Genomic DNA, 144179 nt, shown 5'->3' with positions numbered 1-144179 from the left:
AAACGTTGCTCTATCTTTAATAACAAGCTTTTTACATGCGAATCCTATTGGGAACCTACTGAATTCACCATGTTACTTAGAGTCCGTTCCTTAAAATGTTGTTACATATTGAAAAGCACACTCATACAAGCATGTCCCATTGGGAATTCACTGAATTCGCCTAGAAATTTTGATTCCATTCGTGAAAATTTTTCTATATCCCGAACAGTCCACTTATTACTACTGCGGCCTATTGGGAACTAACCGATTTCACCATATTACTCAGATTCAGCACACCAAATTTTGATAAATCTTTAGAAGTACGCATATTACAAGAGCCTGCTACTGGGAACTAACTGAATTCACAGAGATACAGTATTTCCGTTCCTTAAAACGTTGCTCTATCTTGAATAACAAGCTTTTTACATGCGAATCCTATTGGGAACCTACTGAATTCACCATGTTACTTAGAGTCCGTTCCTTAAAATGTTGTTACATATTGAAAAGCACACTCATACAAGCATGTCCCATTGGGAACTCACTGAATTCGCCTAGAAATTTTGATTCCATTCGTGAAAATTTTTCTATATCCCGAACAGTCCACTTATTTCTACTGCGGCCTATTGGGAACTAACCGAATTCACCATGTTACTCAGATTCGGCACACCAAATTTTGATAAATCTTTAGAAGTACGCATTTTACAAGAGCCTGCTACTGGGAACTAACTGAATTCACAGAGAAACAGTGTTTCCGTTCCTTAAAACGTTGCTCTATCTTGAATAACAAGCTTTTTACATGCGAATCCTATGGGAACCTACTGAATTCACCATGTTACTTAGAGTCCGTTCCTTAAAATGTTGTTACATATTGAAAAGCACACTCATACAAGCATGTCCCATTGGGAACTCACTGAATTCGCCTAGAAATTTTGATTCCATTCGTGAAAATTTTTCTGTATCCCGAACACTCCACTTATTACTACTGCGGCCTATTGGGAACTAACCGAATTCACCATGTTAAACAGATTCGGCAAACCAAATTTTGATAAATCTTTAGAAGTACGCATATTACAAGAGCCTGCTACTGGGAACTAACTGAATTCACAGAGAAACAGTGTTTCCGTTCCGTAAAACGTTGCTCTATCTTGAATAACAAGCTTTTTACATGCGAATCCTATTGGGAACCTACTGAATTCACCATGTTACTTAGAGTCCGTTCCTTAAAAAGTTGTTACATATTGAAAAGCACACTCATACAAGCATGTCCCATTGGGAATTCACTGAATTCGCCTAGAAATTTTGATTCCATTCGTGAAAATTTTTCTATATCCCGAACAGTCCACTTATTACTACTGCGGCCAATTGGGAACTAACCGATTTCACCATGTTACTCAGATTCGGCACACCAAATTTTGATAAATCTTTAGAAGTAAGCATATTACAAGAGCCTGCTACTGGGAACTAACTGAATTCACAGAGATACAGTGTTTCCGTTCCTTAAAACGTTGCTCTATCTTGAATAACAAGCTTTTTACATGCGAATCCTATTGGGAACCTAGTGAATTCACCATGTTACTTAGAGTCCGTTCCTTAAAATGTTGTTACATATTGAAAAGCACACTCATACAAGCATGTCCCATTGGGAACTCACTGAATTCGCCTAGAAATTTTGATTCCATTCGTGAAAATTTTTCTATATCCCGAACAGTCCACTTATTACTACTGCGGCCTATTGGGAACTAACCGAATTCACCATGTTACTCAGATTCGGCACACCAAATTTTGATAAATCTTTAGAAGTACGCATATTACAAGAGCCTGCTACTGGGAACTAACTGAATTCACAGAGAAACAGTGTTTCCGTTCCTTAAAACGTTGCTCTATCTTGAATAACAAGCTTTTTACATGCGAATCCTATTGGGAACCTACTGAATTCACCATGTTACTTAGAGTCCGTTCCTTAAAATGTTGTTACATATTGAAAAGCACACTCATACAAGCATGTCCCATTGGGAACTCACTGAATTCGCCTAGAAATTTTGATTCCATTCGTGAAAATTTTTCTGTATCCCGAACACTCCACTTATTACTACTGCGGCCTATTGGGAACTAACCGAATTCACCATGTTACTCAGATTCGGCAAACCAAATTTTGATAAATCCTTAGAAGTACGCATATTACAAGAGCCTGCTACTGGGAACTAACTGAATTCACAGAGAAACAGTGTTTCCGTTCCTTAAAACGTTGCTCTATCTTGAATAACAAGCTTTTTACATGCGAATCGTACTGGGAACCTACTGAATTCACCATGTTACTTAGAGTCCGTTCCTTAAAAAGTTGTTACATATTGAAAAGCACACTCATACAAGCATGTCCCATTGGGAATTCACTGAATTCGCCTAGAAATTTTGATTCCATTCGTGAAAATTTTTCTATATCCCGAACAGTCCACTTATTACTACTGCGGCCTATTGGGAACTAACCGAATTCACCATGTTACTCAGATTCGGCACACCAAATTTTGATAAATCTTTAGAAGTACGCATATTACAAGAGCCTGCTACTGGGAACTAACTGAATTCACAGAGAAACAGTGTTTCCGTTCCTTAAAACGTTGCTGTATCTTGAATAACAAGCTTTTTACATGCGAATCCTATTGGGAACCTACTGAATTCACCATGTTACTTAGAGTCCGTTCCTTAAAATGTTGTTACATATTGAAAAGCACACTCATACAAGCATGTCCCATTGGGAACTCACTGAATTCGCCTAGAAATTTTGATTCCATTCATGAAAATTTTTCTGTATCCCGAACACTCCAATTATTACTACTGCGGCCTATTGGGAACTAACCGAAATCACTATGTTACTCAGATTCGGCAAACCAAATTTTGATAAATCTTTAGAAGTACGCATATTACAAGAGCCTGCTACTGGGAACTAACTGAATTCACAGAGAAACAGTGTTTCCGTTCCGTAAAACGTTGCTCTATCTTGAATAACAAGCTTTTTACATGCGAATCCTATTGGGAACCTACTGAATTCACCATGTTACTTAGAGTCCGTTCCTTAAAATGTTGTTACATATTGAAAAGCACACTCATACAAGCAAGTCCCATTGGGAACTCACTGAATTCGCCTAGAAATTTTGATTCCATTCGTGAAAATTTTTCTATATCCCGAACAGTCCACTTATTACTACTGCGGCCTATTGGGAACTAACCGAATTCACCATGTTACTCAGATTCGGCACACCAAATTTTGATAAATCTTTAGAAGTACGCATTTTACAAGAGCCTGCTACTGGGAACTAACTGAATTCACAGAGAAACAGTGTTTCCGTTCCTTAAAACGTTGCTCTATCTTGAATAACAAGCTTTTTACATGCGAATCCTATGGGAACCTACTGAATTCACCATGTTACTTAGAGTCCGTTCCTTAAAATGTTGTTACATATTGAAAAGCACACTCATACAAGCATGTCCCATTGGGAACTCTCTGAATTCGCCTAGAAATTTTGATTCCATTCGTGAAAATTTTTCTGTATCCCGAACACTCCACTTATTACTACTGCGGCCTATTGGGAACTAACCGAATTCACCATGTTAAACAGATTCGGCAAACCAAATTTTGATAAATCTTTAGAAGTACGCATATTACAAGAGCCTGCTACTGGGAACTAACTGAATTCACAGAGAAACAGTGTTTCCGTTCCTTAAAACGTTGCTCTATCTTGAATAACAAGCTTTTTACATGCGAATCCTATTGGGAACCTACTGAATTCACCATGTTACTTAGAGTCCGTTCCTTAAAATGTTGTTACATATTGAAAAGCACACTCATACAAGCATGTCCCATTGGGAATTCACTGAATTCGCCTAGAAATTTTGATTCCATTCGTGAAAATTTTTCTATATCCCGAACAGTCCACTTATTACTACTGCGGCCTATTGGGAACTAACCGAATTCACCATGTTACTCAGATTCGGCAAACCAAATTTTGATAAATCCTTAGAAGTACGCATATTACAAGAGCCTGCTACTGGGAACTAACTGAATTCACAGAGAAACAGTGTTTCCGTTCCATAAAACGTAGCTCTATCTTGAATAACAAGCTTTTTACATGCGAATCCTATTGGGAACCTACTGAATTCACCATGTTACTTAGAGTCCGTTCCTTAAAATGTTGTTACATATTGAGAGCACACTCATACAAGCATGTCCCATTGGGAATTCACTGAATTCGCCTAGAAATTTTGATTCCATTCGTGAAAATTTTTCTATATCCCGAACAGTCCACTTATTACTACTGCGGCCTATTGGGAACTAACCGAATTCACCATGTTACTCAGATTCGGCACAGCAAATTTTGATAAATCTTTAGAAGTACGCATATTACAAGAGCCTGCTACTGGGAACTAACTGAATTCACAGAGATACAGTGTTTCCGTTCCTTAAAACGTTGCTCTATCTTGAATAATAAGCTTTTTACATGCGAATCCTATTGGGAACCTAGTGAATTCACCATGTTACTTAGAGTCCGTTCCTTAAAATGTTGTTACATATTGAAAAGCACACTCATACAAGCATGTCCCATTGGGAACTCACTAAATTCGCCTAGAAATTTTGATTCCATTCGTGAAAATTTTTTTATATCCAGAACAGTCCACTTATTACTACTGCGGCCTATTGGGAACTAACAGATTTCACCATGTTACTCAGATTCGGCACACCAAATTTTGATAAATCTTTAGAAGTACGCATATTACAAGAGCCTGCTACTGGGAACTAACTGAATTCACAGAGATACAGTGTTTCCGTTCCTTAAAACGTTGCTCTATCTTGAATAACAAGCTTTTTACATGCGAATCCTATTGGGAACCTAGTGAATTCACCAGGTTACTTAGAGTCCGTTCCTTAAAATGTTGTTACATATTGAAAAGCACACTCATACAAGCATGTCCCATTGGGAACTCACTGAATTCGCCTAGAAATTTTGATTCCATTCGTGAAAATTTTTCTATATCCTGAACACTCCACTTATTACTACTGCGGCCTATTGGGAACTAACCGAATTCACCATGTTACTCAGATTCAGCACACCAAATTTTGATAAATCTTTAGAAGTACGCATATTACAAGAGCCTGCTACTGGGAACTAACTGAATTCACAGAGAAACAGTGTTTCCGTTCCTTAAAACGTTGCTGTATCTTGAATAACAAGCTTTTTACATGCGAATCCTATTGGGAACCTACTGAATTCACCATGTTACTTAGAGTCCGTTCCTTAAAATGTTGTTACATATTGAAAAGCACACTCATACAAGCATGTCCCATTGGGAACTCACTGAATTCGCCTAGAAATTTTGATTCCATTCGTGAAAATTTTTCTATATCCCGAACAGTCCACTTATTACTACTGCGGCCTATTGGGAACTAACCGATTTCACCATGTTACTCAGATTCGGCACACCAAATTTTGATATATCTTTAGAAGTACGCATATTACAAGATCCTGCTACTGGGAACTAACTGAATTCACAGAGAAACAGTGTTTCCGTTCCTTAAAACGTTGCTCTATCTTGAATAACAAGCTTTTTACATGCGAATCCTATTGGGAACCTACTGAATTCACCATGTTACTTAGAGTCCGTTCCTTACAATGTTGTTACATATTGAAAAGCACACTCATACAAGCATGTCCCATTGGGAATTCACTGAATTCGCCTAGAAATTTTGATTCCATTCGTGAAAATTTTTCTATATCCAGAACAGTCCACTTATTACTACTGCGGCCTATTGGGAACTAACCGATTTCACCATGTTACTCAGATTCGGCACACCAAATTTTGATAAATCTTTAGAAGTACGCATATTACAAGAGCCTGCTACTGGGAACTAACTGAATTCACAGAGATACAGTGTTTCCGTTCCTTAAAACGTTGCTCTATCTTGAATAACAAGCTTTTTACATGCGAATCCTATTGGAGACCTAGTGAATTCACCAGGTTACTTAGAGTCCGTTCCTTAAAATGTTGTTACATATTGAAAAGCACACTCATACAAGCATGTCCCATTGGGAACTCACTGAATTCGCCTAGAAATTTTGATTCCATTCGTGAAAATTTTTCTATATCCCGAACACTCCACTTATTACTACTGCGGCCTATTGGGAACTAACCGAATTCACCATGTTACTCAGATTCGGCACACCAAATTTTGATAAATCTTTAGAAGTACGCATATTACAAGAGCCTGCTACTGGGAACTAACTGAATTCACAGAGAAACAGTGTTTCCGTTCCTTAAAACGTTGCTCTATCTTTAATAACAAGCTTTTTACATGCGAATCCTATTGGGAACCTACTGAATTCACCATGTTACTTAGAGTCCGTTCCTTAAAATGTTGTTACATATTGAAAAGCACACTCATACAAGCATGTCCCATTGGGAATTCACTGAATTCGCCTAGAAATTTTGATTCCATTCGTGAAAATTTTTCTATATCCCGAACAGTCCACTTATTACTACTGCGGCCTATTGGGAACTAACCGATTTCACCATATTACTCAGATTCAGCACACCAAATTTTGATAAATCTTTAGAAGTACGCATATTACAAGAGCCTGCTACTGGGAACTAACTGAATTCACAGAGATACAGTATTTCCGTTCCTTAAAACGTTGCTCTATCTTGAATAACAAGCTTTTTACATGCGAATCCTATTGCGAACCTACTGAATTCACCATGTTACTTAGAGTCCGTTCCTTAAAATGTTGTTACATATTGAAAAGCACACTCATACAAGCATGTCCCATTGGGAACTCACTGAATTCGCCTAGAAATTTTGATTCCATTCGTGAAAATTTTTCTATATCCCGAACAGTCCACTTATTTCTACTGCGGCCTATTGGGAACTAACCGAATTCACCATGTTACTCAGATTCGGCACACCAAATTTTGATAAATCTTTAGAAGTACGCATTTTACAAGAGCCTGCTACTGGGAACTAACTGAATTCACAGAGAAACAGTGTTTCCGTTCCTTAAAACGTTGCTCTATCTTGAATAACAAGCTTTTTACATGCGAATCCTATGGGAACCTACTGAATTCACCATGTTACTTAGAGTCCGTTCCTTAAAATGTTGTTACATATTGAAAAGCACACTCATACAAGCATGTCCCATTGGGAACTCACTGAATTCGCCTAGAAATTTTGATTCCATTCGTGAAAATTTTTCTGTATCCCGAACACTCCACTTATTACTACTGCGGCCTATTGGGAACTAACCGAATTCACCATGTTAAACAGATTCGGCAAACCAAATTTTGATAAATCTTTAGAAGTACGCATATTACAAGAGCCTGCTACTGGGAACTAACTGAATTCACAGAGAAACAGTGTTTCCGTTCCTTAAAACGTTGCTCTATCTTGAATAACAAGCTTTTTACATGCGAATCCTATTGGGAACCTACTGAATTCACCATGTTACTTAGAGTCCGTTCCTTAAAAAGTTGTTACATATTGAAAAGCACACTCATACAAGCATGTCCCATTGGGAATTCACTGAATTCGCCTAGAAATTTTGATTCCATTCGTGAAAATTTTTCTATATCCCGAACAGTCCACTTATTACTACTGCGGCCAATTGGGAACTAACCGATTTCACCATGTTACTCAGATTCGGCACACCAAATTTTGATAAATCTTTAGAAGTACGCATATTACAAGAGCCTGCTACTGGGAACTAACTGAATTCACAGAGATACAGTGTTTCCGTTCCTTAAAACGTTGCTCTATCTTGAATAACAAGCTTTTTACATGCGAATCCTATTGGGAACCTAGTGAACTCACCATGTTACTTAGAGTCCGTTCCTTAAAATGTTGTTACATATTGAAAAGCACACTCATACAAGCATGTCCCATTGGGAACTCACTGAATTCGCCTAGAAATTTTGATTCCATTCGTGAAAATTTTTCTATATCCCGAACAGTCCACTTATTACTACTGCGGCCTATTGGGAACTAACCGAATTCACCATGTTACTCAGATTCGGCACACCAAATTTTGATAAATCTTTAGAAGTACGCATATTACAAGAGCCTGCTACTGGGAACTAACTGAATTCACAGAGAAACAGTGTTTCCGTTCCTTAAAACGTTGCTCTATCTTGAATAACAAGCTTTTTACATGCGAATCCTATTGGGAATCTACTGAATTCACCATGTTACTTAGAGTCCGTTCCTTAAAATGTTGTTACATATTGAAAAGCACACTCATACAAGCATGTCCCATTGGGAACTCACTGAATTCGCCTAGAAATTTTGATTCCATTCGTGAAAATTTTTCTGTATCCCGAACACTCCACTTATTACTACTGCGGCCTATTGGGAACTAACCGAATTCACCATGTTACTCAGATTCGGCAAACCAAATTTTGATAAATCCTTAGAAGTACGCATATTACAAGAGCCTGCTACTGGGAACTAACTGAATTCACAGAGAAACAGTGTTTCCGTTCCTTAAAACGTTGCTCTATCTTGAATAACAAGCTTTTTACATGCGAATCCTATTGGGAACCTACTGAATTCACCATGTTACTTAGAGTCCGTTCCTTAAAAAGTTGTTACATATTGAAAAGCACACTCATACAAGCATGTCCCATTGGGAATTCACTGAATTCGCCTAGAAATTTTGATTCCATTCGTGAAAATTTTTCTATATCCCGAACAGTCCACTTATTACTACTGCGGCCTATTGGGAACTAACCGAATTCACCATGTTACTCAGATTCGGCACACCAAATTTTGATAAATCTTTAGAAGTACGCATATTACAAGAGCCTGCTACTGGGAACTAACTGAATTCACAGAGAAACAGTGTTTCCGTTCCTTAAAACGTTGCTGTATCTTGAATAACAAGCTTTTTACATGCGAATCCTATTGGGAACCTACTGAATTCACCATGTTACTTAGAGTCCGTTCCTTAAAATGTTGTTACATATTGAAAAGCACACTCATACAAGCATGTCCCATTGGGAACTCACTGAATTCGCCTAGAAATTTTGATTCCATTCATGAAAATTTTTCTGTATCCCGAACACTCCAATTATTACTACTGCGGCCTATTGGGAACTAACCGAAATCACTATGTTACTCAGATTCGGCAAACCAAATTTTGATAAATCTTTTGAAGTACGCATATTACAAGAGCCTGCTACTGGGAACTAACTGAATTCACAGAGAAACAGTGTTTCCGTTCCGTAAAACGTTGCTCTATCTTGAATAACAAGCTTTTTACATGCGAATCCTATTGGGAACCTACTGAATTCACCATGTTACTTAGAGTCCGTTCCTTAAAATGTTGTTACATATTGAAAAGCACACTCATACAAGCAAGTCCCATTGGGAACTCACTGAATTCGCCTAGAAATTTTGATTCCATTCGTGAAAATTTTTCTATATCCCGAACAGTCCACTTATTACTACTGCGGCCTATTGGGAACTAACCGAATTCACCATGTTACTCAGATTCGGCACACCAAATTTTGATAAATCTTTAGAAGTACGCATTTTACAAGAGCCTGCTACTGGGAACTAACTGAATTCACAGAGAAACAGTGTTTCCGTTCCTTAAAACGTTGCTCTATCTTGAATAACAAGCTTTTTACATGCGAATCCTATGGGAACCTACTGAATTCACCATGTTACTTAGAGTCCGTTCCTTAAAATGTTGTTACATATTGAAAAGCACACTCATACAAGCATGTCCCATTGGGAATTCTCTGAATTCGCCTAGAAATTTTGATTCCATTCGTGAAAATTTTTCTGTATCCCGAACACTCCACTTATTACTACTGCGGCCTATTGGGAACTAACCGAATTCACCATGTTAAACAGATTCGGCAAACCAAATTTTGATAAATCTTTAGAAGTACGCATATTACAAGAGCCTGCTACTGGGAACTAACTGAATTCACAGAGAAACAGTGTTTCCGTTCCTTAAAACGTTGCTCTATCTTGAATAACAAGCTTTTTACATGCGAATCCTATTGGGAACCTACTGAATTCACCATGTTACTTAGAGTCCGTTCCTTAAAATGTTGTTACATATTGAAAAGCACACTCATACAAGCATGTCCCATTGGGAATTCACTGAATTCGCCTAGAAATTTTGATTCCATTCGTGAAAATTTTTCTATATCCCGAACAGTCCACTTATTACTACTGCGGCCTATTGGGAACTAACCGAATTCACCATGTTACTCAGATTCGGCAAACCAAATTTTGATAAATCCTTAGAAGTACGCATATTACAAGAGCCTGCTACTGGGAACTAACTGAATTCACAGAGAAACAGTGTTTCCGTTCCATAAAACGTAGCTCTATCTTGAATAACAAGCTTTTTACATGCGAATCCTATTGGGAACCTACTGAATTCACCATGTTACTTAGAGTCCGTTCCTTACAATGTTGTTACATATTGAAAGGACACTCATACAAGCATGTCCCATTGGGAATTCACTGAATTCGCCTAGAAATTTTGATTCCATTCGTGAAAATTTTTCTGTATCCCGAACACTCCAATTATTACTACTGCGGCCTATTGGGAACTAACCGAAATCACCATGTTACTCAGATTCGGCAAACCAAATTTTGATAAATCTTTTGAAGTACGCATATTACAAGAGCCTGCTACTGGGAACTAACTGAATTCACAGAGAAACAGTGTTTCCGTTCCTTAAAACGTTGCTGTATCTTGAATAACAAGCTTTTTACATGCGAATTCTATTGGGAACCTACTGAATTCACCATGTTACTTAGAGTCCGTTCCTTAAAATGTTGTTACATATTGAAAAGCACACTCATACAAGAATGTCCCATTGGAAACTCACTGAATTCGCCTAGAAATTTCGATTCCATTCGTGAAAATTTTTCTGTATCCCGAACACTCCACTTATTACTACTGCGGCCTATTGGGAACTAACCGAATTCACCATGTTACTCAGATTCGGCAAACCAAATTTTGATAAATCCTTAGAAGTACGCATATTACAAGAGCCTGCTACTGGGAACTAACTGAATTCACAGAGAAACAGTGTTTCCGTTCCTTAAAACGTTGCTCTATCTTGAATAACAAGCTTTTTACATGCGAATCCTATTGGGAACCTACTGAATTCACCATGTTACTTAGAGTCCGTTCCTTAAAATGTTGTTACATATTGAAAAGCACACTCATACAAGCATGTCCCATTGGGAATTCACTGAATTCGCCTAGAAATTTTGATTCCATTCGTGAAAATTTTTCTATATCCCGAACAGTCCACTTATTACTACTGCGGCCTATTGGGAACTAACCGAATTCACCATGTTACTCAGATTCGGCACACCAAATTTTGATATATCTTTAGAAGTACGCATATTACAAGAGCCTGCTACTGGGAACTAACTGAATTCACAGAGAAACAGTGTTTCCGTTCCTTAAAACGTTGCTCTATCTTGAATAACAAGCTTTTTACATGCGAATCCTATTGGGAACCTACTGAATTCACCATGTTACTTAGAGTCCGTTCCTTAAAATGTTGTTACATATTGAAAGCACACTCATACAAGCATGTCCCATTGGGAACTCACTGAATTCGCCTAGAAATTTTGATTCCATTCGTGAAAATTTTTCTATATCCCGAACACTCCACTTATTACTACTGTGGCCTATTGGGAACTAACCGAATTCACCATGTTACTCAGATTCGGCAATCCAAATTTTGATAAATCCTTAGAAGTACGCATATTACAAGAGCCTGCTACTGGGAACTAACTGAATTCACAGAGAAACAGTGTTTCCGTTCCTTAAAACGTTGCTCTATCTTGAATAACAAGCTTTTTACATGCGAATCCTATTGGGAACCTACTGAATTCACCATGTTACTTAGAGTCCGTTCCTTAAAATGTTGTTACATATTGAAAAGCACACTCATACAAGCATGTCCCATTGGGAACTCACTGAATTCGCCTAGAAATTTTGATTCCATTCGTGAAAATTTTTCTATATCCCGAACAGTCCACTTATTACTACTGCGGCCTATTGGGAACTAACCGAATTCACCATGTTACTCAGATTCGGCACACCAAATTTTGATATATCGTTAGAAGTACGCATATTACAAGAGCCTGCTACTGGGAACTAACTGAATTCACAGAGAAACAGTGTTTCCGTTCCTTAAAACGTTGCTCTATCTTGAATAACAAGCTTTTTACATGCGAATCCTATTGGGAACCTACAGAATTCACCATGTTACTTAGAGTCCGTTCCTTACAATGTTGTTACATATTGAAAGGACACTCATACAAGCATGTCCCATTGGGAATTCACTGAATTCGCCTAGAAATTTTGATTCCATTCGTGAAAATTTTTCTGTATCCCGAACACTCCAATTATTACTACTGCGGCCTATTGGGAACTAACCGAAATCACCATGTTACTCAGATTCGGCAAACCAAATTTTGATAAATCTTTTGAAGTACGCATATTACAAGAGCCTGCTACTGGGAACTAACTGAATTCACAGAGAAACAGTGTTTCCGTTCCTTAAAACGTTGCTGTATCTTGAATAACAAGCTTTTTACATGCGAATCCTATTGGGAACCTACTGAATTCACCATGTTACTTAGAGTCCGTTCCTTAAAATGTTGTTACATATTGAAAAGCACACTCATACAAGAATGTCCCATTGGGAACTCACTGAATTCGCCTAGAAATTTCGATTCCATTCGTGAAAATTTTTCTGTATCCCGAACACTCCACTTATTACTACTGCGGCCTATTGGGAACTAACCGAATTCACCATGTTACTCAGATTCGGCAAACCAAATTTTGATAAATCCTTAGAAGTACGCATATTACAAGAGCCTGCTACTGGGAACTAACTGAATTCACAGAGAAACAGTGTTTCCGTTCCTTAAAACGTTGCTCTATCTTGAATAACAAGCTTTTTACATGCGAATCCTATTGGGAACCTACTGAATTCACCATGTTACTTAGAGTCCGTTCCTTAAAATGTTGTTACATATTGAAAAGCACACTCATACAAGCATGTCCCATTGGGAATTCACTGAATTCGCCTAGAAATTTTGATTCCATTCGTGAAAATTTTTCTATATCCCGAACAGTCCACTTATTACTACTGCGGCCTATTGGGAACTAACCGAATTCACCATGTTACTCAGATTCGGCACACCAAATTTTGATATATCTTTAGAAGTACGCATATTACAAGAGCCTGCTACTGGGAACTAACTGAATTCACAGAGAAACAGTGTTTCCGTTCCTTAAAACGTTGCTCTATCTTGAATAACAAGCTTTTTACATGCGAATCCTATTGGGAACCTACTGAATTCACCATGTTACTTAGAGTCCGTTCCTTAAAATGTTGTTACATATTGAAAGCACACTCATACAAGCATGTCCCATTGGGAACTCACTGAATTCGCCTAGAAATTTTGATTCCATTCGTGAAAATTTTTCTATATCCCGAACACTCCACTTATTACTACTGTGGCCTATTGGGAACTAACCGAATTCACCATGTTACTCAGATTCGGCAATCCAAATTTTGATAAATCCTTAGAAGTACGCATATTACAAGAGCCTGCTACTGGGAACTAACTGAATTCACAGAGAAACAGTGTTTCCGTTCCTTAAAACGTTGCTCTATCTTGAATAACAAGCTTTTTACATGCGAATCCTATTGGGAACCTACTGAATTCACCATGTTACTTAGAGTCCGTTCCTTAAAATGTTGTTACATATTGAAAAGCACACTCATACAAGCATGTCCCATTGGGAACTCACTGAATTCGCCTAGAAATTTTGATTCCATTCGTGAAAATTTTTCTATATCCCGAACAGTCCACTTATTACTACTGCGGCCTATTGGGAACTAACCGAATTCACCATGTTACTCAGATTCGGCACACCAAATTTTGATATATCGTTAGAAGTACGCATATTACAAGAGCCTGCTACTGGGAACTAACTGAATTCACAGAGAAACAGTGTTTCCGTTCCTTAAAACGTTGCTCTATCTTGAATAACAAGCTTTTTACATGCGAATCCTATTGGGAACCTACTGAATTCACCATGTTACTTAGAGTCCGTTCCTTAAAATGTTGTTACATATTGAAAAGCACACTCATACAAGCATGTCCCATTGGGAACTCACTGAATTCGCCTAGAAATTTTGATTCCATTCGTGAAAATTTTTCTGTATCCCGAACACTCCACTTATTACTACTGCGGCCTATTGGGAACTAACCGAATTCACCATGTTACTCAGATTCGGCAAACCAAATTTTGATAAATCCTTAGAAGTACGCATATTACAAGAGCCTGCTACTGGGAACTAACTGAATTCACAGAGAAACAGTGTTTCCGTTCCTTAAAACGTTGCTCTATCTTGAATAACAAGCTTTTTACATGCGAATCCTATTGGGAACCTACTGAATTCACCATGTTACTTAGAGTCCGTTCCTTAAAATGTTGTTACATATTGAAAAGCACACTCATACAAGCATGTCCCATTGGGAACTCACTGAATTCGCCTAGAAATTTTGATTCCATTCGTGAAAATTTTTCTGTATCCCGAACACTCCAATTATTACTACTGCGGCCTATTGGGAACTAACAGAAATCACCATGTTACTCAGATTCGGCAAACCAAATTTTGATAAATCTTTTGAAGTACGCATATTACAAGAGCCTGCTACTGGGAACTAACTGAATTCACAGAGAAACAGTGTTTCCGTTCCGTAAAACGTTGCTCTATCTTGAATAACAAGCTTTTTACATGCGAATCCTATTGGGAACCTACTGTATTCACCATGTTACTTAGAGTCCGTTCCTTAAAATGTTGTTACATATTGAAAAGCACACTCATACAAGCATGTCCCATTGGGAACTCACTGAATTCGCCTAGAAATTTTGATTCCATTCGTGAAAATTTTTCGATATCCCGAACAGTCCACTTATTACTACTGCGGCCTATTGGGAACTAACGGAATTCACCATGTTACTCAGATTCGGCACACCAAATTTTGATAAATCTTTAGAATTACGCATATTACAAGAGCCTGCTACTGGGAACTAACTGAATTCACAGAGAAACAGTGTTTCCGTTCCTTAAAACGTTGCTCTATCTTGAATAACAAGCTTTTTACATGCGAATCCTATTGGGAACCTACTGAATTCACCATGTTACTTAGAGTCCGTTCCTTAAAATGTTGTTACATATTGAAAAGCACACTCATACAAGCATGTCCCATTGGGAACTCACTGAATTCGCCTAGAAATTTTGATTCCATTCGTGAAACTTTTTCTGTATCCCGATCACTCCACTTATTACTACTGCGGCCTATTGGGAACTAACCGAATTCACCATGTTGAACAGATTCGGCAAACCAAATTTTGATAAATCTTTAGAAGTACGCATATTACAAGAGCCTGCTACTGGGAACTAACTGAATTCACAGAGAAACAGTGTTTCCGTTCCTTAAAACGTTGCTCTATCTTGAATAACAAGCTTTTTACATGCGAATCCTATTGGGAACCTACTGAATTCACCATGTTACTTAGAGTCCGTTCCTTAAAATGTTGTTACATATTGAAAAGCACACACATACAAGCATGTCCCATTGGGAATACACTGAATTCGCCTAGAAATTTTGATTCCATTCGTGAAAATTTTTCTATATCCAGAACAGTCCACTTATTACTACTGCGGCCTATTGGGAACTAACCGATTTCACCATGTTACTCAGATTCGGCACACCAAATTTTGATAAATCTTTAGAAGTACGCATATTACAAGAGCCTGCTACTGGGAACTAACTGAATTCACAGAGATACAGTGTTTCCGTTCCTTAAAACGTTGCTCTATCTTGAATAACAAGCTTTTTACATGCGAATCCTATTGGGAACCTAGTGAATTCACCATGTTACTTAGAGTCCGTTCCTTAAAATGTTGTTACATATTGAAAAGCACACTCATACAAGCATGTCCCATTGGGAACTCACTGAATTCGCCTAGAAATTTTGATTCCATTCGTGAAACTTTTTCTATATCCCGAACACTCCACTTATTACTACTGCGGCCTATTGGGAACTAACCGAATTCACCATGTTACTCAGATTCAGCACACCAAATTTTGATATATCTTTAGAAGTACGCATATTACAAGAGCCTGCTACTGGGAACTAACTGAATTCACAGAGAAACAGTGTTTCCGTTCCTTAAAACGTTGCTCTATCTTGAATAACAAGCTTTTTACATGCGAATCCTATTGGGAACCTACTGAATTCACCATGTTACTTAGAGTCCGTTCCTTAAAATGTTGTTACATATTGAAAAGCACACTCATACAAGCATGTCCCATTGGGAACTCACTGAATTCGCCTAGAAATTTTGATTCCATTCGTGAAACTTTTTCTATATCCCGAACAGTCCACTTATTACTACTGCGGCCTATTGGGAACTAACCGAATTCACCATGTTACTCAGAATCGGCACACCAAATTTTGATAAATCTTTAGAAGTACGCATATTACAAGAGCCTGCTACTGGGAACTAACTGAATTCACAGAGAAACAGTGTTTCCGTTCCTTAAAACGTTGCTCTATCTTGAATAACAAGCTTTTTACATGCGAATCCTATTGGGAACCTACTGAATTCACCATGTTACTTAGAGTCCGTTCCTTAAAATGTTGTTACATATTGAAAAGCACACTCATACAAGCATGTCCCATTGGGAACTCACTGAATTCGCCTAGAAATTTTGATTCCATTCGTGAAAATTTTTCTGTATCCCGAACACTCCACTTATTACTACTGCGGCCTATTGGGAACTAACCGAATTCACCATGTTACTCAGATTCGGCAAACCAAATTTTGATAAATCCTTAGAAGTACGCATATTACAAGAGCCTGCTACTGGGAACTAACTGAATTCACAGAGAAACAGTGTTTCCGTTCCTTAAAACGTTGCTCTATCTTGAATAACAAGCTTTTTACATGCGAATCCTATTGGGAACCTACTGAATTCACCATGTTACTTAGAGTCCGTTCCTTAAAATGTTGTTACATATTGAAAAGCACACTCATACAAGCATGTCCCATTGGGAACTCACTGAATTCGCCTAGAAATTTTGATTCCATTCGTGAAAATTTTTCTATATCCCGAACAGTCCACTTATTACTACTGCGGCCTATTGGGAACTAACCGAATTCACCATGTTACTCAGATTCGGCACACCAAATTTTGATATATCTTTAGAAGTACGCATATTACAAGAGCCTGCTACTGGGAACTAACTGAATTCACAGAGAAACAGTGTTTCCGTTCCTTAAAACGTTGCTCTATCTTGAATAACAAGCTTTTTACATGCGAATCCTATTGGGAACCTACTGAATTCACCATGTTACTTAGAGTCCGTTCCTTAAAATGTTGTTACATATTGAAAAGCACACTCATACAAGCATGTCCCATTGGGAACTCACTGAATTCGCCTAGAAATTTTGATTCCATTCGTGAAAATTTTTCTATATCCCGAACACTCCACTTATTACTACTGTGGCCTATTGGGAACTAACCGAATTCACCATGTTACTCAGATTCGGCAAACCAAATTTTGATAAATCTTTTGAAGTACGCATATTACAAGAGCCTGCTACTGGGAACTAACTGAATTCACAGAGAAACAGTGTTTCCGTTCCGTAAAACGTTGCTCTATCTTGAATAACAAGCTTTTTACATGCGAATCCTATTGGGAACCTACTGAATTCACCATGTTACTTAGAGTGCGTTCCTTAAAATGTTGTTACATATTGAAAAGCACACTCATACAAGCATGTCCCATTGGGAACTCACTGAATTCGCCTAGAAATTTTGATTCCATTCGTGAAACTTTTTCTGTATCCCGAACACTCCACTTATTACTACTGCGGCCTATTGGGAACTATCCGAATTCACCATGTTAAACAGATTCGGCAAACCAAATTTTGATAAATCTTTAGAAGTACGCATATTACAAGAGCCTGCTACTGGGAACTAACTGAATTCACAGAGAAACAGTGTTTCCGTTCCTTAAAACGTTGCTCTATCTTGAATAACAAGCTTTTTACATGCGAATCCTATTGGGAACCTACTGAATTCACCATGTTACTTAGAGTCCGTTCCTTAAAATGTTGTTACATATTGAAAAGCACACACATACAAGCATGTCCCATTGGGAATTCACTGAATTCGCCTAGAAATTTTGATTCCATTCGTGAAAATTTTTCTATATCCAGAACAGTCCACTTATTACTACTGCGGCCTATTGGGAACTAACCGATTTCACCATGTTACTCAGATTCGGCACACCAAATTTTGATAAATCTTTAGAAGTACGCATATTACAAGAGCCTGCTACTGGGAACTAACTGAATTCACAGAGATACAGTGTTTCCGTTCCTTAAAAGGTTGCTCTATCTTGAATAACAAGCTTTTTACATGCGAATCCTATTGGGAACCTAGTGAATTCACCATGTTACTTAGAGTCCGTTCCTTAAAATGTTGTTACATATTGAAAAGCACACTCATACAAGCATGTCCCATTGGGAACTCACTGAATTCGCCTAGAAATTTTGATTCCATTCGTGAAACTTTTTCTGTATCCCGATCACTCCACTTATTACTACTGCGGCCTATTGGGAACTAACCGAATTCACCATGTTGAACAGATTCGGCAAACCAAATTTTGATAAATCTTTAGAAGTACGCATATTACAAGAGCCTGCTACTGGGAACTAACTGAATTCACAGAGAAACAGTGTTTCCGTTCCTTAAAACGTTGCTCTATCTTGAATAACAAGCTTTTTACATGCGAATCCTATTGGGAACCTACTGAATTCACCATGTTACTTAGAGTCCGTTCCTTAAAATGTTGTTACATATTGAAAAGCACACACATACAAGCATGTCCCATTGGGAATACTCTGAATTCGCCTAGAAATTTTGATTCCATTCGTGAAAATTTTTCTATATCCAGAACAGTCCACTTATTACTACTGCGGCCTATTGGGAACTAACCGATTTCACCATGTTACTCAGATTCGGCACACCAAATTTTGATAAATCTTTAGAAGTACGCATATTACAAGAGCCTGCTACTGGGAACTAACTGAATTCACAGAGATACAGTGTTTCCGTTCCTTAAAACGTTGCTCTATCTTGAATAACAAGCTTTTTACATGCGAATCCTATTGGGAACCTAGTGAATTCACCATGTTACTTAGAGTCCGTTCCTTAAAATGTTGTTACATATTGAAAAGCACACTCATACAAGCATGTCCCATTGGGAACTCACTGAATTCGCCTAGAAATTTTGATTCCATTCGTGAAAATTTTTCTATATCCCGAACACTCCACTTATTACTACTGCGGCCTATTGGGAACTAACCGAATTCACCATGTTACTCAGATTCAGCACACCAAATTTTGATATATCTTTAGAAGTACGCATATTACAAGAGCCTGCTACTGGGAACTAACTGAATTCACAGAGAAACAGTGTTTCCGTTCCTTAAAACGTTGCTCTATCTTGAATAACAAGCTTTTTACATGCGAATCCTATTGGGAACCTACTGAATTCACCATGTTACTTAGAGTCCGTTCCTTAAAATGTTGTTACATATTGAAAAGCACACTCATACAAGCATGTCCCATTGGGAACTCACTGAATTCGCCTAGAAATTTTGATTCCATTCGTGAAACTTTTTCTGTATCCCGAACACTCCACTTATTACTACTGCGGCCTATTGGGAACTATCCGAATTCACCATGTTAAACAGATTCGGCAAACCAAATTTTGATAAATCTTTAGAAGTACGCATATTACAAGAGCCTGCTACTGGGAACTAACTGAATTCACAGAGAAACAGTGTTTCCGTTCCTTAAAACGTTGCTCTATCTTGAATAACAAGCTTTTTACATGCGAATCCTATTGGGAACCTACTGAATTCACCATGTTACTTAGAGTCCGTTCCTTAAAATGTTGTTACATATTGAAAAGCACACACATACAAGCATGTCCCATTGGGAATTCACTGAATTCGCCTAGAAATTTTGATTCCATTCGTGAAAATTTTTCTATATCCAGAACAGTCCACTTATTACTACTGCGGCCTATTGGGAACTAACCGATTTCACCATGTTACTCAGATTCGGCACACCAAATTTTGATAAATCTTTAGAAGTACGCATATTACAAGAGCCTGCTACTGGGAACTAACTGAATTCACAGAGATACAGTGTTTCCGTTCCTTAAAACGTTGCTCTATCTTGAATAACAAGCTTTTTACATGCGAATCCTATTGGGAACCTAGTGAATTCACCATGTTACTTAGAGTCCGTTCCTTAAAATGTTGTTACATATTGAAAAGCACACTCATACAAGCATGTCCCATTGGGAACTCACTGAATTCGCCTAGAAATTTTGATTCCATTCGTGAAACTTTTTCTATATCCCGAACACTCCACTTATTACTACTGCGGCCTATTGGGAACTAACCGAATTCACCATGTTACTCAGATTCAGCACACCAAATTTTGATATATCTTTAGAAGTACGCATATTACAAGAGCCTGCTACTGGGAACTAACTGAATTCACAGAGAAACAGTGTTTCCGTTCCTTAAAACGTTGCTCTATCTTGAATAACAAGCTTTTTACATGCGAATCCTATTGGGAACCTACTGAATTCACCATGTTACTTAGAGTCCGTTCCTTAAAATGTTGTTACATATTGAAAAGCACACTCATACAAGCATGTCCCATTGGGAACTCACTGAATTCGCCTAGAAATTTTGATTCCATTCGTGAAAATTTTTCTGTATCCCGAACACTCCACTTATTACTACTGCGGCCTATTGGGAACTAACCGAATTCACCATGTTACTCAGATTCGGCAAACCAAATTTTGATAAATCCTTAGAAGTACGCATATTACAAGAGCCTGCTACTGGGAACTAACTGAATTCACAGAGAAACAGTGTTTCCGTTCCTTAAAACTTTGCTCTATCTTGAATAACAAGCTTTTTACATGCGAATCCTATTGGGAACCTACTGAATTCACCATGTTACTTAGAGTCCGTTCCTTAAAATGTTGTTACATATTGAAAAGCACACTCATACAAGCATGTCCCATTGGGAATTCACTGAATTCGCCTAGAAATTTTGATTCCATTCGTGAAAATTTTTCTATATCCCGAACAGTCCACTTATTACTACTGCGGCCTATTGGGAACTAACCGAATTCACCATGTTACTCAGATTCGGCACACCAAATTTTGATATATCTTTAGAAGTACGCATATTACAAGAGCCTGCTACTGGGAACTAACTGAATTCACAGAGAAACAGTGTTTCCGTTCCTTAAAACGTTGCTCTATCTTGAATAACAAGCTTTTTACATGCGAATCCTATTGGGAACCTACTGAATTCACCATGTTACTTAGAGTCCGTTCCTTAAAATGTTGTTACATATTGAAAAGCACACTCATACAAGCATGTCCCATTGGGAACTCACTGAATTCGCCTAGAAATTTTGATTCCATTCGTGAAAATTTTTCTATATCCCGAACACTCCACTTATTACTACTGTGGCCTATTGGGAACTAACCGAATTCACCATGTTACTCAGATTCGGCAATCCAAATTTTGATAAATCCTTAGAAGTACGCATATTACAAGAGCCTGCTACTGGGAACTAACTGAATTCACAGAGAAACAGTGTTTCCGTTCCTTAAAACGTTGCTCTATCTTGAATAACAAGCTTATTACATGCGAATCCTATTGGGAACCTACTGAATTCACCATGTTACTTAGAGTCCGTTCCTTAAAATGTTGTTACATATTGAAAAGCACACTCATACAAGCATGTCCCATTGGGAACTCACTGAATTCGCCTAGAAATTTTGATTCCATTCGTGAAACTTTTTCTGTATCCCGAACACTCCACTTATTACTACTGCGGCCTATTGGGAACTATCCGAATTCACCATGTTAAACAGATTCGGCAAACCAAATTTTGATAAATCTTTAGAAGTACGCATATTACAAGAGCCTGCTACTGGGAACTAACTGAATTCACAGAGAAACAGTGTTTCCGTTCCTTAAAACGTTGCTCTATCTTGAATAACAAGCTTTTTACATGCGAATCCTATTGGGAACCTACTGAATTCACCATGTTACTTAGAGTCCGTTCCTTAAAATGTTGTTACATATTGAAAAGCACACACATACAAGCATGTCCCATTGGGAATTCACTGAATTCGCCTAGAAATTTTGATTCCATTCGTGAAAATTTTTCTATATCCAGAACAGTCCACTTATTACTACTGCGGCCTATTGGGAACTAACCGATTTCACCATGTTACTCAGATTCGGCACACCAAATTTTGATAAATCTTTAGAAGTACGCATATTACAAGAGCCTGCTACTGGGAACTAACTGAATTCACAGAGATACAGTGTTTCCGTTCCTTAAAACGTTGCTCTATCTTGAATAACAAGCTTTTTACATGCGAATCCTATTGGGAACCTAGTGAATTCACCATGTTACTTAGAGTCCGTTCCTTAAAATGTTGTTACATATTGAAAAGCACACTCATACAAGCATGTCCCATTGGGAACTCACTGAATTCGCCTAGAAATTTTGATTCCATTCGTGAAACTTTTTCTATATCCCGAACACTCCACTTATTACTACTGCGGCCTATTGGGAACTAACCGAATTCACCATGTTACTCAGATTCAGCACACCAAATTTTGATATATCTTTAGAAGTACGCATATTACAAGAGCCTGCTACTGGGAACTAACTGAATTCACAGAGAAACAGTGTTTCCGTTCCTTAAAACGTTGCTCTATCTTGAATAACAAGCTTTTTACATGCGAATCCTATTGGGAACCTACTGAATTCACCATGTTACTTAGAGTCCGTTCCTTAAAATGTTGTTACATATTGAAAAGCACACTCATACAAGCATGTCCCATTGGGAACTCACTGAATTCGCCTAGAAATTTTGATTCCATTCGTGAAAATTTTTCTGTATCCCGAACACTCCACTTATTACTACTGCGGCCTATTGGGAACTAACCGAATTCACCATGTTACTCAGATTCGGCAAACCAAATTTTGATAAATCCTTAGAAGTACGCATATTACAAGAGCCTGCTACTGGGAACTAACTGAATTCACAGAGAAACAGTGTTTCCGTTCCTTAAAACTTTGCTCTATCTTGAATAACAAGCTTTTTACATGCGAATCCTATTGGGAACCTACTGAATTCACCATGTTACTTAGAGTCCGTTCCTTAAAATGTTGTTACATATTGAAAAGCACACTCATACAAGCATGTCCCATTGGGAATTCACTGAATTCGCCTAGAAATTTTGATTCCATTCGTGAAAATTTTTCTATATCCCGAACAGTCCACTTATTACTACTGCGGCCTATTGGGAACTAACCGAATTCACCATGTTACTCAGATTCGGCACACCAAATTTTGATATATCTTTAGAAGTACGCATATTACAAGAGCCTGCTACTGGGAACTAACTGAATTCACAGAGAAACAGTGTTTCCGTTCCTTAAAACGTTGCTCTATCTTGAATAACAAGCTTTTTACATGCGAATCCTATTGGGAACCTACTGAATTCACCATGTTACTTAGAGTCCGTTCCTTAAAATGTTGTTACATATTGAAAAGCACACTCATACAAGCATGTCCCATTGGGAACTCACTGAATTCGCCTAGAAATTTTGATTCCATTCGTGAAAATTTTTCTATATCCCGAACACTCCACTTATTACTACTGTGGCCTATTGGGAACTAACCGAATTCACCATGTTACTCAGATTCGGCAATCCAAATTTTGATAAATCCTTAGAAGTACGCATATTACAAGAGCCTGCTACTGGGAACTAACTGAATTCACAGAGAAACAGTGTTTCCGTTCCTTAAAACGTTGCTCTATCTTGAATAACAAGCTTATTACATGCGAATCCTATTGGGAACCTACTGAATTCACCATGTTACTTAGAGTCCGTTCCTTAAAATGTTGTTACATATTGAAAAGCACACTCATACAAGCATGTCCCATTGGGAATTCACTGAATTCGCCTAGAAATTTTGATTCCATTCGTGAAAATTTTTCTGTATCCCGAACACTCCACTTATTACTACTGCGGCCTATTGGGAACTAACCGAATTCACCATGTTACTCAGATTCGGCAAACCAAATTTTGATAAATCCTTAGAAGTACGCATATTACAAGAGCCTGCTACTGGGAACTAACTGAATTCACAGAGAAACAGTGTTTCCGTTCCTTAAAACGTTGCTCTATCTTGAATAACAAGCTTTTTACATGCGAATCCTATTGGGAACCTACTGAATTCACCATGTTACTTAGAGTCCGTTCCTTACAATGTTGTTACATATTGAAAAGCACACTCATACAAGCATGTCCCATTGGGAATTCACTGAATTCGCCTAGAAATTTTGATTCCATTCGTGAAAATTTTTCTGTATCCCGAACACTCCAATTATTACTACTGCGGCCTATTGGGAACTAACCGAAATCACCATGTTACTCAGATTCGGCAAACCAAATTTTGATGAATCTTTTGAAGTACGCATATTACAAGAGCCTGCTACTGGGAACTAACTGAATTCACAGAGAAACAGTGTTTCCGTTCCGTAAAACGTTGCTCTATCTTGAATAACAAGCTTTTTACATGCGAATCCTATTGGGAACCTACTGAATTCACCATGTTACTTAGAGTCCGTTCCTCAAAATGTTGTTACATATTGAAAAGCACACTCATACAAGCATGTCCTATTGGGAACTCACTGAATTCGCCTAGAAATTTTGATTCCATTCGTGAAAATTTTTCTATATCCCGAACAGTCCACTTATTACTACTGCGGCCTATTGGGAACTAACGGAATTCACCATGTTACTCAGATTCGGCACACCAAATTTTGATAAATCTTTAGAATTACGCATATTACAAGAGCCTGCTACTGGGAACTAACTGAATTCACAGAGAAACAGTGTTTCCGTTCCTTAAAACGTTGCTCTATCTTGAATAACAAGCTTTTTACATGCGAATCCTATTGGGAACCTAGTGAATTCACCATGTTACTTAGAGTCCGTTCCTTAAAATGTTGTTACATATTGAAAAGCACACTCATACAAGCATGTCCCATTGGGAACTCACTGAATTCGCCTAGAAATTTTGATTCCATTCGTGAAACTTTTTCTGTATCCCGAACACTCCACTTATTACTACTGCGGCCTATTGGGAACTAACCGAATTCACCATGTTAAACAGATTCGGCAAACCAAATTTTGATAAATCTTTAGAAGTACGCATATTACAAGAGCCTGCTACTGGGAACTAACTGAATTCACAGAGAAACAGGGTTTCCGTTCCTTAAAACGTTGCTCTATCTTGAATAACAAGATTTTACATGCGAATCCTATTGGGAACCTAGTGAATTCACCATGTTACTTAGAGTCCGTTCCTTAAAATGTTGTTACATATTGAAAAGCACACACATACAAGCATGTCCCATTGGGAATACACTGAATTCGCCTAGAAATTTTGATTCCATTCGTGAAAATTTTTCTATATCCAGAACAGTCCACTTATTACTACTGCGGCCTATTGGGAACTAACCGATTTCACCATGTTACTCAGATTCGGCACACCAAATTTTGATAAATCTTTAGAAGTACGCATATTACAAGAGCCTGCTACTGGGAACTAACTGAATTCACAGAGATACAGTGTTTCCGTTCCTTAAAACGTTGCTCTATCTTGAATAACAAGCTTTTTACATGCGAATCCTATTGGGAACCTAGTGAATTCACCATGTTACTTAGAGTCCGTTCCTTAAAATGTTGTTACATATTGAAAAGCACACTCATACAAGCATGTCCCATTGGGAACTCACTGAATTCGCCTAGAAATTTTGATTCCATTCGTGAAAATTTTTCTATATCCCGAACACTCCACTTATTACTACTGCGGCCTATTGGGAACTAACCGAATTCACCATGTTACTCAGATTCAGCACACCAAATTTTGATAAATCTTTAGAAGTACGCATATTACAAGAGCCTGCTACTGGGAACTAACTGAATTCACAGAGAAACAGTGTTTCCGTTCCTTAAAACGTTGCTCTATCTTGAATAACAAGCTTTTTACATGCGAATCCTATTGGGAACCTACTGAATTCACCATGTTACTTAGAGTCCGTTCCTTAAAATGTTGTTACATATTGAAAAGCACACTCATACAAGCATGTCCCATTGGGAATTCACTGAATTCACCTAGAAATTTTGATTCCATTCGTGAAAATTTTTCTGTATCCCGAACACTCCAATTATTACTACTGCGGCCTATTGGGAACTAACCGAAATCACCATGTTACTCAGATTCGGCAAACCAAATTTTGATAAATCTTTTGAAGTACGCATATTACAAGAGCCTGCTACTGGGAACTAACTGAATTCACAGAGAAACAGTGTTTCCGTTCCGTAAAATGTTGCTCTATCTTGAATAACAAGCTTTTTACATGCGAATCCTATTGGGAACCTACTGAATTCACCATGTTACTTAGAGTCCGTTCCTTAAAATGTTGTTACATATTGAAAAGCACACTCATACAAGCATGTCCCATTGGGAACTCACTGAATTCGCCTAGAAATTTTGATTCCATTCGTAAAAATTTTTCTATATCCCGAACAGTCCACTTATTACTACTGCGGCCTATTGTGAACTAACGGAATTCACCATGTTACTCAGATTCGGCACACCATATTTTGATAAATCTTTAGAATTACGCATATTACAAGAGCCTGCTACTGGGAACTAACTGAATTCACAGAGAAACAGTGTTTCCGTTCCTTAAAACGTTGCTCTATCTTGAATAACAAGCTTTTTACATGCGAAGCCTATTGGGAACCTACTGAATTCACCATGTTACTTAGAGTCCGTTCCTTAAAATGTTGTTACATATTGAAAAGCACACTCATACAAGCATGTCCCATTGGGAACTCACTGAATTCGCCTAGAAATTTTGATTCCATTCGTGAAACTTTTTCTGTATCCCGAACACTCCACTTATTACTACTGCGGCCTATTGGGAACTAACCGAATTCACCATGTTAAACAGTATCGGCAAACCAAATTTTGATAAATCTTTAGAAGTACGCATATTACAAGAGCCTGCTACTGGGAACTAACTGAATTCACAGAGAAACAGTGTTTCCGTTCCTTAAAACGTTGCTCTATCTTGAATAACAAGCTTTTTACATGCGAATCCTATTGGGAACCTACTGAATTCACCATGTTACTTAGAGTCCGTTCCTTAAAATGTTGTTACATATTGAAAAGCACACACATACAAGCATGTCCCATTGGGAATACACTGAATTCGCCTAGAAATTTTGATTCCATTCGTGAAAATTTTTCTATATCCAGAACAGTCCACTTATTACTACTGCGGCCTATTGGGAACTAACCGATTTCACCATGTTACTCAGATTCGGCACACCAAATTTTGATAAATCTTTAGAAGTACGCATATTACAAGAGCCTGCTACTGGGAACTAACTGAATTCACAGAGATACAGTGTTTCCGTTCCTTAAAACGTTGCTCTATCTTGAATAACAAGCTTTTTACATGCGAATCCTATTGGGAACCTACTGAATTCACCATGTTACTTAGAGTCCGTTCCTTAAAATGTTGTTACATATTGAAAAGCACACTCATACAAGCATGTCCCATTGGGAACTCACTGAATTCGCCTAGAAATTTTGATTCCATTCGTGAAAATTTTTCTATATCCCGAACACTCCACTTATTACTACTGCGGCCTATTGGGAACTAACCGAATTCACCATGTTACTCAGATTCAGCACACCAAATTTTGATAAATCTTTAGAAGTACGCATATTACAAGAGCCTGCTACTGGGAACTAACTGAATTCACAGAGAAACAGTGTTTCCGTTCCTTAAAACGTTGCTCTATCTTGAATAACAAGCTTTTTACATGTGAATCCTATTGGGAACCTACTGAATTCACCATGTTACTTAGAGTCCGTTCCTTAAAATGTTGTTACATATTGAAAAGCACACTCATACAAGCATGTCCCATTGGGAACTCACTGAATTCGCCTAGAAATTTTGATTCCATTCGTGAAAATTTTTCTATATCCCGAACAGTCCACTTAGTACTACTGCGGCCTATAGGGAACTAACCGAATTCACCATGTTACTCAGATTCGGCACACCAAATTTTGATATATCTTTAGAAGTACGCATATTACAAGAGCCTGCTACTGGGAACTAACTGAATTCACAGAGAAACAGTGTTTCCGTTCCTTAAAACGTTGCTCTATCTTGAATAACAAGCTTTTTACATGCGAATCCTATTGGGAACCTACTGAATTCACCATGTTACTTAGAGTCCGTTCCTTAAAATGTTGTTACATATTGAAAAGCACACTCATACAAGCATGTCCCATTGGGAACTCACTGAATTCGCCTAGAAATTTTGATTCCATTCGTAAAAATTTTTCTATATCCCGAACAGTCCACTTATTACTACTGCGGCCTATTGTGAACTAACGGAATTCACCATGTTACTCAGATTCGGCACACCAAATTTTGATAAATCTTTAGAATTACGCATATTACAAGAGCCTGCTACTGGGAACTAACTGAATTCACAGAGAAACAGTGTTTCCGTTCCTTAAAACGTTGCTCTATCTTGAATAACAAGCTTTTTACATGCGAATCCTATTGGGAACCTACTGAATTCACCATGTTACTTAGAGTCCGTTCCTTAAAATGTTGTTACATATTGAAAAGCACACTCATACAAGCATGTCCCATTGGGAACTCACTGAATTCGCCTAGAAATTTTGATTCCATTCGTGAAACTTTTTCTGTATCCCGAACACTCCACTTATTACTACTGCGGCCTATTGGGAACTAACCGAATTCACCATGTTAAACAGTATCGGCAAACCAAATTTTGATAAATCTTTAGAAGTACGCATATTACAAGAGCCTGCTACTGGGAACTAACTGAATTCACAGAGAAACAGTGTTTCCGTTCCTTAAAACGTTGCTCTATCTTGAATAACAAGCTTTTTACATGCGAATCCTATTGGGAACCTACTGAATTCACCATGTTACTTAGAGTCCGTTCCTTAAAATGTTGTTACATATTGAAAAGCACACACATACAAGCATGTCCCATTGGGAATACACTGAATTCGCCTAGAAATTTTGATTCCATTCGTGAAAATTTTTCTATATCCAGAACAGTCCACTTATTACTACTGCGGCCTATTGGGAACTAACCGATTTCACCATGTTACTCAGATTCGGCACACCAAATTTTGATAAATCTTTAGAAGTACGCATATTACAAGAGCCTGCTACTGGGAACTAACTGAATTCACAGAGATACAGTGTTTCCGTTCCTTAAAACGTTGCTCTATCTTGAATAACAAGCTTTTTACATGCGAATCCTATTGGGAACCTAGTGAATTCACCATGTTACTTAGAGTCCGTTCCTTAAAATGTTGTTACATATTGAAAAGCACACTCATACAAGCATGTCCCATTGGGAACTCACTGAATTCGCCTAGAAATTTTGATTCCATTCGTGAAAATTTTTCTATATCCCGAACACTCCACTTATTACTACTGCGGCCTATTGGGAACTAACCGAATTCACCATGTTACTCAGATTCAGCACACCAAATTTTGATAAATCTTTAGAAGTACGCATATTACAAGAGCCTGCTACTGGGAACTAACTGAATTCACAGAGAAACAGTGTTTCCGTTCCTTAAAACGTTGCTCTATCTTGAATAACAAGCTTTTTACATGTGAATCCTATTGGGAACCTACTGAATTCACCATGTTACTTAGAGTCCGTTCCTTAAAATGTTGTTACATATTGAAAAGCACACTCATACAAGCATGTCCCATTGGGAACTCACTGAATTCGCCTAGAAATTTTGATTCCATTCGTGAAAATTTTTCTATATCCCGAACAGTCCACTTAGTACTACTGCGGCCTATAGGGAACTAACCGAATTCACCATGTTACTCAGATTCGGCACACCAAATTTTGATATATCTTTAGAAGTACGCATATTACAAGAGCCTGCTACTGGGAACTAACTGAATTCACAGAGAAACAGTGTTTCCGTTCCTTAAAACGTTGCTCTATCTTGAATAACAAGCTTTTTACATGCGAATCCTATTGGGAACCTACTGAATTCACCATGTTACTTAGAGTCCGTTCCTTAAAATGTTGTTACATATTGAAAAGCACACTCATACAAGCATGTCCCATTGGGAACTCACTGAATTCGCCTAGAAATTTTGATTCCATTCGTAAAAATTTTTCTATATCCCGAACAGTCCACTTATTACTACTGCGGCCTATTGTGAACTAACGGAATTCACCATGTTACTCAGATTCGGCACACCAAATTTTGATAAATCTTTAGAATTACGCATATTACAAGAGCCTGCTACTGGGAACTAACTGAATTCACAGAGAAACAGTGTTTCCGTTCCTTAAAACGTTGCTCTATCTTGAATAACAAGCTTTTTACATGCGAATCCTATTGGGAACCTACTGAATTCACCATGTTACTTAGAGTCCGTTCCTTAAAATGTTGTTACATATTGAAAAGCACACTCATACAAGCATGTCCCATTGGGAACTCACTGAATTCGCCTAGAAATTTTGATTCCATTCGTGAAAATTTTTCTATATCCCGAACACTCCACTTATTACTACTGCGGCCTATTGGGAACTAACCGAATTCACCATGTTACTCAGATTCAGCACACCAAATTTTGATAAATCTTTAGAAGTACGCATATTACAAGAGCCTGCTACTGGGAACTAACTGAATTCACAGAGAAACAGTGTTTCCGTTCCTTAAAACGGTGCTCTATCTTGAATAACAAGCTTTTTACATGTGAATCCTATTGGGAACCTACTGAATTCACCATGTTACTTAGAGTCCGTTCCTTAAAATGTTGTTACATATTGAAAAGCACACTCATACAGGCATGTCCCATTGGGAACTCACTGAATTCGCCTAGAAATTTTGATTCCATTCGTGAAAATTTTTCTATATCCCGAACAGTCCACTTAGTACTACTGCGGCCTATAGGGAACTAACCGAATTCACCATGTTACTCAGATTCGGCACACCAAATTTTGATATATCTTTAGAAGTACGCATATTACAAGAGCCTGCTACTGGGAACTAACTGAATTCACAGAGAAACAGTGTTTCCGTTCCTTAAAACGTTGCTCTATCTTGAATAACAAGCTTTTTACATGCGAATCCTATTGGGAACCTACTGAATTCACCATGTTACTTAGAGTCCGTTCCTTAAAATGTTGTTACATATTGAAAGCACACTCATACAAGCATGTCCCATTGGGAACTCACTGAATTCGCCTAGAAATTTTGATTCCATTCGTGAAAATTTTTCTATATCCCGAACAGTCCACTTATTACTACTGCGGCCTATTTGGAACTAACCGAATTCACCATGTTACTCAGATTCGGCACAGCAAATTTTGATAAATCTTTAGAAGTACGCATATTACAAGAGCCTGCTACTGGGAACTAACTGAATTCACAGAGAAACAGTGTTTCCGTTCCTTAAAACGTTGCTCTATCTTGAATAACAAGCTTTTTACATGCGAATCCTATTGGGAACCTAGTGAATTCACCATGTTACTTAGAGTCCGTTCCTTAAAATGTTGTTACATATTGAAAAGCACACTCATACAAGCATGTCCCATTGGGAACTCACTGAATTCGCCTAGAAATTTTGATTCCATTCGTGAAACTTTTTCTGTATCCCGAACACTCCACTTATTACTACTGCGGCCTATTGGGAACTAACCGAATTCACCATGTTACTCAGATACAGCACACCAAATTTTGATAAATCTTTAGGAGTACGCATATTACAAGAGCCTGCTACTGGGAACTAACTGAATTCACAGAGAAACAGTGTTTCCGTTCCTTAAAACGTTGCTCTATCTTTAATAACAAGCTTTTTACATGCGAATCCTATTGGGAACCTACTGAATTCACCATGTTACTTAGAGTCCGTTCCTTAAAATGTTGTTACATATTGAAAAGCACACTCATACAAGCATGTCCCATTGGGAACTCAGTGAATTCGCCTAGAAATTTTGATTCCATTCGTGAAAATTTTTCTATATCCCGAACAGTCCACTTATTACTACTGCGGCCTATTGGGAACTAACCGAATTCACCAGGTTAAACAGATTCGGCAAACCAAATTTTGATAAATCTTTAGAAGTACGCATATTACAAGAGCCTGCTACTGGGAACTAACTGAATTCACAGAGAAACAGTGTTTCCGTTCCTTAAAACGTTGCTCTATCTTGAATAACAAGCTTTTTACATGCGAATCCTATTGGGAACCTACTGAATTCACCATGTTACTTAGAGTCCGTTCCTTAAAATGTTGTTACATATTGAAAAGCACACTCATACAAGCATGTCCCATTGGGAATTCACTGAATTCGCCTAGAAATTTTGATTCCATTCGTGAAAATTTTTCTATATCCCGAACAGTCCACTTATTACCCCTGCGGCCTATTGGGAACTAACCGATTTCAGCATGTTACTCAGATTCGGCACACCAAATTTTGATAAATCTTTAGAAGTACGCATATTACAAGAGCCTGCTACTGGGAACTAACTGAATTCACAGAGATACAGTGTTTCCGTTCCTTAAAACGTTGCTCTATCTTGAATAACAAGCTTTTTACATGCGAATCCTATTGGGAACCTAGTGAATTCACCATGTTACTTAGAGTCCGTTCCTTAAAATGTTGTTACATATTGAAAAGCACACTCATACAAGCATGTCCCATTGGGAACTCACTGAATTCGCCTAGAAATTTTGATTCCATTCGTGAAAATTTTTCTATATCCAGAACAGCCCACTTATTACTACTGCGGCCTATTGGGAACTAACCGAATTCACCATGTTACTCAGATTCGGCACAGCAAATTTTGATAAATCTTTAGAAGTACGCATATTACAAGAGCCTGCTACTGGGAACTAACTGAATTCACAGAGAAACAGTGTTTCCGTTCCTTAAAACGTTGCTCTATCTTGAATAACAAGCTTTTTACATGCGAATCCTATTGGGAACCTATTGAATTCACCATGTTACTTAGAGTCCGTTCCTTAAAATGTTGTTACATATTGAAAAGCACACTCATACAAGCATGTCCCATTTGGAATTCACTGAATTCGCCCAGAAATTTTGATTTCATTCCTGAAAATTTTTCTATATCCCGAACAGTCCACTTAGTACTACTGCGGCCTATTGGGAACTACCGAATTCACCATGTTACTCAGATTCGGCACACCAAATTTTGATAAATCTTTAGAAGTACGCATATTACAAGAGCCTGCTACTGGGAACTAACTGAATTCACAAAGAAACAGTGTTTCCGTTCCTTAAAACGTTGCTCTATCTTAAATAACAAGCTTATTACATGCGAATCCTATTGGGAACCTACTGAATTCACCATGTTACTTAGAGTCCGTTCCTTAAAATGTTGTTACATATTGAAAAGCACACTCATACAAGCATGTCCCATTGGGAACTCACTGAATTCGCCTAGAAATTTTGATTCCATTCGTGAAAATTTTTCTATATCCCGAACAGTCCGCTTATTACTACTGCGGCCTATTGGGAACTAACCGAATTCACCATGTTACTCAGATTCGGCACACCAAATTTTGATAAATCTTTAGAAGTACGCATATTACAAGAGCCTGCTACTGGGAACTAACTGAATTCACAGAGAAACAGTGTTTCCGTTCCTTAAAACGTTGCTCTATCTTGAATAACAAGCTTTTTACATGCGAATTCTATTGGGAACCTACTGAATTCGCCATGTTACTTAGAGTCCGTTCCTTAAAATGTTGTTACATATTGAAAAGCACACTCATACAAGCATGTCCCATTGGGAACTCACTGAATTCGCCTAGAAATTTTGATTCCATTCGTGAAAATTTTTCTATATCCCGAACAGTCCACTTATTACTACTGCGGCCTATTGGGAACTAACCGAATTCACCATGTTACTCAGATTCGGCACACCAAATTTTGATAAATCTTTAGAAGCACGCATATTACAAGAGCCTGCTACTGGGAACTAACTGAATTCACAGAGAAACAGTGTTTCCGTTCCTTAAAACGTTGCTCTATCTTGAATAACAAGCTTTTTACATGCGAATCCTATTGGGAACCTACTGAATTCACCATGTTACTTAGAGTCCGTTCCTTAAAATGTTGTTACATATTGAAAAGCACACTCATACAAGCATGTCCCATTGGGAATTCACTGAATTCGCCTAGAAATTTTGATTCCATTCGTGAAAATTTTTCTATATCCCGAACAGTCCACTTATTACTACTGCGGCCTATTGGGAACTAACCGATTTCACCATGTTACTCAGATTCGGCACAGCAAATTTTGATAAATCTTTAGAAGTACGCATATTACAAGAGCCTGCTACTGGGAACTAACTGAATTCACAGAGATACAGTGTTTCCGTTCCTTAAAACGTTGCTCTATCTTGAATAACAAGCTTTTTACATGCGAATCCTATTGGGAACCTAGTGAATTCACCATGTTACTTAGAGTCCGTTCCTTAAAATGTTGTTACATATTGAAAAGCACACTCATACAAGCATGTCCCATTGGGAACTCACTGAATTCGCCTAGAAATTTTGATTCCATTCGTGAAAATTTTTCTATATCCAGAACAGTCCACTTATTACTACTGCGGCCTATTGGGAATTAACCGATTTCACCATGTTACTCAGATTCGGCACACCAAATTTTGATAAATCTTTAGAAGTACGCATATTACAAGAGCCTGCTACTGGGAACTAACTGAATTCACAGAGATACAGTGTTTCCGTTCCTTAAAACGTTGCTCTATCTTGAATAACAAGCTTTTTACATGCGAATCCTATTGGGAACCTAGTGAATTCACCATGTTACTTAGAGTCCGTTCCTTAAAATGTTGTTACATATTGAAAAGCACACTCATACAAGCATGTCCCATTGGGAACTCACTGAATTCGCCTAGAAATTTTGATTCCATTCGTGAAAATTTTTCTATATCCCGAACACTCCACTTATTACTACTGCGGCCTATTGGGAACTAACCGAATTCACCATGTTACTCAGATTCAGCACACCAAATTTTGATAAATCTTTAGAAGTACGCATATTACAAGAGCCTGCTACTGGGAACTAACTGAATTCACAGAGAAACAGTGTTTCCGTTCCTTAAAACGTTGCTCTATCTTTAATAACAAGCTTTTTACATGCGAATCCTATTGGGAACCTACTGAATTCACCATGTTACTTAGAGTCCGTTCCTTAAAATGTTGTTACATATTGAGAGCACACTCATACAAGCATGTCCCATTGGGAATTCACTGAATTCGCCTAGAAATTTTGATTCCATTCGTGAAAATTTTTCTATATCCCGAACAGTCCACTTATTACTACTGCGGCCTATTGGGAACTAACCGAATTCACCATGTTACTCAGATTCGGCACAGCAAATTTTGATAAATCTTTAGAAGTACGCATATTACAAGAGCCTGCTACTGGGAACTAACTGAATTCACAGAGATACAGTGTTTCCGTTCCTTAAAACGTTGCTCTATTTTGAATAACAAGCTTTTTACATGCGAATCCTATTGGGAACCTAGTGAATTCACCATGTTACTTAGAGTCCGTTCCTTAAAATGTTGTTACATATTGAAAAGCACACTCATACAAGCATGTCCCATTGGGAACTCACTAAATTCGCCTAGAAATTTTGATTCCATTCGTGAAAATTTTTCTATATCCAGAACAGTCCACTTATTACTACTGCGGCCTATTGGGAATTAACCGATTTCACCATGTTACTCAGATTCGGCACACCAAATTTTGATAAATCTTTAGAAGTACGCATATTACAAGAGCCTGCTACTGGGAACTAACTGAATTCACAGAGATACAGTGTTTCCGTTCCTTAAAACGTTGCTCTATCTTGAATAACAAGCTTTTTACATGCGAATCCTATTGGGAACCTAGTGAATTCACCAGGTTACTTAGAGTCCGTTCCTTAAAATGTTGTTACATATTGAAAAGCACACTCATACAAGCATGTCCCATTGGGAACTCACTGAATTTGCCTAGAAATTTTGATTCCATTCGTGAAAATTTTTCTATATCCTGAACACTCCACTTATTACTACTGCGGCCTATTGGGAACTAACCGAATTCACCATGTTACTCAGATTCAGCACACCAAATTTTGATAAATCTTTAGAAGTACGCATATTACAAGAGCCTGCTACTGGGAACTAACTGAATTCACAGAGATACAGTGTTTCCGTTCCTTAAAACGTTGCTCTATCTTGAATAACAAGCTTTTTACATGCGAATCCTATTGGGAACCTAGTGAATTCACCAGGTTACTTAGAGTCCGTTCCTTAAAATGTTGTTACATATTGAAAAGCACACTCATACAAGCATGTCCCATTGGGAACTCACTGAATTCGCCTAGAAATTTTGATTCCATTCGTGAAAATTTTTCTATATCCCGAACAGTCCACTTATTACTACTGCGGCCTATTGGGAACTAACCGAATTCACCATGTTACTCAGATTCGGCACAGCAAATTTTGATAAATCTTTAGAAGTACGCATATTACAAGAGCCTGCTACTGGGAACTAACTGAATTCACAGAGATACAGTGTTTCCGTTCCTTAAAACGTTGCTCTATCTTGAATAACAAGCTTTTTACATGCGAATCCTATTGGGAACCTAGTGAATTCACCATGTTACTTAGAGTCCGTTCCTTAAAATGTTGTTACATATTGAAAAGCACACTCATACAAGCATGTCCCATTGGGAACTCACTAAATTCGCCTAGAAATTTTGATTCCATTCGTGAAAATATTTTTATATCCAGAACAGTCCACTTATTACTACTGCGGCCTATTGGGAACTAACAGATTTCACCATGTTACTCAGATTCGGCACACCAAATTTTGATAAATCTTTAGAAGTACGCATATTACAAGAGCCTGCTACTGGGAACTAACTGAATTCACAGAGATACAGTGTTTCCGTTCCTTAAAACGTTGCTCTATCTTGAATAACAAGCTTTTTACATGCGAATCCTATTGGGAACCTAGTGAATTCACCATGTTACTTAGAGTCCGTTCCTTAAAATGTTGTTACATATTGAAAAGCACACTCATACAAGCATGTCCCATTGGGAACTCACTGAATTCGCCTAGAAATTTTGATTCCATTCGTGAAAATTTTTCTATATCCCGAACAGTCCACTTATTACTACTGCGGCCTATTGGGAACTAACCGAATTCACCATGTTACTCAGATTCGGCACACCAAATTTTGATAAATCTTTAGAAGCACGCATATTACAAGAGCCTGCTACTGGGAACTAACTGAATTCACAGAGAAACAGTGTTTCCGTTCCTTAAAACGTTGCTCTATCTTGAATAACAAGCTTTTTACATGCGAATCCTATTGGGAACCTACTGAATTCACCATGTTACTTAGAGTCCGTTCCTTAAAATGTTGTTACATATTGAAAAGCACACTCATACAAGCATGTCCCATTGGGAATTCACTGAATTCGCCTAGAAATTTTGATTCCATTCGTGAAAATTTTTCTATATCCCGAACAGTCCACTTATTACTACTGCGGCCTATTGGGAACTAACCGATTTCACCATGTTACTCAGATTCGGCACAGCAAATTTTGATAAATCTTTAGAAGTACGCATATTACAAGAGCCTGCTACTGGGAACTAACTGAATTCACAGAGATACAGTGTTTCCGTTCCTTAAAACGTTGCTCTATCTTGAATAACAAGCTTTTTACATGCGAATCCTATTGGGAACCTAGTGAATTCACCATGTTACTTAGAGTCCGTTCCTTAAAATGTTGTTACATATTGAAAAGCACACTCATACAAGCATGTCCCATTGGGAACTCACTGAATTCGCCTAGAAATTTTGATTCCATTCGTGAAAATTTTTCTATATCCAGAACAGTCCACTTATTACTACTGCGGCCTATTGGGAATTAACCGATTTCACCATGTTACTCAGATTCGGCACACCAAATTTTGATAAATCTTTAGAAGTACGCATATTACAAGAGCCTGCTACTGGGAACTAACTGAATTCACAGAGATACAGTGTTTCCGTTCCTTAAAACGTTGCTCTATCTTGAATAACAAGCTTTTTACATGCGAATCCTATTGGGAACCTAGTGAATTCACCATGTTACTTAGAGTCCGTTCCTTAAAATGTTGTTACATATTGAAAAGCACACTCATACAAGCATGTCCCATTGGGAACTCACTGAATTCGCCTAGAAATTTTGATTCCATTCGTGAAAATTTTTCTATATCCCGAACACTCCACTTATTACTACTGCGGCCTATTGGGAACTAACCGAATTCACCATGTTACTCAGATTCAGCACACCAAATTTTGATAAATCTTTAGAAGTACGCATATTACAAGAGCCTGCTACTGGGAACTAACTGAATTCACAGAGAAACAGTGTTTCCGTTCCTTAAAACGTTGCTCTATCTTGAATAACAAGCTTTTTACATGCGAATCCTATTGGGAACCTACTGAATTCACCATGTTACTTAGAGTCCGTTCCTTAAAATGTTGTTACATATTGAGAGCACACTCATACAAGCATGTCCCATTGGGAATTCACTGAATTCGCCTAGAAATTTTGATTCCATTCGTGAAAATTTTTCTATATCCCGAACAGTCCACTTATTACTACTGCGGCCTATTGGGAACTAACCGAATTCACCATGTTAAACAGTATCGGCAAACCAAATTTTGATAAATCTTTAGAAGTACGCATATTACAAGAGCCTGCTACTGGGAACTAACTGAATTCACAGAGATACAGTGTTTCCGTTCCTTAAAACGTTGCTCTATCTTGAATAACAAGCTTTTTACATGCGAATCCTATTGGGAACCTACTGAATTCACCATGTTACTTAGAGTCCGTTCCTTAAAATGTTGTTACATATTGAAAAGCACACTCATACAAGCATGTCCCATTGGGAATTCACTGAATTCGCCTAGAAATTTTGATTCCATTCGTGAAAATTTTTCTATATCCCGAACAGTCCACTTATTACCCCTGCGGCCTATTGGGAACTAACCGATTTCAGCATGTTACTCAGATTCGGCACACCAAATTTTGATAAATCTTTAGAAGTACGCATATTACAAGAGCCTGCTACTGGGAACTAACTGAATTCACAGAGATACAGTGTTTCCGTTCCTTAAAACGTTGCTCTATCTTGAATAACAAGCTTTTTACATGCGAATCCTATTGGGAACCTAGTGAATTCACCATGTTACTTAGAGTCCGTTCCTTAAAATGTTGTTACATATTGAAAAGCACACTCATACAAGCATGTCCCATTGGGAACTCACTGAATTCGCCTAGAAATTTTGATTCCATTCGTGAAAATTTTTCTATATCCAGAACAGCCCACTTATTACTACTGCGGCCTATTGGGAACTAACCGAATTCACCATGTTACTCAGATTCGGCACAGCAAATTTTGATAAATCTTTAGAAGTACGCATATTACAAGAGCCTGCTACTGGGAACTAACTGAATTCACAGAGAAACAGTGTTTCCGTTCCTTAAAACGTTGCTCTATCTTGAATAACAAGCTTTTTACATGCGAATCCTATTGGGAACCTATTGAATTCACCATGTTACTTAGAGTCCGTTCCTTAAAATGTTGTTACATATTGAAAAGCACACTCATACAAGCATGTCCCATTTGGAATTCACTGAATTCGCCCAGAAATTTTGATTTCATTCCTGAAAATTTTTCTATATCCCGAACAGTCCACTTAGTACTACTGCGGCCTATTGGGAACTACCGAATTCACCATGTTACTCAGATTCGGCACACCAAATTTTGATAAATCTTTAGAAGTACGCATATTACAAGAGCCTGCTACTGGGAACTAACTGAATTCACAAAGAAACAGTGTTTCCGTTCCTTAAAACGTTGCTCTATCTTAAATAACAAGCTTATTACATGCGAATCCTATTGGGAACCTACTGAATTCACCATGTTACTTAGAGTCCGTTCCTTAAAATGTTGTTACATATTGAAAAGCACACTCATACAAGCATGTCCCATTGGGAACTCACTGAATTCGCCTAGAAATTTTGATTCCATTCGTGAAAATTTTTCTATATCCCGAACAGTCCGCTTATTACTACTGCGGCCTATTGGGAACTAACCGAATTCACCATGTTACTCAGATTCGGCACACCAAATTTTGATAAATCTTTAGAAGTACGCATATTACAAGAGCCTGCTACTGGGAACTAACTGAATTCACAGAGAAACAGTGTTTCCGTTCCTTAAAACGTTGCTCTATCTTGAATAACAAGCTTTTTACATGCGAATTCTATTGGGAACCTACTGAATTCGCCATGTTACTTAGAGTCCGTTCCTTAAAATGTTGTTACATATTGAAAAGCACACTCATACAAGCATGTCCCATTGGGAACTCACTGAATTCGCCTAGAAATTTTGATTCCATTCGTGAAAATTTTTCTATATCCCGAACAGTCCACTTATTACTACTGCGGCCTATTGGGAACTAACCGAATTCACCATGTTACTCAGATTCGGCACACCAAATTTTGATAAATCTTTAGAAGCACGCATATTACAAGAGCCTGCTACTGGGAACTAACTGAATTCACAGAGAAACAGTGTTTCCGTTCCTTAAAACGTTGCTCTATCTTGAATAACAAGCTTTTTACATGCGAATCCTATTGGGAACCTACTGAATTCACCATGTTACTTAGAGTCCGTTCCTTAAAATGTTGTTACATATTGAAAAGCACACTCATACAAGCATGTCCCATTGGGAATTCACTGAATTCGCCTAGAAATTTTGATTCCATTCGTGAAAATTTTTCTATATCCCGAACAGTCCACTTATTACTACTGCGGCCTATTGGGAACTAACCGATTTCACCATGTTACTCAGATTCGGCACAGCAAATTTTGATAAATCTTTAGAAGTACGCATATTACAAGAGCCTGCTACTGGGAACTAACTGAATTCACAGAGATACAGTGTTTCCGTTCCTTAAAACGTTGCTCTATCTTGAATAACAAGCTTTTTACATGCGAATCCTATTGGGAACCTAGTGAATTCACCATGTTACTTAGAGTCCGTTCCTTAAAATGTTGTTACATATTGAAAAGCACACTCATACAAGCATGTCCCATTGGGAACTCACTGAATTCGCCTAGAAATTTTGATTCCATTCGTGAAAATTTTTCTATATCCAGAACAGTCCACTTATTACTACTGCGGCCTATTGGGAATTAACCGATTTCACCATGTTACTCAGATTCGGCACACCAAATTTTGATAAATCTTTAGAAGTACGCATATTACAAGAGCCTGCTACTGGGAACTAACTGAATTCACAGAGATACAGTGTTTCCGTTCCTTAAAACGTTGCTCTATCTTGAATAACAAGCTTTTTACATGCGAATCCTATTGGGAACCTAGTGAATTCACCATGTTACTTAGAGTCCGTTCCTTAAAATGTTGTTACATATTGAAAAGCACACTCATACAAGCATGTCCCATTGGGAACTCACTGAATTCGCCTAGAAATTTTGATTCCATTCGTGAAAATTTTTCTATATCCCGAACACTCCACTTATTACTACTGCGGCCTATTGGGAACTAACCGAATTCACCATGTTACTCAGATTCAGCACACCAAATTTTGATAAATCTTTAGAAGTACGCATATTACAAGAGCCTGCTACTGGGAACTAACTGAATTCACAGAGAAACAGTGTTTCCGTTCCTTAAAACGTTGCTCTATCTTTAATAACAAGCTTTTTACATGCGAATCCTATTGGGAACCTACTGAATTCACCATGTTACTTAGAGTCCGTTCCTTAAAATGTTGTTACATATTGAGAGCACACTCATACAAGCATGTCCCATTGGGAATTCACTGAATTCGCCTAGAAATTTTGATTCCATTCGTGAAAATTTTTCTATATCCCGAACAGTCCACTTATTACTACTGCGGCCTATTGGGAACTAACCGAATTCACCATGTTACTCAGATTCGGCACAGCAAATTTTGATAAATCTTTAGAAGTACGCATATTACAAGAGCCTGCTACTGGGAACTAACTGAATTCACAGAGATACAGTGTTTCCGTTCCTTAAAACGTTGCTCTATTTTGAATAACAAGCTTTTTACATGCGAATCCTATTGGGAACCTAGTGAATTCACCATGTTACTTAGAGTCCGTTCCTTAAAATGTTGTTACATATTGAAAAGCACACTCATACAAGCATGTCCCATTGGGAACTCACTAAATTCGCCTAGAAATTTTGATTCCATTCGTGAAAATTTTTCTATATCCAGAACAGTCCACTTATTACTACTGCGGCCTATTGGGAATTAACCGATTTCACCATGTTACTCAGATTCGGCACACCAAATTTTGATAAATCTTTAGAAGTACGCATATTACAAGAGCCTGCTACTGGGAACTAACTGAATTCACAGAGATACAGTGTTTCCGTTCCTTAAAACGTTGCTCTATCTTGAATAACAAGCTTTTTACATGCGAATCCTATTGGGAACCTAGTGAATTCACCAGGTTACTTAGAGTCCGTTCCTTAAAATGTTGTTACATATTGAAAAGCACACTCATACAAGCATGTCCCACTGGGAACTCACTGAATTCGCCTAGAAATTTTGATTCCATTCGTGAAAATTTTTCTATATCCTGAACACTCCACTTATTACTACTGCGGCCTATTGGGAACTAACCGAATTCACCATGTTACTCAGATTCAGCACACCAAATTTTGATAAATCTTTAGAAGTACGCATATTACAAGAGCCTGCTACTGGGAACTAACTGAATTCACAGAGATACAGTGTTTCCGTTCCTTAAAACGTTGCTCTATCTTGAATAACAAGCTTTTTACATGCGAATCCTATTGGGAACCTAGTGAATTCACCAGGTTACTTAGAGTCCGTTCCTTAAAATGTTGTTACATATTGAAAAGCACACTCATACAAGCATGTCCCATTGGGAACTCACTGAATTCGCCTAGAAATTTTGATTCCATTCGTGAAAATTTTTCTATATCCCGAACAGTCCACTTATTACTACTGCGGCCTATTGGGAACTAACCGAATTCACCATGTTACTCAGATTCGGCACAGCAAATTTTGATAAATCTTTAGAAGTACGCATATTACAAGAGCCTGCTACTGGGAACTAACTGAATTCACAGAGATACAGTGTTTCCGTTCCTTAAAACGTTGCTCTATCTTGAATAACAAGCTTTTTACATGCGAATCCTATTGGGAACCTAGTGAATTCACCATGTTACTTAGAGTCCGTTCCTTAACATGTTGTTACATATTGAAAAGCACACTCATACAAGCATGTCCCATTGGGAACTCACTAAATTCGCCTAGAAATTTTGATTCCATTCGTGAAAATATTTTTATATCCAGAACAGTCCACTTATTACTACTGCGGCCTATTGGGAACTAACAGATTTCACCATGTTACTCAGATTCGGCACACCAAATTTTGATAAATCTTTAGAAGTACGCATATTACAAGAGCCTGCTACTGGGAACTAACTGAATTCACAGAGATACAGTGTTTCCGTTCCTTAAAACGTTGCTCTATCTTGAATAACAAGCTTTTTACATGCGAATCCTATTGGGAACCTAGTGAATTCACCATGTTACTTAGAGTCCGTTCCTTAAAATGTTGTTACATATTGAAAAGCACACTCATACAAGCATGTCCCATTGGGAACTCACTGAATTCGCCTAGAAATTTTGATTCCATTCGTGAAAATTTTTCTATATCCCGAACAGTCCACTTATTACTACTGCGGCCTATTGGGAACTAACCGAATTCACCATGTTACTCAGATTCGGCACACCAAATTTTGATAAATCTTTAGAAGCACGCATATTACAAGAGCCTGCTACTGGGAACTAACTGAATTCACAGAGAAACAGTGTTTCCGTTCCTTAAAACGTTGCTCTATCTTGAATAACAAGCTTTTTACATGCGAATCCTATTGGGAACCTACTGAATTCACCATGTTACTTAGAGTCCGTTCCTTAAAATGTTGTTACATATTGAAAAGCACACTCATACAAGCATGTCCCATTGGTAATTCACTGAATTCGCCTAGAAATTTTGATTCCATTCGTGAAAATTTTTCTATATCCCGAACAGTCCACTTATTACTACTGCGGCCTATTGGGAACTAACCGATTTCACCATGTTACTCAGATTCGGCACAGCAAATTTTGATAAATCTTTAGAAGTACGCATATTACAAGAGCCTGCTACTGGGAACTAACTGAATTCACAGAGATACAGTGTTTCCGTTCCTTAAAACGTTGCTCTATCTTGAATAACAAGCTTTTTACATGCGAATCCTATTGGGAACCTAGTGAATTCACCATGTTACTTAGAGTCCGTTCCTTAAAATGTTGTTACATATTGAAAAGCACACTCATACAAGCATGTCCCATTGGGAACTCACTGAATTCGCCTAGAAATTTTGATTCCATTCGTGAAAATTTTTCTATATCCAGAACAGTCCACTTATTACTACTGCGGCCTATTGGGAATTAACCGATTTCACCATGTTACTCAGATTCGGCACACCAAATTTTGATAAATCTTTAGAAGTACGCATATTACAAGAGCCTGCTACTGGGAACTAACTGAATTCACAGAGATACAGTGTTTCCGTTCCTTAAAACGTTGCTCTATCTTGAATAACAAGCTTTTTACATGCGAATCCTATTGGGAACCTAGTGAATTCACCATGTTACTTAGAGTCCGTTCCTTAAAATGTTGTTACATATTGAAAAGCACACTCATACAAGCATGTCCCATTGGGAACTCACTGAATTCGCCTAGAAATTTTGATTCCATTCGTGAAAATTTTTCTATATCCCGAACACTCCACTTATTACTACTGCGGCCTATTGGGAACTAACCGAATTCACCATGTTACTCAGATTCAGCACACCAAATTTTGATAAATCTTTAGAAGTACGCATATTACAAGAGCCTGCTACTGGGAACTAACTGAATTCACAGAGAAACAGTGTTTCCGTTCCTTAAAACGTTGCTCTATCTTGAATAACAAGCTTTTTACATGCGAATCCTATTGGGAACCTACTGAATTCACCATGTTACTTAGAGTCCGTTCCTTAAAATGTTGTTACATATTGAGAGCACACTCATACAAGCATGTCCCATTGGGAATTCACTGAATTCGCCTAGAAATTTTGATTCCATTCGTGAAAATTTTTCTATATCCCGAACAGTCCACTTATTACTACTGCGGCCTATTGGGAACTAACCGAATTCACCATGTTAAACAGTATCGGCAAACCAAATTTTGATAAATCTTTAGAAGTACGCATATTACAAGAGCCTGCTACTGGGAACTAACTGAATTCACAGAGATACAGTGTTTCCGTTCCTTAAAACGTTGCTCTATTTTGAATAACAAGCTTTTTACATGCGAATCCTATTGGGAACCTACTGAATTCACCATGTTACTTAGAGTCCGTTCCTTAAAATGTTGTTACATATTGAAAAGCACACTCATACAAGCATGTCCCATTGGGAACTCACTAAATTCGCCTAGAAATTTTGATTCCATTCGTGAAAATATTTTTATATCCAGAACAGTCCACTTATTACTACTGCGGCCTATTGGGAACTAACCGATTTCACCATGTTACTCAGATTCGGCACACCAAATTTTGATAAATCTTTAGAAGTACGCATATTACAAGAGCCTGCTACTGGGAACTAACTGAATTCACAGAGATACAGTGTTTCCGTTCCTTAAAACGTTGCTCTATCTTGAATAACAAGCTTTTTACATGCGAATCCTATTGGGAACCTAGTGAATTCACCATGTTACTTAGAGTCCGTTCCTTAAAATGTTGTTACATATTGAAAAGCACACTCATACAAGCATGTCCCATTGGGAACTCACTGAATTCGCCTAGAAATTTTGATTCCATTCGTGAAAATTTTTCTATATCCCGAACACTCCACTTATTACTACTGCGGCCTATTGGGAACTAACCGAATTCACCATGTTACTCAGATTCAGCACACCAAATTTTGATAAATCTTTAGAAGTACGCATATTACAAGAGCCTGCTACTGGGAACTAACTGAATTCACAGAGAAACAGTGTTTCCGTTCCTTAAAACGTTGCTCTATCTTTAATAACAAGCTTTTTACATGCGAATCCTATTGGGAACCTACTGAATTCACCATGTTACTTAGAGTCCGTTCCTTAAAATGTTGTTACATATTGAGAGCACACTCATACAAGCATGTCCCATTGGGAATTCACTGAATTCGCCTAGAAATTTTGATTCCATTCGTGAAAATTTTTCTATATCCCGAACAGTCCACTTTTTACTACTGCGGCCTATTGGGAACTAACCGAATTCACCATGTTACTCAGATTCGGCACAGCAAATTTTGATAAATCTTTAGAAGTACGCATATTACAAGAGCCTGCTACTGGGAACTAACTGAATTCACAGAGATACAGTGTTTCCGTTCCTTAAAACGTTGCTCTATCTTGAATAACAAGCTTTTTACATGCGAATCCTATTGGGAACCTAGTGAATTCACCATGTTACTTAGAGTCCGTTCCTTAAAATGTTGTTACATATTGAAAAGCACACTCATACAAGCATGTCCCATTGGGAACTCACTAAATTCGCCTAGAAATTTTGATTCCATTCGTGAAAATATTTTTATATCCAGAACAGTCCACTTATTACTACTGCGGCCTATTGGGAACTAACAGATTTCACCATGTTACTCAGATTCGGCACACCAAATTTTGATAAATCTTTAGAAGTACGCATATTACAAGAGCCTGCTACTGGGAACTAACTGAATTCACAGAGATACAGTGTTTCCGTTCCTTAAAACGTTGCTCTATCTTGAATAACAAGCTTTTTACATGCGAATCCTATTGGGAACCTAGTGAATTCACCAGGTTACTTAGAGTCCGTTCCTTAAAATGTTGTTACATATTGAAAAGCACACTCATACAAGCATGTCCCATTGGGAACTCACTGAATTCGCCTAGAAATTTTGATTCCATTCGTGAAAATTTTTCTATATCCTGAACACTCCACTTATTACTACTGCGGCCTATTGGGAACTAACCGAATTCACCATGTTACTCAGATTCAGCACACCAAATTTTGATAAATCTTTAGAAGTACGCATATTACAAGAGCCTGCTACTGGGAACTAACTGAATTCACAGAGAAACAGTGTTTCCGTTCCTTAAAACGTTGCTCTATCTTGAATAACAAGCTTTTTACATGCGAATCCTATTGGGAACCTACTGAATTCACCATGTTACTTAGAGTCCGTTCCTTAAAATGTTGTTACATATTGAAAAGCACACTCATACAAGCATGTCCCATTGGGAACTCACTGAATTCGCCTAGAAATTTTGATTCCATTCGTGAAAATTTTTCTATATCCCGAACAGTCCACTTATTACTACTGCGGCCTATTGGGAACTAACCGATTTCACCATGTTACTCAGATTCGGCACACCAAATTTTGATATATCTTTAGAAGTACGCATATTACAAGATCCTGCTACTGGGAACTAACTGAATTCACAGAGAAACAGTGTTTCCGTTCCTTAAAACGTTGCTCTATCTTTAATAACAAGCTTTTTACATGCGAATCCTATTGGGAACCTACTGAATTCACCATGTTACTTAGAGTCCGTTCCTTAAAATGTTGTTACATATTGAAAAGCACACTCATACAAGCATGTCCCCTTGGGAATTCACTGAATTCGCCTAGAAATTTTGATTCCATTCGTGAAAATTTTTCTATATCCCGAACAGTCCACTTATTACTACTGCGGCCTATTGGGAACTAACCGATTTCACCATGTTACTCAGATTCAGCACACCAAATTTTGATAAATCTTGATAAGTACGCATATTACAAGAGCCTGCTACTGGGAACTAACTGAATTCACAGAGATACAGTGTTTCCGTTCCTTAAAACGTTGCTCTATCTTGAATAACAAGCTTTTTACATGCGAATCCTATTGGGAACCTACTGAATTCACCATGTTACTTAGAGTCCGTTCCTTAAAATGTTGTTACATATTGAAAAGAACACTCATACAAGCATGTCCCATTGGGAACTCACTGAATTCGCCTAGAAATTTTGATTCCATTCGTGAAAATTTTTCTATATCCCGAACAGTCCACTTATTACTACTGCGGCCTATTGGGAACTAACCGATTTCACCATGTTACTCAGATTCGGCACACCAAATTTTGATAAATCTTTAGAAGTACGCTTATTACAAGAGCCTGGTACTGGGAACTAACTGAATTCACAGAGATACAGTGTTTCCGTTCCTTAAAACGTTGCTCTATCTTGAATAACAAGCTTTTTACATGCGAATCCTATTGGGAACCTAGTGAATTCACCATGTTACTTAGAGTCCGTTCCTTAAAATGTTACATATTGAAAAGCACACTCATACAAGCATGTCCCATTGGGAACTCACTGAATTCGCCTAGAAATTTTGATTCCATTCGTGAAAATTTTTCTATATCCCGAACAGTCCACTTATTACTACTGCGGCCTATTGGGAACTAACCGAATTCACCATGTTACTCAGATTCAGCACACCAAATTTTGATAAATCTTTAGAAGTACGCATATTACAAGAGCCTGCTACTGGGAACTAACTGAATTCACAGAGAAACAGTGTTTCCGTTCCTTAAAACGTTGCTCTATCTTTAATAACAAGCTTTTTACATGCGAATCCTATTGGGAACCTACTGAATTCACCATGTTACTTAGAGTCCGTTCCTTAAAATGTTGTTACATATTGAAAAGCACACTCATACAAGCATGTCCCATTGGGAACTCACTGAATTCGCCTAGAAATTTTGATTCCATTCGTGAAAATTTTTCTATATCCAGAACAGTCCACTTATTACTACTGCGGCCTATTGGGAACTAACCGATTTCACCATGTTACTCAGATTCGGCACACCAAATTTTGATATATCTTTAGAAGTACGCATATTACAAGAGCCTGCTACTGGGAACTAACTGAATTCACAGAGAAACAGTGTTTCCGTTCCTTAAAACGTTGCTCTATCTTGAATAACAAGCTTTTTACATGCGAATCCTATTGGGAACCTACTGAATTCACCATGTTACTTAGAGTCCGTTCCTTAAAATGTTGTTACATATTGAAAAGCACACTCATACAAGCATGTCCCATTGGGAACTCACTGAATTCGCCTAGAAATTTTGATTCCATTCGTGAAAATTTTTCTATATCCCGAACAGTCCACTTAGTACTACTGCGGCCTATTGGGAACTAACCGAATTCACCATGTTACTCAGATTCGGCTCACCAAATTTTGATATATCTTTAGAAGTACGCATATTACAAGATCCTGCTACTGGGAACTAACTGAATTCACAGAGAAACAGTGTTTCCGTTCCTTAAAACGTTGGTCTATCTTGAATAACAAGCTTTTTACATGCGAATCCTATTGGGAACCTACTGAATTCACCATGTTACTTAGAGTCCGTTCCTTAAAATGTTGTTACATATTGAAAAGCACACTCATACAAGCATGTCCCATTGGGAACTCACTGAATTCGCCTAGAAATTTTGATTCCATTCGTGAAAATTTTTCTATATCCCGAACAGTCCACTTATTACTACTGCGGCCTATTGGGAACTAACCGAATTCACCATGTTACTCAGATTCGGCACACCAAATTTTGATAAATCTTTAGAAGTACGCATATTACAAGAGCCTGCTACTGGGAACTAACTGAATTCACAGAGAAACAGTGTTTCCGTTCTTTAAAACGTTGCTCTATCTTGAATAACAAGCTTTTTACATGCGAATCCTATTGGGAACCTACTGAATTCACCATGTTATTTAGAGTCCGTTCCTTAAAATGTTGTTACATATTGAAAAGCACACTCATACAAGCATGTCCCATTGGGAATTCACTGAATTCGCCTAGAAATTTTGATTCCATTCGTGAAAATTTTTCTATATCCCGAACAGTCCACTTATTACTACTGCGGCCTATTGGGAACTAACCGATTTCACCATGTTACTCAGATTCGGCACAGCAAATTTTGATAAATCTTTAGAAGTACGCATATTACAAGAGCCTGCTACTGGGAACTAACTGAATTCACAGAGATACAGTGTTTCCGTTCCTTAAAACGTTGCTCTATCTTGAATAACAAGCTTTTTACATGCGAATCCTATTGGGAACCTAGTGAATTCACCATGTTACTTAGAGTCCGTTCCTTAAAATGTTGTTACATATTGAAAAGCACACTCATACAAGCATGTCCCATTGGGAACTCACTGAATTCGCCTAGAAATTTTGATTCCATTCGTGAAAATTTTTCTATATCCCGAACAGTCCACTTATTACTACTGCGGCCTATTGGGAACTAACCGAATTCACCATGTTACTCAGATTCAGCACACCAAATTTTGAGAAATCTTTAGAAGTACGCATATTACAAGAGCCTGCTACTGGGAACTAACTGAATTCACAGAGAAACAGTGTTTCCGTTCCTTAAAACGTTGCTCTATCTTTAATAACAAGCTTTTTACATGCGAATCCTATTGGGAACCTACTGAATTCACCATGTTACTTAGAGTCCGTTCCTTAAAATGTTGTTACATATTGAAAAGCACACTCATACAAGCATGTCCCATTGGGAACTCACTGAATTCGCCTAGAAATTTTGATTCCATTCGTGAAAATTTTTCTATATCCAGAACAGTCCACTTATTACTACTGCGGCCTATTGGGAACTAACCGATTTCACCATGTTACTCAGATTCGGCACACCAAATTTTGATATATCTTTAGAAGTACGCATATTACAAGAGCCTGCTACTGGGAACTAACTGAATTCACAGAGAAACAGTGTTTCCGTTCCTTAAAACGTTGCTCTATCTTGAATAACAAGCTTTTTACATGCGAATCCTATTGGGAACCTACTGAATTCACCATGTTACTTAGAGTCCGTTCCTTAAAATGTTGTTACATATTGAAAAGCACACTCATACAAGCATGTCCCATTGGGAACTCACTGAATTCGCCTAGAAATTTTGATTCCATTCGTGAAAATTCTTCTATATCCAGAACAGTCCACTTATTACTACTGCGGCCTATTGGGAACTAACCGATTTCACCATGTTACTCAGATTCGGCACACCAAATTTTGATATATCTTTAGAAGTACGCATATTACAAGAGCCTGCTACTGGGAACTAACTGAATTCACAGAGAAACAGTGTTTCCGTTCCTTAAAATTTGCTCTATCTTTAATAACAAGCTTTTTACATGCGAATCCTATTGGGAACCTACTGAATTCACCATGTTACTTAGAGTCCGTTCCTTAAAATGTTGTTACATATTGAAAAGCACACTCATACAAGCATGTCCCATTGGGAACTCACTGAATTCGCCTAGAAATTTTGATTCCATTCGTGAAAATTTTTCTATATCCCGAACAGTCCACTTAGTACTACTGCGGTCTATTGGGAACTAACCGAATTCACCATGTTACTCAGATTCGGCTCACCAAATTTTGATATATCTTTAGAAGTACGCATATTACAAGATCCTGCTACTGGGAACTAACTGACTTCACAGAGAAACAGTGTTTCCGTTCCTTAAAACGTTGCTCTATCTTGAATAACAAGCTTTTTACATGCGAATCCTATTGGGAACCTACTGAATTCACGTTACTTAGAGTCCGTTCCTTAAAATGTTGTTACATATTGAAAAGCACACTCATACAAGCATGTCCCATTGGGAACTCACTGAATTCGCCTAGAAATTTTGATTCCATTCGTGAAAATTTTTCTATATCCCGAACAGTCCACTTATTACTACTGCGGCCTATTGGGAACTAACCGAATTCACCATGTTACTCAGATTCAGCACACCAAATTTTGAGAAATCTTTAGAAGTACGCATATTACAAGAGCCTGCTACTGGGAACTAACTGAATTCACAGAGAAACAGTGTTTCCGTTCCTTAAAACGTTGCTCTATCTTTAATAACAAGCTTTTTACATGCGAATCCTATTGGGAACCTACTGAATTCACCATGTTACTTAGAGTCCGTTCCTTAAAATGTTGTTACATATTGAAAAGCACACTCATACAAGCATGTCCCATTGGGAACTCACTGAATTCGCCTAGAAATTTTGATTCCATTCGTGAAAATTTTTCTATATCCAGAACAGTCCACTTATTACTACTGCGGCCTATTGGGAACTAACCGATTTCACCATGTTACTCAGATTCGGCACACCAAATTTTGATATATCTTTAGAAGTACGCATATTACAAGAGCCTGCTACTGGGAACTAACTGAATTCACAGAGAAACAGTGTTTCCGTTCCTTAAAACGTTGCTCTATCTTTAATAACAAGCTTTTTACATGCGAATCCTATTGGGAACCTACTGAATTCACCATGTTACTTAGAGTCCGTTCCTTAAAATGTTGTTACATATTGAAAAGCACACTCATACAAGCATGTCCCATTGGGAACTCAGTGAATTCGCCTAGAAATTTTGATTCCATTCGTGAAAATTTTTCTATATCCCGAACAGTCCACTTAGTACTACTGCGGCCTATTGGGAACTAACCGAATTCACCATGTTACTCAGATTCGGCTCACCAAATTTTGATATATCTTTAGAAGTACGCATATTACAAGATCCTGCTACTGGGAACTAACTGACTTCACAGAGAAACAGTGTTTCCGTTCCTTAAAACGTGGCTCTATCTTGAATAACAAGCTTTTTACATGCGAATCCTATTGGGAACCTACTGAATTCACCATGTTACTTAGAGTCCGTTCCTTAAAATGTTGTTACATATTGAAAAGCACACTCATACAAGCATGTCCCATTGGGAACTCACTGAATTCGCCTAGAAATTTTGATTCCATTCGTGAAAATTTTTCTATATCCCGAACAGTCCACTTATTACTACTGCGGCCTATTGGGAACTAACCGATTTCACCATGTTACTCAGATTCGGCACACCAAATTTTGATAAATCTTTAGAAGTACGCATATTACAAGAGCCTGCTACTGGGAACTAACTGAATTCACAGAGAAACAGTGTTTCCGTTCCTTAAAACGTTGCTCTATCTTGAATAACAAGCTTTTTACATGCGAATCCTATTGGGAACCTACTGAATTCACCATGTTACTTAGAGTCCGTTCCTTAAAATGTTGTTACATATTGAAAAGCACACTCATACAAGCATGTCCCATTGGGAACTCACTGAATTCGCCTAGAAATTTTGATTCCATTCGTGAAAATTTTTCTATATCCCGAACAGTCCACTTATTACTACTGCGGCCTATTGGGAACTAACCGATTTCACCATGTTACTCAGATTCGGCACAGCAAATTTTGATAAATCTTTAGAAGTACGCATATTACAAGAGCCTGCTACTGGGAACTAACTGAATTCACAGAGATACAGTGTTTCCGTTCCTTAAAACGTTGCTCTATCTTGAATAACAAGCTTTTTACATGCGAATCCTATTGGGAACCTAGTGAATTCACCATGTTACTTAGAGTCCGTTCCTTAAAATGTTGTTACATATTGAAAAGCACACTCATACAAGCATGTCCCATTGGGAACTCACTGAATTCGCCTAGAAATTTTGATTCCATTCGTGAAAATTTTTCTGTATCCCGAACACTCCACTTATTACTACTGCGGCCTATTGGGAACTAACCGAATTCACCATGTTACTCAGATTCGGCACAACAAATTTTGATAAATCTTTAGAAGTACGCATATTACAAGAGCCTGCTACTGGGAACTAACTGAATTCACAGAGAAACAGCGTTTCCGTTCCTTAAAACGTTGCTCTATCTTGAATAACAAGCTTTTTACATGCGAATCCTATTGGGAACCTACTGAATTTACCATGTTACTTAGAGTCCGTTCCTTAAAATGTTGTTACATATTGAAAAGCACACTCATACAAGCATGTCCCATTGGGAACTCACTGAATTCGCCTAGAAATTTTGATTCCATTCGTGCATATTTTTCTATATGCCGAACAGTCCACTTATTACTACTGCGGCCTATAGGGAACTAACCGAATTCACCATGTTACTCAGATTCGGCACACCAAATTTTGATATATCTTTAGAAGTACGCATATTACAAGAGCCTGCTACTGGGAACTAACTGAATTCACAGAGAAACAGTGTTTCCGTTCCTTAAAACGTTGCTCTATCTTGAATAACAAGCTTTTTACATGCGAATCCTATTGGGAACCTACTGAATTCACCATGTTACTTAGAGTCCATTCCTTAAAATGTTGTTACATATTGAAAAGCACACTCATACAAGCATGTCCCATTGGGAACTCACTGAATTCGCCTAGAAATTTTGATTCCATTCGTGAAAATTTTTCTGTATCCCGAACACTCCACTTATTACTGCTGCGGCCTATTTGGAACTAACCGAATTCACCATGTTACTCAGATTCGGCACAACAAATTTTGATAAATCTTTAGAAGTACGCATATTACAAGATCCTGCTACTGGGAACTAACTGAATTCACAGAGAAACAGTGTTTCCGTTCCTTAAAACGTTGCTCTATCTTTAATAACAAGCTTTTTACATGCGAATCCTATTGGGAACCTACTGAATTCACCATGTTACTTAGAGTCCGTTCCTTAAAATGTTGTTACATATTGAAAAGCACACTCATACAAGCATGTCCCATTGGGAATTCACTGAATTCGCCTAGAAATTTTGATTCCATTCGTGAAAATTTTTCCATATCCCGAACAGTCCACTTATTACTACTGCGGCCTATTGGGAACTAACCGATTTCACCATGTTACTCAGATTCAGCACACCAAATTTTGAGAAATCTTTATAAGTACGCATATTACAAGAGCCTGCTACTGGGAACTAACTGAATTCACAGAGATACAGTGTTTCCGTTCCTTAAAACGTTGCTCTATCTTGAATAACAAGCTTTTTACATGCGAATCCTATTGGGAACCTAGTGAATTCACCATGTTACTTAGAGTCCGTTCCTTAAAATGTTGTTACATATTGAAAAGAACACTCATACAAGCATGTCCCATTGGGAACTCACTGAATTCGCCTAGAAATTTTGATTCCATTCGTGAAAATTTTTCTATATCCAGAACAGTCCACTTATTACTACTGCGGCCTATTGGGAACTAACCGATTTCACCATGTTACTCAGATTCGGCACACCAAATTTTGATAAATCGTTAGAAGTACGCATATTACAAGAGCCTGCTACTGGGAACTAACTGAATTCACAGAGATACAGTGTTTCCGTTCCTTAAAACGTTGCTCTATCTTGAATAACAAGCTTTTTACATGCGAATCCTATTGGGAACCTAGTGAATTCACCATGTTACTTAGAGTCCGTTCCTTAAAATGTTGTTACATATTGAAAAGCACACTCATACAAGCATGTCCCATTGGGAACTCACTGAATTCGCCTAGAAATTTTGATTCCATTCGTGAAAATTTTTCTATATCCCGAACAGTCCACTTATTACTACTGCGGCCTATTGGGAACTAACCGAATTCACCATGTTACTCAGATTCAGCACACCAAATTTTGATAAATCTTTAGAAGTACGCATATTACAAGAGCCTGCTACTGGGAACTAACTGAATTCACAGAGAAACAGTGTTTCCGTTCCTTAAAACGTTGCTCTATCTTTAATAACAAGCTTTTTACATGCGAATCCTATTGGGAACCTACTGAATTCACCATGTTACTTAGAGTCCGTTCCTTAAAATGTTGTTACATATTGAAAAGCACACTCATACAAGCATGTCCCATTGGGAACTCACTGAATTCGCCTAGAAATTTTGATTCCATTCGTGAAAATTTTTCTATATCCAGAACAGTCCACTTATTACTACTGCGGCCTATTGGGAACTAACCGATTTCACCATGTTACTCAGATTCAGCACACCAAATTTTGATATATCTTTAGAAGTACGCATATTACAAGAGCCTGCTACTGGGAACTAACTGAATTCACAGAGAAACAGTGTTTCCGTTCCTTAAAACGTTGCTCTATCTTGAATAACAAGCTTTTTACATGCGAATCCTATTGGGAACCTACTGAATTCACCAAGTTACTTAGAGTCCGTTCCTTAAAATGTTGTTACATATTGAAAAGCACACTCATACAAGCATGTCCCATTGGGAACTCACTGAATTCGCCTAGAAATTTTGATTCCATTCGTGAAAATTTTTCTATATCCCGAACAGTCCACTTAGTACTACTGCGGCCTATTGGGAACTAACCGAATTCACCATGTTACTCAGATTCGGCTCACCAAATTTTGATATATCTTTAGAAGTACGCATATTAAAAGATCCTGCTACTGGGAACTAACTGAATTCACAGAGAAACAGTGTTTCCGTTCCTTAAAACGTTGCTCTATCTTGAATAACAAGCTTTTTACATGCGAATCCTATTGGGAACCTACTGAATTCACCATGTTACTTAGAGTCCGTTCCTTAAAATGTTGTTACATATTGAAAAGCACACTCATACAAGCATGTCCCATTGGGAACTCACTGAATTCGCCTAGAAATTTTGATTCCATTCGTGAAAATTTTTCTATATCCCGAACAGTCCACTTATTACTACTGCGGCCTATTGGGAACTAACCGAATTCACCATGTTACTCAGATTCGGCACACCAAATTTTGATAAATCTTTAGAAGTACGCATATTACAAGAGCCTGCTACTGGGAACTAACTGAATTCACAGAGAAACAGTGTTTCCGTTCTTTAAAACGTTGCTCTATCTTGAATAACAAGCTTTTTACATGCGAATCCTATTGGGAACCTACTGAATTCACCATGTTATTTAGAGTCCGTTCCTTAAAATGTTGTTACATATTGAAAAGCACACTCATACAAGCATGTCCCATTGGGAATTCACTGAATTCGCCTAGAAATTTTGATTCCATTCGTGAAAATTTTTCTATATCCCGAACAGTCCACTTATTACTACTGCGGCCTATTGGGAACTAACCGATTTCACCATGTTACTCAGATTCGGCACAGCAAATTTTGATAAATCTTTAGAAGTACGCATATTACAAGAGCCTGCTACTGGGAACTAACTGAATTCACAGAGATACAGTGTTTCCGTTCCTTAAAACGTTGCTCTATCTTGAATAACAAGCTTTTTACATGCGAATCCTATTGGGAACCTAGTGAATTCACCATGTTACTTAGAGTCCGTTCCTTAAAATGTTGTTACATATTGAAAAGCACACTAATACAAGCATGTCCCATTGGGAACTCACTGAATTCGCCTAGAAATTTTGATTCCATTCGTGAAAATTTTTCTATATCCAGAACAGTCCACTTATTACTACTGCGGCCTATTGGGAACTAACCGATTTCACCATGTTACTCAGATTCGGCACACCAAATTTTGATAAATCTTTAGAAGTACGCATATTACAAGAGCCTGCTACTGGGAACTAACTGAATTCACAGAGATACAGTGTTTCCGTTCCTTAAAACGTTGCTCTATCTTGAATAACAAGCTTTTTACATGCGAATCCTATTGGGAACCTAGTGAATTCACCATGTTACTTAGAGTCCGTTCCTTAAAATGTTGTTACATATTGAAAAGAACACTCATACAAGCATGTCCCATTGGGAACTCACTGAATTCGCCTAGAAATTTTGATTCCATTCGTGAAAATTTTTCTATATCCAGAACAGTCCACTTATTACTACTGCGGCCTATTGGGAACTAACCGATTTCACCATGTTACTCAGATTCGGCACACCAAATTTTGATAAATCGTTAGAAGTACGCATATTACAAGAGCCTGCTACTGGGAACTAACTGAATTCACAGAGATACAGTGTTTCCGTTCCTTAAAACGTTGCTCTATCTTGAATAACAAGCTTTTTACATGCGAATCCTATTGGGAACCTAGTGAATTCACCATGTTACTTAGAGTCCGTTCCTTAAAATGTTGTTACATATTGAAAAGCACACTCATACAAGCATGTCCCATTGGGAACTCACTGAATTCGCCTAGAAATTTTGATTCCATTCGTGAAAATTTTTCTATATCCCGAACAGTCCACTTATTACTACTGCGGCCTATTGGGAACTAACCGAATTCACCATGTTACTCAGATTCAGCACACCAAATTTTGATAAATCTTTAGAAGTACGCATATTACAAGAGCCTGCTACTGGGAACTAACTGAATTCACAGAGAAACAGTGTTTCCGTTCCTTAAAACGTTGCTCTATCTTTAATAACAAGCTTTTTACATGCGAATCCTATTGGGAACCTACTGAATTCACCATGTTACTTAGAGTCCGTTCCTTAAAATGTTGTTACATATTGAAAAGCACACTCATACAAGCATGTCCCATTGGGAACTCACTGAATTCGCCTAGAAATTTTGATTCCATTCGTGAAAATTTTTCTATATCCAGAACAGTCCACTTATTACTACTGCGGCCTATTGGGAACTAACCGATTTCACCATGTTACTCAGATTCAGCACACCAAATTTTGATATATCTTTAGAAGTACGCATATTACAAGAGCCTGCTACTGGGAACTAACTGAATTCACAGAGAAACAGTGTTTCCGTTCCTTAAAACGTTGCTCTATCTTGAATAACAAGCTTTTTACATGCGAATCCTATTGGGAACCTACTGAATTCACCAAGTTACTTAGAGTCCGTTCCTTAAAATGTTGTTACATATTGAAAAGCACACTCATACAAGCATGTCCCATTGGGAACTCACTGAATTCGCCTAGAAATTTTGATTCCATTCGTGAAAATTTTTCTATATCCCGAACAGTCCACTTAGTACTACTGCGGCCTATTGGGAACTAACCGAATTCACCATGTTACTCAGATTCGGCTCACCAAATTTTGATATATCTTTAGAAGTACGCATATTAAAAGATCCTGCTACTGGGAACTAACTGAATTCACAGAGAAACAGTGTTTCCGTTCCTTAAAACGTTGCTCTATCTTGAATAACAAGCTTTTTACATGCGAATCCTATTGGGAACCTACTGAATTCACCATGTTACTTAGAGTCCGTTCCTTAAAATGTTGTTACATATTGAAAAGCACACTCATACAAGCATGTCCCATTGGGAACTCACTGAATTCGCCTAGAAATTTTGATTCCATTCGTGAAAATTTTTCTATATCCCGAACAGTCCACTTATTACTACTGCGGCCTATTGGGAACTAACCGAATTCACCATGTTACTCAGATTCGGCACACCAAATTTTGATAAATCTTTAGAAGTACGCATATTACAAGAGCCTGCTACTGGGAACTAACTGAATTCACAGAGAAACAGTGTTTCCGTTCTTTAAAACGTTGCTCTATCTTGAATAACAAGCTTTTTACATGCGAATCCTATTGGGAACCTACTGAATTCACCATGTTATTTAGAGTCCGTTCCTTAAAATGTTGTTACATATTGAAAAGCACACTCATACAAGCATGTCCCATTGGGAATTCACTGAATTCGCCTAGAAATTTTGATTCCATTCGTGAAAATTTTTCTATATCCCGAACAGTCCACTTATTACTACTGCGGCCTATTGGGAACTAACCGATTTCACCATGTTACTCAGATTCGGCACAGCAAATTTTGATAAATCTTTAGAAGTACGCATACTACAAGAGCCTGCTACTGGGAACTAACTGAATTCACAGAGATACAGTGTTTCCGTTCCTTAAAACGTTGCTCTATCTTGAATAACAAGCTTTTTACATGCGAATCCTATTGGGAACCTAGTGAATTCACCATGTTACTTAGAGTCCGTTCCTTAAAATGTTGTTACATATTGAAAAGCACACTCATACAAGCATGTCCCATTGGGAACTCACTGAATTCGCCTAGAAATTTTGATTCCATTCGTGAAAATTTTTCTATATCCAGAACAGTCCACTTATTACTACTGCGGCCTATTGGGAACTAACCGATTTCACCATGTTACTCAGATTCGGCACACCAAATTTTGATAAATCTTTAGAAGTACGCATATTACAAGAGCCTGCTACTGGGAACTAACTGAATTCACAGAGATACAGTGTTTCCGTTCCTTAAAACGTTGCTCTATCTTGAATAACAAGCTTTTTACATGCGAATCCTATTGGGAACCTAGTGAATTCACCATGTTACTTAGAGTCCGTTCCTTAAAATGTTGTTACATATTGAAAAGCACACTCATACAAGCATGTCCCATTGGGAACTCACTGAATTCGCCTAGAAATTTTGATTCCATTCGTGAAAATTTTTCTATATCCCGAACAGTCCACTTAGTACTACTGCGGCCTATTGGGAACTAACCGAATTCACCATGTTACTCAGATTCAGCACACCAAATTTTGAGAAATCTTTAGAAGTACGCATATTACAAGAGCCTGCTACTGGGAACTAACTGAATTCACAGAGAAACAGTGTTTCCGTTCCGTAAAACGTTGCTCTATCTTTAATAACAAGCTTTTTACATGCGAATCCTATTGGGAACCTACTGAATTCACCATGTTACTTAGAGTCCGTTCCTTAAAATGTTGTTACATATTGAAAAGCACACTCATACAAGCATGTCCCATTGGGAACTCACTGAATTCGCCTAGAAATTTTGATTCCATTCGTGAAAATTTTTCTATATCCAGAACAGTCCACTTATTACTACTGCGGCCTATTGGGAACTAACCGATTTCACCATGTTACTCAGATTCGGCACACCAAATTTTGATATATCTTTAGAAGTACGCATATTACAAGAGCCTGCTACTGGGAACTAACTGAATTCACAGAGAAACAGTGTTTCCGTTCCTTAAAACGTTGCTCTATCTTTAATAACAAGCTTTTTACATGCGAATCCTATTGGGAACCTACTGAATTCACCATGTTACTTAGAGTCCGTTCCTTAAAATGTTGTTACATATTGAAAAGCACACTCATACAAGCATGTCCCATTGGGAACTCACTGAATTCGCCTAGAAATTTTGATTCCATTCGTGAAAATTTTTCTATATCCCGAAGAGTCCACTTAGTACTACTGCGGTCTATTGGGAACTAACCGAATTCACCATGTTACTCAGATTCGGCTCACCAAATTTTGATATATCTTTAGAAGTACGCATATTACAAGATCCTGCTACTGGGAACTAACTGACTTCACAGAGAAACAGTGTTTCCGTTCCTTAAAACGTTGCTCTATCTTGAATAACAAGCTTTTTACATGCGAATCCTATTGGGAACCTACTGAATTCACCATGTTACTTAGAGTCCGTTCCTTAAAATGTTGTTACATATTGAAAAGCACACTCATACAAGCATGTCCCATTGGGAACTCACTGAATTCGCCTAGAAATTTTGATTCCATTCGTGAAAATTTTTCTATATCCAGAACAGTCCACTTATTACTACTGCGGCCTATTGGGAACTAACCGATTTCACCATGTTACTCAGATTCGGCACACCAAATTTTGATATATCTTTAGAAGTACGCATATTACAAGAGCCTGCCACTGGGAACTAACTGAATTCACAGAGAAACAGTGTTTCCGTTCCTTAAAACGTTGCTCTATCTTGAATAACAAGCTTTTTACATGCGAATCCTATTGGGAACCTACTGAATTCACCATGTTACTTAGAGTCCGTTCCTTAAAATGTTGTTACATATTGAAAAGCACACTCATACAAGCATGTCCCATTGGGAACTCACTGAATTCGCCTAGAAATTTTGATTCCATTCGTGAAAATTTTTCCATATCCCGAACAGTCGACTTAGTACTACTGCGGCCTATTGGGAACTAACCGAATTCACCATGTTACTCAGATTCGGCTCACCAAATTTTGATATATCTTTAGAAGTACGCATATTACAAGATCCTGCTACTGGGAACTAACTGACTTCACAGAGAAACAGTGTTTCCGTTCCTTAAAACGTTGCTCTATCTTGAATAACAAGCTTTTTACATGCGATTCCTATTGGGAACCTACTGAATTCACCATGTTACTTAGAGTCCGTTCCTTAAAATGTTGTTACATATTGAAAAGCACACTCATACAAGCATGTCCCATTGGGAACTCACTGAATTCGCCTAGAAATTTTGATTCCATTCGTGAAAATTTTTCTATATCCCGAACAGTCCACTTATTACTACTGCGGCCTATTGGGAACTAACCGATTTCACCATGTTACTCAGATTCGGCACACCAAATTTTGATAAATCTTTAGAAGTACGCATATTACAAGAGCCTGCTACTGGGAACTAACTGAATTCACAGAGAAACAGTGTTTCCGTTCCTTAAAACGTTGCTCTATCTTGAATAACCACCTTTTTACATGCGAATCCTATTGGGAACCTACTGAATTCACCATGTTACTTAGAGTCCGTTCCTTAAAATGTTGTTACATATTGAAAAGCACACTCATACAAGCATGTCCCATTGGGAACTCACTGAATTCGCCTAGAAATTTTGATTCCATTCGTGAAAATTTTTCTATATCCCGAACAGTCCACTTATTACTACTGCGGCCTATTGGGAACTAACCGATTTCACCATGTTACTCAGATTCGGCACAGCAAATTTTGATAAATCTTTAGAAGTACGCATATTACAAGAGCCTGCTACTGGGAACTAACTGAATTCACAGAGATACAGTGTTTCCGTTCCTTAAAACGTTGCTCTATCTTGAATAACAAGCTTTTTACATGCGAATCCTATTGGGAACCTAGTGAATTCACCATGTTACTTAGAGTCCGTTCCTTAAAATGTTGTTACATATTGAAAAGCACACTCATACAAGCATGTCCCATTGGGAACTCACTGAATTCGCCTAGAAATTTTGATTCCATTCGTGAAAATTTTTCTGTATCCCGAACACTCCACTTATTACTACTGCGGCCTATTGGGAACTAACCGAATTCACCATGTTACTCAGATTCGGCACAACAAATTTTGATAAATCTTTAGAAGTACGCATATTACAAGAGCCTGCTACTGGGAACTAACTGAATTCACAGAGAAACAGCGTTTCCGTTCCTTAAAACGTTGCTCTATCTTGAATAACAAGCTTTTTACATGCGAATCCTATTGGGAACCTACTGAATTTACCATGTTACTTAGAGTCCGTTCCTTAAAATGTTGTTACATATTGAAAAGCACACTCATACAAGCATGTCCCATTGGGAATTCACTGAATTCGCCTAGAAATTTTGATTCCATTCGTGCATATTTTTCTATATGCCGAACAGTCCACTTATTACTACTGCGGCCTATAGGGAACTAACCGAATTCACCATGTTACTCAGATTCGGCACACCAAATTTTGATATATCTTTAGAAGTACGCATATTACAAGAGCCTGCTACTGGGAACTAACTGAATTCACAGAGAAACAGTGTTTCCGTTCCTTAAAACGTTGCTCTATCTTGAATAACAAGCTTTTTACATGCGAATCCTATTGGGAACCTACTGAATTCACCATGTTACTTAGAGTCCATTCCTTAAAATGTTGTTACATATTGAAAAGCACACTCATACAAGCATGTCCCATTGGGAACTCACTGAATTCGCCTAGAAATTTTGATTCCATTCGTGAAAATTTTTCTGTATCCCGAACACTCCACTTATTACTGCTGCGGCCTATTGGGAACTAACCGAATTCACCATGTTACTCAGATTCGGCACAACAAATTTTGATAAATCTTTAGAAGTACGCATATTACAAGAGCCTGCTACTGGGAACTAACTGAATTCACAGAGAAACAGCGTTTCCGTTCCTTAAAACGTTGCTCTATCTTGAATAACAAGCTTTTTACATGCGAATCCTATTGGGAACCTACTGAATTCACCATGTTACTTAGAGTCCGTTCCTTAAAATGTTGTTACATATTGAAAAGCACACTCATACAAGCATGTCCCATTGGGAACTCACTGAATTCGCCTAGAAATTTTGATTCCATTCGTGAAACTTTTTCTGTATCCCGAACACTCCACTAATTACTACTGCGGCCTATTGGGAACTAACCGAATTCACCATGTTACTCAGATTCGGCACACCAAATTTTGATATATCTTTAGAAGTACGCATATTACAAGAGCCTGCTACTGGGAACTAACTGAATTCACAGAGAAACAGTGTTTCCGTTCCTTAAAACGTTGCTCTATCTTGAATAACAAGCTTTTTACATGCGAATCCTATTGGGAACCTACTGAATTCACCATGTTACTTAGAGTCCGTTCCTTAAAATGTTGTTACATATTGAAAAGCACACTCATACAAGCATGTCCCATTGGGAACTCACTGAATTCGCCTAGAAATTTTGATTCCATTCGTGAAAATTTTTCTGTATCCCGAACACTCCACTTATTACTACTGCGGCCTATTGGGAACTAACCGAATTCACCATGTTACTCAGATTCGGCACAACAAATTTTGATAAATCTTTAGAAGTACGCATATTACAAGAGCCTGCTACTGGGAACTAACTGAATTCACAGAGAAACAGTGTTTCCGTTCCTTAAAACGTTGCTCTATCTTGAATAACAAGCTTTTTACATGCGAATCCTATTGGGAACCTACTGAATTCACCATGTTACTTAGAGTCCGTTCCTCAAAATGTTGTTACATATTGAAAAGCACACTCATACAAGCATGTCCCATTGGGAATTCACTGAATTCGCCTAGAAATTTTGATTCCATTCGTTAAAATTTTTCTATATCCCGAACAGTCCACTTAGTACTACTGCGGCCTATAGGGAACTAACCGAATTCACCATGTTACTCAGATTCGGCACACCAAATTTTGATAAATCTTTAGAAGTACGCATATTACAAGAGCCTGCTACTGGGAACTAACTGAATTCACAGAGAAACAGTGTTTCCGTTCCTTAAAACGTTGCTCTATCTTGAATAACAAGCTTTTTACATGCGAATCCTATTGGGAACCTACTGAATTCACCATGTTACTTAGAGTCCATTCCTCAAAATGTTGTTACATATTGAAAAGCACACTCATACAAGCATGTCCCATTGGGAACTCACTGAATTCGCCTAGAAATTTTGATTCCATTCGTGAAACTTTTTCTGTATCCCGAACACTCCACTTATTACTACTGCGACCTATTGGGAACTAACCGAATTCACCATGTTACTCAGATTCGGCAAACCAAATTTTGATATATCTTTAGATGTACGCATATTACAAGAGCCTGCTACTGGGAACTAACTGAATTCACAGAGAAACAGTGTTTCTGTTCCTTAAAACGTTGCTCTATCTTGAATAACAAGCTTTTTACATGCGAATCCTATTGGGAACCTACTGAATTCACCATGTTACTTAGAGTCCGTTCCTTAAAATGTTGTTACATATTGAAAAGCACACTCATACAAGCATGTCCCATTGGGAACTCACTGAATTCGCCTAGAAATTTTGATTCCATTCGTGAAAATTTTTCTGTATCCCGAACACTCCACTTATTACTACTGCGGCCTATTGGAAACTAACCGAATTCACCATGTTAATCAGATTCGGCACAACAAATTTTGATAAATCTTTAGAAGTACGCATATTACAAGAGCCTGCTACTGGGAACTAACTGAATTCACAGAGAAACAGCGTTTCCGTTCCTTAAAACGTTGCTCTATCTTGAATAACAAGCTTTTTACATGCGAATCCTATTGGGAACCTACTGAATTCACCATGATACTTAGAGTCCGTTCCTTAAAATGTTGTTACATATTGAAAAGCACACTCATACAAGCATGTCCCATTGGGAACTCACTGAATTCGCCTAGAAATTTTGATTCCATTCGTGCATATTTTTCTATATCCCGAACAGTCCACTTATTACTACTGCGGCCTATAGGGAACTAACCGAATTCACCATGTTACTCAGATTCGGCACACCAAATTTTGATATATCTTTAGAAGTACGCATATTACAAGAGCCTGCTACTGGGAACTAACTGAATTCACAGAGAAACAGTGTTTCCGTTCCTTAAAACGTTGCTCTATCTTGAATAACAAGCTTTTTACATGCGAATCCTATTGGGAACCTACTGAATTCACCATGTTACTTAGAGTCCGTTCCTCAAAATGTTGTTACATATTGAAAAGCACACTCATACAAGCATGTCCCATTGGGAACTCACTGAATTCGCCTAGAAATTTTGATTCCATTCGTGAAACTTTTTCTGTATCCCGAACACTCCACTTATTACTACTGCGGCCTATTGGAAACTAACCGAATTCACCATGTTACTCAGATTCGGCAAACCAAATTGTGATAAATCTTTAGAAGTACGCATATTACAAGAGCCTGCTACTGGGAACTAACTGAATTCACACAGAAACAGTGTTTCCGTTCCGTAAAACGTTGCTCTATCTTGAATAACAAGCTTTTTACATGCGAATCCTATTGGGAACCTACTGAATTCACCATGTTACTTAGAGTCCGTTCCTCAAAATGTTGTTACATATTGAAAAGCACACTCATACAAGCATGTCCCATTGGGAATTCACTGAATTCGCCTAGAAATTTTGATTCCATTCGTTAAAATTTTTCTATATCCCGAACAGTCCACTTAGTACTACTGCGGCCTTTAGGGAACTAACCGAATTCACCATGTTACTCAGATTCGGCACACCAAATTTTGATATATCTTTAGAAGTACGCATATTACAAGAGCCTGCTACTGGGAACTAACTGAATTCACAGAGAAACAGTGTTTCCGTTCCTTAAAACGTTGCTCTATCTTGAATAACAAGCTTTTTACATGCGAATCCTATTGGGAACCTACTGAATTCACCATGTTACTTAGAGTCCGTTCCTCAAAATGTTGTTACATATTGAAAAGCACACTCATACAAGCATGTCCCATTGGGAACTCACTGAATTCGCCTAGAAATTTTGATTCCATTCGTGAAAATGTTTCTGTATCCCGAACACTCCACTTATTACTACTGCGGCCTATTGGGAACTAACCGAATTCACCATGTTACTCAGATTCGGCAAACCAAATTTTGATAAATCTGTAGAAGAACGCATATTACAAGAGCCTGTTACTGGGAACTAACTGAATTCACAGAGAAACAGTGTTTCCGTTCCTTAAAACGTTGCTCTATCTTGAATAACAAGCTTTTTACATGCGAATCCTATTGGGAACCTACTGAATTCACCATGTTACTTAGAGTCCGTTCCTTAAAATGTTGTTACATGTTGAAAAGCACACTCATACAAGCATGTCCCATTGGGAACTCACTGAATTCGCCTAGAAATTTTGATTCCATTCGTGAATATTTTTCTATATCCCGAACAGTCCACTTATTACTACTGCGGCCTTTTGGGAACTAACCGAATTCACCATGTTACTCAGATTCGGCACAACAAATTTTGATAAATCTTTAGAAGTACGCATATTACAAGAGCCTGCTACTGGGAACTAACTGAATTCACAGAGAAACAGTGTTTCCGTTCCTTAAAACGTTGCTCTATCTTGAATAACAAGCTTATTACATGCGAATCCTATTGGGAACCTACTGAATTCACCATGTTACTTAGAGTCCGTTCCTTAAAATGTTGTTACATATTGAAAAGCACACTCATACAAGCATGTCCCATTGGGAACTCACTGAATTCGCCTAGAAATTTTGATTCCATTCGTGAAAATTTTTCTGTATCCCGAACAGTCCACTTATTACTACTGCGGCCTATTGGGAACTAACCGAATTCACCATGTTACTCAGATTCGGCACAACAAATTTTGATAAATCTTTAGAAGTACGCATATTACAAGAGCCTGCTACTGGGAACTAACTGAATTCACAGAGAAACAGTGTTTCCGTTCCTTAAAACGTTGCTCTATCTTGAATAACAAGCTTTTTACATGCGAATCCTATTGGGAACCTACTGAATTCACCATGTTACTTAGAGTCCATTCCTCAAAATGTTGTTACATATTGAAAAGCACACTCATACAAGCATGTCCCATTGGGAACTCACTGAATTCGCCTAGAAATTTTGATTCCATTCGTGAAACTTTTTCTGTATCCCGAACACTCCACTTATTACTACTGCGACCTATTGGGAACTAACCGATTTCACCATGTTACTCAGATTCGGCAAACCAAATTTTGATATATCTTTAGAAGTACGCATATTACAAGAGCCTGCTACTGGGAACTAACTGAATTCACAGAGAAACAGTGTTTCTGTTCCTTAAAACGTTGCTCTATCTTGAATAACAAGCTTTTTACATGCGAATCCTATTGGGAACCTACTGAATTCACCATGTTACTTAGAGTCCGTTCCTTAAAATGTTGTTACATATTGAAAAGCACACTCATACAAGCATGTCCCATTGGGAACTCACTGAATTCGCCTAGAAATTTTGATTCCATTCGTGAAAATTTTTCTGTATCCCGAACACTCCACTTATTACTACTGCGGCCTATTGGAAACTAACCGAATTCACCATGTTAATCAGATTCGGCACAACAAATTTTGATAAATCTTTAGAAGTACGCATATTACAAGAGCCTGCTACTGGGAACTAACTGAATTCACAGAGAAACAGCGTTTCCGTTCCTTAAAACGTTGCTCTATCTTGAATAACAAGCTTTTTACATGCGAATCCTATTGGGAACCTACTGAATTCACCATGATACTTAGAGTCCGTTCCTTAAAATGTTGTTACATATTGAAAAGCACACTCATACAAGCATGTCCCATTGGGAACTCACTGAATTCGCCTAGAAATTTTGATTCCATTCGTGCATATTTTTCTATATCCCGAACAGTCCACTTATTACTACTGCGGCCTATAGGGAACTAATCGAATTCACCATGTTACTCAGATTCGGCACACCAAATTTTGATATATCTTTAGAAGTACGCATATTACAAGAGCCTGCTACTGGGAACTAACTGAATTCACAGAGAAACAGTGTTTCCGTTCCTTAAAACGTTGCTCTATCTTGAATAACAAGCTTTTTACATGCGAATCCTATTGGGAACCTACTGAATTGACAATGTTACTTAGAGTCCGTTCCTCAAAATGTTGTTACATATTGAAAAGCACACTCATACAAGCATGTCCCATTGGGAACTCACTGAATTCGCCTAGAAATTTTGATTCCATTCGTGAAACTTTTTCTGTATCCCGAACACTCCACTTATTACTACTGCGGCCTATTGGAAACTAACCGAATTCACCATGTTACTCAGATTCGGCAAACCAAATTTTGATAAATCTTTAGAAGTACGCATATTACAAGAGCCTGCTACTGGGAACTAACTGAATTCACAGAGAAACAGTGTTTCCGTTCCGTAAAACGTTGCTCTATCTTGAATAACAAGCTTTTTACATGCGAATCCTATTGGGAACCTACTGAATTCACCATGTTACTTAGAGTCCGTTCCTCAAAATGTTGTTACATATTGAAAAGCACACTCATACAAGCATGTCCCATTGGGAATTCACTGAATTCGCCTAGAAATTTTGATTCCATTCGTTAAAATTTTTCTATATCCCGAACAGTCCACTTAGTACTACTGCGGCCTTAGGGAACTAACCGAATTCACCATGTTACTCAGATTCGGCACACCAAATTTTGATATATCTTTAGAAGTACGCATATTACAAGAGCCTGCTACTGGGAACTAACTGAATTCACAGAGAAACAGTGTTTCCGTTCCTTAAAACGTTGCTCTATCTTGAATAACAAGCTTTTTACATGCGAATCCTATTGGGAACCTACTGAATTCACCATGTTACTTAGAGTCCGTTCCTCAAAATGTTGTTACATATTGAAAAGCACACTCATACAAGCATGTCCCATTGGGAACTCACTGAATTCGCCTAGAAATTTTGATTCCATTCGTGAAAATGTTTCTGTATCCCGAACACTCCACTAATTACTACTGCGGCCTATTGGGAACTAACCGAATTCACCATGTTACTCAGATTCGGCAAACCAAATTTTGATAAATCTGTAGAAGAACGCATATTACAAGAGCCTGTTACTGGGAACTAACTGAATTCACAGAGAAACAGTGTTTCCGTTCCTTAAAACGTTGTTCTACCTTGAATAACAAGCTTATTACATGCGAATCCTATTGGGAACCTACTGAATTCACCATGTTACTTAGAGTCCGTTCCTCAAAATGTTGTTACATATTGAAAAGCACACTCATACAAGCATGTCCCATTGGGAACTCACTGAATTCGCCTAGAAATTTTGATTCCATTCGTGAAACTTTTTCTATATCCCGAACAGTCCACTTATTACTACTGCGGCCTATTGGGAACTAACCGAATTCACCATGTTACTCAGATTCGGCACACCAAATTTTGATATATCTTTAGAAGTACGCATATTACAAGAGCCTGCTACTGGGAACTAACTGAATTCACAGAGAAACAGTGTTTCCGTTCCTTAAAACGTTGCTCTATCTTGAATAACAAGCTTTTTACATGCGAATCCTATTGGGAACCTACTGAATTCACCATGTTACTTAGAGTCCGTTCCTTAAAATGTTGTTACATGTTGAAAAGCACACTCATACAAGCATGTCCCATTGGGAAATCACTGAATTCGCCTAGAAATTTTGATTCCATTCGTGAATATTTTTCTATATCCCGAACAGTCCACTTATTACTACTGCGGCCTTTTGGGAACTAACCGAATTCACCATGTTACTCAGATTCGGCACAACAAATTTTGATAAATCTTTAGAAGTACGCATATTACAAGAGCCTGCTACTGGGAACTAACTGAATTCACAGAGAAACAGTGTTTCCGTTCCTTAAAACGTTGCTCTATCTTGAATAACAAGCTTATTACATGCGAATCCTATTGGGAACCTACTGAATTCACCATGTTACTTAGAGTCCGTTCCTTAAAATGTTGTTACATATTGAAAAGCACACTCATACAAGCATGTCCCATTGGGAACTCACTGAATTCGCCTAGAAATTTTGATTCCATTCGTGAAAATTTTTCTGTATCCCGAACACTCCACTTATTACTACTGCGGCCTATTGGGAACTAACCGAATTCACCATGTTACTCAGATTCGGCACAACAAATTTTGATAAATCTTTAGAAGTACGCATATTACAAGAGCCTGCTACTGGGAACTAACTGAATTCACAGAGAAACAGCGTTTCCGTTCCTTAAAACGTTGCTCTATCTTGAATAACAAGCTTTTTACATGCGAATCCTATTGGGAACCTACTGATTTCACCATGTTACTTAGAGTCCGTTCCTTAAAATGTTGTTACATATTGAAAAGCACACTCATACAAGCATGTCCCATTGGGAACTCACTGAAATCGCCTAGAAATTTTGATTCCATTGGTGCATATTTTTCTATATCCCGAACAGTCCACTTATTACTACTGCGGCCTATAGGGAACTAACCGAATTCACCATGTTACTCAGATTCGGCACACCAAATTTTGATATATCTTTAGAAGTACGCATATTACAAGAGCCTGCTACTGGGAACTAACTGAATTCACAGAGAAACAGTGTTTCCGTTCCTTAAAACGTTGCTCTATCTTGAATAACAAGCTTTTTACATGCGAATCCTATTGGGAACCTACTGAATTGACAATGTTACTTAGAGTCCGTTCCTCAAAATGTTGTTACATATTGAAAAGCACACTCATACAAGCATGTCCCATTGGGAACTCACTGAATTCGCCTAGAAATTTTGATTCCATTCGTGAAACTTTTTCTGTATCCCGAACACTCCACTTATTACTACTGCGGCCTATTGGAAACTAACCGAATTCACCATGTTACTCAGATTCGGCAAACCAAATTTTGATAAATCTTTAGAAGTACGCATATTACAAGAGCCTGCTACTGGGAACTAACTGAATTCACAGAGAAACAGTGTTTCCGTTCCTTAAAACGTTGCTCTATCTTGAATAACAAGCTTTTACATGCGAATCCTATTGGGAACCTACTGAATTCACCATGTTACTTAGAGTCCGTTCCTTAAAATGTTGTTACATATTGAAAAGCACACTCATACAAGCATGTCCCATTGGGAACTCACTGAATTCGCCTAGAAATTTTGATTCCATTCGTGAAAATGTTTCTGTATCCCGAACACTCCACTTATTACTACTGCGGCCTATTGGGAACTAACCGAATTCACCATGTTACTCAGATTCGGCAAACCAAATTTTGATAAATCTGTAGAAGAACGCATATTACAAGAGCCTGTTACTGGGAACTAACTGAATTCACAGAGAAACAGTGTTTCCGTTCCTTAAAACGTTGTTCTACCTTGAATAACAAGCTTATTACATGCGAATCCTATTGGGAACCTACTGAATTCACCATGTTACTTAGAGTCCGTTCCTCAAAATGTTGTTACATATTGAAAAGCACACTCATACAAGCATGTCCCATTGGGAACTCACTGAATTCGCCTAGAAATTTTGATTCCATTCGTGAAACTTTTTCTATATCCCGAACAGTCCACTTATTACTACTGCGGCCTATTGGGAACTAACCGAATTCACCATGTTACTCAGATTCGGCACACCAAATTTTGATATATCTTTAGAAGTACGCATATTACAAGAGCCTGCTACTGGGAACTAACTGAATTCACAGAGAAACAGTGTTTCCGTTCCTTAAAACGTTGCTCTATCTTGAATAACAAGCTTTTTACATGCGAATCCTATTGGGAACCTACTGAATTCACCATGTTACTAAGAGTCCGTTCCTCAAAATGTTGTTACATATTGAAAAGCACACTCATACAAGCATGTCCCATTGGGAACTCACTGAATTCGCCTAGAAATTTTGATTCCATTCGTGAAACTTTTTCTGTATCCCGAACACTCCACTTATTACTACTGCGGCCTATTGGAAACTAACCGAATTCACCATGTTACTCAGATTCGGCAAACCAAATTTTGATAAATCTTTAGAAGTACGCATATTACAAGAGCCTGCTACTGGGAACTAACTGAATTCACAGAGAAACAGTGTTTCCGTTCCTTAAAACGTTGCTCTATCTTGAATAACAAGCTTTTTACATGCGAATCCTATTGGGAACCTACTGAATTCACCATGTTACTTAGAGTCCGTTCCTTAAAATGTTGTTACATATTGAAAAGCACACTCATACAAGCATGTCCCATTGGGAACTCACTGAATTCGCCTAGAAATTTTGATTCCATTCGTGAAAATGTTTCTGTATCCCGAACACTCCACTTATTACTACTGCGGCCTATTGGGAACTAACCGAATTCACCATGTTACTCAGATTCGGCAAACCAAATTTTGATAAATCTGTAGAAGAACGCATATTACAAGAGCCTGTTACTGGGAACTAACTGAATTCACAGAGAAACAGTGTTTCCGTTCCTTAAAACGTTGTTCTACCTTGAATAACAAGCTTATTACATGCGAATCCTATTGGGAACCTACTGAATTCACCATGTTACTTAGAGTCCGTTCCTCAAAATGTTGTTACATATTGAAAAGCACACTCATACAAGCATGTCCCATTGGGAACTCACTGAATTCGCCTAGAAATTTTTATTCCATTCGTGAAACTTTTTCTATATCCCGAACAGTCCACTTATTACTACTGCGGCCTATTGGGAACTAACAGAATTCACCATGTTACTCAGATTTGGCACACCAAATTTTGATATATCTTTAGAAGTACGCATATTACAAGAGCCTGCTACTGGGAACTAACTGAATTCACAGAGAAACAGTGTTTCCGTTCCTTAAAACGTTGCTCTATCTTGAATAACAAGCTTTTTACATGCGAATCCTATTGGGAACCTACTGAATTCACCATGTTACTTAGAGTCCGTTCCTTAAAATGTTGTTACATATTGAAAAGCACACTCATACAAGCATGTCCCATTGGGAACTCACTGAATTCGCCTAGAAATTTTTATTTCCATTCGTGAAAACGTTTCTGTATCCCGAACACTCCACTTATTACTACTGCGGCCTATTGGGAACTAACCGAATTCACCATGTTACTCAGATTCGGCACAACAAATTTTGATAAATCTTTAGAAGTACGCATATTACAAGAGCCTGCTACTGGGAACTAACTGAATTCACAGAGAAACAGTGTTTCCGTTCCTTAAAACGTTGCTCTATCTTGAATAACAAGCTTATTACATGCGAATCCTATTGGGAACCTACTGAATTCACCATGTTACTTAGAGTCCGTTCCTTAAAATGTTGTTACATATTGAAAAGCACACTCATACAAGCATGTCCCATTGGGAACTCACTGAATTCGCCTAGAAATTTTGATTCCATTCGTGAAACTTTTTCTGTATCCCGAACACTCCACTTATTACTACTGCGGCCTACTGGGAACTAACCGAATTCACCATGTTACTCAGATTCGGCACACCAAATTTTGATATATCTTTAGAAGTACGCATATTACAAGAGCCTGCTACTGGGAACTAAATGAATTCACAGAGAAACAGTGTTTCCGTTCCTTAAAACGTTGCTCTATCTTGAATAACGAGCTTTTTACATGCGAATCCTATTGGGAACCTACTGAATTCACCATGTTACTTAGAGTCCATTCCTTAAAATGTTGTTACATATTGAAAAGCACACTCATACAAGCATGTCCCATTGGGAACTCACTGAATTCGCCTAGAAATTTTGATACCATTCGTGAAAATTTTTCTGTATCCCGAACACTCCACTTATTACTACTGCGGCCTATTGGGAACTAACCGAATTCACCATGTTACTCAGATTCGGCACAACAAATTTTGATAAATCTTTAGAAGTACGCATATTACAAGAGCCTGCTACTGGGAACTAACTGAATTCACAGAGAAACAGCGTTTCCGTTCCTTAAAACGTTGCTCTATCTTGAATAACAAGCTTTTTACATGCGAATCCTATTGGGAACCTACTGATTTCACCATGTTACTTAGAGTCCGTTCCTTAAAATGTTGTTACATATTGAAAAGCACACTCATACAAGCATGTCCCATTGGGAACTCACTGAATTCGCCTAGAAATTTTGATTCCATTCGTGCATATTTTTCTATATCCCGAACAGTCCACTTATTACTACTGCGGCCTATAGGGAACTAACCGAATTCACCATGTTACTCAGATTCGGCACACCAAATTTTGATATATCTTTAGAAGTACGCATATTACAAGAGCCTGCTACTGGGAACTAACTGAATTCACAGAGAAACAGTGTTTCCGTTCCTTAAAACGTTGCTCTATCTTGAATAACAAGCTTATTACATGCGAATCCTATTGGGAACCTACTGAATTCACCATGTTACTTAGAGTCCGTTCCTTAAAATGTTGTTACATATTGAAAAGCACACTCATACAAGCATGTCCCATTGGGAACTCACTGAATTCGCCTAGAAATTTTGATTCCATTCGTGAAACTTTTTCTGTATCCCGAACACTCCACTTACTACTACTGCGGCCTACTGGGAACTAACCGAATTCACCATGTTACTCAGATTCGGCACACCAAATTTTGATATATCTTTAGAAGTACGCATATTACAAGAGCCTGCTACTGGGAACTAAATGAATTCACAGAGAAACAGTGTTTCCGTTCCTTAAAACGTTGCTCTATCTTGAATAACGAGCTTTTTACATGCGAATCCTATTGGGAACCTACTGAATTCACCATGTTACTTAGAGTCCATTCCTTAAAATGTTGTTACATATTGAAAAGCACACTCATACAAGCATGTCCCATTGGGAACTCACTGAATTCGCCTAGAAATTTTGATACCATTCGTGAAAATTTTTCTGTATCCCGAACACTCCACTTATTACTACTGCGGCCTATTGGGAACTAACCGAATTCACCATGTTACTCAGATTCGGCACAACAAATTTTGATAAATCTTTAGAAGTACGCATATTACAAGAGCCTGCTACTGGGAACTAACTGAATTCACAGAGAAACAGCGTTTCCGTTCCTTAAAACGTTGCTCTATCTTGAATAACAAGCTTTTTACATGCGAATCCTATTGGGAACCTACTGATTTCACCATGTTACTTAGAGTCCGTTCCTTAAAATGTTGTTACATATTGAAAAGCACACTCATACAAGCATGTCCCATTGGGAACTCACTGAATTCGCCTAGAAATTTTGATTCCATTCGTGCATATTTTTCTATATCCCGAACAGTCCACTTATTACTACTGCGGCCTATAGGGAACTAACCGAATTCACCATGTTACTCAGATTCGGCACACCAAATTTTGATATATCTTTAGAAGTACGCATATTACAAGAGCCTGCTACTGGAAACTAACTGAATTCACAGAGAAACAGTGTTTCCGTTCCTTAAAACGTTGCTCTATCTTGAATAACAAGCTTTTTACATGCGAATCCTATTGGGAACCTACTGAATTCACCATGTTACTTAGAGTCCGTTCCTCAAAATGTTGTTACATATTGAAAAGCACACTCATACAAGCATGTCCCATTGGGAACTCACTGAATTCGCCTAGAAATTTTGATTCCATTCGTGAAACTTTTTCTGTATCCCGAACACTCCACTTATTACTACTGCGGCCTATTGGAAACTATCCGAATTCACCATGTTACTCAGATTCGGCAAACCAAATTTTGATAAATCTTTAGAAGTACGCATATTACAAGAGCCTGCTACTGGGAACTAACTGAATTCACAGAGAAACAGTGTTTCCGTTCCGTAAAACGTTGCTCTATCTTGAATAACAAGCTTTTTACATGCGAATCCTATTGGGAACCTACTGAATTCACCATGTTACTTAGAGTCCGTTCCACAAAATGTTGTTACATATTGAAAAGCAGACTCCTACAAGCATGTCCCATTGGGAATTCACTGAATTCGCCTAGAAATTTTGATTCCATTCGTTAAAATTTTTCTATATCCCGAACAGTCCACTTAGTACTACTGCGGCCTATAGGGAACTAACCGAATTCACCATGTTACTCAGATTCGGCACACCAAATTTTGATATATCTTTAGAAGTACGCATATTACAAGAGCCTGCTACTGGGAACTAACTGAATTCACAGAGAAACAGTGTTTCCGTTCCTTAAAACGTTGCTCTATCTTGAATAACAAGCTTTTTACATGCGAATCCTATTGGGAACCTACTGAATTGACAATGTTACTTAGAGTCCGTTCCTTAAAATGTTGTTACATATTGAAAAGCACACTCATACAAGCATGTCCCATTGGGAACTCACTGAATTCGCCTAGAAATTTTGATTCCATTCGTGAAACTTTTTCTGTATCCCGAACACTCCACTTATTACTACTGCGACCTATTGGGAACTAACCGAATTCACCATGTTACTCAGATTCGGCAAACCAAATTTTGATAAATCTTTAGAAGTACGCATATTACAAGAGCCTGCTACTGGGAACTAACTGAATTCACAGAGAAACAGTGTTTCTGTTCCTTAAAACGTTGCTCTATCTTGAATAACAAGCTTTTTACATGCGAATCCTATTGGGAACCTACTGAATTCACCATGTTACTTAGAGTCCGTTCCTTAAAATGTTGTTACATATTGAAAAGCACACTCATACAAGCATGTCCCATTGGGAACTCACTGAATTCGCCTAGAAATTTTGATTCCATTCGTGAAAATTTTTCTGTATCCCGAACACTCCACTAATTACTACTGCGGCCTACTGGGAACTAACCGAATTCACCATGTTACTCAGATTCGGCACACCAAATTTTGATATATCTTTAGAAGTACGCATATTACAAGAGCCTGCTACTGGGAACTAACTGAATTCACAGAGAAACAGTGTTTCCGTTCCTTAAAACGTTGCTCTATCTTGAATAACAAGCTTATTACATGCGAATCCTATTGGGAACCTACTGAATTCACCATGTTACTTAGAGTCCGTTCCTCAAAATGTTGTTACATATTGAAAAGCACACTCATACAAGCATGTCCCATTGGGAATTCACTGAATTCGCCTAGAAATTTTGATTCCATTCGTTAAAATTTTTCTATATCCCGAACAGTCCACTTAGTACTACTGCGGCCTAGAGGGAACTAACCGAATTCACCATGTTACTCAGATTCGGCACACCAAATTTTGATATATCTTTAGAAGTACGCATATTACAAGAGCCTGCTACTGGGAACTAACTGAATTCACAGAGAAACAGTGTTTCCGTTCCTTAAAACGTTGCTCTATCTTGAATAACAAGCTTTTTACATGCGAATCCTATTGGGAACCTACTGAATTCACCATGTTACTTAGAGTCCGTTCCTCAAAATGTTGTTACATATTGAAAAGCACACTCATACAAGCATGTCCCATTGGGAACTCACTGAATTCGCCTAGAAATTTTGATTCCATTCGTGAAACTTTTTCTGTATCCCGAACACTCCACTTATTACTACTGCGGCCTACTGGGAACTAACCGAATTCACCATGTTACTCAGATTCGGCACACCAAATTTTGATATATCTTTAGAAGTACGCATATTACAAGAGCCTGCTACTGGGAACTAACTGAATTCACAGAGAAACAGTGTTTCCGTTCCTTAAAACGTTGCTCTATCTTGAATAACAAGCTTTTTACATGCGAATCCTATTGGGAACCTACTGAATTCACCATGTTACTTAGAGTCCGTTCCTCAAAATGTTGTTACATATTGAAAAGCACACTCATACAAGAATGTCCCATTGGGAACTCACTGAATTCGCCTAGAAATTTTGATTCCATTCGTGAAAATTTTTCTGTATCCCGAACACTCCACTTATTACTACTGCGGCCTATTGGGAACTAACCGAATTCACCATGTTACTCAGATTCGGCACAACAAATTTTGATAAATCTTTAGAAGTACGCATATTACAAGAGCCTGCTACTGGGAACTAACTGAATTCACAGAGAAACAGCGTTTCCGTTCCTTAAAACGTTGCTCTATCTTGAATAACAAGCTTTTTACATGCGAATCCTATTGGGAACCTACTGATTTCACCATGTTACTTAGAGTCCGTTCCTTAAAATGTTGTTACATATTGAAAAGCACACTCATACAAGCATGTCCCATTGGGAACTCACTGAATTCGCCTAGAAATTTTGATTCCATTCGTGCATATTTTTCTATATCCCGAACAGTCCACTTATTACTACTGCGGCCTATAGGGAACTAACCGAATTCACCATGTTACTCAGATTCGGCACACCAAATTTGGATATATCTTTAGAAGTACGCATATTACAAGAGCCTGCTACTGGGAACTAACTGAATTCACAGAGAAACAGTGTTTCCGTTCCTTAAAACGTTGCTCTATCTTGAATAACAAGCTTTTTACATGCGAATCCTATTGGGAACCTACTGAATTCACCATGTTACTTAGAGTCCGTTCCTCAAAATGTTGTTACATATTGAAAAGCACACTCATACAAGCATGTCCCATTGGGAACTCACTGAATTCGCCTAGAAATTTTGATTCCATTCGTGAAACTTTTTCTGTATCCCGAACACTCCACTTATTACTACTGCGGCCTATTGGAAACTAACCGAATTCACCATGTTACTCAGATTCGGCAAACCAAATTTTGATAAATCTTTAGAAGTACGCATATTACAAGAGCCTGCTACTGGGAACTAACTGAATTCACAGAGAAACAGTGTTTCCGTTCCGTAAAACGTTGCTCTATCTTGAATAACAAGCTTTTTACATGCGAATCCTTTTGGGAACCTACTGAATTCACCATGTTACTTAGAGTCCGTTCCTCAAAATGTTGTTACATATTGAAAAGCACACTCATACAAGCATGTCCCATTGGGAATTCACTGAATTCGCCTAGAAATTTTGATTCCATTCGTTAAAATTTTTCTATATCCCGAACAGTCCACTTAGTACTACTGCGGCCTATAGGGAACTAACCGAATTCACCATGTTACTCAGATTCGGCACACCAAATTTTGATAAATCTTTAGAAGTACGCATATTACAAGAGCCTGCTACTGGGAACTAACTGAATTCACAGAGAAACAGTGTTTCCGTTCCTTAAAACGTTGCTCTATCTTGAATAACAAGCTTTTTACATGCGAATCCTATTGGGAACCTACTGAATTCACCATGTTACTTAGAGTCCGTTCCTCAAAATGTTGTTACATATTGAAAAGCACACTCATACAAGCATGTCCCATTGGGAACTCACTGAATTCGCCTAGAAATTTTGATTCCATTCGTGAAAATTTTTCTGTATCCCGAACACTCCACTTATTACTACTGCGGCCTATTGGGAACTAACCGAATTCACCATGTTACTCAGATTCGGCACACCAAATTTTGATAAATCTTTAGAAGTACGCATATTACAAGAGCCTGCTACTGGGAACTAACTGAATTCACAGAGAAACAGCGTTTCCGTTCCTTAAAACGTTGCTCTATCTTGAATAACAAGCTTTTTACATGCGAATCCTATTGGGAACCTACTGAATTCACCATGTTACTTAGAGTCCGTTCCTCAAAATGTTGTTACATATTGAAAAGCACACTCATACAAGCATGTCCCATTGGGAACTCACTGAATTCGCCTAGAAATTTTGATTCCATTCGTGAAACTTTTTCTGTATCCCGAACACTCCACTTATTACTACTGCGGCCTATTGGGAACTAACCGAATTCACCATGTTACTCAGATTCGGCACACCAAATTTTGATATATCTTTAGAAGTACGCATATTACAAGAGCCTGCTACTGGGAACTAACTGAATTCACAGAGAAACAGTGTTTCCGTTCCTTAAAACGTTGCTCTATCTTGAATAACAAGCTTTTTACATGCGAATCCTATTGGGAACCTACTGAATTCACCATGTTACTTAGAGTCCGTTCCTTAAAATGTTGTTACATATTGAAAAGCACACTCATACAAGCATGTCCCATTGGGAACTCACTGAAATCGCCTAGAAATTTTGATTACATTCGTGAAAACGTTTCTGTATCCCGAACACTCCACTTATTACTACTGCGGCCTATTGGGAACTAACCGAATTCACCATGTTACTCAGATTCGGCACAACAAATTTTGATAAATCTTCAGAAGTACGCATATTACAAGAGCCTGCTACTGGGAACTAACTGAATTCACAGAGAAACAGTGTTTCCGTTCCTTAAAACGTTGCTCTATCTTGAATAACAAGCTTATTACATGCGAATCCTATTGGGAACCTACTGAATTCACCATGTTACTTAGAGTCCGTTCCTTAAAATGTTGTTACATATTGAAAAGCACACTCATACAAGCATGTCCCATTGGGAACTCACTGAATTCGCCTAGAAATTTTGATTCCATTCGTGAAAATTTTTCTGTATCCCGAACAGTCCACTTATTACTACTGCGGCCTATTGGGAACTAACCGAATTCACCATGTTACTCAGATTCGGCACACCAAATTTTGATAAATCTTTAGAAGTACGCATATTACAAGAGCCTGCTACTGGGAACTAACTGAATTCACAGAGAAACAGTGTTTCCGTTCCTTAAAACGTTGCTCTATCTTGAATAACAAGCTTTTTACATGCGAATCCTATTGGGAACCTACTGAATTCACCATGTTACTTAGAGTCCGTTCCTTAAAATGTTGTTACATATTGAAAAGCACACTCATACAAGCATGTCCCATTGGGAACTCACTGAATTCGCCTAGAAATTTTGATTCCATTCGTGAAAATGTTTCTGTATCCCGAACACTCCACTTATTACTACTGCGGCCTATTGGGAACTAACCGAATTCACCATGTTACTCAGATTCGGCAAACCAAATTTTGATAAATCTTTAGAAGTACGCATATTACAAGAGCCTGCTACTGGGAACTAACTGAATTCACAGAGAAACAGTGTTTCCGTTCCTTAAAACGTTGCTCTATCTTGAATAACAAGCTTATTACATGCGAATCCTATTGGGAACCTACTGAATACAACATGTTACTTAGAGTCCGTTCCTTAAAATGTTGTTACATATTGAAAAGCACACTCATACAAGCATGTCCCATTGGGAACTCACTGAATTCGCCTAGAAATTTTGATTCCATTCGTGAAAATTTTTCTGTATCCCGAACAGTCCACTTATTACTACTGCGGCCTATTGGGAACTAACCGAATTCACCATGTTACTCAGATTCGGCACACCAAATTTTGATACATCTTTAGAAGTACGCATATTACAAGAGCCTGCTACTGGGAACTAACTGAATTCACAGAGAAACAGTGTTTCCGTTCCTTAAAACGTTGCTCTATCTTGAATAACAAGCTTTTTACATGCGACCTATTGGGAACCTACTGAATTCACCATGTTACTTAGAGTCCGTTCCTTAAAATGTTGTTACATATTGAAAAGCACACTCATACAAGCATGTCCCATTGGGAACTCACTGAATTCGCCTAGAAATTTTGATTCCATTCGTGAAAATTTTTCTATATCCCGAACAGTCCACTTATTACTACTGCGGCCTATTGGGAACTAACCGAATTCACCATGTTACTCAGATTCGGCACACCAAATTTTGATATATCTTTAGAAGTACGCATATTACAAGAGCCTGCTACTGGGAACTAACTGAATTCACAGAGAAACACTGTTTCCGTTCCTTAAAACGTTGCTCTATCTTGAATAACAAGCTTTTTACATGCGAATCCTACTGGGAACCTACTGAATTCACCATGTTACTTAGAGTCCGTTCCTCAAAATGTTGTTACATATTGAAAAGCACACTCATACAAGCATGTCCCATTGGGAACTCACTGAATACGCCTAGAAATTTTGATTCCATTCGTGAAAATTTTTCTGTATCCCGAACAGTCCACTTATTACTACTGCGGCCTATTGGGAACTAACCGAATTCACCATGTTACTCAGATTCGGCAAACCAAATTTTGATAAATCTTTAGAAGTACGCATATTACAAGAGCCTGCTACTGGGAACTAACTGAATTCACAGAGAAACAGTGTTTCCGTTCCTTAAAACGTTGCTCTATCTTGAAAAACAAGCTTATTACATGCGAATCCTATTGGGAACCTACTGAATTCACCAAGTTACTTAGAGTCCGTTCCTTAAAATGTTGTTACATATTGAAAAGCACACTCATACAAGCATGTCCCATTGGGAACTCACTGAATTCGCCTAGATATTTTGATTCCATTCGTGAAAATTTTTCTATATCCCAAACAGTCCACTTATTACTACTGCGGCCTGTTGAAAACTAACCGAATTCACCATGTTACTCAGATTCGGCACACCAAATTTTGATAAATCTTTAGAAGTACGCATATTACAAGAGCCTGCTACTGGGAACTAACTGAATTCACAGAGAAACAGTGTTTCCGTTCATTAAAGGTAGCTCTATCGTGAATAACAAGCTTATTACATGCGAATCCTATTGGGAACCTACTGAATTCACCAAGTTACTTAGAGTCCGTTCCTTAAAATGTTGTTACATATTGAAAAGCACACTCATACAAGCATGTCCCATTGGGAACTCACTGAATTCGCCTAGATATTTTGATTCCATTCGTGAAAATTTTTCTATATCCCGAACAGTCCACTTATTACTACTGCGGCCTATTGGAAACTAACCGAATTCACCATGTTACTCAGATTCGGCACACCAAATTTTGATAAATCTTTAGAAGTACGCATATTACAAGAGCCTGCTACTGGGAACTAACTGAATTCACAGAGAAACAGTGTTTCCGTTCCTTAAAACGTTGCTCTATCTTGAATAACAAGCTTTTTACATGCGAATCCTATTGGGAACCTACTGAATTCACCATGTTACTTAGAGTCCGTTCCTTAAAATGTTGTTACATATTGAAAAGCACACTCATACAAGCATGTCCCATTGGGAATTCACTGAATTCGCCTAGAAATTTTGATTCCATTCGTGAAACTTTTTCTATATCCCGAACAGTCCACTTATTACTACTGCGGCCTATTGGGAACTAACCGAATTCACCATGTTACTCAGATTCGGCACACCAAATTTTGATAAATCTTTAGAAGTACGCATATTACAAGAGCCTGCTACTGGGAACTAACTGAATTCACAGAGAAACAGTGTTTCCGTTCCTTAAAACGTTGCTCTATCTTGAATAACAAGCTTTTTACATGCGAATCCTATTGGGAACCTACTGAATTCACCATGTTACTTAGAGTCCGTTCCTTAAAATGTTGTTACATATTGAAAAGCACACTCATACAAGCATGTCCCATTGGGAACTCACTGAATTCGCCTAGAAATTTTGATTCCATTCGTGAAAATTTTTCTGTATCCCGAACACTCCACTTATTACTACTGCGGCCTATTGGGAACTAACCGAATTCACCATGTTACTCAGATTCGGCACAACAAATTTTGATAAATCTTTAGAAGTACGCATATTACAAGAGCCTGCTACTGGGAACTAACTGAATTCACAGAAAAACAGCGTTTCCGTTCCTTAAAACGTTGCTCTATCTTGAATAACAAGCTTTTTACATGCGAATCCTATTGGGAACCTACTGAATTCACCATGTTACTTAGAGTCCGTTCTTTAAAATGTTGTTACATATTGAAAAGCACACTCATACAAGCATGTCCCATTGGGAACTCACTGAATTCGCCTAGAAATTTTGATTCCATTCGTGAATATTTTTCTATATCCCGAACAGTCCACTTATTACTACTGCGGCCTATTGGGAACTAACCGATTTCAGCATGTTACTCAGATTCGGCACAACAAATTTTGATAAATCTTTAGAAGTACGCATATTACAAGAGCCTGCTACTGGGAACTAACTGAATTCACAGAGAAACAGTGTTTCCGTTCCTTAAAACGTTGCTCTATCTTGAATAACAAGCTTATTACATGCGAATCCTATTGGGAACCTACTGAATTCAACATGTTACTTAGAGTCCGTTCCTTAAAATGTTGTTACATATTGAAAAGCACACTCATACAAGCATGTCCCATTGGGAACTCACTGAATTCGCCTAGAAATTTTGATTCCATTCGTGAAAATTTTTCTGTATCCCGAACAGTACACTTATTACTACTGCGGCCTATTGGGAACTAACCGAATTCACCATGTTACTCAGATTCGGCACACCAAATTTTGATACATCTTTAGAAGTACGCATATTACAAGAGCCTGCTACTGGGAACTAACTGAATTCACAGAGAAACAGTGTTTCCGTTCCTTAAAACTTTGCTCTATCTTGAATAACAAGCTTTTTACATGCGACCTATTGGGAACCTACTGAATTCACCATGTTACTTAGAGTCCGTTCCTTAAAATGTTGTTACATATTGAAAAGCACACTCATACAAGCATGTCCCATTGGGAACTCACTGAATTCGCCTAGAAATTTTGATTCCATTCGTGAAAATTTTTTATATCCCGAACAGTCCACTTATTACTACTGCGGCCTATTGGGAACTAACCGAATTCACCATGTTACTCAGATTCGGCACACCAAATTTTGATATATCTTTAGAAGTACGCATATTACAAGAGCCTGCTACTGGGAACTAACTGAATTCACAGAGAAACACTGTTTCCGTTTCTTAAAACGTTGCTCTATCTTGAATAACAAGCTTTTTACATGCGAATCCTACTGGGAACCTACTGAATTCACCATGTTACTTAGAGTCCGTTCCTCAAAATGTTGTTACATATTGAAAAGCACACTCATACAAGCATGTCCCATTGGGAACTCACTGAATACGCCTAGAAATTTTGATTCCATTCGTGAATATTTTTCTATATCCCGAACAGTCCACTTATTACTACTGCGGCCTATTGGGAACTAACCGATTTCACCATGTTACTCAGATTCGGCACAACAAATTTTGATAAATCTTTAGAAGTACGCATATTACAAGAGCCTGCTACTGGGAACTAACTGAATTCACAGAGAAACAGTGTTTCCGTTCCTTAAAACGTTGCTCTATCTTGAATAACAAGCTTATTACATGCGAATCCTATTGGGAACCTACTGAATTCAACATGTTACTTAGAGTCCGTTCCTTAAAATGTTGTTACATATTGAATGGCACACTCATACAAGCATGTCCCATTGGGAACTCACTGAATTCGCCTAGAAATTTTGATTCCATTCGTGAAAATTTTTCTGTATCCCGAACAGTCCACTTATTACTACTGCGGCCTATTGGGAACTAACCGAATTCACCATGTTACTCAGATTCGGCACACCAAATTTTGATACATCTTTAGAAGTACGCATATTACAAGAGCCTGCTACTGGGAACTAACTGAATTCACAGAGAAACAGTGTTTCCGTTCCTTAAAACGTTGCTCTATCTTGAATAACAAGCTTTTTACATGCGACCTATTGGGAACCTACTGAATTCACCATGTTACTTAGAGTCCGTTCCTTAAAATGTTGTTACATATTGAAAAGCACACTCATACAAGCATGTCCCATTGGGAACTCACTGAATTCGCCTAGAAATTTTGATTCCATTCGTGAAAATTTTTCTATATCCCGAACAGTCCACTTATTACTACTGCGGCCTATTGGGAACTAACCGAATTCACCATGTTACTCAGATTCGGCACACCAAATTTTGATATATCTTTAGAAGTACGCATATTACAAGAGCCTGCTACTGGGAACTAACTGAATTCACAGAGAAACACTGTTTCCGTTCCTTAAAACGTTGCTCTATCTTGAATAACAAGCTTTTTACATGCGAATCCTACTGGGAACCTACTGAATTCACCATGTTACTTAGAGTCCGTTCCTCAAAATGTTGTTACATATTGAAAAGCACACTCATACAAGCATGTCCCATTGGGAACTCACTGAATACGCCTAGAAATTTTGATTCCATTCGTGAAAATTTTTCTGTATCCCGAACAGTCCACTTATTACTACTGCGGCCTATTGGGAACTAACCGAATTCACCATGTTACTCAGATTCGGCAAACCAAATTTTGATAAATCTTTAGAAGTACGCATATTACAAGAGCCTGCTACTGGGAACTAACTGAATTCACAGAGAAACAGTGTTTCCGTTCCTTAAAACGTTGCTCTATCTTGAAAAACAAGCTTATTACATGCGAATCCTATTGGGAACCTACTGAATTCACCAAGTTACTTAGAGTCCGTTCCTTAAAATGTTGTTACATATTGAAAAGCACACTCATACAAGCATGTCCCATTGGGAACTCACTGAATTCGCCTAGATATTTTGATTCCATTCGTGAAAATTTTTCTATATCCCAAACAGTCCACTTATTACTACTGCGGCCTGTTGAAAACTAACCGAATTCACCATGTTACTCAGATTCGGCACACCAAATTTTGATAAATCTTTAGAAGTACGCATATTACAAGAGCCTGCTACTGGGAACTAACTGAATTCACAGAGAAACAGTGTTTCCGTTCATTAAAGGTAGCTCTATCGTGAATAACAAGCTTATTACATGCGAATCCTATTGGGAACCTACTGAATTCACCAAGTTACTTAGAGTCCGTTCCTTAAAATGTTGTTACATATTGAAAAGCACACTCATACAAGCATGTCCCATTGGGAACTCACTGAATTCGCCTAGATATTTTGATTCCATTCGTGAAAATTTTTCTATATCCCGAACAGTCCACTTATTACTACTGCGGCCTATTGGAAACTAACCGAATTCACCATGTTACTCAGATTCGGCACACCAAATTTTGATAAATCTTTAGAAGTACGCATATTACAAGAGCCTGCTACTGGGAACTAACTGAATTCACAGAGAAACAGCGTTTCCGTTCCTTAAAACGTTGCTCTATCTTGAATAACAAGCTTTTTACATGCGAATCCTATTGGGAACCTACTGAATTCACCATGTTACTTAGAGTCCGTTCCTTAAAATGTTGTTACATATTGAAAAGCACACTCATACAAGCATGTCCCATTGGGAACTCACTGAATTCGCCTAGAAATTTTGATTCCATTCGTGAAAATTTTTCTGTATCCCGAACACTCCACTTATTACTACTGCGGCCTATTGGGAACTAACCGAATTCACCATGTTACTCAGATTCGGCACACCAAATTTTGATACATCTTTAGAAGTACGCATATTACAAGAGCCTGCTACTGGGAACTAACTGAATTCACAGAGAAACAGTGTTTCCGTTCCTTAAAACGTTGCTCTATCTTGAATAACAAGCTTTTTACATGCGACCTATTGGGAACCTACTGAATTCACCATGTTACTTAGAGTCCGTTCCTTAAAATGTTGTTACATATTGAAAAGCACACTCATACAAGCATGTCCCATTGGGAACTCACTGAATTCGCCTAGAAATTTTGATTCCATTCGTGAAAATTTTTCTATATCCCGAACAGTCCACTTATTACTACTGCGGCCTATTGGGAACTAACCGAATTCACCATGTTACTCAGATTCGGCACACCAAATTTTGATATATCTTTAGAAGTACGCATATTACAAGAGCCTGCTACTGGGAACTAACTGAATTCACAGAGAAACACTGTTTCCGTTCCTTAAAACGTTGCTCTATCTTGAATAACAAGCTTTTTACATGCGAATCCTACTGGGAACCTACTGAATTCACCATGTTACTTAGAGTCCGTTCTTTAAAATGTTGTTACATATTGAAAAGCACACTCATACAAGCATGTCCCATTGGGAACTCACTGAATTCGCCTAGAAATTTTGATTCCATTCGTGAATATTTTTCTATATCCCGAACAGTCCACTTATTACTACTGCGGCCTATTGGGAACTAACCGATTTCAGCATGTTACTCAGATTCGGCACAACAAATTTTGATAAATCTTTAGAAGTACGCATATTACAAGAGCCTGCTACTGGGAACTAACTGAATTCACAGAGAAACAGTGTTTCCGTTCCTTAAAACGTTGCTCTATCTTGAATAACAAGCTTATTACATGCGAATCCTATTGGGAACCTACTGAATTCAACATGTTACTTAGAGTCCGTTCCTTAAAATGTTGTTACATATTGAAAAGCACACTCATACAAGCATGTCCCATTGGGAACTCACTGAATTCGCCTAGAAATTTTGATTCCATTCGTGAAAATTTTTCTGTATCCCGAACAGTACACTTATTACTACTGCGGCCTATTGGGAACTAACCGAATTCACCATGTTACTCAGATTCGGCACACCAAATTTTGATACATCTTTAGAAGTACGCATATTACAAGAGCCTGCTACTGGGAACTAACTGAATTCACAGAGAAACAGTGTTTCCGTTCCTTAAAACTTTGCTCTATCTTGAATAACAAGCTTTTTACATGCGACCTATTGGGAACCTACTGAATTCACCATGTTACTTAGAGTCCGTTCCTTAAAATGTTGTTACATATTGAAAAGCACACTCATACAAGCATGTCCCATTGGGAACTCACTGAATTCGCCTAGAAATTTTGATTCCATTCGTGAAAATTTTTTATATCCCGAACAGTCCACTTATTACTACTGCGGCCTATTGGGAACTAACCGAATTCACCATGTTACTCAGATTCGGCACACCAAATTTTGATATATCTTTAGAAGTACGCATATTACAAGAGCCTGCTACTGGGAACTAACTGAATTCACAGAGAAACACTGTTTCCGTTTCTTAAAACGTTGCTCTATCTTGAATAACAAGCTTTTTACATGCGAATCCTACTGGGAACCTACTGAATTCACCATGTTACTTAGAGTCCGTTCCTCAAAATGTTGTTACATATTGAAAAGCACACTCATACAAGCATGTCCCATTGGGAACTCACTGAATACGCCTAGAAATTTTGATTCCATTCGTGAATATTTTTCTATATCCCGAACAGTCCACTTATTACTACTGCGGCCTATTGGGAACTAACCGATTTCACCATGTTACTCAGATTCGGCACAACAAATTTTGATAAATCTTTAGAAGTACGCATATTACAAGAGCCTGCTACTGGGAACTAACTGAATTCACAGAGAAACAGTGTTTCCGTTCCTTAAAACGTTGCTCTATCTTGAATAACAAGCTTATTACATGCGAATCCTATTGGGAACCTACTGAATTCAACATGTTACTTAGAGTCCGTTCCTTAAAATGTTGTTACATATTGAAAAGCACACTCATACAAGCATGTCCCATTGGGAACTCACTGAATTCGCCTAGAAATTTTGATTCCATTCGTGAAAATTTTTCTGTATCCCGAACAGTCCACTTATTACTACTGCGGCCTATTGGGAACTAACCGAATTCACCATGTTACTCAGATTCGGCACACCAAATTTTGATACATCTTTAGAAGTACGCATATTACAAGAGCCTGCTACTGGGAACTAACTGAATTCACAGAGAAACAGTGTTTCCGTTCCTTAAAACGTTGCTCTATCTTGAATAACAAGCTTTTTACATGCGACCTATTGGGAACCTACTGAATTCACCATGTTACTTAGAGTCCGTTCCTTAAAATGTTGTTACATATTGAAAAGCACACTCATACAAGCATGTCCCATTGGGAACTCACTGAATTCGCCTAGAAATTTTGATTCCATTCGTGAAAATTTTTCTATATCCCGAACAGTCCACTTATTACTACTGCGGCCTATTGGGAACTAACCGAATTCACCATGTTACTCAGATTCGGCACACCAAATTTTGATATATCTTTAGAAGTACGCATATTACAAGAGCCTGCTACTGGGAACTAACTGAATTCACAGAGAAACACTGTTTCCGTTCCTTAAAACGTTGCTCTATCTTGAATAACAAGCTTTTTACATGCGAATCCTACTGGGAACCTACTGAATTCACCATGTTACTTAGAGTCCGTTCCTCAAAATGTTGTTACATATTGAAAAGCACACTCATACAAGCATGTCCCATTGGGAACTCACTGAATACGCCTAGAAATTTTGATTCCATTCGTGAAAATTTTTCTGTATCCCGAACAGTCCACTTATTACTACTGCGGCCTATTGGGAACTAACCGAATTCACCATGTTACTCAGATTCGGCAAACCAAATTTTGATAAATCTTTAGAAGTACGCATATTACAAGACCCTGCTACTGGGAACTAACTGAATTCACAGAGAAACAGTGTTTCCGTTCCTTAAAACGTTGCTCTATCTTGAAAAACAAGCTTATTACATGCGAATCCTATTGGGAACCTACTGAATTCACCAAGTTACTTAGAGTCCGTTCCTTACAATGTTGTTACATATTGAAAAGCACACTCATACAAGCATGTCCCATTGGGAACTCACTGAATTCGCCTAGATATTTTGATTCCATTCGTGAAAATTTTTCTATATCCCAAACAGTCCACTTATTACTACTGCGGCCTGTTGAAAACTAACCGAATTCACCATGTTACTCAGATTCGGCACACCAAATTTTGATAAATCTTTAGAAGTACGCATATTACAAGAGCCTGCTACTGGGAACTAACTGAATTCACAGAGAAACAGTGTTTCCGTTCATTAAAGGTAGCTCTATCGTGAATAACAAGCTTATTACATGCGAATCCTATTGGGAACCTACTGAATTCACCAAGTTACTTAGAGTCCGTTCCTTAAAATGTTGTTACATATTGAAAAGCACACTCATACAAGCATGTCCCATTGGGAACTCACTGAATTCGCCTAGATATTTTGATTCCATTCGTGAAAATTTTTCTATATCCCGAACAGTCCACTTATTACTACTGCGGCCTATTGGAAACTAACCGAATTCACCATGTTACTCAGATTCGGCACACCAAATTTTGATAAATCTTTAGAAGTACGCATATTACAAGAGCCTGCTACTGGGAACTAACTGAATTCACAGAGAAACAGCGTTTCCGTTCCTTAAAACGTTGCTCTATCTTGAATAACAAGCTTTTTACATGCGACCTATTGGGAACCTACTGAATTCACCATGTTACTTAGAGTCCGTTCCTTAAAATGTTGTTACATATTGAAAAGCACACTCATACAAGCATGTCCCATTGGGAACTCACTGAATTCGCCTAGAAATTTTGATTCCATTCGTGAAAATTTTTCTGTATCCCGAACACTCCACTTATTACTACTGCGGCCTATTGGGAACTAACCGAATTCACCATGTTACTCAGATTCGGCACAACAAATTTTGATAAATCTTTAGAAGTACGCATATTACAAGAGCCTGCTACTGGGAACTAACTGAATTCACAGAAAAACAGCGTTTCCGTTCCTTAAAACGTTGCTCTATCTTGAATAACAAGCTTTTTACATGCGAATCCTATTGGGAACCTACTGAATTCACCATGTTACTTAGAGTCCGTTCTTTAAAATGTTGTTACATATTGAAAAGCACACTCATACAAGCATGTCCCATTGGGAACTCACTGAATTCGCCTAGAAATTTTGATTCCATTCGTGAATATTTTTCTATATCCCGAACAGTCCACTTATTACTACTGCGGCCTATTGGGAACTAACCGATTTCAGCATGTTACTCAGATTCGGCACAACAAATTTTGATAAATCTTTAGAAGTACGCATATTACAAGAGCCTGCTACTGGGAACTAACTGAATTCACAGAGAAACAGTGTTTCCGTTCCTTAAAACGTTGCTCTATCTTGAATAACAAGCTTATTACATGCGAATCCTATTGGGAACCTACTGAATTCAACATATTACTTAGAGTCCGTTCCTTAAAATGTTGTTACATATTGAAAAGCACACTCATACAAGCATGTCCCATTGGGAACTCACTGAATTCGCCTAGAAATTTTGATTCCATTCGTGAAAATTTTTCTGTATCCCGAACAGTACACTTATTACTACTGCGGCCTATTGGGAACTAACCGAATTCACCATGTTACTCAGATTCGGCACACCAAATTTTGATACATCTTTAGAAGTACGCATATTACAAGAGCCTGCTACTGGGAACTAACTGAATTCACAGAGAAACAGTGTTTCCGTTCCTTAAAACTTTGCTCTATCTTGAATAACAAGCTTTTTACATGCGACCTATTGGGAACCTACTGAATTCACCATGTTACTTAGAGTCCGTTCCTTAAAATGTTGTTACATATTGAAAAGCACACTCATACAAGCATGTCCCATTGGGAACTCACTGAATTCGCCTAGAAATTTTGATTCCATTCGTGAAAATTTTTTATATCCCGAACAGTCCACTTATTACTACTGCGGCCTATTGGGAACTAACCGAATTCACCATGTTACTCAGATTCGGCACACCAAATTTTGATATATCTTTAGAAGTACGCATATTACAAGAGCCTGCTACTGGGAACTAACTGAATTCACAGAGAAACACTGTTTCCGTTTCTTAAAACGTTGCTCTATCTTGAATAACAAGCTTTTTACATGCGAATCCTACTGGGAACCTACTGAATTCACCATGTTACTTAGAGTCCGTTCCTCAAAATGTTGTTACATATTGAAAAGCACACTCATACAAGCATGTCCCATTGGGAACTCACTGAATACGCCTAGAAATTTTGATTCCATTCGTGAAAATTTTTCTGTATCCCGAACAGTCCACTTATTACTACTGCGGCCTATTGGGAACTAACCGAATTCACCATGTTACTCAGATTCGGCAAACCAAATTTTGATAAATCTTTAGAAGTACGCATATTACAAGAGCCTGCTACTGGGAACTAACTGAATTCACAGAGAAACAGTGTTTCCGTTCCTTAAAACGTTGCTCTATCTTGAAAAACAAGCTTATTACATGCGAATCCTATTGGGAACCTACTGAATTCACCAAGTTACTTAGAGTCCGTTCCTTAAAATGTTGTTACATATTGAAAAGCACACTCATACAAGCATGTCCCATTGGGAACTCACTGAATTCGCCTAGATATTTTGATTCCATTCGTGAAAATTTTTCTATATCCCAAACAGTCCACTTATTACTACTGCGGCCTGTTGAAAACTAACCGAATTCACCATGTTACTCAGATTCGGCACACCAAATTTTGATAAATCTTTAGAAGTACGCATATTACAAGAGCCTGCTACTGGGAACTAACTGAATTCACAGAGAAACAGTGTTTCCGTTCCTTAAAGGTAGCTCTATCGTGAATAACAAGCTTATTACATGCGAATCCTATTGGGAACCTACTGAATTCACCAAGTTACTTAGAGTCCGTTCCTTAAAATGTTGTTACATATTGAAAAGCACACTCATACAAGCATGTCCCATTGGGAACTCACTGAATTCGCCTAGATATTTTGATTCCATTCGTGAAAATTTTTCTATATCCCGAACAGTCCACTTATTACTACTGCGGCCTATTGGAAACTAACCGAATTCACCATGTTACTCAGATTCGGCAAACCAAATTTTGATAAATCTTTAGAAGTACGCATATTACAAGAGCCTGCTACTGGGAACTAACTGAATTCACAGAGAAACAGTGTTTCCGTTCCTTAAAACGTTGCTCTATCTTGAATAACAAGCTTTTTACATGCGAATCCTATTGGGAACCTACTGAATTCACCATGTTACTTAGAGTCCGTTCCTTAAAATGTTGTTACATATTGAAAAGCACACTCATACAAGCATGTCCCATTGGGAATTCACTGAATTCGCCTAGAAATTTTGATTCCATTCGTGAAAATTTTTCTATATCCCGAACAGTCCACTTATTACTACTGCGGCCTATTGGGAACTAACCGAATTCACCATGTTACTCAATTTCGGCACACCAAATTTTGATAAATCTTTAGAAGTACGCATATTACAAGAGCCTGCTACTGGGAACTAACTGAATTCACAGAGAAACAGTGTTTCCGTTCCTTAAAACGTTGCTCTATCTTGAATAACAAGCTTTTTACATGCGAATCCTATTGGGAACCTACTGAATTCACCATGTTACTTAGAGTCCGTTCCTTAAAATGTTGTTACATATTGAAAAGCACACTCATACAAGCATGTCCCATTGGGAACTCACTGAATTCGCCTAGAAATTTTGATTCCATTCGTGAAACTTTTTCTGTATCCCAAACACTCCACTTATTACTACTGCGGCCTACTGGGAACTAACCGAATTCACCATGTTACTCTGATTCGGCACACCAAATTTTGATATATCTTTAGAAGTACGCATATTACAAGAGCCTGCTACTGGGAACTAACTGAATTCACAGAGAAACAGTGTTTCCGTTCCTTAAAACGTTGCTCTATCTTGAATAACAAGCTTTTTACATGCGAATCCTATTGGGAACCTACTGAATTCACCATGTTCCTTAGAGTCCGTTCCTTAAAATGTTGTTACATATTGAAAAGCACACTCATACAAGCATGTCCCATTGGGAATTCACTGAATTCGCCTAGAAATTTTGATTCCATTCGTGAAAATTTTTCTATATCCCGAACAGTCCACTTATTACTACTGCGGCCTATTGGAAACTAACCGAATTCACCATGTTACTCAGATTCGGCACACCAAATTTTGATAAATCTTTAGAAGTACGCATATTACAAGAGCCTGCTACTGGGAACTAACTGAATTCACAGAGAAACAGTGTTTCCGTTCCTTAAAACGTTGCTCTATCTTGAATAACAAGCTTTTTACATGCGAATCCTATTGGGAACCTACTGAATTCACCATGTTACTTAGAGTCCGTTCCTTAAAATGTTGTTACATATTGAAAAGCACACTCATACAAGCATGTCCCATTGGGAATTCACTGAATTCGCCTAGAAATTTTGATTCCATTCGTGAAAATTTTTCTATATCCCGAACAGTCCACTTATTACTACTGCGGCCTATTGGGAACTAACCGAATTCACCATGTTACTCAGATTCGGCACACCAAATTTTGATAAATCTTTAGAAGTACGCATATTACAAGAGCCTGCTACTGGGAACTAACTGAATTCACAGAGAAACAGTGTTTCCGTTCCTTAAAACGTTGCTCTATCTTGAATAACAAGCTTTTTACATGCGAATCCTATTGGGAACCTACTGAATTCACCATGTTACTTAGAGTCCGTTCCTTAAAATGTTGTTACATATTGAAAAGCACACTCATACAAGCATGTCCCATTGGGAACTCACTGAATTCGCCTAGAAATTTTGATTCCATTCGTCAAAATTTTTCTGTATCCCGAAAACTCCACTTATTACTACTGCGGCCTATTGGGAACTAACCGAATTCACCATGTTACTCAGATTCGGCACAACAAATTTTGATAAATCTTTAGAAGTACGCATATTACAAGAGCCTGCTACTGGGAACTAACTGAATTCACAGAAAAACAGCGTTTCCGTTCCTTAAAACGTTGCTCTATCTTGAATAACAAGCTTTTTACATGCGAATCCTATTGGGAACCTACTGAATTCACCATGTTACTTAGAGTCCGTTCTTTAAAATGTTGTTACATATTGAAAGCACACTCATACAAGCATGTCCCATTGGGAACTCACTGAATTCGCATAGAAATTTTGATTCCATTCGTGAATATTTTTCTATATCCCGAACAGTCCACTTATTACTACTGCGGCCTATTGGGAACTAACCGATTTCACCATGTTACTCAGATTCGGCACAACAAATTTTGATAAATCTTTAGAAGTACGCATATTACAAGAGCCTGCTACTGGGAACTAACTGAATTCACAGAGAAACAGTGTTTCCGTTCCTTAAAACGTTGCTCTATCTTGAATAACAAGCTTATTACATGCGAATCCTATTGGGAACCTACTGAATTCAACATGTTACTTAGAGTCCATTCCTTAAAATGTTGTTACATATTGAAAAGCACACTCATACAAGCATGTCCCATTGGGAACTCACTGAATTCGCCTAGAAATTTTGATTCCATTCGTGATAATTTTTCTGTATCCCGAACAGTCCACTTATTACTACTGCGGCCTATTGGGAACTAACCGAATTCACCATGTTACTCAGATTCGGCACACCAAATTTTGATACATCTTTAGAAGTACGCATATTACAAGAGCCTGCTACTGGGAACTAACTGAATTCACAGAGAAACAGTGTTTCCGTTCCTTAAAACGTTGCTCTATCTTGAATAACAAGCTTTTTACATGCGACCTATTGGGAACCTACTGAATTCACCATGTTACTTAGAGTCCGTTCCTTAAAATGTTGTTACATATTGAAAAGCACACTCATACAAGCATGTCCCATTGGGAACTCACTGAATTCGCCTAGAAATTTTGATTCCATTCGTGAAAATTTTTCTATATCCCGAACAGTCCACTTATTACTACTGCGGCCTATTGGGAACTAACCGAATTCAACATGTTACTCAGATTCGGCACACCAAATTTTGATATATCTTTAGAAGTACGCATATTACAAGAGCCTGCTACTGGGAACTAACTGAATTCACAGAGAAACACTGTTTCCGTTCCTTAAACCGTTGCTCTATCTTGAATAACAAGCTTTTTACATGCGAATCCTACTGGGAACCTACTGAATTCACCATGTTACTTAGAGTCCGTTCCTCAAAATGTTGTTACATATTGAAAAGCACACTCATACAAGCATGTCCCATTGGGAACTCACTGAATACGCCTAGAAATTTTGATTCCATTCGTGAATATTTTTCTATATCCCGAACAGTCCACTTATTACTACTGCGGCCTATTGGGAACTAACCGATTTCACCATGTTACTCAGATTCGGCACACCAAATTTTGATAAATCTTTAGAAGTACGCATATTACAAGAGCCTGCTACTGGGAACTAACTGAATTCACAGAGAAACAGTGTTTCCGTTCCTTAAAACGTTGCTCTATCTTGAATAACAAGCTTATTACATGCGAATCCTATTGGGAACCTACTGAATTCAACATGTTACTTAGAGTCCGTTCCTTAAAATGTTGTTACATATTGAAAAGCACTCTCATACAAGCATGTCCCATTGGGAACTCACTGAATTCGCCTAGAAATTTTGATTCCATTCGTGAAAATTTTTCTGTATCCCGAACAGTCCACTTATTACTACTGCGGCCTATTGGGAACTAACCGAATTCACCATGTTACTCAGATTCGGCACACCAAATTTTGATACATCTTTAGAAGTACGCATATTACAAGAGCCTGCTACTGGGAACTAACTGAATTCACAGAGAAACAGTGTTTCCGTTCCTTAAAACGTTGCTCTATCTTGAATAACAAGCTTTTTACATGCGACCTATTGGGAACCTACTGAATTCACCATGTTACTTAGAGTCCGTTCCTTAAAATGTTGTTACATATTGAAAAGCACACTCATACAAGCATGTCCCATTGGGAACTCACTGAATTCGCCTAGAAATTTTGATTCCATTCGTGAAAATTTTTCTGTATCCCGAACAGTCCACTTATTACTACTGCGGCCTATTGGGAACTAACCGAATTCACCATGTTACTCAGATTCGGCACACCAAATTTTGATATATCTTTAGAAGTACGCATATTACAAGAGCCTGCTACTGGGAACTAACTGAATTCACAGAGAAACACTGTTTCCGTTCCTTAAAACGTTGCTCTATCTTGAATAACAAGCTTTTTACATGCGAATCCTACTGGGAACCTACTGAATTCACCATGTTACTTAGAGTCCGTTCCTCAAAATGTTGTTACATATTGAAAAGCACACTCATACAAGCATGTCCCATTGGGAACTCACTGAATACGCCTAGAAATTTTGATTCCATTCGTGAAAATTTTTCTGTATCCCGAACAGTCCACTTATTACTACTGCGGCCTATTGGGAACTAACCGAATTCACCATGTTACTCAGATTCGGCAAACCAAATTTTGATAAATCTTTAGAAGTACGCATATTACAAGAGCCTGCTACTGGGAACTAACTGAATTCACAGAGAAACAGTGTTTCCGTTCCTTAAAACGTTGCTCTATCTTGAAAAACAAGCTTATTACATGCGAATCCTATTGGGAACCTACTGAATTCACCAAGTTACTTAGAGTCCGTTCCTTAAAATGTTGTTACATATTGAAAAGCACACTCATACAAGCATGTCCCATTGGGAACTCACTGAATTCGCCTAGATATTTTGATTCCATTCGTGAAAATTTTTCTATATCCCAAACAGTCCACTTATTACTACTGCGGCCTGTTGAAAACTAACCGAATTCACCATGTTACTCAGATTCGGCACACCAAATTTTGATAAATCTTTAGAAGTACGCATATTACAAGAGCCTGCTACTGGGAACTAACTGAATTCACAGAGAAACAGTGTTTCCGTTCCTTAAAGGTAGCTCTATCGTGAATAACAAGCTTATTACATGCGAATCCTATTGGGAACCTACTGAATTCACCAAGTTACTTAGAGTCCGTTCCTTAAAATGTTGTTACATATTGGAAAGCACACTCATACAAGCATGTCCCATTGGGAACTCACTGAATTCGCCTAGAAATTTTGATTCCATTCGTGAATATTTTTCTATATCCCGAACAGTCCACTTATTACTACTGCGGCCTATTGGGAACTAACCGATTTCACCATGTTACTCAGATTCGGCACAACAAATTTTGATAAATCTTTAGAAGTACGCATATTACAAGAGCCTGCTACTGGGAACTAACTGAATTCACAGAGAAACAGTGTTTCCGTTCCTTAAAACGTTGCTCTATCTTGAATAACAAGCTTATTACATGCGAATCCTATTGGGAACCTACTGAATTCACCATGTTACTTAGAGTCCGTTCCTTAAAATGTTGTTACATATTGAAAAGCACACTCATACAAGCATGTCCCATTGGGAACTCACTGAATTCGCCTAGAAATTTTGATTCCATTCGTGAAAATTTTTCTGTATCCCGAACAGTCCACTTATTACTACTGCGGCCTATTGGGAACTAACCGAATTCAACATGTTACTCAGATTCGGCACACCAAATTTTGATATATCTTTAGAAGTACGCATATTACAAGAGCCTGCTACTGGGAACTAACTGAATTCACAGAGAAACACTGTTTCCGTTCCTTAAACCGTTGCTCTATCTTGAATAACAAGCTTTTTACATGCGAATCCTACTGGGAACCTACTGAATTCACCATGTTACTTAGAGTCCGTTCCTCAAAATGTTGTTACATATTGAAAAGCACACTCATACAAGCATGTCCCATTGGGAACTCATGAATACGCCTAGAAATTTTGATTCCATTCGTGAATATTTTTCTATATCCCGAACAGTCCACTTATTACTACTGCGGCCTATTGGGAACTAACCGATTTCACCATGTTACTCAGATTCGGCACAACAAATTTTGATAAATCTTTAGAAGTACGCATATTACAAGAGCCTGCTACTGGGAACTAACTGAATTCACAGAGAAACAGTGTTTCCGTTCCTTAAAACGTTGCTCTATCTTGAATAACAAGCTTATTACATGCGAATCCTATTGGGAACCTACTGAATTCAACATGTTACTTAGAGTCCGTTCCTTAAAATGTTGTTACATATTGAAAAGCACACTCATACAAGCATGTCCCATTGGGAACTCACTGAATTCGCCTAGAAATTTTGATTCCATTCGTGAAAATTTTTCTGTATCCCGAACAGTCCACTTATTACTACTGCGGCCTATTGGGAACTAACCGAATTCACCATGTTACTCAGATTCGGCACACCAAATTTTGATACATCTTTAGAAGTACGCATATTACAAGAGCCTGCTACTGGGAACTAACTGAATTCACAGAGAAACAGTGTTTCCGTTCCTTAAAACGTTGCTCTATCTTGAATAACAAGCTTTTTACATGCGACCTATTGGGAACCTACTGAATTCACCATGTTACTTAGAGTCCGTTCCTTAAAATGTTGTTACATATTGAAAAGCACACTCATACAAGCATGTCCCATTGGGAACTCACTGAATTCGCCTAGAAATTTTGATTCCATTCGTGAAAATTTTTCTATATCCCGAACAGTCCACTTATTACTACTGCGGCCTATTGGGAACTAACCGAATTCACCATGTTACTCAGATTCGGCACACCAAATTTTGATATATCTTTAGAAGTACGCATATTACAAGAGCCTGCTACTGGGAACTAACTGAATTCACAGAGGAACACTGTTTCCGTTCCTTAAAACGTTGCTCTATCTTGAATAACAAGCTTTTTACATGCGAATCCTACTGGGAACCTACTGAATTCACCATGTTACTTAGAGTCCGTTCCTCAAAATGTTGTTACATATTGAAAAGCACACTCATACAAGCATGTCCCATTGGGAACTCACTGAATACGCCTAGAAATTTTGATTCCATTCGTGAAAATTTTTCTGTATCCCGAACAGTCCACTTATTACTACTGCGGCCTATTGGGAACTAACCGAATTCACCATGTTACTCAGATTCGGCAAACCAAATTTTGATAAATCTTTAGAAGTACGCATATTACAAGAGCCTGCTACTGGGAACTAACTGAATTCACAGAGAAACAGTGTTTCCGTTCCTTAAAACGTTGCTCTATCTTGAAAAACAAGCTTATTACATGCGAATCCTATTGGGAACCTACTGAATTCACCAAGTTACTTAGAGTCCGTTCCTTAAAATGTTGTTACATATTGAAAAGCACACTCATACAAGCATGTCCCATTGGGAACTCACTGAATTCGCCTAGATATTTTGATTCCATTCGTGAAAATTTTTCTATATCCCAAACAGTCCACTTATTACTACTGCGGCCTGTTGAAAACTAACCGAATTCACCATGTTACTCAGATTCGGCACACCAAATTTTGATAAATCTTTAGAAGTACGCATATTACAAGAGCCTGCTACTGGGAACTAACTGAATTCACAGAGAAACAGTGTTTCCGTTCCTTAAAGGTAGCTCTATCGTGAATAACAAGCTTATTACATGCGAATCCTATTGGGAACCTACTGAATTCACCAAGTTACTTAGAGTCCGTTCCTTAAAATGTTGTTACATATTGGAAAGCACACTCATACAAGCATGTCCCATTGGGAACTCACTGAATTCGCCTAGAAATTTTGATTCCATTCGTGAATATTTTTCTACATCCCGAACAGTCCACTTATTACTACTGCGGCCTATTGGGAACTAACCGATTTCACCATGTTACTCAGATTCGGCACAACAAATTTTGATAAATCTTTAGAAGTACGCATATTACAAGAGCCTGCTACTGGGAACTAACTGAATTCACAGAGAAACAGTGTTTCCGTTCCTTAAAACGTTGCTCTATCTTGAATAACAAGCTTATTACATGCGAATCCTATTGGGAACCTACTGAATTCACCATGTTACTTAGAGTCCGTTCCTTAAAATGTTGTTACATATTGAAAAGCACACTCATACAAGCATGTCCCATTGGGAACTCACTGAATTCGCCTAGAAATTTTGATTCCATTCGTGAAAATTTTTCTGTATCCCGAACACTCCACTTATTACTACTTCGGCCTATTGCGAACTAGCCGAATTCACCATGTTACTCAGATTCGGCACAACAAATTTTGATAAATCTTTAGAAGTACGCATATTACAAGAGCCTGCTACTGGGAACTAACTGAATTCACAGAAAAACAGCGTTTCCGTTCCTTAAAACGTTGCTCTATCTTGAATAACAAGCTTTTTACATGCGAATCCTATTGGGAACCTACTGAATTCACCATGTTACTTAGAGTCCGTTCTTTAAAATGTTGTTACATATTGAAAAGCACACTCATACAAGCATGTCCCATTGGGAACTCACTGAATTCGCCTAGAAATTTTGATTCCATTCGTGAATATTTTTCTATATCAAGAACAGTCCACTTATTACTACTGCGGCCTATTGGGAACTAACCGATTTCACCATGTTACTCAGATTCGGCACAACAAATTTTGATAAATCTTTAGAAGTACGCATATTACAAGAGCCTGCTACTGGGAACTAACTGAATTCACAGAGAAACAGTGTTTCCGTTCCTTAAAACGTTGCTCTATCTTGAATAACAAGCTTTTTACATGCGAATCCTATTGGGAACCTACTGAATTCACCATGTTACTTAGAGTCCGTTCCTCAAAATGTTGTTACATATTGAAAAGCACACTCATACAAGCATGTCCCATTGGGAACTCACTGAATTCGCCTAGAAATTTTGATTCCATTCGTGAAACTTTTTCTGTATCCCAAACACTCCACTTATTACTACTGCGGCCTACTGGGAACTAACCGAATTCACCATGTTACTCAGATTCGGCACACCAAATTTTGATATATCTTTAGAAGTACGCATATTACAAGAGCCTGCTACTGGGAACTAACTGAATTCACAGAGAAACAGTGTTTCCGTTCCTTAAAACGTTGCTCTATCTTGAATAACAAGCTTTTTACATGCGAATCCTATTGGGAACCTACTGAATTCACCATGTTCCTTAGAGTCCGTTCCTTAAAATGTTGTTACATATTGAAAAGCACACTCATACAAGCATGTCCCATTGGGAATTCACTGAATTCGCCTAGAAATTTTGATTCCATTCGTGAAAATTTTTCTATATCCCGAACAGTCCACTCATTACTACTGCGGCCTATTGGAAACTAACAGAATTCACCATGTTACTCAGATTCGGCACACCAAATTTTGATAAATCTTTAGAAGTACGCATATTACAAGAGCCTGCTACTGGGAACTAACTGAATTCACAGAGAAACAGTGTTTCCGTTCCTTAAAATGTTGCTCTATCTTGAATAACAAGCTTTTTACATGCGAATCCTATTGGGAACCTACTGAATTCACCATGTTACTTAGAGTCCGTTCCTTAAAATGTTGTTACATATTGAAAAGCACACTCATACAAGCATGTCCCATTGGGAACTCACTGAATTCGCCTAGATATTTTGATTCCATTCGTGAACATTTTTCTGTATCCCGAACACTCCACTTATTACTACTGCGGCCTATTGGGAACTAACCGAATTCACCATGTTACTCAGATTCGGCACAACAAATTTTGATAAATCTGTAGAAGTACGCATATTACAAGAGCCTGTTACTGGGAACTAACTGAATTCACAGAGAAACAGTGTTTCCGTTCCTTAAAAGGTTGTTCTATCTTGAATAACAAGCTTATTACATGCGAATCCTATTGGGAACCTACTGAATTCACCATGTTACTTAGAGTCCGTTCCTCAAAATGTTGTTACATATTGAAAAGCACACTCATACAAGCATGTCCCATTGGGAACTCACTGAATTCGCCTAGAAATTTTGATTCCATTCGTGAATATTTTTCTATATCCCAAACACTCCACTTATTACTACTGCGGCCTATTGGGAACTAACCGAATTCACCATGTTACTCAGATTCGGCACACCAAATTTTGATATATCTTTAGAAGTACGCATATTACAAGAGCCTGCTACTGGGAACTAACTGAGTTCACAGAGAAACAGTGTTTCCGTTCCTTAAAACGTTGCTCTATCTTGAATAACAAGCTTTTTACATGCGACCTATTGGGAACCTACTGAATTCACCATGTTACTTAGAGTCCGTTCCTTAAAATGTTGTTACATATTGAAAAGCACACTCATACAAGCATGTCCCATTGGGAACTCACTGAATTCGCCTAGAATTTTGATTCCATTCGTGAAAATTTTTCTATATCCCGAACAGTCCACTTATTACTACTGCGGCCTATTGGGAACTAACCGAATTCACCATGTTACTCAGATTCAGCACACCAAATTTTGATATATCTTTAGAAGTACGCATATTACAAGAGCCTGCTACTGGGAACTAACTGAATTCACAGAGAAACAGTGTTTCCGTTCCTTAAAACGTTGCTCTATCTTGAAAAACAAGCTTATTACATGCGAATCCTATTGGGAACCTACTGAATTCACCAAGTTACTTAGAGTCCGTTCCTTAAAATGTTGTTACATATTGAAAAGCACACTCATACAAGCATGTCCCATTGGGAACTCACTGAATTCGCCTAGATATTTTGATTCCATTCGTGAAAATTTTTCTATATCCCAAACAGTCCACTTATTACTACTGCGGCCTGTTGAAATCTAACCGAATTCACCATGTTACTCAGATTCGGCACACCAAATTTTGATAAATCTTTAGAAGTACGCATATTACAAGAGCCTGCTACTGGGAACTAACTGAATTCACAGAGAAACAGTGTTTCCGTTCCTTAAAACGTTGCTCTATCTTGAATAACAAGCTTTTTACATGCGAATCCTATTGGGAACCTACTGAATTCACCATGTTACTTAGAGTCCGTTCCTTAAAATGTTGTTACATATTGAAACGCACACTCATACAAGCATGTCCCATTGGGAACTCACTGAATTCGCCTAGAAATTTTGATTCCATTCGTGAATATTTTTCTATATCCCGAACAGTCCACTTATTACTACTGCGGCCTATTGGGAACTAACCGATTTCACCATGTTACTCAGATTCGGCACAACAAATTTTGATAAATCTTTAGAAGTACGCATATTACAAGAGCCTGCTACTGGGAACTAACTGAATTCACAGAGAAACAGTGTTTCCGTTCCTTAAAACGTTGCTCTATCTTGAATAACAAGCTTTTTACATGCGAATCCTATTGGGAACCTACTGAATTCACCATGTTACTTAGAGTCCGTTCCTTAAAATGTTGTTACATATTGAAAAGCACACTCATACAAGCATGTCCCATTGGGAACTCACTGAATTCGCCTAGAAATTTTGATTCCATTCGTGCATATTTTTCTATATCCCGAACAGTCCACTTATTACTACTGCGGCCTATAGGGAACTAACCGAATTCACCATGTTACTCAGATTCGGCACACCAAATTTTGATATATCTTTAGAAGTACGCATATTACAAGAGCCTGCTACTGGGAACTAACTGAATTCACAGAGAAACAGTGTTTCCGTTCCTTAAAACGTTGCTCTATCTTGAATAACAAGCTTTTTACATGCGAATCCTATTGGGAACCTACTGAATTCACCATGTTACTTAGAGTCCGTTCCTCAAAATGTTGTTACATATTGAAAAGCACACTCATACAAGCATGTCCCATTGGGAACTCACTGAATTCGCCTAGAAATTTTGATTCCATTCGTGAAACTTTTTCTGTATCCCGAACACTCCACTTATTACTACTGCGGCCTATTGGAAAGTAACCGAATTCACCATGTTACTCAGATTCGGCAAACCAAATTTTGATAAATCTTTAGAAGTACGCATATTACAAGAGCCTGCTACTGGGAACTAACTGAATTCACAGAGAAACAGTGTTTCCGTTCCGTAAAACGTTGCTCTATCTTGAATAACAAACTTTTTACATGCGAATCCTATTGGGAACCTACTGAATTCACCATGTTACTTAGAGTCCGTTCCTCAAAATGTTGTTACATATTGAAAAGCACACTCATACAAGCATGTCCCATTGGGAATTCACTGAATTCGCCTAGAAATTTTGATTCCATTCGTTAAAATTTTTCTATATCCCGAACAGTCCACTTAGTACTACTGCGGCCTATTGGGAACTAACCGAATTCACCATGTTACTCAGATTCGGCACACCAAATTTTGATATATCTTTAGAAGTACGCATATTACAAGAGCCTGCTACTGGGAACTAACTGAATTCACAGAGAAACAGTGTTTCCGTTCCTTAAAACGTTGCTCTATCTTGAATAACAAGCTTTTTACATGCGAATCCTATTGGGAACCTACTGAATTCACCATGTTACTTAGAGTCCGTTCCTCAAAATGTTGTTACATATTGAAAACCACACTCATACAAGCATGTCCCATTGGGAACTCACTGAATTCGCCTAGAAATTTTGATTCCTTTCGTGAAACTTTTTCTGTATCCCGAACACTCCACTTATTACTACTGCGACCTATTGGGAACTAACCGAATTCACCATGTTACTCAGATTCGGCAAACCAAATTTTGATAAATCTTTAGAAGTACGCATATTACAAGAGCCTGCTACTGGGAACTAACTGAATTCACAGAGAAACAGTGTTTCCGTTCCTTAAAACGTTGCTCTATCTTGAATAACAAGCTTTTTACATGCGAATCCTATTGGGAACCTACTGAATTCACCATGTTACTTAGAGTCCGTTCCTTAAAATGTTGTTACATATTGAAAAGCACACTCATACAAGCATGTCCCATTGGGAACTCACTGAATTCGCCTAGAAATTTTGATTCCATTCGTGAAACTTTTTCTGTATCCCGAACACTCCACTAATTACTACTGCGGCCTACTGGGAACTAACCGAATTCACCATGTTACTCAGATTCGGCACACCAAATTTTGATATATCTTTAGAAGTACGCATATTACAAGAGCCTGCTACTGGGAACTAACTGAATTCACAGAGAAACAGTGTTTCCGTCCCTTAAAACGTTGCTCTATCTTGAATAACAAGCTTTTTAGATGCGAATCCTATTGGGAACCTACTGAATTCACCATGTTACTTAGAGTCCGTTCCTTAAAATGTTGTTACATATTGAAAAGCACACTCATACAAGCATGTCCCATTGGGAACTCATTGAATTCGCCTAGAAATTTTGATTCCATTCGTGAAAATTTTTCTGTATCCCGAACACTCCACTTATTACTACTGCGGCCTATTGGGAACTAATCGAATTCACCATGTTACTCAGATTCGGCACACCAAATTTTGATAAATCTTTAGAAGTACGCATATTACAAGAGCCTGCTACTGGGAACTAACTGAATTCACAGAGAAACAGCGTTTCCGTTCCTTAAAACGTTGCTCTATCTTGAATAACAAGCTTTTTACATGCGAATCCTATTGGGAACCTACTGATTTCACCATGTTACTTAGAGTCCGTTCCTTAAAATGTTGTTACATATTGAAAAGCACACTCATACAAGCATGTCCCATTGGGAACTCACTGAATTCGCCTAGAAATTTTGATTCCATTCGTGAAAATTTTTCTATATCCCGAACAGTCCACTTATTACTACTGCGGCCTATTGGGAACTAACCGAATTCACCACGTTACTCAGATTCGGCACACCAAATTTTGATAAATCTTTAGAAGTACGCATATTACAAGAGCCTGCTACTGGGAACTAACTGAATTCACAGAGAAACAGTGTTTCCGTTCCTTAAAACGTTGCTCTATCTTGAATAACAAGCTTTTTACATGCGAATCCTATTGGGAACCTACTGAATTCACCATGTTACTTAGAGTCCGTTCCTTAAAATGTTGTTACATATTGAAAAGCACACTCATACAAGCATGTCCCATTGGGAACTCACTGAATTCGCCTAGAAATTTTGATTCCATTCGTGCATATTTTTCTATATCCCGAACAGTCCACTTATTACTACTGCGGCCTATAGGGAACTAACCGAATTCACCATGTTACTCAGATTCGGCACACCAAATTTTGATATATCTTTAGAAGTACGCATATTACAAGAGCCTGCTACTGGGAACTAACTGAATTCACAGAGAAACAGTGTTTCCGTTCCTTAAAACGTTGCTCTATCTTGAATAACAAGCTTTTTACATGCGAATCCTATTGGGAACCTACTGAATTCACCATGTTACTTAGAGTCCGTTCCTCAAAATGTTGTTACATATTGAAAAGCACACTCATACAAGCATGTCCCATTGGGAACTCACTGAATTCGCCTAGAAATTTTGATTCCATTCGTGAAACTTTTTCTGTATCCCGAACACTCCACTTATTACTACTGCGGCCTATTGGAAAGTAACCGAATTCACCATGTTACTCAGATTCGGCAAACCAAATTTTGATAAATCTTTAGAAGTACGCATATTACAAGAGCCTGCTACTGGGAACTAACTGAATTCACAGAGAAACAGTGTTTCCGTTCCGTAAAACGTTGCTCTATCTTGAATAACAAACTTTTTACATGCGAATCCTATTGGGAACCTACTGAATTCACCATGTTACTTAGAGTCCGTTCCTCAAAATGTTGTTACATATTGAAAAGCACACTCATACAAGCATGTCCCATTGGGAATTCACTGAATTCGCCTAGAAATTTTGATTCCATTCGTTAAAATTTTTCTATATCCCGAACAGTCCACTTAGTACTACTGCGGCCTATTGGGAACTAACCGAATTCACCATGTTACTCAGATTCGGCACACCAAATTTTGATATATCTTTAGAAGTACGCATATTACAAGAGCCTGCTACTGGGAACTAACTGAATTCACAGAGAAACAGTGTTTCCGTTCCTTAAAACGTTGCTCTATCTTGAATAACAAGCTTTTTACATGCGAATCCTATTGGGAACCTACTGAATTCACCATGTTACTTAGAGTCCGTTCCTCAAAATGTTGTTACATATTGAAAACCACACTCATACAAGCATGTCCCATTGGGAACTCACTGAATTCGCCTAGAAATTTTGATTCCTTTCGTGAAACTTTTTCTGTATCCCGAACACTCCACTTATTACTACTGCGACCTATTGGGAACTAACCGAATTCACCATGTTACTCAGATTCGGCAAACCAAATTTTGATAAATCTTTAGAAGTACGCATATTACAAGAGCCTGCTACTGGGAACTAACTGAATTCACAGAGAAACAGTGTTTCCGTTCCTTAAAACGTTGCTCTATCTTGAATAACAAGCTTTTTACATGCGAATCCTATTGGGAACCTACTGAATTCACCATGTTACTTAGAGTCCGTTCCTTAAAATGTTGTTACATATTGAAAAGCACACTCATACAAGCATGTCCCATTGGGAACTCACTGAATTCGCCTAGAAATTTTGATTCCATTCGTGAAACTTTTTCTGTATCCCGAACACTCCACTAATTACTACTGCGGCCTACTGGGAACTAACCGAATTCACCATGTTACTCAGATTCGGCACACCAAATTTTGATATATCTTTAGAAGTACGCATATTACAAGAGCCTGCTACTGGGAACTAACTGAATTCACAGAGAAACAGTGTTTCCGTCCCTTAAAACGTTGCTCTATCTTGAATAACAAGCTTTTTAGATGCGAATCCTATTGGGAACCTACTGAATTCACCATGTTACTTAGAGTCCGTTCCTTAAAATGTTGTTACATATTGAAAAGCACACTCATACAAGCATGTCCCATTGGGAACTCATTGAATTCGCCTAGAAATTTTGATTCCATTCGTGAAAATTTTTCTGTATCCCGAACACTCCACTTATTACTACTGCGGCCTATTGGGAACTAATCGAATTCACCATGTTACTCAGATTCGGCACACCAAATTTTGATAAATCTTTAGAAGTACGCATATTACAAGAGCCTGCTACTGGGAACTAACTGAATTCACAGAGAAACAGCGTTTCCGTTCCTTAAAACGTTGCTCTATCTTGAATAACAAGCTTTTTACATGCGAATCCTATTGGGAACCTACTGATTTCACCATGTTACTTAGAGTCCGTTCCTTAAAATGTTGTTACATATTGAAAAGCACACTCATACAAGCATGTCCCATTGGGAACTCACTGAATTCGCCTAGAAATTTTGATTCCATTCGTGAAAATTTTTCTATATCCCGAACAGTCCACTTATTACTACTGCGGCCTATAGGGAACTAACCGAATTCACCATGTTACTCAGATTCGGCACACCAAATTTTGATATATCTTTAGAAGTACGCATATTACAAGAGCCTGCTACTGGGAACTAACTGAATTCACAGAGAAACAGTGTTTCCGTTCCTTAAAACGTTGCTCTATCTTGAATAACAAGCTTTTTACATGCGAATCCTATTGGGAACCTACTGAATTCACCATGTTACTTAGAGTCCGTTCCTCAAAATGTTGTTACATATTGAAAAGCACACTCATACAAGCATGTCCCATTGGGAACTCACTGAATTCGCCTAGAAATTTTGATTCCATTCGTGAAACTTTTTCTGTATCCCGAACACTCCACTTATTACTACTGCGGCCTATTGGAAAGTAACCGAATTCACCATGTTACTCAGATTCGGCAAACCAAATTTTGATAAATCTTTAGAAGTACGCATATTACAAGAGCCTGCTACTGGGAACTAACTGAATTCACAGAGAAACAGTGTTTCCGTTCCGTAAAACGTTGCTCTATCTTGAATAACAAACTTTTTACATGCGAATCCTATTGGGAACCTACTGAATTCACCATGTTACTTAGAGTCCGTTCCTCAAAATGTTGTTACATATTGAAAAGCACACTCATACAAGCATGTCCCATTGGGAATTCACTGAATTCGCCTAGAAATTTTGATTCCATTCGTTAAAATTTTTCTATATCCCGAACAGTCCACTTAGTACTACTGCGGCCTATAGGGAACTAACCGAATTCACCATGTTACTCAGATTCGGCAAACCAAATTTTGATATATCTTTAGAAGTACGCATATTACAAGAGCCTGCTACTGGGAACTAACTGAATTCACAGAGAAACAGTGTTTCCGTTCCTTAAAACGTTGCTCTATCTTGAATAACAAGCTTTTTACATGCGAATCCTATTGGGAACCTACTGAATTCACCATGTTACTTAGAGTCCGTTCCACAAAATGTTGTTACATATTGAAAACCACACTCATACAAGCATGTCCCATTGGGAACTCACTGAATTCGCCTAGAAATTTTGATTCCATTCGTGAAACTTTTTCTGTATCCCGAACACTCCACTTATTACTACTGCGGCCTATTGGAAAGTAACCGAATTCACCATGTTACTCAGATTCGGCAAACCAAATTTTGATAAATCTTTAGAAGTACGCATATTACAAGAGCCTGCTACTGGGAACTAACTGAATTCACAGAGAAACAGTGTTTCCGTTCCGTAAAACGTTGCTCTATCTTGAATAACAAACTTTTTACATGCGAATCCTATTGGGAACCTACTGAATTCACCATGTTACTTAGAGTCCGTTCCTCAAAATGTTGTTACATATTGAAAAGCACACTCATACAAGCATGTCCCATTGGGAATTCACTGAATTCGCCTAGAAATTTTGATTCCATTCGTTAAAATTTTTCTATATCCCGAACAGTCCACTTAGTACTACTGCGGCCTATTGGGAACTAACCGAATTCACCATGTTACTCAGATTCGGCACACCAAATTTTGATATATCTTTAGAAGTACGCATATTACAAGAGCCTGCTACTGGGAACTAACTGAATTCACAGAGAAACAGTGTTTCCGTTCCTTAAAACGTTGCTCTATCTTGAATAACAAGCTTTTTACATGCGAATCCTATTGGGAACCTACTGAATTCACCATGTTACTTAGAGTCCGTTCCTCAAAATGTTGTTACATATTGAAAACCACACTCATACAAGCATGTCCCATTGGGAACTCACTGAATTCGCCTAGAAATTTTGATTCCTTTCGTGAAACTTTTTCTGTATCCCGAACACTCCACTTATTACTACTGCGACCTATTGGGAACTAACCGAATTCACCATGTTACTCAGATTCGGCAAACCAAATTTTGATAAATCTTTAGAAGTACGCATATTACAAGAGCCTGCTACTGGGAACTAACTGAATTCACAGAGAAACAGTGTTTCCGTTCCTTAAAACGTTGCTCTATCTTGAATAACAAGCTTTTTACATGCGAATCCTATTGGGAACCTACTGAATTCACCATGTTACTTAGAGTCCGTTCCTTAAAATGTTGTTACATATTGAAAAGCACACTCATACAAGCATGTCCCATTGGGAACTCACTGAATTCGCCTAGAAATTTTGATTCCATTCGTGAAACTTTTTCTGTATCCCGAACACTCCACTAATTACTACTGCGGCCTACTGGGAACTAACCGAATTCACCATGTTACTCAGATTCGGCACACCAAATTTTGATATATCTTTAGAAGTACGCATATTACAAGAGCCTGCTACTGGGAACTAACTGAATTCACAGAGAAACAGTGTTTCCGTCCCTTAAAACGTTGCTCTATCTTGAATAACAAGCTTTTTAGATGCGAATCCTATTGGGAACCTACTGAATTCACCATGTTACTTAGAGTCCGTTCCTTAAAATGTTGTTACATATTGAAAAGCACACTCATACAAGCATGTCCCATTGGGAACTCATTGAATTCGCCTAGAAATTTTGATTCCATTCGTGAAAATTTTTCTGTATCCCGAACACTCCACTTATTACTACTGCGGCCTATTGGGAACTAATCGAATTCACCATGTTACTCAGATTCGGCACACCAAATTTTGATAAATCTTTAGAAGTACGCATATTACAAGAGCCTGCTACTGGGAACTAACTGAATTCACAGAGAAACAGCGTTTCCGTTCCTTAAAACGTTGCTCTATCTTGAATAACAAGCTTTTTACATGCGAATCCTATTGGGAACCTACTGATTTCACCATGTTACTTAGAGTCCGTTCCTTAAAATGTTGTTACATATTGAAAAGCACACTCATACAAGCATGTCCCATTGGGAACTCACTGAATTCGCCTAGAAATTTTGATTCCATTCGTGAAAATTTTTCTATATCCCGAACAGTCCACTTATTACTACTGCGGCCTATAGGGAACTAACCGAATTCACCATGTTACTCAGATTCGGCACACCAAATTTTGATATATCTTTAGAAGTACGCATATTACAAGAGCCTGCTACTGGGAACTAACTGAATTCACAGAGAAACAGTGTTTCCGTTCCTTAAAACGTTGCTCTATCTTGAATAACAAGCTTTTTACATGCGAATCCTATTGGGAACCTACTGAATTCACCATGTTACTTAGAGTCCGTTCCTCAAAATGTTGTTACATATTGAAAAGCACACTCATACAAGCATGTCCCATTGGGAACTCACTGAATTCGCCTAGAAATTTTGATTCCATTCGTGAAACTTTTTCTGTATCCCGAACACTCCACTTATTACTACTGCGGCCTATTGGAAAGTAACCGAATTCACCATGTTACTCAGATTCGGCAAACCAAATTTTGATAAATCTTTAGAAGTACGCATATTACAAGAGCCTGCTACTGGGAACTAACTGAATTCACAGAGAAACAGTGTTTCCGTTCCGTAAAACGTTGCTCTATCTTGAATAACAAACTTTTTACATGCGAATCCTATTGGGAACCTACTGAATTCACCATGTTACTTAGAGTCCGTTCCTCAAAATGTTGTTACATATTGAAAAGCACACTCATACAAGCATGTCCCATTGGGAATTCACTGAATTCGCCTAGAAATTTTGATTCCATTCGTTAAAATTTTTCTATATCCCGAACAGTCCACTTAGTACTACTGCGGCCTATAGGGAACTAACCGAATTCACCATGTTACTCAGATTCGGCACACCAAATTTTGATATATCTTTAGAAGTACGCATATTACAAGAGCCTGCTACTGGGAACTAACTGAATTCGCAGAGAAACAGTGTTTCCGTTCCTTAAAACGTTGCTCTATATTGAATAACAAGCTTTTTACATGCGAATCCTATTGGGAACCTACTGAATTCACCATGTTACTTAGAGTCCGTTCCACAAAATGTTGTTACATATTGAAAACCACACTCATACAAGCATGTCCCATTGGGAACTCACTGAATTCGCCTAGAAATTTTGATTCCTTTCGTGAAACTTTTTCTGTATCCCGAACACTCCACTTATTACTACTGCGACCTATTGGGAACTAACCGAATTCACCATGTTACTCAGATTCGGCAAACCAAATTTTGATAAATCTTTAGAAGTACGCATATTACAAGAGCCTGCTACTGGGAACTAACTGAATTCACAGAGAAACAGTGTTTCCGTTCCTTAAAACGTTGCTCTATCTTGAATAACAAGCTTTTTACATGCGAATCCTATTGGGAACCTACTGAATTCACCATGTTACTTAGAGTCCGTTCCTTAAAATGTTGTTACATATTGAAAAGCACACTCATACAAGCATGTCCCATTGGGAACTCACTGAATTCGCCTAGAAATTTTGATTCCATTCGTGAAAATTTTTCTGTATCCCGAACACTCCACTAATTATACTGCGGCCTACTGGGAACTAACCGAATTCACCATGTTACTCAGATTCGGCACACCAAATTTTGATATATCTTTAGAAGTACGCATATTACAAGAGCCTGCTACTGGGAACTAACTGAATTCACAGAGAAACAGTGTTTCCGTTCCTTAAAACGTTGCTCTATCTTGAATAACAAGCTTTTTACATGCGAATCCTATTGGGAACCTACTGAATTCACCATGTTACTTAGAGTCCGTTCCTTAAAATGTTGTTATATATTGAAAAGCACACTCATACAAGCATGTCCCATTGGGAACTCACTGAATTCGGCTAGAAATTTTGATTCCATTCGTGAAAATTTTTCTGTATCCCGAACACTCCACTTATTACTACTGCGGCCTATTGGGAACTAACCGAATTCACCATGTTACTCAGATTCGGCACAACAAATTTTGATAAATCTTTAGAAGTACGCATATTACAAGAGCCTGCTACTGGGAACTAACTGAATTCACAGAGAAACAGCGATTCCGTTCCTTAAAACGTTGCTCTATCTTGAATAACAAGCTTTTTACATGCGAATCCTATTGGGAACCTACTGAATTCACCATGTTACTTAGAGTCCGTTCCTTAAAATGTTGTTACATATTGAAAAGCACACTCATACAAGCATGTCCCATTGGGAACTCACTGAATTCGCCTAGAATTTTGATTCCATTCGTGAAAATTTTTCTGTATCCCGAACACTCCACTTATTACTACTGCGGCCTATTGGGAACTAACCGAATTCACCATGTTACTCAGATTCGGCACAACAAATTTTGATAAATCTTTAGAAGTACGCATATTACAAGAGCCTGCTACTGGGAACTAACTGAATTCACAGAGAAACAGTGTTTCCGTTCCTTAAAACGTTGCTCTATCTTGAATAACAAGCTTTTTACATGCGAATCCTATTGGGAACCTACTGATTTCACCATGTTACTTAGAGTCCGTTCCTTAAAATGTTGTTACATATTGAAAAGCACACTCATACAAGCATGTCCCATTGGGAACTCACTGAATTCGCCTAGAAATTTTGATTCCATTCGTGCATATTTTTCTATATCCCGAACAGTCCACTTATTACTACTGCGGCCTATAGGGAACTAACCGAATTCACCATGTTACTCAGATTCGGCACACCAAATTTTGATATATCTTTAGAAGTACGCATATTACAAGAGCCTGCTACTGGGAACTAACTGAATTCACAGAGAAACAGTGTTTCCGTTCCTTAGAACGTTGCTCTATCTTGAATAACAAGCTTTTTACATGCGAATCCTATTGGGAACCTACTGAATTCACCATGTTACTTAGAGTCCGTTCCTCAAAATGTTGTTACATATTGAAAAGCACACTCATACAAGCATGTCCCATTGGGAACTCACTGAATTCGCCTAGAAATTTTGATTCCATTCGTGAAACTTTTTCTGTATCCCGAACACTCCACTTATTACTACTGCGGCCTATTGGAAACTAACCGAATTCACCATGTTACTCAGATTCGGCAAACCAAATTTTGATAAATCTTTAGAAGTACGCATATTACAAGAGCCTGCTACTGGGAACTAACTGAATTCACAGAGAAACAGTGTTTCCGTTCCTTAAAACGTTGCTCTATCTTGAATAACAAGCTTTTTACATGCGAATCCTATTGGGAACCTACTGAATTCACCATGTTACTTAGAGTCCGTTCCTTAAAATGTTGTTACATATTGAAAAGCACACTCATACAAGCATGTCCCATTGGGAACTCACTGAATTCGCCTAGAAATTTTGATTCCATTCGTGAAAATGTTTCTGTATCCCGAACACTCCACTTATTACTACTGCGGCCTATTGGGAACTAACCGAATTCACCATGTTACTCAGATTCGGCAAAACAAATTTTGATAAATCTGTAGAAGAACGCATATTACAAGAGCCTGTTACTGGGAACTAACTGAATTCACAGAGAAACAGTGTTTCCGTTCCTTAAAACGTTGTTCTACCTTGAATAACAAGCTTATTACATGCGAATCCTATTGGGAACCTACTGAATTCACCATGTTACTTAGAGTCCGTTCCTCAAAAAGGTTGTTACATATTGAAAAGCACACTCATACAAGCATGTCCCATTGGGAACTCACTGAATTCGCCTAGAAATTTTGATTCCATTCGTGAAACTTTTTCTATATCCCGAACAGTCCACTTATTACTACTGCGGCCTATTGGGAACTAACCGAATTCACCATGTTACTCAGATTCGGCACACCAAATTTTGATATATCTTTAGAAGTACGCATATTACAAGAGCCTGCTACTGGGAACTAACTGAATTCACAGAGAAACAGTGTTTCCGTTCCTTAAAACGTTGCTCTATCTTGAATAACAAGCTTTTTACATGCGAATCCTATTGGGAACCTACTGAATTCACCATGTTACTTAGAGTCCGTTCCTTAAAATGTTGTTACATATTGAAAAGCACACTCATACAAGCATGTCCCATTGGGAACTCACTGAATTCGCCTAGAATTTTGATTCCATTCGTGAAAATTTTTCTGTATCCCGAACACTCCACTTATTACTACTGCGGCCTATTGGGAACTAACCGAATTCACCATGTTACTCAGATTGGGCACAACAAATTTTGATAAATCTTTAGAAGTACGCATATTACAAGAGCCTGCTACTGGGAACTAACTGAATTCACAGAGAAACAGTGTTTCCGTTCCTTAAAACGTTGCTCTATCTTGAATAACAAGCTTTTTACATGCGAATCCCCTTGGGAACCTACTGATTTCACCATGTTACTTAGAGTCCGTTCCTTAAAATGTTGTTACATATTGAAAAGCACACTCATACAAGCATGTCCCATTGGGAACTCACTGAATTCGCCTAGAAATTTTGATTCCATTCGTGCATATTTTTCTATATCCGAACAGTCCACTTATTACTACTGCGGCCTATAGGGAACTAACCGAATTCACCATGTTACTCAGATTCGGCACACCAAATTTTGATATATCTTTAGAAGTACGCATATTACAAGAGCCTGCTACTGGGAACTAACTGAATTCACAGAGAAACAGTGTTTCCGTTCCTTAGAACGTTGCTCTATCTTGAATAACAAGCTTTTTACATGCGAATCCTATTGGGAACCTACTGAATTCACCATGTTACTTAGAGTCCGTTCCTCAAAATGTTGTTACATATTGAAAAGCACACTCATACAAGCATGTCCCATTGGGAACTCACTGAATTCGCCTAGAAATTTTGATTCCATTCGTGAAACTTTTTCTGTATCCCGAACACTCCACTTATTACTACTGCGGCCTATTGGAAACTAACCGAATTCACCATGTTACTCAGATTCGGCAAACCAAATTTTGATAAATCTTTAGAAGTACGCATATTACAAGAGCCTGCTACTGGGAACTAACTGAATTCACAGAGAAACAGTGTTTCCGTTCCTTAAAACGTTGCTCTATCTTGAATAACAAGCTTTTTACATGCGAATCCTATTGGGAACCTACTGAATTCACCATGTTACTTAGAGTCCGTTCCTTAAAATGTTGTTACAATTTGAAAAGCACACTCATACAAGCATGTCCCATTGGGAACTCACTGAATTCGCCTAGAAATTTTGATTCCATTCGTGAAAATGTTTCTGTATCCCGAACACTCCACTTATTACTACTGCGGCCTATTGGGAACTAACCGAATTCACCATATTACTCAGATTCGGCAAACCAAATTTTGATAAATCTGTAGAAGAACGCATATTACAAGAGCCTGTTACTGGGAACTAACTGAATTCACAGAGAAACAGTGTTTCCGTTCCTTAAAACGTTGTTCTACCTTGAATAACAAGCTTATTACATGCGAATCCTATTGGGAACCTACTGAATTCACCATGTTACTTAGAGTCCGTTCCTCAAAAAGGTTGTTACATATTGAAAAGCACACTCATACAAGCATGTCCCATTGGGAACTCACTGAATTCGCCTAGAAATTTTGATTCCATTCGTGAAACTTTTTCTATATCCCGAACAGTCCACTTATTACTACTGCGGCCTATTGGGAACTAACCGAATTCACCATGTTACTCAGATTCGGCACACCAAATTTTGATATATCTTTAGAAGTACGCATATTACAAGAGCCTGCTACTGGGAACTAACTGAATTCACAGAGAAACAGTGTTTCCGTTCCTTAAAACGTTGCTCTATCTTGAATAACAAGCTTTTTACATGCGAATCCTATTGGGAACCTACTGAATTCACCATGTTACTTAGAGTCCGTTCCTTAAAATGTTGTTACATATTGAAAAGCACACTCATACAAGCATGTCCCATTGGGAATTCACTGAATTCGCCTAGAAATTTTGATTACATTCGTGAAAACGTTTCTGTATCCCGAACACTCCACTTATTACTACTGCGGCCTATTGGGAACTAACCGAATTCACCATGTTACTCAGATTCGGCAAACCAAATTTTGATAAATCTTTAGAAGTACGCATATTACAAGAGCCTGCTACTGGGAACTAACTGAATTCACAGAGAAACAGTGTTTCCGTTCCTTAAAACGTTGTTCTATCTTGAATAACAAGCTTATTACATGCGAATCCTATTGGGAACCTACTGAATTCACCATGTTACTTAGAGTCCGTTCCTTAAAATGTTGTTACATATTGAAAAGCACACTCATACAAGCATGTCCCATTGGGAACTCACTGAATTCGCCTAGAAATTTTGATTCCATTCGTGAAAATTTTTCTGTATCCCGAACACTCCACTTATTACTACTGCGGCCTATTGGGAACTAACCGAATTCACCATGTTACTCAGATTCGGCACACCAAATTTTGATAAATCTTTAGAAGTACGCATATTACAAGAGCCTGCTACTGGGAACTAACTGAATTCACAGAGAAACAGTGTTTCCGTTCCTTAAAACGTTGCTCTATCTTGAATAACAAGCTTTTTACATGCGAATCCTATTGGGAACCTACTGAATTCACCATGTTACTTAGAGTCCGTTCCTCAAAATGTTGTTACATATTGAAAACCACACTCATACAAGCATGTCCCATTGGGAACTCACTGAATTCTTCTAGAAATTTTGATTCCATTCGTGAAAATGTTTCTGTATCCCGAACACTCCACTTATTACTACTGCGGCCTATTGGGAACTAACCGAATTCACCATGTTACTCAGATTCGGCACATCAAATTTTGATAAATCTTTAGAAGTACGCATATTACAAGAGCCTGCTACTGGGAACTAACTGAATTCACAGAGAAACAGTGTTTCCGTTCCTTAAAACGTTGCTCTATCTTGAATAACAAGCTTATTACATGCGAATCCTATTGGGAACCTACTGAATTCAACATGTTACTTAGAGTCCGTTCCTCAAAATGTTGTTACATATTGAAAAGCACACTCATACAAGCATGTCCCATTGGGAACTCACTGAATTCGCCTAGAAATTTTGATTCCATTCGTGAAAATTTTTCTGTATCCCGAACAGTCCACTTATTACTACCGCGGCCTATTGGGAACTAACCGAATTCACCATGTTACTCAGATTCGGCACACCAAATTTTGATACATCTTTAGAAGTACGCATATTACAAGAGCCTGCTACTGGGAACTAACTGAATTCACAGAGAAACAGTGTTTCCGCTCCTTAAAACGTTGCTCTATCTTGAATAACAAGCTTTTTACATGCGAATCCTATTGGGAACCTACTGAATTCACCATGTTACTTAGAGTCCGTTCCTTAAAATGTTGTTACATATTGAAAAGCACACTCATACAAGCATGTCCCATTGGGAATTCACTGAATTCGCCTAGAAATTTTGATTCCATTCGTGAAAATTTTTCTATATCCCGAACAGTCCACTTATTACTACTGCGGCCTATTGGGAACTAACCGAATTCACCACGTTACTCAGATTCGGCACACCAAATTTTGATAAATCTTTAGAAGTACGCATATTACAAGAGCCTGCTACTGGGAACTAACTGAATTCACAGAGAAACAGTGTTTCCGTTCCTTAAAACGTTGCTCTATCTTGAATAACAAGCTTTTTACATGCGAATCCTATTGGGAACCTACTGAATTCACCATGTTACTTAGAGTCCGTTCCTTAAAATGTTGTTACATATTGAAAAGCACACTCATACAAGCATGTCCCATTGGGAACTCACTGAATTCGCCTAGAAATTTTGATTCCATTCGTGAAAATTTTTCTGTATCCCGAACACTCCACTTATTACTACTGCGGCCTATTGGGAACTAACCGAATTCACCATGTTACTCAGATTCGGCAAACCAAATTTTGATAAATCTTTAGAAGTACGCATATTACAAGAGCCTGCTACTGGGAACTAACTGAATTCACAGACAAACAGTGTTTCCGTTCCTTAAAACGTTGCTCTATCTTGAATAACAAGCTTATTACATGCGAATCCTATTGGGAACCTACTGAATTCAACATGTTACTTAGAGTCCGTTCCTTAAAATGTTGTTACATATTGAAAAGCACACTCATACAAGCATGTCCCATTGGGAACTCACTGAATTCGCCAGAAATTTTGATTCCATTCGTGAAAATTTTTCTGTATCCCGAACAGTCCACTTATTACTACTGCGGCCTATTGGGAACTAACCGAATTCACCATGTTACTCAGATTCGGCACACCAAATTTTGATAAATCTTTAGAAGTACGCATATTACAAGAGCCTGCTACTGGGAACTAACTGAATTCACAGAGAAACAGTGTTTCCGTTCCTTAAAACTTTGCTCTATCTTGAATAACAAGCTTTTTACATGCGAATCCTATTGGGAACCTTCTGAATTCACCATGTTACTTAGAGTCCGTTCCTTAAAATGTTGTTACATATTGAAAAGCACACTCATACAAGCATGTCCCATTGGGAACTCACTGAATTCGCCTAGAAATTTTGATTCCATTCGTGAAAATTTTTCTGTATCCCGAACACTCCACTTATTACTACTGCGGCCTATTGGGAACTAACCGAATTCACCATGTTACTCAGATTCGGCAAACCAAATTTTGATAAATCTTTAGAAGTACGCATATTACAAGAGCCTGCTACTGGGAACTAACTGAATTCACAGAGAAACAGTGTTTCCGTTCCTTAAAACGTTGCTCTATCTTGAATAACAAGCTTTTTACATGCGAATCCTATTGGGAACCTACTGAATTCACCATGTTACTTAGAGTCCGTTCCTCAAAATGTTGTTACATATTGAAAACCACACTCATACAAGCATGTCCCATTGGGAACTCACTGAATTCTTCTAGAAATTTTGATTCCATTCGTGAAAATGTTTCTGTATCCCGAACACTCCACTTATTACTACTGCGGCCTATTGGGAACTAACCGAATTCACCATGTTACTCAGATTCGGCACATCAAATTTTGATAAATCTTTAGAAGTACGCATATTACAAGAGCCTGCTACTGGGAACTAACTGAATTCACAGAGAAACAGTGTTTCCGTTCCTTAAAACGTTGCTCTATCTTGAATAACAAGCTTATTACATGCGAATCCTATTGGGAACCTACTGAATTCAACATGTTACTTAGAGTCCGTTCCTCAAAATGTTGTTACATATTGAAAAGCACACTCATACAAGCATGTCCCATTGGGAACTCACTGAATTCGCCTAGAAATTTTGATTCCATTCGTGAAAATTTTTCTGTATCCCGAACAGTCCACTTATTACTACCGCGGCCTATTGGGAACTAACCGAATTCACCATGTTACTCAGATTCGGCACACCAAATTTTGATACATCTTTAGAAGTACGCATATTACAAGAGCCTGCTACTGGGAACTAACTGAATTCACAGAGAAACAGTGTTTCCGCTCCTTAAAACGTTGCTCTATCTTGAATAACAAGCTTTTTACATGCGAATCCTATTGGGAACCTACTGAATTCACCATGTTACTTAGAGTCCGTTCCTTAAAATGTTGTTACATATTGAAAAGCACACTCATACAAGCATGTCCCATTGGGAATTCACTGAATTCGCCTAGAAATTTTGATTCCATTCGTGAAAATTTTTCTATATCCCGAACAGTCCACTTATTACTACTGCGGCCTATTGGGAACTAACCGAATTCACCACGTTACTCAGATTCGGCACACCAAATTTTGATAAATCTTTAGAAGTACGCATATTACAAGAGCCTGCTACTGGGAACTAACTGAATTCACAGAGAAACAGTGTTTCCGTTCCTTAAAACGTTGCTCTATCTTGAATAACAAGCTTTTTACATGCGAATCCTATTGGGAACCTACTGAATTCACCATGTTACTTAGAGTCCGTTCCTTAAAATGTTGTTACATATTGAAAAGCACACTCATACAAGCATGTCCCATTGGGAACTCACTGAATTCGCCTAGAAATTTTGATTCCATTCGTGAAAATTTTTCTGTATCCCGAACACTCCACTTATTACTACTGCGGCCTATTGGGAACTAACCGAATTCACCATGTTACTCAGATTCGGCAAACCAAATTTTGATAAATCTTTAGAAGTACGCATATTACAAGAGCCTGCTACTGGGAACTAACTGAATTCACAGAGAAACAGTGTTTCCGTTCTTTAAAACGTTGCTCTATCTTGAATAACAAGCTTATTACATGCGAATCCTATTGGGAACCTACTGAATTCAACATGTTACTTAGAGTCCGTTCCTTAAAATGTTGTTACATATTGAAAAGCACACTCATACAAGCATGTCCCATTGGGAACTCACTGAATTCGCCAGAAATTTTGATTCCATTCGTGAAAATTTTTCTGTATCCCGAACAGTCCACTTATTACTACTGCGGCCTATTGGGAACTAACCGAATTCACCATGTTACTCAGATTCGGCACACCAAATTTTGATAAATCTTTAGAAGTACGCATATTACAAGAGCCTGCTACTGGGAACTAACTGAATTCACAGAGAAACAGTGTTTCCGTTCCTTAAAACTTTGCTCTATCTTGAATAACAAGCTTTTTACATGCGAATCCTATTGGGAACCTTCTGAATTCACCATGTTACTTAGAGTCCGTTCCTTAAAATGTTGTTACATATTGAAAAGCACACTCATACAAGCATGTCCCATTGGGAACTCACTGAATTCGCCTAGAAATTTTGATTCCATTCGTGAAAATTTTTCTGTATCCCGAACACTCCACTTATTACTACTGCGGCCTATTGGGAACTAACCGAATTCACCATGTTACTCAGATTCGGCAAACCAAATTTTGATAAATCTTTAGAAGTACGCATATTACAAGAGCCTGCTACTGGGAACTAACTGAATTCACAGAGAAACAGTGTTTCCGTTCCTTAAAACGTTGCTTTATCTTGAATAACAAGCTTATTACATGCGAATCCTATTGGGAACCTACTGAATTCAACATGTTACTTAGAGTCCGTTCCTTAAAATGTTGTTACATATTGAAAAGCACACTCATACAAGCATGTCCCATTGGGAACTCACTGAATTCGCCAGAAATTTTGATTCCATTCGTGAAAATTTTTCTGTATCCCGAACAGTCCACTTATTACTACTGCGGCCTATTGGGAACTAACCGAATTCACCATGTTACTCAGATTCGGCACAACAAATTTTGATAAATCTTTAGAAGTACGCATATTACAAGAGCCTGCTACTGGGAACTAACTGAATTCACAGAGAAACAGTGTTTCCGTTCTTTAAAACGTTGCTCTATCTTGAATAACAAGCTTATTACATGCGAATCCTATTGGGAACCTACTGAATTCACCATGTTACTTAGAGTCCGTTCCTTAAAATGTTGTTACATATTGAAAAGCACACTCATACAAGCATGTCCCATTGGGAACTCACTGAATTCGCCTAGAAATTTTGATTCCATTCGTGAAAATTTTTCTGTATCCCGAACAGTCCACTTATTACTACTGCGGCCTATTGGGAACTAACCGAATTCACCATGTTACTCAGATTCGGCACACCAAATTTTGATAAATCTTTAGAAGTACGCATATTACAAGACTCTGCTACTGGGAACTAACTGAATTCACAGAGAAACAGTGTTTCCGTTCCTTAAAACGTTGCTCTATCTTGAATAACAAGCTTTTTACATGCGAATCCTATTGGGAACCTTCTGAATTCACCATGTTACTTAGAGTCCGTTCCTTAAAATGTTGTTACATATTGAAAAGCACACTCATACAAGCATGTCCCATTGGGAACTCACTGAATTCGCCTAGAAATTTTGATTCCATTCGTGAAAATTTTTCTGTATCCCGAACAGTCCACTTATTACTACTGCGGCCTATTGGGAACTAACCGAATTCACCATGTTACTCAGATTCGGCAAACCAAATTTTGATAAATCTTTAGAAGTACGCATATTACAAGAGCCTGCTACTGGGAACTAACTGAATTCACAGAGAAACAGTGTTTCCGTTCCTTAAAACGTTGCTCTATCTTGAATAACAAGCTTATTACATGCGAATCCTATTGGGAACCTACTGAATTCACCATGTTACTTAGAGTCCGTTCCTCAAAATGTTGTTACATATTGAAAAGCACACTCATACAAGCATGTCCCATTGGGAACTCACTGAATTCGCCTAGAAATTTTGATTCCATTCGTGAAAATTTTTCTGTATCCCGAACACTCCACTTATTACTACTGCGGCCTATTGGGAACTAACCGAATTCACCATGTTACTCAGATTCGGCAAACCAAATTTTGATAAATCTTTAGAAGTACGCATATTACAAGAGCCTGCTACTGGGAACTAACTGAGTTCACAGAGAAACAGTGTTTCCGTTCCTTAAAACGTTGCTCTATCTTGAATAACAAGCTTTTTACATGCGAATCCTATTGGGAACCTACTGAATTCACCATGTTACTTAGAGTCCGTTCCTTAAAATGTTGTTACATATTGAAAAGCACACTCATACAAGCATGTCCCATTGGGAATTCACTGAATTCGCCTAGAAATTTTGATTCCATTCGTGAAAATTTTTCTATATCCCGAACAGTCCACTTATTACTACTGCGGCCTATTGGGAACTAACCGAATTCACCATGTTCCTCAGATTCGGCACAACAAATTTTGATAAATCTGTAGAAGTACGCATATTACAAGAGCCTGTTACTGGGAACTAACTGAATTCACAGAGAAACAGTGTTTCCGTTCCTTAAAACGTTGTTCTATCTTGAATAACAAGCTTATTACATGCGAATCCTATTGGGAACCTACTGAATTCACCATGTTACTTAGAGTCCGTTCCTCAAAATGTTGTTACATATTGAAAAGCACACTCATACAAGCATGTCCCATTGGGAACTCACTGAATTCGCCTAGAAATTTTGATTCCATTCGTGAAACTTTTTCTGTATCCCGAACACTCCACTTATTACTACTGCGGCCTATTGGGAACTAACCGAATTCACCATGTTACTCAGATTCGGCACACCAAATTTTGATATATCTTTAGAAGTACGCATATTACAAGACTCTGCTACTGGGAACTAACTGAATTCACAGAGAAACAGTGTTTCCGTTCCTTAAAACTTTGCTCTATCTTGAATAACAAGCTTTTTACATGCGAATCCTATTGGGAACCTACTGAATTCACCATGTTACTTAGAGTCCGTTCCTTAAAATGTTGTTACATATTGAGAAGCACAGTCATACAAGGATGTCCCATTGGGAACTCACTGAATTCGCCTAGAAATTTTGATTACATTCGTGAAAACGTTTCTGTATCCCGAACACTCCACTTATTACTACTGCGGCCTATTGGGAACTAACCGAATTCACCATGTTACTCAGATTCGGCACATCAAATTTTGATAAATCTTTAGAAGTACGCATATTACAAGAGCCTGCTACTGGGAACTAACTGAATTCACAGAGAAACAGTGTTTCCGTTCCTTAAAACGTTGCTCTATCTTGAATAACAAGCTTATTACATGCGAATCCTATTGGGAACCTACTGAATTCACCATGTTACTTAGAGTCCGTTCCTTAAAATGTTGTTACATATTGAAAAGCACACTCATACAAGCATGTCCCATTGGGAACTCACTGAATTCGCCTAGAAATTTTGATTCCATTCGTGAAAATTTTTCTGTATCCCGAACACTCCACTTATTACTACTGCGGCCTATTGGGAACTAACCGAATTCACCATGTTACTCAGATTCGGCAAACCAAATTTTGATAAATCTTTAGAAGTACGCATATTACAAGAGCCTGCTACTGGGAACTAACTGAATTCACAGACAAACAGTGTTTCCGTTCCTTAAAACGTTGCTCTATCTTGAATAACAAGCTTATTACATGCGAATCCTATTGGGAACCTACTGAATTCAACATGTTACTTAGAGTCCGTTCCTTAAAATGTTGTTACATATTGAAAAGCACACTCATACAAGCATGTCCCATTGGGAACTCACCAATTCGCCAGAAATTTTGATTCCATTCGTGAAAATTTTTCTGTATCCCGAACAGTCCACTTATTACTACTGCGGCCTATTGGGAACTAACCGAATTCACCATGTTACTCAGATTCGGCACACCAAATTTTGATAAATCTTTAGAAGTACGCATATTACAAGAGCCTGCTACTGGGAACTAACTGAATTCACAGAGAAACAGTGTTTCCGTTCCTTAAAACTTTGCTCTATCTTGAATAACAAGCTTTTTACATGCGAATCCTATTGGGAACCTTCTGAATTCACCATGTTACTTAGAGTCCGTTCCTTAAAATGTTGTTACATATTGAAAAGCACACTCATACAAGCATGTCCCATTGGGAACTCACTGAATTCGCCTAGAAATTTTGATTCCATTCGTGAAAATTTTTCTGTATCCCGAACACTCCACTTATTACTACTGCGGCCTATTGGGAACTAACCGAATTCACCATGTTACTCAGATTCGGCAAACCAAATTTTGATAAATCTTTAGAAGTACGCATATTACAAGAGCCTGCTACTGGGAACTAACTGAATTCACAGAGAAACAGTGTTTCCGTTCCTTAAAACGTTGCTTTATCTTGAATAACAAGCTTATTACATGCGAATCCTATTGGGAACCTACTGAATTCAACATGTTACTTAGAGTCCGTTCCTTAAAATGTTGTTACATATTGAAAAGCACACTCATACAAGCATGTCCCATTGGGAACTCACTGAATTCGCCAGAAATTTTGATTCCATTCGTGAAAATTTTTCTGTATCCCGAACAGTCCACTTATTACTACTGCGGCCTATTGGGAACTAACCGAATTCACCATGTTACTCAGATTCGGCACAACAAATTTTGATAAATCTTTAGAAGTACGCATATTACAAGAGCCTGCTACTGGGAACTAACTGAATTCACAGAGAAACAGTGTTTCCGTTCCTTAAAACGTTGCTCTATCTTGAATAACAAGCTTATTACATGCGAATCCTATTGGGAACCTACTGAATTCACCATGTTACTTAGAGTCCGTTCCTTAAAATGTTGTTACATATTGAAAAGCACACTCATACAAGCATGTCCCATTGGGAACTCACTGAATTCGCCTAGAAATTTTGATTCCATTCGTGAAAATTTTTCTGTATCCCGAACAGTCCACTTATTACTACTGCGGCCTATTGGGAACTAACCGAATTCACCATGTTACTCAGATTCGGCACACCAAATTTTGATAAATCTTTAGAAGTACGCATATTACAAGACCCTGCTACTGGGAACTAACTGAATTCACAGAGAAACAGTGTTTCCGTTCCTTAAAACGTTGCTCTATCTTGAATAACAAGCTTTTTACATGCGAATCCTATTGGGAACCTTCTGAATTCACCATGTTACTTAGAGTCCGTTCCTTAAAATGTTGTTACATATTGAAAAGCACACTCATACAAGCATGTCCCATTGGGAACTCACTGAATTCGCCTAGAAATTTTGATTCCATTCGTGAAAATTTTTCTGTATCCCGAACAGTCCACTTATTACTACTGCGGCCTATTGGGAACTAACCGAATTCACCATGTTACTCAGATTCGGCAAACCAAATTTTGATAAATCTTTAGAAGTACGCATATTACAAGAGCCTGCTACTGGGAACTAACTGAATTCACAGAGAAACAGTGTTTCCGTTCCTTAAAACGTTGCTCTATCTTGAATAACAAGCTTATTACATGCGAATCCTATTGGGAACCTACTGAATTCAACATGTTACTTAGAGTCCGTTCCTCAAAATGTTGTTACATATTGAAAAGCACACTCATACAAGCATGTCCCATTGGGAACTCACTGAATTCGCCAGAAATTTTGATTCCATTCGTGAAAATTTTTCTGTATCCAGAACAGTCCACTTATTACTACTGCGGCCTATTGGGAACTAACCGAATTCACCATGTTACTCAGATTAGGCACACCAAATTTTGATAAATCTTTAGAAGTACGCATATTACAAGAGCCTGCTACTGGGAACTAACTGAGTTCACAGAGAAACAGTGTTTCCGTTCCTTAAAACGTTGCTCTATCTTGAATAACAAGCTTTTTACATGCGACCTATTGGGAACCTACTGAATTCACCATGTTACTTAGAGTCCGTTCCTTAAAATGTTGTTACATATTGAAAAGCACACTCATACAAGCATGTCCCTTTGGGAACTCACTGAATTCGCCTAGAAATTTTGATTCCATTCGTGAAAATTTTTCTATATCCCGAACAGTCCACTTATTACTACTGCGGCCTATTGGGAACTAACCGAATTCACCATGTTACTCAGATTCGGCACACCAAATTTTGATATATCTTTAGAAGTACGCATATTACAAGAGCCTGCTACTGGGAACTAACTGAATTCACAGAGAAACACTGTTTCCGTTCCTTAAAACGTTGCTCTATCTTGAATAACAAGCTTTCTACATTCAAATCCTATTGGGAACCTACTGAATTCACCATGTTACTTAGAGTCCGTTCCTCAAAATGTTGTTACATATTGAAAAGCACACTCATACAAGCATGTCCCATTGGGAACTCACTGAATTCGCCTAGAAATTTTGATTCCATTCGTGAAAATTTTTCTGTATCCCGAACACTCCACTTATTACTACTGCGGCCTATTGGGAACTAACCGAATTCACCATGTTACTCAGATTCGGCAAACCAAATTTTGATAAATCTTTAGAAGTACGCATATTACAAGAGCCTGCTACTGGGAACTAACTGAGTTCACAGAGAAACAGTGTTTCCGTTCCTTAAAACGTTGCTCTATCTTGAATAACAAGCTTTTTACATGCGAATCCTATTGGGAACCTACTGAATTCACCATGTTACTTAGAGTCCGTTCCTTAAAATGTTGTTACATATTGAAAAGCACACTCATACAAGCATGTCCCATTGGGAATTCACTGAATTCGCCTAGAAATTTTGATTCCATTCGTGAAAATTTTTCTATATCCCGAACAGTCCACTTATTACTACTGCGGCCTATTGGGAACTAACCGAATTCACCATGTTACTCAGATTCGGCACAACAAATTTTGATAAATCTGTAGAAGTACGCATATTACAAGAGCCTGTTACTGGGAACTAACTGAATTCACAGAGAAACAGTGTTTCCGTTCCTTAAAACGTTGTTCTATCTTGAATAACAAGCTTATTACATGCGAATCCTATTGGGAACCTACTGAATTCACCATGTTACTTAGAGTCCGTTCCTCAAAATGTTGTTACATATTGAAAAGCACACTCATACAAGCATGTCCCATTGGGAACTCACTGAATTCGCCTAGAAATTTTGATTCCATTCGTGAAACTTTTTCTGTATCCCGAACACTCCACTTATTACTACTGCGGCCTATTGGGAACTAACCGAATTCACCATGTTACTCAGATTCGGCACACCAAATTTTGATATATCTTTAGAAGTACGCATATTACAAGAGCCTGCTACTGGGAACTAACTGAATTCACAGAGAAACAGTGTTTCCGTTCCTTAAAACGTTGCTCTATCTTGAATAACAAGCTTTTTACATGCGAATCCTATTGGGAACCTACTGAATTCACCATGTTACTTAGAGTCCGTTCCTTAAAATGTTGTTACATATTGAGAAGCACAGTCATACAAGGATGTCCCATTGGGAACTCACTGAATTCGCCTAGAAATTTTGATTACATTCGTGAAAACGTTTCTGTATCCCGAACACTCCACTTATTACTACTGCGGCCTATTGGGAACTAACCGAATTCACCATGTTACTCAGATTCGGCACAACAAATTTTGATAAATCTTTAGAAGTACGCATATTACAAGAGCCTGCTACTGGGAACTAACTGAATTCACAGAGAAACAGTGTTTCCGTTCCTTAAAACGTTGCTCTATCTTGAATAACAAGCTTATTACATGCGAATCCTATTGGGAACCTACTGAATTCACCATGTTACTTAGAGTCCGTTCCTTAAAATGTTGTTACATATTGAAAAGCACACTCATACAAGCATGTCCCATTGGGAACTCACTGAATTAGCCAGAAATTTTGATTCCATTCGTGAAAATTTTTCTGTATCCCGAACAGTCCACTTATTACTACTGCGGCCTATTGGGAACTAACCGAATTCACCATGTTACTCAGATTCGGCACAACAAATTTTGATAAATCTTTAGAAGTACGCATATTACAAGAGCCTGCTACTGGGAACTAACTGAATTCACAGAGAAACAGTGTTTCCTTCCTTAAAACGTTGCTCTATCTTGAATAACAAGCTTATTACATGCGAATCCTATTGGGAACCTACTGAATTCACCATGTTACTTAGAGTCCGTTCCTTAAAATGTTGTTACATATTGAAAAGCACACTCATACAAGCATGTCCCATTGGGAACTCACTGAATTCGCCTAGAAATTTTGATTCCATTCGTGAAAATTTTTCTGTATCCCGAACAGTCCACTTATTACTACTGCGGCCTATTGGGAACTAACCGAATTCACCATGTTACTCAGATTCGGCACACCAAATTTTGATAAATCTTTAGAAGTACGCATATTACAAGACTCTGCTACTGGGAACTAACTGAATTCACAGAGAAACAGTGTTTCCGTTCCTTAAAACGTTGCTCTATCTTGAATAACAAGCTTTTTACATGCGAATCCTATTGGGAACCTTCTGAATTCACCATGTTACTTAGAGTCCGTTCCTTAAAATGTTGTTACATATTGAAAAGCACACTCATACAAGCATGTCCCATTGGGAACTCACTGAATTCGCCTAGAAATTTTGATTCCATTCGTGAAAATTTTTCTGTATCCTGAACAGTCCACTTATTACTACTGCGGCCTATTGGGAACTAACCGAATTCACCATGTTACTCAGATTCGGCAAACCAAATTTTGATAAATCTTTAGAAGTACGCATATTACAAGAGCCTGCTACTGGGAACTAACTGAATTCACAGAGAAACAGTGTTTCCGTTCCTTAAAACGTTGCTCTATCTTGAATAACAAGCTTATTACATGCGAATCCTATTGGGAACCTACTGAATTCAACATGTTACTTAGAGTCCGTTCCTCAAAATGTTGTTACATATTGAAAAGCACACTCATACAAGCATGTCCCATTGGGAACTCACTGAATTCGCCAGAAATTTTGATTCCATTCGTGAAAATTTTTCTGTATCCCGAACAGTCCACTTATTACTACTGCGGCCTATTGGGAACTAACCGAATTCACCATGTTACTCAGATTAGGCACACCAAATTTTGATAAATCTTTAGAAGTACGCATATTACAAGAGCCTGCTACTGGGAACTAACTGAGTTCACAGAGAAACAGTGTTTCCGTTCCTTAAAACGTTGCTCTATCTTGAATAACAAGCTTTTTACATGCGACCTATTGGGAACCTACTGAATTCACCATGTTACTTAGATTCCGTTCCTTAAAATGTTGTTACATATTGAAAAGCACACTCATACAAGCATGTCCCATTGGGAACTCACTGAATTCGCCTAGAAATTTTGATTCCATTCGTGAAAATTTTTCTATATCCCGAACAGTCCACTTATTACTACTGCGGCCTATTGGGAACTAACCGAATTCACCATGTTACTCAGATTCGGCACACCAAATTTTGATATATCTTTAGAAGTACGCATATTACAAGAGCCTGCTACTGGGAACTAACTGAATTCACAGAGAAACACTGTTTCCGTTCCTTAAAACGTTGCTCTATCTTGAATAACAAGCTTTCTACATTCAAATCCTATTGGGAACCTACTGAATTCACCATGTTACTTAGAGTCCGTTCCTCAAAATGTTGTTACATATTGAAAAGCACACTCATACAAGCATGTCCCATTGGGAACTCACTGAATTCGCCTAGAAATTTTGATTCCATTCGTGAAAATTTTTCTGTATCCCGAACACTCCACTTATTACTACTGCGGCCTATTGGGAACTAACCGAATTCACCATGTTACTCAGATTCGGCACACCAAATTTTGATAAATCTTTAGAAGTACGCATATTACAAGAGCCTGCTACTGGGAACTAACTGAGTTCACAGAGAAACAGTGTTTCCGTTCCTTAAAACGTTGCTCTATCTTGAATAACAAGCTTTTTACATGCGAATCCTATTGGGAACCTACTGAATTCACCATGTTACTTAGAGTCCGTTCCTTAAAATGTTGTTACATATTGAAAAGCACACTCATACAAGCATGTCCCATTGGGAATTCACTGAATTCGCCTAGAAATTTTGATTCCATTCGTGAAAATTTTTCTATATCCCGAACAGTCCACTTATTACTACTGCGGCCTATTGGGAACTAACCGAATTCACCATGTTACTCAGATTCGGCACAACAAATTTTGATAAATCTGTAGAAGTACGCATATTACAAGAGCCTGTTACTGGGAACTAACTGAATTCACAGAGAAACAGTGTTTCCGTTCCTTAAAACGTTGTTCTATCTTGAATAACAAGCTTATTACATGCGAATCCTATTGGGAACCTACTGAATTCACCATGTTACTTAGAGTCCGTTCCTCAAAATGTTGTTACATATTGAAAAGCACACTCATACAAGCATGTCCCATTGGGAACTCACTGAATTCGCCTAGAAATTTTGATTCCATTCGTGAAACTTTTTCTGTATCCCGAACACTCCACTTATTACTACTGCGGCCTATTGGGAACTAACCGAATTCACCATGTTACTCAGATTCGGCACACCAAATTTTGATATATCTTTAGAAGTACGCATATTACAAGAGCCTGCTACTGGGAACTAACTGAATTCACAGAGAAACAGTGTTTCCGTTCCTTAAAACGTTGCTCTATCTTGAATAACAAGCTTTTTACATGCGAATCCTATTGGGAACCTACTGAATTCACCATGTTACTTAGAGTCCGTTCCTTAAAATGTTGTTACATATTGAGAAGCACAGTCATACAAGGATGTCCCATTGGGAACTCACTGAATTCGCCTAGAAATTTTGATTACATTCGTGAAAACGTTTCTGTATCCCGAACACTCCACTTATTACTACTGCGGCCTATTGGGAACTAACCGAATACACCATGTTACTCAGATTCGGCACAACAAATTTTGATAAATCTTTAGAAGTACGCATATTACAAGAGCCTGCTACTGGGAACTAACTGAATTCACAGAGAAACAGTGTTTCCGTTCCTTAAAACGTTGCTCTATCTTGAATAACAAGCTTATTACATGCGAATCCTATTGGGAACCTACTGAATTCACCATGTTACTTAGAGTCCGTTCCTTAAAATGTTGTTACATATTGAAAAGCACACTCATACAAGCATGTCCCATTGGGAACTCACTGAATTCGCCTAGAAATTTTGATTCCATTCGTGAAAATTTTTCTGTATCCCGAACAGTCCACTTATTACTACTGCGGCCTATTGGGAACTAACCGAATTCATCATGTTACTCAGATTCGGCACACCAAATTTTGATAAATCTTTAGAAGTATGCATATTACAAGAGCCTGCTACTGGGAACTAACTGAATTCACAGAGAAACAGTGTTTCCGTTCCTTAAAACGTTGCTCTATCTTGAATAACAAGCTTTTTACATGCGAATCCTATTGGGAACCTTCTGAATTCACCATGTTACTTAGAGTACGTTCCTTAAAATGTTGTTACATATTGAAAAGCACACTCATACAAGCATGTCCCATTGGGAACTCACTGAATTCGCCTAGAAATTTTGATTCCATTCGTGAAAATTTTTCTGTATCCCGAACAGTCCACTTATTACTACTGCGGCCTATTGGGAACTATCCGAATTCACCATGTTACTCAGATTCGGCAAACCAAATTTTGATAAATCTTTAGAAGTACGCATATTACAAGAGCCTGCTACTGGGAACTAACTGAATTCACAGAGAAACAGTGTTTCCGTTCCTTAAAACGTTGCTCTATCTTGAATAACAAGCTTTTTACATGCGAATCCTATTGGGAACCTACTGAATTCAACATGTTACTTAGAGTCCGTTCCTTAAAATGTTGTTACATATTGAAAAGCACACTCATACAAGCATGTCCCATTGGGAACTCACTGAATTCGCCTAGAAATTTTGATTCCATTCGTGAAAATTTTTCTGTATCCCGAACAGTCCACTTATTACTACTGCGGCCTATTGGGAACTAACCGAATTCACCATGTTACTCAGATTCGGCACACCAAATTTTGATAAATCTTTAGAAGTACGCATATTACAAGAGCCTGCTACTGGGAACTAACTGAATTCACAGAGAAACAGTGTTTCCGTTCCTTAAAACGTTGCTCTATCTTGAATAACAAGCTTTTTACATGCGAATCCTATTGGGAACCTTCTGAATTCACCATGTTACTTAGAGTCCGTTCCTTAAAATGTTGTTACATATTGAAAAGCACACTCATACAAGCATGTCCCATTGGGAACTCACTGAATTCGCCTAGAAATTTTGATTCCATTCGTGAAAATTTTTCTGTATCCCGAACAGTCCACTTATTACTACTGCGGCCTATTGGGAACTAACCGAATTCACCATGTTACTCAGATTCGGCACACCAAATTTTGATAAATCTTTAGAAGTACGCATATTACAAGAGCCTGCTACTGGGAACTAACTGAATTCACAGAGAAACAGTGTTTCCGTTCCTTAAAACGTTGCTCTATCTTGAATAACAAGCTTATTACATGCGAATCCTATTGGGAACCTACTGAATTCAACATGTTACTTAGAGTCCGTTCCTTAAAATGTTGTTACATATTGAAAAGCACACTCATACAAGCATGTCCCATTGGGAACTCACTGAATTCGCCTAGAAATTTTGATTCCATTCGTGAAACTTTTTCTGTATCCCGAACACTCCACTTATTACTACTGCGGCCTATTGGAAACTAACCGAATTCACCATGTTACTCAGATTCGGCAAACCAAATTTTGATAAATCTTTAGAAGTACGCATATTACAAGAGCCTGCTACTGGGAACTAACTGAATTCACAGAGAAACAGTGTTTCCGTTCCTTAAAACGTTGCTCTATCTTGAATAACAAGCTTTTTACATGCGAATCCTATTGGGAACCTACTGAATTCACCATGTTACTTAGAGTCCGTTCCTTAAAATGTTGTTACATATTGAAAAGCACACTCATACAAGCATGTCCCATTGGGAACTCACTGAATTCGCCTAGAAATTTTGATTCCATTCGTGAAAATGTTTCTGTATCCCGAACTCTCCACTTATTACTACTGCGGCCTATTGGGAACTAACCGAATTCACCATATTACTCAGATTCGGCAAACCAAATTTTGATAAATCTGTAGAAGAACGCATATTACAAGAGCCTGTTACTGGGAACTAACTGAATTCACAGAGAAACAGTGTTTCCGTTCCTTAAAACGTTGTTCTACCTTGAATAACAAGCTTATTACATGCGAATCCTATTGGGAACCTACTGAATTCACCATGTTACTTAGAGTCCGTTCCTCAAAAAGGTTGTTACATATTGAAAAGCACACTCATACAAGCATGTCCCATTGGGAACTCACTGAATTCGCCTAGAAATTTTGATTCCATTCGTGAAACTTTTTCTATATCCCGAACAGTCCACTTATTACTACTGCGGCCTATTGGGAACTAACCGAATTCACCATGTTACTCAGATTCGGCAAACCAAATTTTGATATATCTTTAGAAGTACGCATATTACAAGAGCCTGCTACTGGGAACTAACTGAATTCACAGAGAAACAGTGTTTCCGTTCTTTAAAACGTTGCTCTATCTTGAATAACAAGCTTTTTACATGCGAATCCTATTGGGAACCTACTGAATTCACCATGTTACTTAGAGTCCGTTCCTTAAAATGTTGTTACATATTGAAAAGCACACTCATACAAGCATGTCCCATTGGGAATTCACTGAATTCGCCTAGAAATTTTGATTACATTCGTGAAAACGTTTCTGTATCCCGAACACTCCACTTATTACTACTGCGGCCTATTGGGAACTAACCGAATTCACCATGTTACTCAGATTCGGCAAACCAAATTTTGATAAATCTTTAGAAGTACGCATATTACAAGAGCCTGCTACTGGGAACTAACTGAATTCACAGAGAAACAGTGTTTCCGTTCCTTAAAACGTTGCTCTATCTTGAATAACAAGCTTATTACATGCGAATCCTATTGGGAACCTACTGAATTCACCATGTTACTTAGAGTCCGTTCCTTAAAATGTTGTTACATATTGAAAAGCACACTCATACAAGCATGTCCCATTGGGAACTCACTGAATTCGCCTAGAAATTTTGATTCCATTCGTGAAAATTTTTCTGTATCCCGAACAGTCCACTTATTACTACTGCGGCCTATTGGGAACTAACCGAATTCACCATGTTACTCAGATTCGGCACACCAAATTTTGATAAATCTTTAGAAGTACGCATATTACAAGAGCCTGCTACTGGGAACTAACTGAATTCACAGAGAAACAGTGTTTCCGTTCCTTAAAACGTTGCTCTATCTTGAATAACAAGCTTTTTACATGCGAATCCTATTGTGAACCTACTGAATTCACCATGTTACTTAGAGTCCGTTCCTCAAAATGTTGTTACATATTGAAAACCACACTCATACAAGCATGTCCCATTGGGAACTCACTGAATTCTTCTAGAAATTTTGATTCCATTCGTGAAAATGTTTCTGTATCCCGAACACTCCACTTATTACTACTGCGGCCTATTGGGAACTAACCGAATTCACCATGTTACTCAGATTCGGCACATCAAATTTTGATAAATCTTTAGAAGTACGCATATTACAAGAGCCTGCTACTGGGAACTAACTGAATTCACAGAGAAACAGTGTTTCCGTTCCTTAAAACGTTGCTCTATCTTGAATAACAAGCTTATTACATGCGAATCCTATTGGGAACCTACTGAATTCAACATGTTACTTAGAGTCCGTTCCTCAAAATGTTGTTACATATTGAAAAGCACACTCATACAAGCATGTCCCATTGGGAACTCACTGAATTCGCCTAGAAATTTTGATTCCATTCGTGAAAATTTTTCTGTATCCCGAACAGTCCACTTATTACTACCGCGGCCTATTGGGAACTAACCGAATTCACCATGTTACTCAGATTCGGCACACCAAATTTTGATACATCTTTAGAAGTACGCATATTACAAGAGCCTGCTACTGGGAACTAACTGAATTCACAGAGAAACAGTGTTTCCGTTCCTTAAAACGTTGCTCTATCTTGAATAACAAGCTTTTTACATGTGACCTATTGGGAACCTACTGAATTCACCATGTTACTTAGAGTCCGTTCCTTAAAATGTTGTTACATATTGAAAAGCACACTCATACAAGCATGTCCCATTGGGAACTCACTGAATTCGCCTAGAAATTTTGATTCCATTCGTGAAAATTTTTCTATATCCCGAACTGTCCACTTATTACTAATGCGGCCTATTGGGAACTAACCGAATTCACCATGTTACTCAGATTCGGCACACCAAATTTTGATATATCTTTAGAAGTACGCATATTACAAGAGCCTGCTACTGGGAACTAACTGAATTCACAGAGAAACACTGTTTCCGTTCCTTAAAACGTTGCTCTATCTTGAATAACAAGCTTTTTACATGCGAATCCTATTGGGAACCTACTGAATTCACCATGTTACTTAGAGTCCGTTCCTCAAAATGTTGTTACATATTGAAAAGCACACTCATACAAGCATGTCCCATTGGGAACTCACTGAATACGCCTAGAAATTTTGATTCCATTCGTGAAAATTTTTCTGTATCCCGAACACTCCACTTATTACTACTGCGGCCTATTGGGAACTAACCGAATTCACCATGTTACTCAGATTCGGCAAACCAAATTTTGATAAATCTTTAGAAGTACGCATATTACAAGAGCCTGCTACTGGGAACTAACTGAATTCACAGAGAAACAGTGTTTCCGTTCCTTAAAACGTTGCTCTATCTTGAAAAACAAGCTTATTACATGCGAATCCTATTGGGAACCTACTGAATTCACCAAGTTACTTAGAGTCCGTTCCTTAAAATGTTGTTACATATTGAAAAGCACACTCATACAAGCATGTCCCATTGGGAACTCACTGAATTCGCCTAGATATTTTGATTCCATTCGTGAAAATTTTTCTATATCCCAAACAGTCCACTTATTACTACTGCGGCCTGTTGAAAACTAACCGAATTCACCATGTTACTCAGATTCGGCACACCAAATTTTGATAAATCTTTAGAAGTATGCATATTACAAGAGCCTGCTACTGGGAACTAACTGAATTCACAGAGAAACAGTGTTTCCGTTCCTTAAAACGTTGCTCTATCTTGAATAACAAGCTTTTTACATGCGAATCCTATTGGGAACCTTCTGAATTCACCATGTTACTTAGAGTCCGTTCCTTAAAATGTTGTTACATATTGAAAAGCACACTCATACAAGCATGTCCCATTGGGAACTCACTGAATTCGCCTAGAAATTTTGATTCCATTCGTGAAAATTTTTCTGTATCCCGAACAGTCCACTTATTACTACTGCGGCCTATTGGGAACTAACCGAATTCACCATGTTACTCAGATTCGGCACACCAAATTTTGATAAATCTTTAGAAGTACGCATATTACAAGAGCCTGCTACTGGGAACTAACTGAATTCACAGAGAAACAGTGTTTCCGTTCCTTAAAACGTTGCTCTATCTTGAATAACAAGCTTTTTACATGCGAATCCTATTGGGAACCTTCTGAATTCACCATGTTACTTAGAGTCCGTTCCTTAAAATGTTGTTACATATTGAAAAGCACACTCATACAAGCATGTCCCATTGGGAACTCACTGAATTCGCCTAGAAATTTTGATTCCATTCGTGAAAATTTTTCTGTATCCCGAACAGTCCACTTATTACTACTGCGGCCTATTGGGAACTAACCGAATTCACCATGTTACTCAGATTCGGCACACCAAATTTTGATAAATCTTTAGAAGTACGCATATTACAAGAGCCTGCTACTGGGAACTAACTGAATTCACAGAGAAACAGTGTTTCCGTTCCTTAAAACGTTGCTCTATCTTGAATAACAAGCTTTTTACATGCGAATCCTATTGGGAACCTTCTGAATTCACCATGTTACTTAGAGTCCGTTCCTTAAAATGTTGTTACATATTGAAAAGCACACTCATACAAGCATGTCCCATTGGGAACTCACTGAATTCGCCTAGAAATTTTGATTCCATTCGTGAAAATTTTTCTGTATCCCGAACAGTCCACTTATTACTACTGCGGCCTATTGGGAACTAACCGAATTCACCATGTTACTCAGATTCGGCACACCAAATTTTGATAAATCTTTAGAAGTACGCATATTACAAGAGCCTGCTACTGGGAACTAACTGAATTCACAGAGAAACAGTGTTTCCGTTCCTTAAAACGTTGCTCTATCTTGAATAACAAGCTTTTTACATGCGAATCCTATTGGGAACCTTCTGAATTCACCATGTTACTTAGAGTCCGTTCCTTAAAATGTTGTTACATATTGAAAAGCACACTCATACAAGCATGTCCCATTGGGAACTCACTGAATTCGCCTAGAAATTTTGATTCCATTCGTGAAAATTTTTCTGTATCCCGAACACTCCACTTATTACTACTGCGGCCTATTGGGAACTAACCGAATTCACCATGTTACTCAGATTCGGCAAACCAAATTTTGATAAATCTTTAGAAGTACGCATATTACAAGAGCCTGCTACTGGGAACTAACTGAATTCACAGACAAACAGTGTTTCCGTTCCTTAAAACGTTGCTCTATCTTGAATAACAAGCTTATTACATGCGAATCCTATTGGGAACCTACTGAATTCAACATGTTACTTAGAGTCCGTTCCTTAAAATGTTGTTACATATTGAAAAGCACACTCATACAAGCATGTCCCATTGGGAACTCACTGAATTCGCCAGAAATTTTGATTCCATTCGTGAAAATTTTTCTGTATCCCGAACAGTCCACTTATTACTACTGCGGCCTATTGGGAACTAACCGAATTCACCATGTTACTCAGATTCGGCACACCAAATTTTGATAAATCTTTAGAAGTACGCATATTACAAGAGCCTGCTACTGGGAACTAACTGAATTCACAGAGAAACAGTGTTTCCGTTCCTTAAAACGTTGCTCTATCTTGAATAACAAGCTTTTTACATGCGAATCCTATTGGGAACCTTCTGAATTCACCATGTTACTTAGAGTCCGTTCCTTAAAATGTTGTTACATATTGAAAAGCACACTCATACAAGCATGTCCCATTGGGAACTCACTGAATTCGCCTAGAAATTTTGATTCCATTCGTGAAAATTTTTCTGTATCCCGAACACTCCACTTATTACTACTGCGGCCTATTGGGAACTAACCGAATTCACCATGTTACTCAGATTCGGCAAACCAAATTTTGATAAATCTTTAGAAGTACGCATATTACAAGAGCCTGCTACTGGGAACTAACTGAATTCACAGAGAAACAGTGTTTCCGTTCCTTAAAACGTTGCTCTATCTTGAATAACAAGCTTATTACATGCGAATCCTATTGGGAACCTACTGAATTCAACATGTTACTTAGAGTCCGTTCCTTAAAATGTTGTTACATATTGAAAAGCACACTCATACAAGCATGTCCCATTGGGAACTCACTGAATTCGCCTAGAAATTTTGATTCCATTCGTGAAAATTTTTCTGTATCCCGAACACTCCACTTATTACTACTGCGGCCTATTGGGAACTAACCGAATTCACCATGTTACTCAGATTCGGCAAACCAAATTTTGATAAATCTTTAGAAGTACGCATATTACAAGAGCCTGCTACTGGGAACTAACTGAATTCACAGAGAAACAGTGTTTCCGTTCCTTAAAACGTTGCTCTATCTTGAATAACAAGCTTTTTACATGCGAATCCTATTGGGAACCTTCTGAATTCACCATGTTACTTAGAGTCCGTTCCTTAAAATGTTGTTACATATTGAAAAGCACACTCATACAAGCATGTCCCATTGGGAACTCACTGAATTCGCCTAGAAATTTTGATTCCATTCGTGAAAATTTTTCTGTATCCCGAACAGTCCACTTATTACTACTGCGGCCTATTGGGAACTAACCGAATTCACCATGTTACTCAGATTCGGCACACCAAATTTTGATAAATCTTTAGAAGTACGCATATTACAAGAGCCTGCTACTGGGAACTAACTGAATTCACAGAGAAACAGTGTTTCCGTTCCTTAAAACGTTGCTCTATCTTGAATAACAAGCTTTTTACATGCGAATCCTATTGGGAACCTTCTGAATTCACCATGTTACTTAGAGTCCGTTCCTTAAAATGTTGTTACATATTGAAAAGCACACTCATACAAGCATGTCCCATTGGGAACTCACTGAATTCGCCTAGAAATTTTGATTCCATTCGTGAAAATTTTTCTGTATCCCGAACACTCCACTTATTACTACTGCGGCCTATTGGGAACTAACCGAATTCACCATGTTACTCAGATTCGGCAAACCAAATTTTGATAAATCTTTAGAAGTACGCATATTACAAGAGCCTGCTACTGGGAACTAACTGAATTCACAGAGAAACAGTGTTTCCGTTCCTTAAAACGTTGCTCTATCTTGAATAACAAGCTTTTTACATGCGAATCCTATTGAGAACCTTCTGAATTCACCATGTTACTTAGAGTCCGTTCCTTAAAATGTTGTTACATATTGAAAAGCACACTCATACAAGCATGTCCCATTGGGAACTCACTGAATTCGCCAGAAATTTTGATTCCATTCGTGAAAATTTTTCTGTATCCCGAACAGTCCACTTATTACTACTGCGGCCTATTGGGAACTAACCGAATTCACCATGTTACTCAGATTTGGCACACCAAATTTTGATAAATCTTTAGAAGTACGCATATTACAAGAGCCTGCTACTGGGA

Source organism: Rattus norvegicus, chromosome 13 (assembly GCF_021556685.1).
Source record: "Rattus norvegicus strain SHRSP/BbbUtx chromosome 13, alternate assembly SHRSP_T2T, whole genome shotgun sequence".
Classification (NCBI taxonomy): Eukaryota; Metazoa; Chordata; class Mammalia; order Rodentia; family Muridae; genus Rattus; species Rattus norvegicus.
This window is presented reverse-complemented; position numbering follows the sequence as displayed.